At 27.6% G+C, this 125,667-nt stretch overlaps 3 protein-coding genes across 4 annotated transcripts; 1 reads left to right on the forward strand and 2 right to left on the reverse strand.

The window, feature by feature from the left end:
- Positions 1 to 15,603: 15,603 nt before the first annotated feature.
- LOC129962312 (atrial natriuretic peptide receptor 1-like) lies at positions 15,604 to 58,140 on the forward strand. Its single transcript, XM_056076058.1, has 23 exons — positions 15,604 to 16,077; positions 16,857 to 17,055; positions 18,355 to 18,521; positions 21,033 to 21,167; positions 22,875 to 23,013; positions 24,746 to 24,837; positions 27,240 to 27,381; positions 28,941 to 29,025; positions 35,121 to 35,253; positions 37,173 to 37,235; positions 38,233 to 38,310; positions 40,540 to 40,644; positions 40,782 to 40,853; positions 41,600 to 41,753; positions 44,678 to 44,854; positions 46,076 to 46,244; positions 47,898 to 48,047; positions 50,176 to 50,299; positions 50,426 to 50,494; positions 53,290 to 53,464; positions 56,026 to 56,124; positions 56,951 to 57,042; positions 57,868 to 58,140. Exons 1-23 carry the CDS (start codon positions 15,604 to 15,606, stop codon positions 57,916 to 57,918), a joined length of 3,144 nt encoding a protein of 1,047 aa, XP_055932033.1. The 3' UTR covers positions 57,919 to 58,140.
- An 838-nt stretch (positions 58,141 to 58,978) lies between these two features.
- Positions 58,979 to 88,062, reverse strand: LOC129962097 (poly(A) RNA polymerase, mitochondrial-like). 2 transcript variants are annotated; one of them, XM_056075821.1, is made up of 9 exons: positions 88,044 to 88,062; positions 73,024 to 73,296; positions 71,995 to 72,200; positions 69,694 to 69,894; positions 66,882 to 67,088; positions 65,926 to 66,140; positions 63,371 to 63,597; positions 61,031 to 61,120; positions 58,979 to 59,398 (listed from the first exon to the last, which is right to left on the reverse strand). In XM_056075821.1, the coding sequence occupies exons 2-9, from the start codon at positions 73,214 to 73,216 to the stop codon at positions 59,007 to 59,009; spliced, it is 1,731 nt and encodes a 576-aa protein (XP_055931796.1). In that variant the 5' UTR covers positions 73,217 to 73,296; positions 88,044 to 88,062; the 3' UTR covers positions 58,979 to 59,006. The 2 variants fall into 2 exon arrangements, with proteins under 2 accessions (XP_055931796.1, XP_055931794.1); XM_056075819.1 differs by lacking the exon at positions 88,044 to 88,062 and having other exon boundaries at positions 73,024 to 73,420.
- A 3,101-nt stretch (positions 88,063 to 91,163) lies between these two features.
- On the reverse strand, positions 91,164 to 100,231 carry LOC129962006 (ATP synthase subunit s, mitochondrial-like). The gene is made up of 4 exons (XM_056075668.1): positions 99,876 to 100,231; positions 94,761 to 94,969; positions 92,013 to 92,175; positions 91,164 to 91,508 (listed from the first exon to the last, which is right to left on the reverse strand). The coding sequence occupies exons 1-4, from the start codon at positions 99,962 to 99,964 to the stop codon at positions 91,385 to 91,387; spliced, it is 585 nt and encodes a 194-aa protein (XP_055931643.1). The 5' UTR covers positions 99,965 to 100,231; the 3' UTR covers positions 91,164 to 91,384.
- Between the last annotated feature and the right edge of the window lie 25,436 nt (positions 100,232 to 125,667).

The following is a 125,667-nucleotide window of genomic DNA, read 5'->3' on the forward strand; positions in this document are numbered from 1 at the left end:
TTAAAATAAAATGTTTCGCTGAGTTTTATATCAAATTGAGTATTTCTTCATAAAAGCGTTTCATAATTATTTTACAAAAATTTACTTTCTTTTTTTCTTGCAACAAATTTTAAAATATATAAAATAATACAATACAATTTAATATATTTGAGATATCTAATTTTGGCCAATTTTAACAATGTAACAATTTTTTCCAGCTCATTTCTAATGCAGGGAAGATCAAAAAAGTGGAATCAAAGCTTAAGAATATTCTCAAAAAATTTATTTACTACAATAAATGCTTCAGCCATGTTAGAATATTTTAAACCTCTTATGAATTGGTTGAAAAAGCAGAATGTAAAGGAATATATTGGATGGAAAAGTAAAAATCCTATGTCCTGTCCAGGAAAAAAATATAATACAGATGATTATGAAACCACCGCCATAATGAGTTCTGTTGTTACAGATCATAGTACAGCAAAATCGGATATGATAAATACAAGATCTAAGAAATTAGATCACATAACAGAGAAATCTCCCACATTAGATATTGATCGGATCCTTAGATTAAAACCTTCTACATTAACTAATACCATAACAACTTCAGTACGCTTCACATTCGATCCAGCAGGTGGGAGTCCTGCAAAACTTGCAAGAAAGGCTATAGCAAAATATGTTTTAGGAACGACAGTGTCTCAAGAAACAGCATCTGCAACAAAAGTACATGGAATAAAAAGTACTAGAAAGACCGATGCAACTAGCATAAAAATTCCTGGAAATGTAGGATTTTCCACAACAATACCAGGAAAAACAATATCTGAAAAAATAGCTTCTGAAATGACACAGGCTGTATCGAAAGGTTCCACAGTACCAATTTCTAGAACAACTGTGACAGTATTGACAGGTTCCACAGCTGCAGTGTCTAAAGTAGTTACAAAGATATCAGAAAGTTCAATAGCATCAGATATCGGAACAACGGCAACTACAATTATAGATTCTACAGCGTCACTTCCTGTTATAACAACTCATTCTGCTGTATCTGAAACGTTAGTTACTTCAACTCCAGTAACAAGTTCGGCTACCGAAGATACTGAAACTTCAACAATTCTTTCGGAAGATTCACTTGCAACAGATTATGGGAACGCAATCGTCAAGCTGATTAATTCTAAAACAATTATTCCTGAAATAACAATAAATTGTTCCACTGAATCTACCACATCAATTTCTGAAACAACCACAACGGAGTCGGCAAGTTTGATAACATTAGGTTCTGCAGCTGCAACAATTAAATTAACAGGTTCCGCAACAACAATTCATGATGTAACGACATATACGAATATATCAATAGATTCTGAATTTTCGATTTCTGAAACAGTAGCTGCTGAAACGATAGACACGAATATGGCTGGCATTGAAGTATTAACAACCATGTCATTAAATTCCGAACCATCAGAGAATTTCGAGAATAAATTACTGAAATTTGTGAAAAAGATAATGATGGGTTAAGCATTATTGTACTTATTCATCCTTGTCTTTGAAATGCAGGCTGAAGGAAATGTCATTAACTGCATATTACTGAGGAAAAGAATTGTTAGCAAAATTATTGAAGGAGTTAACCATATAAAACTATTATTTATTGTTTTATTTCGCATTATAATTATTTTAGCTCAACAAGATTTATTACATTGCATTCCTATTTCTTGGCTGCTGAATATTTCTAAGAAAATAAATTTCAAACATAATTTTGGGAATTGAATAATAATGTTTGGAAAATGAACAAAGTGTGAAATTTATTTTCAAAATTAAATACTTTTTTTTCATCAGAATTCAAATCTTTTTTTTTTTTAAATAAAATTAAACTAGTCAGTAGCAGACGAATTTTTTATCTTCACGAATTTTTTGTTTTGTGAATCATTTGCATATTTCGTTTTATTCATCTGGAACTTACTACAATTTATATTTATTATGGTTTAAATAAAATTACTTATAAAATATTTCATGCTTTTCTTTCAATTTTTTTATAAATATGTATATGAAAGCAAAGAACGAAAAAAAAATTCTTCAAATTTCTTTTGTAAGAATAGCATGCAAAGCATAGTAGTTAAAACAATAGCTAGAACTAATGGGACATATATTTTTACCTTTAATTTAAATTTTGTAAATGCATATATGAGGGCTATTCGGAAAATTCAATACTTTTTTTTTAGTAAAATTAAACTAGTCAGTAGCAGACGAATTTTTTATCTTCACGAATTTTTTGTTTTGTGAATCATTTGCATATTTCATTTTATTCATCTGAAACTTACTACAATTTATATTTATTATGGTTTAAATAAAATTACTTATAAAATATTTCATGCTTTTCTTTCAATTTTTTTATAAATATGTATATGAAAGCAAAGAACGAAAAAAAAATTCTTCAAATTTCTTTTGTAAGAATAGCATGCAAAGCATAGTAGTTAAAACAATAGCTAGAACTAATGGGACATATATTTTTACCTTTAATTTAAATTTTGTAAATGCATATATGAGGGCTATTCGGAAAATTCAATACTTTTTTTTTAGTAAAATTAAACTAGTCAGTAGCAGACGAATTTTTTATCTTCACGAATTTTTTGTTTTGTGAATCATTTGCATATTTCGTTTTATTCATCTGGAACTTACTACAATTTATATTTATTATGGTTTAAATAAAATTACTTATAAAATATTTCATGCTTTTCTTTCAATTTTTTTATAAATATGTATATGAAAGCAAAGAATGAAAAAAAAAAATTCTTCAAACTTCTTTTGTAAGAATAGCATGCAAAGCATAGTAGTTAAAACAATAACTAGAACTAATGGGACATATATTTTTACCTTTAATTTAAATTTTGTAAATGCATATATGAGGGCTATTGGGAAAATTCAATACTTTTTTTTTAGTAAAATTAAACTAGTCAGTAGCAGACGAATTTTTTATCTTCACGAATTTTTTGTTTTGTGAATCATTTGCATATTTCGTTTTATTCATCTGGAACTTACTACAATTTATATTTATTATGGTTTAAATAAAATTACTTATAAAATATTTCATGCTTTTCTTTCAATTTTTTTATAAATATGTATATGAAAGCAAAGAATGAAAAAAAAAAAATCTTCAAACTTCTTTTGTAAGAATAGCATGCAAAGCATAGTAGTTAAAACAATAACTAGAACTAATGGGACATATATTTTTACCTTTAATTTAAATTTTGTAAATGCATATATGAGGGCTATTCGGAAAATTCAATACTTTTTTTTTAGTAAAATTATACTAGTCAGTAGCAGACGAATTTTTTATCTTCACGAATTTTTTGTTTTGTGAATCATTTGCATATTTCGTTTTATTCATCTGGAACTTACTACAATTTATATTTATTATGGTTTAAATAAAATTACTTATAAAATATTTCATGCTTTTCTTTCAATTTTTTTATAAATATGTATATGAAAGCAAAGAACGAAAAAAAAAAATTCTTCAAACTTCTTTTGTAAGAATAGCATGCAAAGCATAGTAGTTAAAACAATAACTAGAACTAATAGAACATATATTTTTACTTTTAATTTAAATTTTGTAAATGCATATATGAGGGCTATTAGAAAAATAAGGTCTCATTTCTTAAAAAATATAAACCTTCATACATTTTTCAAGAAAACGCTTTTTGAAATTCTTTTTAACTCACTATATTTATCTATATTGTTTCCATAGTTGCTTAAACATTTATCATAACGTTCTACAAGCTTTCCCATACTTAAGTCATTGAAGTCTGCCGGATTTTGGATGTGAATGGCAGAATGAAGCCCGTCATCATGCAGTTACAAAACTCCAAAAGTTAGAATGCCACTTCGCTTATTTTGCAAGGCCCATCAAATTTTAATCAGGGTAGTACAGTAAGCCTTGCCTAAGCATTTATTGTTGCCTCTTGCTGCATAATCACGACTAACAAGACTCCGTGTCTGTTCCTAAACACGGTTGCCATAACCTTGAGGTTGAATTGTCTGCTTGGCCTTGACTCTAACTGATGATGTGTGACTCCATTGACTGATATTTAGACTTGGGTCATCTGAGAAACCCACGTCTAATGAACTGGAACAATGTTCTCTAAAACTTGATCACCTTCCGCATTATAACGGGGTAGGAAAAAATTGGGAAAACAAGCTGTTCTTTTCATAGACCACCTAATTGCTTTAATATGCGAGAAAAATAAAATTTTATGAATATTTCCAAAGAATATTTTAGTAATGCGTCTTTTGGTGCCCATATTTCAAACAAATTTATTCATTCTTTTATTTCTGTATTACACTTTTCCAATATTGGGGATACACAAAAAGGTGGGGATCTGGCTCCTCCAATTGATGACGAGATGTATTTCCCAAGGGAAGGGTTGTACGTTGCCGGTGAGGTCCTTTAAGACTCAACCACAGTTCCCGCCAGGTGTTATTGTTGCAGCGGTCCGATCATTCAAGTTTTTCCGTGTGCCTTCCTGCGGGTCGAAGTAGCTAGTTTGTGGTTTATGATTATACCTTTATTAAACCCCACCGACGGGTACCCTAAAAATGAAGAAGAGAAGAATGGTTGGTTCCCGCTACCTTAGTGAATAAAATAATCGCTACCTTCATACAGATGATAAGACATACCTCTTACAGCAGAGGTTGTAATGTGGCCGGTAATGTCAATTGGGATTCAATCATGTTTCCTTCAAAGTACTAACACGACGATGCCGGCCATTCTGATTACTACGAATTCTTATTAGAAGTTATTCCCTTATGAAGTCATCCACAAAATTCTACACATTTCTGACGAATTGTACGATTGTAGGTGACACGGAATAAAGGAATTTTAACTATGAATATCATACATTTAGCCTTTATAAGTTACTTTTCTAATTTTGTATAATGAAATTCTACATTATTTAATTTATTAAAACTATTTCTTTAGCAATGAATCATATAGAAGATGCATTAGTTCATTCGTTAATAATGTTTAAAAGTATTGTCAGATTCACTGTTTTTGATTGACTTTCACTGTCTGATAGTCACTGTTTTTGAACGAGTATCACTTTCTGATACTGATTTTTCAAATTTCGCATTCGCGCGGAAAAATTCAGGCCATTTCGCTCTTAAGAATGACAGCAATGGAGATATTTCGTGGTTATTGCCATAAAGTTTAAAACATGCAATACACCTGCTGCACTTCCATACAATGATTGCAATGCAAAGTTTGAGAGGGTTTTTTTTTTCTTATTCCTTTTATGGTTAACCTCCTGGGGGGGGGACCTCGAAATGAGGATGAGGAGCTTCCGGCATGGTGGTTGGTTCTCGATACCCTGGAGGGAACACGAAAAGGTGGTGGGGGTCTGGCTCCTCCCATCAATGACGGGACGTACTTCCTTATGGAAGAGTAGTACCTTGGACCTTAGAACACAACCACTGTTCCCGCCAATGTTTCTGCTGCGGCGGTCCTGTCATTCAGTATTATTTATCTGTGTGCTTTCGAGGCGGGTCGAAGAGTCTGTGAGAGGACTTATTCCCCTTATGGTCTAAACTATCTATGATTGTCATGCATATTTACAACTTTAAGAGGATTTTTTTTTCTGGGAAGAGGATCCAGAATGATAATGCTGCGAAAATTATAATTAACTTATTATTATCACAGTGTCGTTCTTCGATACAGGAATATACATTTCGTTCCTTTATATGACAAATATTTCAACACATTTATATTTAAATATATTTCAACACATTTATATTTAAATATATTTCAAAACATGGACTACAACTATTAACAAAATATCGTCAAATTACATTAATTGTTTTTTTAGCTGATCAATGGAACTTACTTTTTGAATATTCTATATATTATCTCTAAAGGCTGTTTGAAGCTACTAAACTTATGTAAACTTTATACACATTATATTCTTTTTCAATTGAATTTCTCTGATGGTTATTGGTAAACCCAGAATGAACAAAATTATTTTTTATGAATTGATCATTTTTCTATAGAAATAAGCGAACTTTTTTTCGCATACTCTATAATGAATATATATGTGTATTATTAACCGCATGCAATAGGTGAACAATTGTTAGGAAAGAGCTATTAGCGTGGGATTTTTATAAGTCATTAATCACTAGGATAAGGTAAAGAATAATAATAATTTTAAAAGAAACCGTGTTTTTTTTTTTCTTTTGCGAGAAAAAGATTTTAAAAAAGTTTAATAATCTTTATGTTTAAGCAGTTTTCTTTACAAAACCATTTAAATTTTGTTTCTAATTTCTAATGGGGAAGTTGCATAGATTTTTATATTTGCAGATATTTGCATTTTTAATGTTATTTTACATCGTTAAATACTATTTTCCAACGCATACGTTTTGTTCAAATTTGAGATAATAATTTCTCAATATGTTTTGCAGTTCCTGAAATATAGAATAAATAATCCATTCATTTAGAAATCTTCTATAATTGTATTAATGCTTCACAATTCGAAAAAAACAGAATTGAAAACTTAATTGCTATTTATCAGTTGAACTCCAATATTTAAAGAATGAATGGAAATACAGCTTATTTTTTTGTTCAGGAGTAGGGTAATATATTTCTTAGGCTGTCTGCTAAATTTTAAGCAAATAATTTAATAAAATAAATAATAGTAAAAGTCTAAACTAAAACATTTTTGATTTATACCATTTTTTATACCTTTTTTTTTCAAAAAAAGAAGTTGTGTTTCTTTTCTAATTTTTTTAAAATAACTTTTGCCATTTAACAGAAATATTTTGGTTTCATGGATGTTATTTCAAACGATTTTGTGTAATATTTAAAAATATAACTATTTTGGAATTTTTCCAAAAAATTCATTTCGAATAGTCACATAGTAATACAAAAGTATCAAAAAAATCAATTGGTTCAATTTTTTTTTATCCAAACGAATAAAACCAAATTTTTACACTTAATTTCAATTGTAATTACAAAATCAAATACCATATTTTATATAATTAAGCCAATGCGTGAGTTATTGAATTTAAATGCTAGTGAAAAAACAAATAGACATACGGTCAACTCTTGGCCATGTTTAAATCCAAATTTGATAGGTATAGACTCTTTGAATGTTAAATATGTGTACCAATTTTATTAATCTAAATCTCTAATTTTCTAAATATTGCGTTCTTTGTGTAAATATTGCTTTAACTTATAATCGAATCACCGGATCCTCTGAATGTAAATTCAGAAAATTCGTTCAAAATTTGAAAGATAAATGTAAATACAGTGTTAAGACCATGTACTAAATTTTATCCATTCAGCGCAAAGCATTTTTGTACTATCGTGTTCGCAGACAGACACAACACCACTTTATGCTCTTGCAACGATAGCCTGCTGGTTATTTAAACAGCATAATGAGCATTAAGTGAGATAGACATCGGAAGACGCTCCTGTACTATCCATAATGTAACTACCACCCAAACTGTCCGACATCTGGCATTTATTGATTAAAATTTTGTTAGAGAATTTTAATATTAGATAAACAAAGCCGAGAGCAATGAGCTGGTTGAAATTCAAATGAGAAATGGCAGTGATTTTGTAAACAAACTATCAAAGAGAAACTGAAAAATTTATGTTATCTACCTAAACAGACATACAGTCAGTTTGTGATAACAAAATTCAGGGAATAATAAGACAAATAATACTAACATTATTAACAAAATAAGGCTGCTAGAAATGAGGACACTTATAAAAAAGAAGAACAGCGCAAATACAAAAATGAAAATAAAAATAAAAATACAAATAAGTGCTACGTACAAACACGAAAATAATGGAATATAAATATATATGTATATGTATACATTACTATTCTTGGAAAGAGTGTTCTTTAAATCGGAACAGATCACAGACAGGCAGGCATATATTAAAAAATAATTTTTTTTTCACAAAGAGACAGATATTTTAAAATTTTTTTATGAACTTAGAAATGCCTGAAATATTGAACTAGGCCACAATTACAATACTTTCTTTCTCTTTGCGTATATTTTATACGAGGAAGTAATAATTAAGGTATATTTTAGCTTATTATGAAAGATGCAACTTGGAAACGTATAGCAGAAGTTTCAACACTTACATAATATTGTCATAACTTGTGACCCTCATAAGTACCATTTTGCGTGATTTTGATGCTGAGGACATTGGAGAATTTCCGGCAGTTCTTGGAATAAATGGTTAAAGTTTTCATGATGGAATAAATCACGCTACTAGCATACAAAGATTTGATATCAGTTACTTTTTTCACGATATCCGTGAAACAAAGGAGCAAATTGTAAAATTCAAAATATTAAGAAAAATATCGAAATTTTTGCATTTACATTACCGCAACCCTCTCTAGAAGAGTTTTAGGCAGCATAGCAAAACTTTTTCTTCAACTTTAAGCGCAACTATATTAAAGAATTAAAATTTCCAATCTTAATAAAATGAATGCCTGTTATATCATTGATCACACTTCACTTAAAAATAATTTAAAAAATTAACAAATAAAAGCATTTATAAATAATAAAAGAATAAAAATAACATATAAATATAAAATAATACATCCAAAACAAATGTGATTAGTAACCCCTGAAATTTTTCGCACATTCTATAATAAAGATACTTCCCCGTATCTTTATTAGAGAATTTTATACTTCCTCATATAAAACTGCTGACCTTGGGCAAGGTCGTAAATGCTACGATTGCTCAGATGTTTCACTCATGTTGAGTGTGTTTCAATGTGTTTCATGCATAGTAAAGAAACTAGTTGTATATTAACTGCATGCCATTGACGAGCAATAATCATAAAAGAGTGAACTTTGGCGCGAATCTAGCATTTTTACCGAATCTAGTTGGCGACCTTTGACGACTTTTAGACAATTAATCACTGAGATGCAGTTAATATACGAGTACTAGAAAATCGAATGTGTATTTTGGTCGCCTGTCTTCCGACCGATTGAAATCAAATTTAGACCTAAAACGTCTAAATCAGATTACAAATTTCATTTATTTAAGCAATCGCGTTTTTGAATTAATAACCTTAAACAAGTGCAAAAATACAAATCTATAGGCGGTCAACTTTTTGATAGATTTGATTCGAAATTTGATGTTAATATATTTTTCGAATTGATATGAATGCGTTATAAATACTAAACTTGCATGGCAAATTTTATTTATCTAGGTCCTCACGTTCTATAATTGTCATGTTCACTTAGGCTTGGACAGCTGGTCCGACAGATTTATTCTAAATTAAATATTAAATTTAAATTTGTAGATTTCAAAATTTAACTGTAAACTACAAATTTGAAACAAAGATCATGTACCAAATTTTATTCATCTACCTGAAAGCATTTTTGAGTTATCATCTTCAAAAACAGACAGACATATTTTCAACAATGGGTTACTCGGATTGAAGGAAGTTTGAATGATGATTGCAATACTTTCTCTTTGAGTATTTGGTATACGTAAAAAAATAAAAACAAATAATAGATATTTTCAAAAGACGTTTGCTTCGACATCTCAAGATTTGATATATAAGCGTCCGCAACATGAATCCTAACAAAATCATGACGATCAATTTTTCACAATATCATCAAATTTGACAAAAAAAAAAAAGCTTAAATTTTCACAATACTGTGTTATATAGCAGTATTTCCTTAAAAACATAGCTTAAAGTCTGAAGTTTGATTCGGTGACAGAGTCTTTTTTAAATTCGAAAGTTTTTGTAACTTGATGTTTTACAGTTTCAAACATATTATAGTTATATTTAAGCAAATTTAAACACATTGTTAAAAATTTCGGCTTGAAATTTAGAAAGGTTACTCTTTTACCTCGCCAAGCATGCCAAAAATGCCAAATCGCTAGTAAAAGTGGCTGTCAGATAAAAAAATACAGTAAATATTTATAGTCAGCGGTCATTATTTTTTTGACTTTGGCGATTTGCCATTGTTGGTGTCTGTGGAGAGGTGAAGGGAATCCTAAATTAGATTTCAATGAAATTCATAAAGTTATTATAAAGTAAATCAAACTTGTGAATAGACTTTGATTTTAAAGAACTGTCTATGAGAAGCTTGATATTACAGATTGCTTTCCCCTAAGTCCAGCAAATTTCAATTATTAAACACTGAAGTGTTTCAATATATAAAGAGAAACTTACAGATGGTATTGGGATAAGATCCTAGTTTAGAGTGCTCCTTACCTCGCCAACAGCGCCAAGTCGCCAATCAAGATGGGTAATCAGATGTACAATACAAGCGGCTATATCTTTCGATTCTATATTTTCCATCTTGAACATGATTGGCTGTACTGATCATGTGATTCACTGACGTTTACTCATTGAAACGGAAAGATTATTTTGAATATATTTTCGATTAATTTTAAATATGATTGCTGTTTGGATTGAAAATATTTTGAATGTACTTTCGATTATTTATAAGATTGATGAAAATATGAATGTGTATGATTAATTTAAAAGCAAAAACGATTTGGTAGCATCATTATTTGCGATTAATCTTAAATATGATTGTAGTTACTTTTTAAAAATATTTTGAATGGACTTTCGATTATTTTTAAGCATAACAGAAATATGAATGTATATGATTAATTTAAAATGTGTTATTATTGTGTGTTCATATCCATATTTTATTAATGTATTAAATCCAGTAACAAAAGCCTTAATAATGTAATAATCGAAGGATATAGCAGCTTATTTTTAGGATTATCCCGTCGACCTATCAACGCTCACAAAAAGACTCCAAGCTTTTGGCGCCATCATAATGAAAAGTAATTTGAGGTAACTGGCGTAAATCTATCTTTTGGCGATAATATCGGGGTGGCGAAAATGGTCAACAAGATAATCCCAAAGTACCGAGTTGTGTATAGTAAATACTAAAGTAATAAAATTAGTTTAGTCAATCAATTTCTGCTTGGTTAATAATGCTTCAAACTGGAGAAATAAATTTTTAGCAACGAAAATTGACGGAATAGGTTTAATCGTTGAAGTTAAGGGCACTGCCAAAGTTTTATTTTGGCATATATCTTGAAATGGAGAACAACAGGATGGCCGACCATTTATGAGTATTTAGATGTCATCAAAAAATTTCGAAATATGCATAAAGCTTGTGGATGGGGAGCTCTACCCGCGAATTTTCTTCTCAGAAAATGAACAAAACATATAGTGTTTTTTCGATTTCTTTCTAAAATGGAGGGTGGGTGAGAACAAGCAGACCATTGAATAAGCTTTCATATGAAATTGAAATTCTTGATATCGGATCAGTGATTGGAATTATATAGCTGTTTGACTGCTTTTCGTTATTATATAGAAATATTTAAATGTAATTACATAGAAAGATTTAAGTAGAAATATTTAAATTATATAGAAATATTTAAATGTAATTACAAAGCTAAGTCTAATAATGAATTTGGCGAAGAAAATCAAGTTTGGTGATTATATCATGATTTGAGTCTAACCACTTATTACCATATTATATTTACAATCAAATTACTCACTTTAGAAAATATCTTTAAAAAATAATTAAAGTATCGGAAATTATTATAGAAGCGTGCATATATTTCATTGAAATCATAAATAAAAAATGTATAGTACCTTAATATTTTGTTTAAAGTCAATGGAATTAATGGAAATGTTAAAAGAAACTTTAAATTATTGAAGAATAGTAAATAAAATGTGTTGTAAGATTAACCTCACTGAAAGGAGATTCATTTTACAAACGTTAGTGAATCACATGATCAAAACAGCCAATAATGTTCAAAATAGCAAAAATGGAATCGAAAGATATAGTCGCTTGTTAAACAATATCGTGAAGCAGTTATAGTTATTTACTTTTTTTATTAAAATTATGAGTGTCATTGATCATGATTATTTCTTCTAAGAAGATTTATGCTTGAACTTTTATGGGACACTATTGTTGAATAACCTTTGAATTCTGAAATAAAGAGCTTTTGCAAACCGGTTACATCGTTTTGTGTTTTAGACAATAAAATTAGAGCATGCGATGTTTTCAGCTTCTGACATTTAGGTGTATCTAGGTGATATTGCTTCTGAAAACGACATCGGGCGAATTTTTTTAACTTAAAGAAGAAAAAAAACATCCTACGACTTCGCTTTCAGTGGGAGCGGGAACCTAGTATCTTCGCTAGAACATTGAGCATAAAGATTTTGAGGATAACTAAATAACAGCGGGGGGGGGAGGAGCCACCTCCCTCAATTCCCAGCAGCCTCGCTACAAGAGACTGATGCTTTTTTTAAAGAAATTTTCAGGAATAAATGCACTTTCTTAGTTCAACTAATTCCTCATTTAAGCATGGAACGATTTAGAAATTTCTGTAAAAAAATGGCGCAATTTTTAGTGATACAAATTTTGTTCTATCGGTATGATATATATTCCGCCACGTTAAATCGAATTCTCCAAAACAATATTCCTGATAATATTTGTGATCATAATATTTCTCATCATTATAATCATTTGACATCGATTTTTGAATAATCACTGCTTTATCGAATTATCAAGGGAAATCCACAAAAAGAACAGAAAATCGCAAATAATTACATTAAAATGAAAAAATAATTTTAAAATAAAAAAATTGTTAAATAAAGAAAACCGATTTCAAAAAACTCGAGTAGATGTTTCTTTTAATGTTTTAATGAAGATAGAGTTTAATTATACAGATGATTCTCAAAATAATAGATACACCAGTGAATAAAAATGATATTTAAGAATACACTTCATAAATATTAAAATATAATCCCAATTTTTTAAAAATATAACTAATAGATATCAGGGAAGGAAAGAGGTAGCTTTAGTGAAGCCGTATACCTCTTAAGAGTAAAATATGCAAAAGTGTAATATCAGTAAAATATGCATACACGCGAAACATCAGACTTTATAGATTTCGAAGAGGCCAAATTACACAAGACCAACTAGCTAGAGCAATTGTGATCGAACACAACCCAATTTCTAAGCGTTTCTAGAGCTATGGTCTCTAAAGCCATGTCAGCGCACACACAGAGCGACAAGACAACCTCGTCAAAGAAAAATAGCGGACGGAAGGAAAAGCTGAATGAAAAAGACCGACGAGTATAGAAGCTGATTGTAATGTATGAAAAGAAAACGCAACCAAAGTAAACACAGAACTCAATCATCATCTGAATTCTCCAGTGTGAATAATTACAGTTAGGATGCAGCTTCATAAACAGAACATTTACAATAGAGAAGCAATTCCCAAGCCTTTTATCACAAATGTTAATACCAATTTTCAACTATTGATTAAAAATCAGAAGATTGTAAGAAAAATTACCTTCCACATTTTTAACCACAGCAAGACGGATTCATTTTTTTAAGAGCACCTGCACTGGTAATTTCCAAAAGTGCATCATCCTGATTATGATTATCTTCCTCCAGCTGTCAAACACGGTTGTGGGTCTGCCATGAAACGAACTGCCGTGTCATGATTTTCTGCTGCTCCAATCGTAACTCTGAAAGAAAAAAAAGAATCAGCGGGAAGACGTATAGAGAAATTTTAGCTGGGCAGATTCATCCTATGACACAAATTTTGTTTCCTGCAGGAGATGGAAGTTTCCAGGATGGTAATGCTCCTATTCATGCAGCGGGACTTGATAGTTGTTTGATAAACACGAGGATAAAGTGAAATATCTCCCTTGGTTCACACATTCCTCCGACCTTAATATAATAGAACTGCTGTGGTTTATTATGAATGTTCAATTCGTAATCGATATTCTCCACAATCATCTCTCTTGAAATATCTCCATGAAGAAGGGTACAATATTCATCTAAACACAATTCAGCACTGTATGGGTGAATCCAGCTGTATTACATACCAAAGGTGATTTTTCTCCTTATTAATAAAGATTCTTTTATTTGTTTATAGTTTTTCCATTACTTTAATTATCACATGTATAGACGAATGACAGATGAAACATTTTACGGAATAAATAAAAAATATTGCAGTTCTGACGTAAAATTTGCACATTAAAAAATGTGTGACTGATATTCTAATCTGTCTAGAGAAAATCGGCTTTGAAGGTAGTTTGAAATTATCTACATTGCTTTCTAAAGTTATAGACTAGTTTTATACCAACACAACATTATATATAACATCGATTTATCTTACAGTAGAAGCTGGTAATTAATTCAATATTGACAGATATCTTCATGATAATTTTTTCTATTCTCAAAGTTATTGCAATTGTTGATATGAGATGTCATTGGTATAATCATGAAAAACAACCTGAAATTTTTAAAGATTGTATCAAATTGTTGAATATGCGAAATCACTATTCTTTATTGCATCTATATTATGTAAAATCGCACCCATTATATAATTCAGCGCGTAACTTACTGCATTAAGAAATTTTGGAAATATAGCTTTAATGATTATTTGCATTGGTTAAAAACAGGTAGCTTCAAATAATATGTTGTCAAATATATACTTCAAATAATATGTGTTAGATATAATGCATTTGAATACAACATCCAGTTTCTGTTCCCTTTCTTTATTTATTCGTTGTTATAGCCTTTTCATTATAATGTATTTCAAATTTCGCTCAACTGATATTCAGTTTTGCTGTCTAATATAGTGCAATACTGATTTATACTAGATTATTTTGAATAGTTTTTTTAAAATATATAATAAAAAATTCTAACAGAATGGAGAATCTAGTTAAAAAAGTTAATTTCGTACTGATTCCTGAAATTAAGAATTCTCACTATTCTGTCACGTAGGAGTTTATTTATTTTTTATTAAGACAAACAATTAATTTTAAACAAAATTTGATTGGAGATGTAACATTACGGAAAATTCGAATAATTTGAACTGTACAAAAACAACGCACATGTCAGTTTTTATTATGTCAGCTGAAGATCGTAATAGTTTATCTTTTCTTTATCACGCAAAGGATGAAATCGCTCACGCAATCCGAAACTTGAAAATATCAGTGTCTTCTCAGTCAACCTACCATCTCTAGAACGTTCTAGAGCGTGAGAAGATCCAAGAAGCAATAAAGTAAACTAAGTATTTGTTTTCCTCCCTCCAATGACTATATAGGACCTGAGAAAAACAAGAATCGACAACATTCTGACTCTGCCATTGATTCTTTTTCACATTCACTCTGTCGTTAAGAACTTCGATAGATTAATTGTCTCTTATACAATGTTTCAAAAATGGTTTTGATTCTAAAACGTTTTCAACCTCTGAGTTTTTAAATAGCATGCATTTTAATAGAAAATTTCTGATTGCATGCTTACAATCCATAGAATTAGAACCAGCCTCTATATATTAATAAATTAACTGGTCCAGTGAACCTAAATGAAGATAGAACATTTTAAGAAATTGCCTTTTCATAATACTAGATAAATTTGTGAAATTATTCAGATTATAAGCTTCTTCATATTGTGTTAACCTGGTTGTTTGCTTTGCCTCCTTTAAACGGTTCATGAAACTTATTACAGGATTATAACCAGGAAAGTTTGCTCTGAAAACCTGTTTGTTGAAACTACATGGATTTATAAGATTACTAAATCATGATGTCAAAATTATGTGCCATAGATTCTAAGAAGATGGTTCTAAGCACTTTTGCAGCATTACTGCTGACTTTTGCTTTGGAAAAGTACTGTGCTGAAAGTATACCAACAATCTATGAAGCGAACATCGTGGCCATATTTGTTTCCGAATCAGAGCTACAACTCAGCGGGGAGTCATTACAAGCTGCTGTCGTCTTAGGGGTTGAGGATGCAAACAAGCGATATCCGCATATAAGATTCAACCTGAAATTGAAAAATGATTCAAAGACCTGCTTCCACAACTATGCTGGAGTTCTGGCCGCTGAAGAATACTATAAAAGCCAGGTAACGGCATTCGTGGGACCTGCCTGTAGCAAAGCACTGGAACCTGTCAGTCGAATGGCTTCATACTGGAATGTACCAGTTTATACAGCTGGTGGTATCGATATGTTGTTTTCTCTGAAAAATATATTCAGTACTCTAACGAGAGTTTCATTCTCAATAGATCAAGTTACAAAATTCATATTACATGTAAGTAAATATATAAATCTTTTTTTATTTTTTTTATTTTGGTATTTAGAGATAAAATGCATTATATTATAGAAGACCTAGAACGTTTTATAAATCAAAATTTAATGCACTAAAGTAAATAATTTGTGATTAATTTCTTTTATTAAAATAATAATTTTTTAAATTGTTATAATGTAAATTGACTTATATCTGGCAAAGTAAATGTTTTTGAAAAAACTAAGGTAGAATTATTTTCCTATCTGAAATGGAGGGGTCTTATAAGTTTTAACTTTAAGAACAAAGCAAAAATTTCGATGATTGATACTTTAAACAGATCATATAAGTATTGATTTAAATTAGTAATACTATATTACATAAAAATTTCCTTTTCAATAGGCCAGACTTTTCAAATAATATTATAAAAAGTTGGTTTCAGTGTTATTTAATTTTAAAATTTGAAAATCAGTTCAAAAATATTTAGAAAAATACCGAAGTAACCATTAATTTCAAAAAAGCAAACATAGAAATTTAGGAATATGATTTTATCTTTTCTACTGTTAACTCTATTCTTCTTAGAGACAATTACAATGATTGAAATTGTAACTTAGCAAAAATTTTAATTCAATACTGAAGTAAGAGTTTTGAAAAATATTCAAAACAAGACTAAAAAGTGGGGATAATTTTTATGAATAATTAATGTCCTAATAACAATATTTTTAAAATAAATTTTAAAATGTTTGACTGATTATATAATAAAATTTTGTACAGTTTCTTTAAATGATTGTTTTTTTTTTATATAGATTCTGATGGAATTTCAGTGGCGGCACATAGCAATCTTTGTGGATGAATCGGAAGCTTCAGAAACCATTCTTCGTCGTAGTCTTAGTGAGATCATAAAACAAGCAGATTACGAAATGTTTCCAATTTATAAAGAATTCAACTCTTCACAGAAACCGAACTATAAGCAAATGCTTCAAGACGCAAATAAAACAGCAAGAGGTAATCGTTCGGAAATCAAGATTATTCCAGAATAGAAAAAATATTTATCTTAATCAAAATTATCTAAAAATAATTCATTTTAGTTAACAATTATCTAATATAATTAATTTAAAACTATGAAAATTATCTTATAAAATATCAAGAAAATTTTGCCTTTTAATTGAACGATTGCCTAAAAGAAATACGTTGCTTTTTCAAAGTTGTTTTTATTTTAATTATTGTGAAGAAATTTTGATAGTATTGAATATTTATCAGGGAAAATATTAATTCTAGTTACCTTTTAAATTAAAATAAAAATTTAATAATGTATTTTTTATTTTAATAAAATTTTCAATTGCATTTTCTATTATTAACACCTTAGCTTTGATGTTTTTAGATTTACTGAAATATATTGTTCTAGGTTGTATATAAATTTTGGCATAGATTTATTATTTAACTTAGTTTTAGTAGTATTCGAAAATTCTTATTGCCGGTTTCGACTAATTATCAATTAATTACCGAAAACAGAATTCCTGTTTTAAACGCGTTTTTCCAAACCGATTGAAACTTAAATTTGACACAAAACTACATTTGTAGTTACTAAATTCCATACCAAATTTAACATATTTAAATCACTGCGTTTTTGAGTTAACTTTATATATTTCCGAAAGTACAAACCAACGGAGTATCAATTCGTTGTTGGATTTGGCTTAAAATTTGATATCTACACTATAAATGTTAAATATGTGTACCAAATTTAATCTATCTTTCTGTATTCGTTTTGTAGTTATATTCGAACAGACGGACAGACAGACTTTTGAAGAGATTTTACTCGAAATTTGATAGAAATCTGCAAATTTGATTTTGAGTCTGTATACCAGATTTCATCCGTCTAGCTCAAAGAGTTTTTAAGTTATCTTTCTCACAGATAGATGAAGGGATATTTTCCAAAACTGTGTCTTTTCAACTCAGGAAAGTGTCCCAAAATGTGTCTTTTGAACTCTAAAATGTGAAGTCAAAATCTCGAATTCGAATTTATTGACAATTACAATACGTCTTCTATACTACGTATAAGATAAAGTAATAAAAAGGAGCTTCAGTTTTAGATGCTTACTGACTTAGGTGCTTAGTACTTTACCTGAACTTTCTCAAAATCAGCAAATATCTGAAAATGTGGGAATATTTATAGATTTTTGTCTTGTTTATTGCACAGGTGCTACTGATATAGAAAAATCTCAGTAACACTGAGTGCATTAATTAATGAATTAAATCTTAATTTAATGTATTTTCTTTAATTAAATTGGATCATTCTACTTTCAGTATTCATAATACTCGCTTGCGGAGGAACTGTCCGCTCCATCTTGTTGGCAGGTTATGACCTGGGAATGGAAAACGGCGAGTACGCCTTTCTGTCAATCGAGCTCCTCAAAAATCAACTTTACAGCAAACAGTTCAACTGGTACAAGCCTAATGACAAAAGAAACAAGGTAAAAAGTTGGCTCCAATCATTTCAAAGCATTACTACAGTCCGTGTGACTGTAGAAGTCAATACATGAAAAGTATTGACTTCTATCTCTAAACATTGTTATTATCCAGTATTTAATCTTTTGGCATTTTTCAATCTAAAAATTCAATTTAAGAATTTATTTCATTTAAAAATTCAATGTTGTTCAGAAATGTATTTTTCACTGACAATATTACATGAAATATCTGTGATATATAATTTACGACGTTTATAATAACACAAAGAATTATTGCTATTTATTATTTTATTAAGGTAAATAACAGTATACCCATAAAAATTTAAAGATATGAAGAATGCTTTAAATAAATGTGAAAAAATTATTATATCAATACAAATTTTTTTGTAAAATTTTGACAAAAAAAATGTTGATTGATTTTTTAAAAAAAAATTAATGAGTTTTAATCTTCAAAATATGTAATGACTCCCAAACTTGAAGATGATTTTAAAATTGTTTAAAGCTACATTAACAGACATGCTACATTGATTGGCATCTAAATTACACAAAAGTTTAAAATTCAAAAAGTAGATAGTTTAATGGAGTTTGACAAAGAATTAAATTATGTTTTTTTGTTCTATAAAACCAATCAGCATTCTATTTAAAAGCTCCAAGATTCCGCTTCATATTCTTTCAATAACGCAAGCATCTGCTGGTTTCAAATTGAATATATCATCAGCAGGCATGATAGCACATTTAATTTCGCAGCATTTACACTACGCCAATTGCAAAACATCCGTAATTTTTCTGTTTCTTAGGATTTATTTTATCTATCTTATGACAGCTATTTTTTTATCTGAGCATCTTCATCTTTTCAACTAGCATTATCAAGATGGAAAATATTAACACATCAAGTTTTTACGTATTCGTATTTTTAAAAATGCCTTTATTTGTCTCATGTTTAAGCCTTGTATGAGCATTGTACAAATTCTACGTAAGAATTTTTAAAATAGCTTGAAGCAACAATATTTTTTTATGTTTATCTTGTGTTATAATTAAAATTTCACCGATGAATATGAGAGGAAAAGTTTCCTATATTTTCCTTTAGACTTTTTTTGGCGTTTTTCTTTAAGATACCTGTTTTCAGTACGCTCTTATTTTTTTTTAAATATCAGTTCAATTAAATTTTATTTAGAACTAGCTGCCTTTGGCGACCAGCCGGTTCACCAATCTTAATGTTCGTTAAAATTTTAATAATTAAATATTTTATGCAATTCCTACTTTAATAACTTTTTCATCAAAATAATATAAAACTTCAAATTTTGATAGTCATATAATTCACTCATAATATTATAAAGGCCTTCAGTCATAACGTAATATGTATCTCTCTAAGTTTCTGTTAGCTCCCGTAGAATTTATGCTTTAAATAAAAGAGGAAAGCATGAATCTGCAATGAATAAAATAATATTTTTTACTGAAACAAAGCATTTTTTTATAATATGATTACTGAAAACAGAGTCACTGAGCGTTTAAACTTTATGGGCACTAAAGAATATATATCTTAATTTATGTAACATCTCAAGAATTTGTCAACAAAATTTTCTCAGATTCATCATGAGCAGATCGATTAATTAAAAATGTTTAATTTTAAATGCATCAAACACTAAGAAAATAGAATCGTTTAAAATAATCGAAAACAGGTTAAAATAAACTATTTAAAAAACGATGTACTTAAAAATATAAGCATATACCAAAAAATATATAATTAACATAAATACAATTTAATTACAAAAGCACACAACTAACCTAAAAATAAATTTAAAACAAATCCGAATCCGTTGAAAATCTGTTGAATCCGCTGTCAACAATCAGAACACAATGCGCATGCGTGAATTTTCAACGCCAGTTACGGCAATGCAAATGCGTGAATTTTTCTACGCCAGTTTGGGTAACGCTATGCAGATTAGAAATTTTTAATTTCCTTTATTCTGTTTTATTTTAATTTAAAAGTACTTCAGAATGAATCTCAAAGATCGATTGATTAATAATGTTTAATTTTAAATGCGTCAAACATTAAGAAAATAAACAGAATCGTTTGAAATAATCGGCCGGAAAATGCTAACCTTAGCCTCTTTAGTGCGGGAAAAAAAACTGAAGCCATACTCATTTGGCGGTGAGGAAAATGAAAAGATTTTTTTGGTGGGAAAGTTTGTTTTTAATTAATAATTAAAATTCTAATTAAAAATTCAAAAAAGGGACCCCAGGTGCACATTCCCGACCTCCAAGGTATGCATGTACCGAATTTAGTAGCTGTAGGTCAAACGGTCTGGCATATAGAGCGCCAACACACACACACACACACACACACACACATTGAGCTTTATATAAGTATAGATTATTAGAATTTAATGACGAATTAAAAAAATTTTGAAATAATTTGTTATTAGTATTGAATATTTTTATCGAATGTTGTACAGTAACTGTGCTTTAAAACACTTAGCTTTTATTATTTTCTAAGTTTTATGAATGTTTTTACAGGAGGCCAGAAAGATGTACGAATCTTTGTTGATAATTAGTATTCGTGTTCCAGTACGGGAAGAATACCAACTCTTCATTAAAGACATGAAAGAGATAGCAAAGAAAAAATTTTCGGCGATTCTCGAATCTTCATCTGTAAGTAGGAAACTAGTTGGAAATAAAACATAACCTTTTGAATTTACATTAAAAACATTCGCACTACTAATACCAGTTGAATAAAAAATTACGACAATACACTGGAGGTTTCAAAATAATTTTAGTTTCATAAATTTAAGTACATATATTTTGTGTAATAGCCTCCTTTGTTAAAAACTCCTATAGCTTCACAAAAAAAAGTAAAGAATCAGCTCATGTTTGTCTATTCAATGGAGCTCAACAGCAGCTTAAAAATGTGTATATCCTCCTGGTTCTAAGAGATGAATTAAAATGCAACTTCAGTTTTTATCCAACAATATTGTTTTTGTATGACAAGTATACAGTTAAGGGGTGTTCCTTTGGTTTTTCTTTTCTAAAACACTTGAAGTGAATGTTCAAGCTTGTGATAACTCAATATGATAATAAAGTGATCCTTGTTTCAGTCCCAAGTCCCATCCGATTGGCACATGCTTTAATAATTGACAGCGAATCGAGGTGGTATTCCCTGAGACACTTTAGTATTATCAATAAAATAATCCTAAAGAAATATTATGTTAAACTATATGCAATATAATCTTTAGCTCTTCATATAATAAACGTTTCAAATATAAATAATTAGCTTCAATGCTAATTCAGCTACGAAGAAATCGATGTTAATTTTTTTTTTTTTATTCTCGTAATATTATCGATCCAATTTTTGATTTCCGTGCGAACTGTCAGGGGGATACAAACTCATTATTCTCGTGATAATCTCCTGAAGCTGAGTATATCAATAAAGTGAAGATAGTTTAACCCTTTCCTGGTGGCCCTTAAGGTTACCAGATCTCAATACATGTAGTTTCTCCTTTTGAATGCTACCGATACCAGTTATATTGAATGAATTGCACAATCAAATAACCCCTTACTAGGTAGTCTAATTGCCATGCCAATACTATATTCACCAGTTATGTCCGGAGGTTAAGAACCTTGAGTTCAAGCCCTCTGTGAACTTCCCTCAAATAGGAAAATCCACAATTGTATTGATAATGCCTTTACAAACATACACAATGACATGTTTTAAGATCTCTAGGGAGAACTGGTTTATTTTATGTACATGTATAGCTCGCATAACGATAGAAGAATGAATATACAGAATATTTATAACAAATTGAAAGAACATTGAAACTTATCCATTTTAAATCAGTCATTATTTATTTTCATAGTTTCAATATACTTTTTGAAATATGATAATTTTCAATCTGTAGATCTGTAATAACAGCTTTCCACCTCGAGTACAAACGTAATTACTTTACGACACATTTAATAAATTTTGTAATTACACAGCATGTAAAATAAAAGTTGTGCAATCTGTGCTACCACTAAGGCCATTTGATATACACTATCACCAAGAATAGCATTCCCGCAATACATTGTACCAATCTACTTAAAAATTCGTGACACCAAATAAAAATTTTTTTACCTGGAATGCAAACATTTAATTTTACGATTCAATTGCAAATTGTGTAATTTACACAGCATGCAAAAATGAAAGTTGCGCAATCTGTGCTTCACTATATCCATTTGAAGCACACTGTCATCAAAAACATTGTTTCTGCTTTACATTTTTCAATCTGATTAAAAACTCTTAATATCGAAGCAAGACTTTTCAACTCGAATATATAATGTATTTACATAAACTTAATAAATAAACAAAAAATAACATTTCAGATAAACCCTATTGTGGGATCATTCTATGATTGTGTGCTTCTGTATGCCTACTCTCTGAACAAGACCCTCTCCGAGGGTGAAAATCCAAAGAACGGCCGAGCATTGGCCAGGCAAATCTGGAATTCCACGTTCACTGGTGGTAATAAATTAAGTAAATAACTTAGACTCGCATGCACCTTCTGCTGTTTTCTGCACACTACACCAAACTATGATTAATGCATACAAAGATATGAAAATTATTTGTAGAATATATTTTTTATTTCATAAATTAAGATACAAGAAGAATAACATTCGAGTCATATGAACAAGTGCAGCTCCTTGTATGTAAACGTTTATATTTAATTTCGCATATTTCATGTTCATAAAGAGAAATTTTTAATCAATTTTTTACTAAATTTCTCATGCACTGAATGCTCCAAAATATTGTACAGTTACTCTTACGGGAGAATATTTTTATAATTTGAGACGAGAAAGAAATTATTCAGTATTGATTGAAAGTTGAATAATTGAATTAAGATTCAATTTACTTAGAATAATTCTGACTGCGCATTGTCCTTTTGTGATTTTGTTTTACTTAAAGATTTTTTCTTCGTTTCTCTTTCCTTTCGTTTTAATTATTGTTCCTTTTTAATATAACGCTGAAAACCTTTTCTTATAATTTAAAAAAATACTTACTATTTAAAGTTATTTAATAGTTGTACAATTTTTAATCTAAATAAACTGATAAAATTATTCTAATAATTCTTTTCCAATAAAATTAGCTATTTATGTTTTCGAGTTACTGAGTTCACTCTTTCTCAGACAACCGGATAGACAGATTTCCTTTGAAAGGACTTTGTTCAAAATTTGACAAAAACCTAAAAATTTGGATTTTTATTGAAAATTTCACTCATTTAGTTCACAACGGTTTTGAGTTTTTTTTTTTTGCTCACAGATAGATACAATTTCAAAAATGTGTTTTTCGGACACATGGAGATCTGAAATGTGGAGATTCATTAAAATATCATGTTGGATTTTTTTTTTATATAGTTACAAAACTTTTCTGTCAATATACAAGTAAAAATTCAGAAGATAAGTCACAGAAATTTCAACAAAAAGCAGTACCGCCTCAGAAATTACAGATGCGTGAGGAGGCAATGCATTGACGAAATGTAATTTTCATTGCCCTCCTACTTGCTATATAAGAATTAATGTATTTTTTAATCATTTAGGAATTAATTTTAACTCCTAATTAATTTAATTGTTTAATTATTTTTTAAATTTTGATCGAGGAGCGTTTTTTGGCGAAAAGAATTTTTATAAAAAAGAATCACTCATAAAATGCTTTATTGGAGTGAAAGAAAAATGTTTTGCGTCACGATTTCAAATAAAAACCCTTTTTTCAGTTTGGGTAAAATGAACAATAACTACTAATAATAGAGGAAAATGTGTGTCTGTGTTTTAGTTCTCCATATAACCAAGACCTCCGAAGTTTGCTACAGATATACTTTGGAGAGTAGAATCGTATACCATTGAGAATTTTCTTAATTTTTTTTCTTAGAATTTTAATTATTTAAAAATTGAACACATTTGAGCCCTTTTTCGTTATTACTCTCAAAAGTATTATTTCACAAAATTGATTTTTACATCATTTTAAAATTTAAAATAATTGTCTCTTTTTAAAAACAATGGAATGATTTGCAAATCAACACAGAAAGTAAATCAGTTTGATTAAATTAATATTTGGAAAGTATTTTGTTTGTCTGCACTTAAACAGAAAATGAATGATAAATTTGTATAATTCTTTCTATTTTGGCTTACCTTTTGCAAACAAAATTCTACTGTATTTATTATTTCAGTCTATTATAGCGTTGTATCTTCCCATTTCTTAGGGCTTACAGGTGATATAAGCATCAATGAAAACGGAGACAGAGAAGCAGATTACACACTGAATGACATGGACCCTGAAACAGGCGTCATGATAGTAAGAAGTGTTTCCTTGAATTACTAAAATATTAAAATGCATTATGCTAACATGATAATGTATACATTTTTGCATATTATCGGTCAATATCGATATTCATAGCTAAAAATCGAGCTTTATTGAGTTGATTATTAAACCTAAAGCTTTCGAACTTATAGTTTTGTAGTTATCTTTTGATTAGAAGTGATCTTTAAGAAAAGAATTTTCAAAATTGTAATTTGGTTTTCAATTACAAATCAAATTATTTGAAATTTTCGCGTGTTTCCTCATTTTTACATGATTTAAAAATTATCTTGTCATGGGTATCAATTTTATTTCCATCGCAATATTTCCTTCGAGTTTAATAATTTTTAAAATCTTTTTAGTACATTTTAAAGTAATTCTTTTTACTCTTTTAGTAACTCTTTAGTCATTGAAACATACACGGAAATGCGACAATTTTAAACATTTTTTTACATGTGCATCTATGTTATCTTTACTATAATTAATAAGATTAAAAATATAAATATAGACGAATCAATCCATACATTATTATTATAACGATGTTTTAATTTAAAGATTCAAATTCCCTTTAATTTTTAATTATATCCACGCCCAAATTTACATATAGTTTCATTTATACATTTAATTATAGATATTTCCTTTAGTTTTTAATTATATCCAATAGTTTCATTTATGGATAAACTTATAATAAATTTAATAAATTAAATTATGCATAATATTTCCATGGCGATTTGTACGTTATAATTTCTTTATAGACTAAATATATTCAAATTTTTAAGAGGTATTTTTAATGAGAGTAGAGAAAAAGCAGCCGAGCCTGTAAATCTACCCAGAATTCAACAGTTAATGAAATCTATCGATTCTATAAATAATGTATTATTACTAACATTAAACTATTATCATATTTGTAATAATAATTTTAAATTTATAATTTTAATAATTTTAAAGTAATAAAATTAAGTAAGTAATTTTAAATTTATAAAAAGTCATAAAATTTCCTTGTTTGACTTAGTTGTACACTTTTATTGAAGAATGTAATAGGATATATAAACAGTTGTAATTTTGGCTATCGGTTATATTTTTTTATATATTCCCGAATGATGCCAATGAGAATACATCAAATGAACTATTAACACATTCTTAAAAATAACCTTTTCTAGAAACGGTTTGGCAATATCGTTTTTCTTGTTTTCATTGTATTTTTACAATTATAGCTGTTGTATTTGATAATTTGAAGCAGTCGCTTTGACTTATTTTTCAATTCCTATTATTAGTTCACACTCTCCCTATATATATTTATATATCTTGTTCAAAGTTTCAATCGTTAATAAAATACTTTTTATTCATCCACTCAAGTTCAGATACATTTTTTTAAACGTGCAGTGGATGACACTTAATGTTAATACAGTTTTTTCAAATATTAATTCATTAAGTATTAAATTTAATTAATTTTATTGCTTTAAATAGGGTTTTAGCAGTTTGTAATGGAACTTGAAATCAACAGGTAGTAGCTCAATCAGTAAAATGCAAGCATTTCAGTATTTTTCACGTGAAGGTGAAAAATGCGAGCTCAGTTAAAAAAATTTTTATATTACTTGTTTTTAATATTTAATGCTGTTGCTTTTGATAATTTTAGTACCTGGTTTGTAATATTGTTTTCAGTAATTTTTTCTGATAATTTTCTTACTGATTTGTCACAGCTGCTTTTAATTGCTGGTTATACAGTTTTAATTCAATATTTGCATTAATTTTTATTTTTAATTAATCATTTTTTATAATTTTTACATTCATAGTTGATAAATTAAGAATACATTTTTGGAAATAAATTACTTTATCACCTTAAGGTTCAGAAATAATGGTATGTATTTTTTTTTTTTTTTTTTAGTTTCAAACTTTTTAAAAATATATTTTATTGACAGTTTATGATATTTTTGTCAGTGCCCTAAGATTTTAAATACTTAATTAATATTTTTGAAATTATTTTAAATATTTGAATTTAAATTTATAAGACAAAAATCGAGTATTCTTAATACACTGTTTCACACTGATCAATTTGATCCCTAAGTTGATTCCACATCTTTAGTTGAATGATTCCACCCAATAAATCACACATCTAACTCATTTCATTAATAATTTATCGTACTTATATACTTGAATATAATTCTAAAAGTGGTATTTCAACTTATGAAGTCTAAAAGGTGCTCATTAAAATCTCAAAATCGAATATTTTGTATAATACAACATTTACTTCACGGTTTTATAAGCGAGAATATACAGGTGCAATAAGATTTTTATAGAATAACAATTTTAAATGAAAAAATAATTCTATGAGTGACGTTATAAATAATAAAATAATATTTTATTTTTTTATTTTTTTAAAAAAAGTGTATTTATTTCAGCCTATAGCAACGTTTTTCGGCAGTAGGCAGATCTATGAAAAGCTGGATGATCGGGAGATTCACTGGCCAGGGAATGTAGGTCCACCTTTGGACATGCCTGTCTGCGGCTTCACAGGAGATTCGCCAGATTGCATGCCTTTAGGTAACAATGCACCTTATATTATATCCATAAATTGAATGTTACATTTTGCCTTAAAACGCTTTTTTATTTATACTAATAATCCTAAACAGCAAAAGTATTAAAAATATATTTTAAAGCAACAGATCAAATGGCATCAAAATATATCTGTAAATTACTAGAGATATGCGAAATTCCATCAGTTCCATTAAGGACTTTTTGATAAGAAGAGGGAACTATTATTAGAAAAACACTTTAATTGTATATTAAAATATAATGCCTAAGCTATTTTCAACATAGATGATATCACTGATGAAGCATTTTTCTTAGCAGGACACGGGTTTTAATATGACCTAGTCGTAGAAAAATGCCACTTCCGTTGATGAAAAATGAAAGGAAAATGTGAATAAAATGCATTAACAGAGGCGTAAACATGAATCTTTGATCTTCTCTTCAATCTTCTGTAAACAAGTCATCATGGACACTTTCATGTCCTTTATTGAAATTTCCTACCCACCTCTTTACTATCAAATAACTCATCGCTTTCTGCCTATTTATTTCACAAATTTGTCTGTCAATTTCAATTGGTTTCGTGTCTCAATATTCAGAAAGCAGATAACAGAACGTAACCAGCATGCGGCGGGATATTCAATTTTTTTTAAAAACGCTTTAAATGCATTTCAAAATCTCAGGAATCTAAAAATGACTTCTACTATTTGCCAATATGTCAGAAAAGTGGACATGTATTTGTAAAATCATGAAAAAATGCTTCCATGGCAAAAATTGAAAATGGAACTAAATTTCTGCATACCTCTCTCATATACAAAATGCTAATATAGCATAGATATGAGATCTGTCAATGTAATTTTTATGATAACTTTGTTAGAAATTAGGTTTTTGTATTTTTCTATATTGGTACTTAAAAAATTATTTAGTTTTGTCATTGCTCAATAATTTTTTTTTATGTATACGCCACTACTGTAGATTGTAATCTTTCCCGAACCCAGATACTAACTTACATGCCATTCATTCTTTTAAAGACAATTGCATCAAACAGCTATCAAAATTTACATAAGGATTTAGTAAATCGCTTACTCAAAAACTTTTTTGCCAATATTGGTGTTAATTCATTTGAAAAATTTGTGCTTAATTCTTTCAGTTTTTGACGCAGGCACTAATTTTCCCTATCAATTTTACAAATTAAAATTTCATATATGTATGCTACAACTGTAAATAATCAATTTTTATATTTAACTCTTTCAAAGCGTTATTGAATTTAATTCTTTAAAATTTCTTTCATAAAAATAAATTTTAAAAAATTTTTGAGGGAATAACTTTCGTACAAAACTGAATTTTTTTATTAAAATAATTTAGAAATTTTACCTAGCCCTTGACAAAAAATACCAATTTCACAACTACAATTTACGAACATAATTTACTTTCAACAATATAGATATAGAAATAAATTCATGTAATATATACACATAGGTGAAATTTACAACCACAAAGAAACCACTTTTGGGGAAAGGTTTCCTGTAAATTTGTGTTTCATCTACAATTGGCTCAATTTTATGTACTTTCAGCAATGATGTCGGCTCTTAATATCATATTGCCAGTTTTGGTAGCAGTATCTGTTGTTGGATCCATGGTTGGAATGTTTGCTTACAGGTAAGTTACATACAATAAATTTCCAGTACAATAACTTGCAAAACTTCACAAAAGATTTTAAGCTATTTAAGCAGGAGATTTTGATTATTTTCTTTTAAATATTTAAGTTAATTTCATGGTAAGAAAGAAAATTTTATAGATAGCTCGAACGGAATGTAGAATAAATATCGAGCCAACTATCCTTTTCAGTGGTGATAAATTTGATAACTTGGAAACGAATTTGGCGACATTGGTAATAAAAATAAAGGATCACGATAATTTGAGATTCTGGGTGATATCTCTCTATCAGGACTCAAGTCCCAGCGTTTAATCTAGAACACTTAATGCCCTGCCGTGGGAGTTATAAAAAGCAAAGGTGCAAGATGACAGTGAGTGAGTAGTCAGTTGATTCAAAGATGGAACAGCCAAGTTGAATGAAGTCTCTCTTTGGACTGTTGCTTTCCAGCGAGTTCTGAGCGATTCGTGCTACTGTGATTACTTATTGACGATATCCTGCTTTTCTGCAGCTATTTACTTCAAATGTTGTTCTTTTGTCAGTTTCGGTTGTATTTTGTTGCTGTATATTCGTGTTTTCGTTCAGAATAAAATATCAGTATCCTTTTCCAAGTCTGTTGATAATAACTGCATTGGTGGTTTGAATATAATGTTTCATCCACCAGACGGATTTTTCAATAACATTATGAAAATATATCATCAAAAGAACGATAAACATAAAAAATCTTTAAAAATGCATTTAATGCGTTTTAATTTTTATATGATTTTATATAAAATTATATAAAATTTTCTTAATTTCTAAAAATAAATGTTCTAAGTCCTTGTAATATGTATATTAAATATTGCACTATAATAATAAATATAAGAATGATATATTAATATTTTTATTTTGAATATCAATGTATATACGAAAAAATTTAATATTCATCTAAAATATTAAATATGCATTAGTAATATTTATGATTTTGAACTGATTTTAAAATTCAGCAAACTGCTCAGCATTATGTTGAATTGCAGCAGCATTTTATAGTCATTAAATAATGCAAAACTTGAATCATAAAATTCAAATAAGCAACAGAACAGCCTTTTATTTCCTCCTTTTGAACTATTACATAAAACAAATAAGTTTTATCAATTTTACTTTCCTTTTCCGATTGAAACGACTTCATTCAACATTTGTGCCTACCGAGTATTGATGTCAACAGAAAAGCCGCAAAGAACTAAAATAGAAAGTATTTTTCTTTCTTTCTTGGAACTAGAATAAAAAGTATAGAAATCTTTATTTAGTGACTAATTAAAGGATTTCAGTCATAGGGGGAGGGGTTCTGCAACAGAAACCCATTATATTACCATTCGATAATGTAATTTTTAGTATAATGTTATAATATAACGTTTAATGCAATATTACGATGTACAGTTTAATATAATGTTTAAAATAATATCATTAAGTAATGTTAATCTATCTATACTTATAATAAAGCGCAATGTGTGTGTGTGTGTTGGCGCTCTACTGGCCAGACCGTTCGATTTACAGATACCAAATTTGGCGCGTATATACCTTGGAGAACGTTAATGTGCACCTCAGAGCAATTTTTTTGAATTTTTAATTAAAATTTTAATTAATTAAAAATTATGCTTAATTTTGACGTTTTTCCGCTATAACTTTCGAAAATATTACAGTACAAAGTTGATATTTACATCAAATTGTAGATCAAAAAATAATATTTTCAATGATATTAATGTTTTAAGAAACAAATTAAATTTCTATTTTTAATGAACTTTTAAAAAATAATTTAATCTTTTTTTTTAACAATTTGTTTCGCACAAAATAAAAATAAAATTTAAGCTCCACGAGCACGTTGCACATTAAGGGGGAAAATTAAATGTTATCAACGCGTTGCAATCATATTGATATAAGCTCAAATTAAAAAATAAATAAAATATTATTGCAAATTAAACATATAAAAATGAAATTTACACCACGTGCCTGTATGAAATGAAATATGATATTTTTTGAAAAGTAAATTCAAGGAAACGTTTTAGATGATCTGTCACAATACCTATATTACTAATTCAATTGAACAGTTTTATTTAAAGCAAATAGGGTTTAATATGTACTAGACGTCTACTCTAATGGGTGCAGTACAGCTAAATTGTAAACCTTTAGTAACAAACATACATCTGCCAACAAATGATCTAAATGAAATAAATTATAATATTTTAAATAAACTGAGTCAATATATGCTGATCAATTACACTTTTTAGATTTTTACATATATCCTCTACACTGTCAATCATATTAAAAAATATTCTTAAGACTCTAATATTTTAAATAAAAAGTCTTGCCCTCCAATCAACAAAATCAATTACTAAAGCTCACCGATTTATGAAAATTTCAATATCGCTATTCTATAAAAACGTGTGATTTTAGATCACTTCATGGACCGTCTTAAAGAAGCCAATCATCTCCCAGAGTTACTCAAGAGTGATTGGCCTAGATTATGAAAACGTTAATTGTTCTAATATTGTAATATTCAAAACTTAATAAATCGGTCAAATTTAAGCACAGAAGACAGAAACGTTTATTTATTTATTTAAAAGTTGGAGTGCCAAGAATATTTTGCAGAATATGATTCCTTAGGACCAAAGGTTTCTATAAAATTTATAATTCATATATTTTTTTTTAATATATTTATAAACAGAAAAAATAAAGTAGTATTATTGACAGCGTTTATATCCTTTTAAAAATAAAACAAAAAACTGAATTTTTTTTGAATCCGTGACATTTTCGTTTAGTAATTCTTTGAGATATTATAAATTATGAAAATTATTCTGTAGTCCACATAAGACAACAAATGCCGAACGACACTGCTTTCAGTTCTCATATTTTCTTTTTAAAAGACATGCTTGGATTCACTAAAATACGTCTTTATATTGCAGTTTCATCATTTCCACTTTAATTAAAAATTGAATTTTACGTACCCTAATAGAAAATTAGAGAGAGATACGTAATATAATGAACAGGGCGGCTTAAGGCCTACATAATATTAAAAGTGAATAATATGGCTATCAAAATTTGAAGCATAAAATATTTTTCTGAAATGCCTATTATGAGAACAAGTTACATAAAATATTAATTGAACATTTTAGTGAACATTAATACTGGCGAACCGGCTGGTCGCCAAAGACGGCTAGTACTTATTATAAAGCTCAATGTGTGTGTGTGTGTGGTGTGTTGGCGCTCTACAAGCCAGGCGGTTCGACCTACAACTATCAAATTTGGCAGGCGTATACCTTGGAGGCCGGGAATGTGCACCTTGGAGCGATGTTTTGAATTTTTATTTAGAATTTTAATTAATTAAAAATTAAGCGAAATTTTGAGGGTTTTCCGCTATAACTTCTGAAAATATTACAGCACAAAATTAATTTTTACATCAGATTGAAGTTTAAAAAATAACCCTTTTAATGATACTAAGGTTTTAACAAACAAAATAAATTTCTATTTTTAATGAATTTTAAGAAATAATTTAATCGTCTGTTTATCAATTTCAATTTATTTCGTGCAAAATAAAAATAAAATTTAAGCTACACGAGCACTTTACACGTTAAGGGGAAAAAGATTAACTTTTTTCAACGCGTTGCCATCATATTGACATAAGCTCAAATCAAAAAATAAATTAACTATCATTTCAAATTAAACATATAAAAATATAATTTTTAACACGTGTCTATATGAAACTGAATAAATACGAAATATGATATTTTTTGAAAAGTAAATGCAAGGGAACGTTTTCTATGATCTTTTACAATACCTATATTACAAATTCAATTAAACAGTTTTATTTAAGGTAAACATGGTTTAATATGTACATATACTCTAATTGGAGTCCAACAGCTAATTTGCAAATCTTTAGTAATAAACATACATCTGTTAACCAATGGTCTAAATGAAATAAATAATATTTTGTGTAAATGTCAATAAATGCTGATGAATTACGAATTTTAAATTTTTACATATGTCCTCTGCTCTGTGAATCATATTTAACAAAATATTTTTGAGACGCTAATATTTTAAATAAAAAGAGTTGCACTCCAATCAACTAAATCAATTACTAAAGCTCACCGATTTATGAAAATTTCAATATCGCTATTCTATAAAAACGTGTGATTTTAGATAGCTTCATTGACTGTCTCAAAGAAGCCAATCATCTCCCAGAGTTACTCAAGAGTGATTGGCCTAGATTATGAAAATGTCAATTGTTCTAATATTGTAATATTCAAAACTTAATAAATCGGTCAGATTTAAGCACAGAAGACAGAAACGTTTATTTAAAAGTTGGAGTGTCAAGAATATTTTGCAGAATATGATTCCCTAGGACCAAAGGATTGTCTAAAATCTAAACTTCATAATTTTTTGAGATATATTTATAAACCGAAAAAAAAATGTTATTATTATTTTTCTCCTTTTAAAAATAAAACTTAAAACTAAATTTTTCTTTCAATCCGTGAAAGTTTTGCTGGATAATTCTTTGAGATATTATAAATTATGAAAATTATTCTGTAGTGCACACAAGACTTCAATTCCGAACGACTCTACTTTTAGTTCTCATTTTTTTTAAAGTATGCTTGGATTAATTAAAATACGTCTTTATATTAATTGCAGTTTCATCATTTTTACTTTAACTTCAAATTAAACTTTACGGACCCTGATACAAAATTAGAGAGAGATGGGTAATACAATGAACAGAACGGGTTAAGGCCTACATAATAGTAGAAGTGAATTATATGACTATCAAAATTTGTAGCTTGAAAATACTTTGCGGAAATATCTGTTGTGAGACCAAGTTACATAAAATATTAATTGAACATTTCAGTGAGCCTTAATACTGGCGAACCGTCTGGTCGCCAAAGGCGGCTAGTTTTTAATAAATGAAAGATAATGAGAAAATACTACTTAATCCTAAAACTTATTATACACGCCTTCCTTTTTAATAAAGGTACTATATCGCTGAGGATATTTTTTTATAAAAATTTATAGGAATCAGAAACGAATGTTAATATTTTCTCCATAAAGCCTCCAAGCTATTCTCTCGGCCACATTTTTATACAATCGGTACCGTACTAAGGAAATCCTTATATCCTTCAATGGATTAAATGTTTTGTCGGAAGAGAAGTTCTGTTTTTCTTCACGTTTATGGAACCCATTTTTGAAAGGGCCTTAGTGACAAATCTGTTATGGCATAGTTTTTCTTTTGCGTCAAATAAAGGTAATATCATATTTTCTTTGAAATTTGCAAAAAAAAAAAAAAAAAAAAAAAAAACCTTTGAGTAAAGTAGTAGTAGTAGTTGTTGTTGTTGTTGTTGTGTGTGTGTGTGTTATATTCATCTCTTTACGAATTAATATTTTTAAAAACTTTATAATGCACAGATTTGCAAATTATGTAAGAGAATTTGTAGAATAGCATTTTATGACGAGGATTTACAGAGAGAATAAACATTAGACATAGAATAAACTCATAAAATATTAAAGAAAGGTATATGCGTTACAATTTTAAGTCTTCCAGACAATTTTTTTTAAGATTAGATCAATTCATTTTGAATTTCAGCGATGTATGGCTGTTGCAAATTTTTTGCAAATTAATTGATGGAAGAAGATTACTAGAAATCCTCCTGAACTAATGTTTGAAGTTTCTACAAATGACATATTCTGTTATTGAAATATAATTGCCTAACAAAGTGACTGATAAATATGCTTTCCATTCAAAAGATTTTTCTTTATATTGTATTTATTTTTCATTCCAGTTTCAATAAAAATAATAGAAGAAAAAATTCTTTGAGTGATGTATACATATTTGTTAATAATTAGTTTTTGGTACTGAAGACGAAGTGCTTATAATTTCCCTTCTTTTCGCCGATATTTTCAAAATATAAAAATATTGTATTTGCAAAAATTAAAATCCATTTGATGTTGCAAACTTTCTTTAAATGTATTTTATCCGTATTCAAAATAATAAATTTTCAAGTCACAGTAATAGTATAATTAGAATTTGTTGCTAATTAGTGCTTAAAGTTTATTAAAAGCATTTACTTGTTGTAATTAGGAGAATCATGCAAGAGGCCAAACTGGCTGATTATTGGTGGAAAATTGAATGGTCAGAATTAGATTTCTTTGATGCAAGCCACATGGGCTCCTCACTCAGCTTCACCAAAAGTCATAACAGATCGACACCTACTGTAAGTTTTAATTTCATAATTGATTGCTTGGAGATTAAACTATCTCCATATTCATCATTCCTGTTAAACACCAAAAGTCAGTTACTTCATGACGCATAGCTATGATTTTGCCAATTAGAAAAGCTATCACATGTTTCATGGTATTCGCGCATGTATCACAAACAAGTTAATAACAAGTATCTTTTCTGACAAGAAATTTTTTCTAAAGGTTAAACTGATTGCACCTGCCTTATGTTGTGATATATTTATTAATCAGTTAATGCATTGTCTGGATAGGTCTTGCACTGCCCATGCTTCGTCAAACTATGATGAGCAAGTTTTGTATGAAAAGCTGTGATCAAAACAACAATACGATGCTATAGCATTGTAAATGGTGAATAGAGAAAAATATGAGATAATTATTTTAAACATGTTTTATCAATATACAGAAAAAAAATTATCGTAATATATTACAGAAATCTTTCATAATTCTTTATATTCTTCATAATCCAAGCTTCATAATGCTGATGTATGGATTCTCAGATGTTCTAAGTAAGCAATAGTAACAAAAAATATATGCTATCACTTCAACAATCTTGAGCTCAACGCAGTTGAGGTCGACCTCCGATACTATGGGAATCTTTCATACTGTAGTTCATGTATTGCCATTACATAAAGCATATTCACCAATTCTGGTGAATAAGCGTTATTTTTTTTTTACAGATATTTCTTAATCGGACAGATGTGTCGAAGAAATTTTATTATTTATTACAGATTTTACAGATCATTTTTTTAGAAATGTCTTACAGGTATTTCTAACAGGTGTGTTTTAATAGTGGAAAAGTGCCGTCTTAAAATTTATTTTACTTCATTCTTTCCACTACGCCTGCTAACAATGCTCTCTAGCAATCACCAGTATTTCCAAACTTAATTTCTTATGGGAAAATTGCCTTACGGAGGAAGTTTCTACAAAATATTTTTCATTGGATGAATTCTGCGGTTCCTGTAAATCAAACATATTATTCAAGTGTCTTTACGTAAACGAATGCAAAGAAAATGGTCCGATCTATGGAAAGACAATTCATGGCTTCTTTATCAAGATAATATCACAGACCAGTGTCAGTCATGGTGTATTTAACCAATTATAAAACCCTTCTTACTAAAAGCCCCCCATATTCACATGAAATTGCACTTTGTAACTTCTTTTTATACCCGCTGGTCAGATCAAAGCAAAACGGAACTAGGATTGAGATTGTTGATTCAGTAAAAGCAAAAATGAAGGAGATAATAAAAATATTTCAGGAAGTGCCCTGAAGCAGCGTTCCGATCAGGAAAGATTCTCAAAAAGTGGTATAGTTATCGAGACACAAACCATAAATATATATTAATATGTTGTACTCAAAATTATCAATAATTAAATAAAAATGTTTAAACCATCAGTCTGCTTATTTTTGAGCCACACTTATTGTTTTATTTCCCGATTTCACTTAGAAGTTTATATTGAGACATACATTATCTGTAAATGGCGTGAAATGATATGCATAATTAAAAAGTGAGCAAAACTTTCTACAGGACTGACTGTTAAAAGCAGAGTTAACAAAATTTGGTTCCAAGTTACTTCCTAAGTAGCAGGTGTTTGCCAAGAAAAAAATTTCAAAATTTTATTAAAAAAAATTATTAAAATTTATTGAAATTTTAATGGTTTCGCTCAATAACTTCAGATTAAATCATTGCGCAAAAGATTCTTGAAAATTTTTTGTTAAGGTATTGGTTTAGAAATTCAATTTATTTGGCAAGTTTTCGAAATTCTTCAGTATTTTAGATTATAATAGTGTTAAGAGAAAAAAAAATTAAAAACTCTATCTGTGTGTCAAAATATGCAATTATATCAAAGATTATATTCAACCTATTTATATTTTACTTGTATTTTTTTACTGTAGAATATCTCTGGCAGAGGAAGTACAGCTCCTTTCGTTGCTAACGGTCTTTTCGCACTCTACAAGGTAAGGGAGGGGTTCTTGTATCTAATTTTATGCTATTATTTCGAAAAAAAAATCAAGCATTCTTAATAAATTTTCGAATAAAAGCATAAGAAAAAGCATTTTAGATGCATTTTGATTTATAAAATTCAAAAAAAAAATTGCAACTATTTTAAGAACAAAAAAAAATACATATATATTAAAAAATTAAGCATTAGAAAATGAATGACATAAAATAAAGGCACGCTGTTTATTTAATGCAAAATATACGCAAGACAAGTATTAAATATGAGTGTGGGGAGTATTTAAAATTCTTCCTTTCACAGGAAGAAAAAAATTTGTCTTTTAAATTTTTAATCGGTAAATTTATTATCTGACAATTGCTTTCAGAAAAACAGTTGAATTATTTATATTGCAAAATTACATCAACTTCAATACTGACATCGAATTTTCTCTCAAATGATTAACTGATTAGATAAAAAATAATTATTGATAACTTTTTCTCTTAGTTTTACGATATTGAAAAAAAGTGTAAATTCATTAATTTAATTTTAAAATGCAAATATTTTAATTCTTAATAAATGCTAATACTTTAATATTTAATAAAAACTAATACTTTAATTTTTAATCAAAGACAATACTTTAATGCTTAATAAGTTAGTGCTTTAAATGTTAATGCTGATAATAAAAAACTCATGATTTTCTTTTAAATATGAAAAATTACTTCCATGTTTTGCACAAAAAAAATTAAGAATATTTTATAGATTACGAATATTTTATTATTAAAAATATAGATTATTAAGATAGATTTATTGAGAATATAGATTAAGAATTTTTTTATGTCCACTTTTGCACAATAAAAAAATTGCATCACGAGTGACAAAAATCATTTAATATAGTACAAAATACATTTTTAATTCTTCTAAAGTTTTCTATTCTTTCTATCAATATTTTTTCAGTTAATGAATACCAATGAATTCATTTATATATCATTTAATTTTGTTTCTTAATTTTCATATAGGGACAAAAGGTTTTTGTCAAGACTTTGGAGATGACGAAAATACAGATTACCAGAGCTGTTTTAATGGAACTAAAAGTGGTAAGTTTTAAGTATCTTTAAAAACCTCAGTATTTTATGTAGCAAATTGTATGATAAATTTTAAGGAAAATAATAACAATTGTGTGTGCGAATTCTCTAATTTTTACAAAATAAATTATATCTCTATGATGAGTGAACATCTAGTTTTAAATGAGTCTTTATACATAAATTTAATACTAACTGACAAAGCAAATTATTGTTATGCGTAAATGATTATTATCAGCGAGATAAAAATCAGAAAATTTCATTACTTAAAAATCATGTATACCTGTATAATATACGTAATAATATTACATAATATATTGTTACGAAATTTCCGGGTTCGTCTGGATAGTGAAAGTTATATGGTGTGGAGAACGCTCAATCAGCAGGCGGCAGTAGAAAAAGAAACAACGACGTTTATTTACACGAAGACACACAGAACAGCACAAGGATGACAACTACAACAGCATAAAGAAGACAATTATCTTCAGCCGAAACGTGCACACAACAAGACTCTACTGCAGACAGTAGCGCACAGCTTAGTTCAGCACTAGCTTGACTCCGTCGCTGCTCTGCTAATCTCTGGAAGACTCGTTCTTCACCGTCGATTCCGACTACCCCCACGGCAGCTGCAGACTGCCTCCTTTTATAGGTCTCAGGAGGCGGGGCTAGAAGCCTTTCAACCAATCAGGAACGTTCGAGGCGTATCTTGGTTCCTAATGGACGGATCGGGAAAATTCTCGATGTTTCGGGTATAATCTATTTTGGCGCCAAAGTCGCCAAATTCGTCGCTAAGTCGTCAAATGGTTGCCAAGTTTGTCGCCAAGCTCTGGGACCTCCGATGCGACACCCGGACTCCGTCCAATACAGATGACTGTAAAACAGTCTTTCTGATGATGGAACCAACTATGGTTGGAAGCAGCATGACATATTCGCAACATTATAAATAATAAATGTAAGTGTGGTTTGTTCATGCGTATCCCCATAACTCAGCACCCTACCCCCACAGCTGCATGGAGTTTATATGATATGATAGCCCGACATCTCCCATCCATGGAGAAGATTTCGATTTCGAAATATAGGGATTGGATTCGCAGATATGAGTATGAAAAGAAGGCATTGTATCAGTGGATCTCTCATGAAAAGCTAGTATTGAAAAGGCCTAGTCAGAATATTTCTTGATGTTCTAGAATATCCAGAATCTTCGAGAATTCTGTGAAATGTTCCAGAAGATTTTGGAAATTCTAAGGGACTTCTGCTTTTGGAACGGTTGAGAATGTCCTCGAAAAGAGATTACGCTTATATTACCATTATCCGGAATTGTGGCAACATTAATGCAAAGGAAGCAAACTTCTAATTCTGCTTTAAAACTGCTATTGTAGAGGGTCTAGACTCTTTATACCTTCATTATGAGGTAGATAAAAATAAAAAAACGAGTTTCAGGAATAGTTATTTAATTACTTTCTGAGTTCCACATTTCACAAGACAAAACAAACACGAACACGAAAAATACACGACACTCACTAGAATACAATCTAAGAATGACCCCCGCCCCGCCTCTCCAAAGAAAGATCATGGGAAATGTACCTTGATGTTTATAAGGTAAAGCCATCTGCTGTATCAAAAGAGAAGGTAGTAAAGTTATGTAACCACTGCATTATTAAAAATTGCTGAAAACAACATCCAGTTTATAATGTATCAAGAGCATCTAGACGTCAGCTTTTAAAATCAGTGCTAAGTAATCTTTTGGACCATTTGGGACATTGGGACAAAGTCATTCGAAGCATTAGAAGAGAGTTATATGATCTCCGAAGTAATCAAAAATTAATAAGATGTGTATTAGTTAAGAGGGAATTAAGAGAGGTACTTTCTGGAGATTTTCGGCAAACGTTTCTATTTATTCCAAAATGGACTCCAGTAGGGAAAAAAATCAATATATGTTTGAATCAATAAACTTTCTTCATCTCATGCCAAAAATAAAGAAAGTGTATTAAGAACAAATACGAGAATTCCACTTTCCATTGACGAAGAAGGAAGACATTTTACTGAAAAGATGAATTGTTGAAGGCTCTCACCTACTTAATAATGTAACCGGCCAAATTGAACTTACTAATGATTAATTTAATATTGTACAAAGTCCAGATGAATAAATGGATATTTTCTTAACATTGTTCAATTTATTTTACTACCTTAGTGCTCAAATTTTAAAATGAGCTTGTTAATTTCTAATGATCTTTTTTTCTGTAGGTTCATGAAATCAACCATGATAATCTTTTACGTTATGTAGGATTGTGTATCGCCGAGCCGAATTATGCGATAATAACGGACTTCGCAACTAGAGGGACACTCTCGGTACAGTAAAAATTTTCACTTTTATAGTTCGCATAAGTATACATTAAAATAGAGTTTTGAAACAGAACTTCAAGTATTTCAACACAACACGAATGTTTAAAAATATTTTTGTGCAATTTTATGTCATTCTCTTTCAGGACATGCTGGCTAACCATGCAATAAAAATTGACTGGATGTTCACCTGCTCAATTATAACAGATATAACTGAGGTCAGGATAAATTCTCGTTTAATAATTAACAAGATTTTGTTGTTCTATACAAATATTTCATTCCAATTAAAAATGTAGCTGTCAAAAGGGTAAAATTGGGAATGTAATAAACGGTGTAATCTCAGCATTTTATCCTAGAAAAAATTTGTGCAAATTGTGATTAACTTTTATAACGCTATATTTTTAAATAAATGCAACAATACATAATTTGAAATAATTTTATTAAGAATAGAATAACAGAAAATGATTATTTCTTCACTTCAAAATATATGATGATACTGGAAATAAGTTCCTTGCCCAAAATCCATGTTTAGCTATGTCGCCGTGTTTAGTATGTGATGAATTATTAGATTATTTCTAAATTTTTTCATTCAGATTTCATATTTGAAAATTAAATTATTATTAAAATAGCGAACAACATTCAACTAAATTTCCTAGCATAAAGCGTATTTTAAAATCTTCAGTGCCAGAGATTTTGTTTTTTAAGTCATTAAGTCATTTCAAAACAATATGACTTCACATAAATAAATAAGCTCTTAAATATCGAATTATTTCTGAATAAAGGAAACTTTTCAGCTGGTGTTTTGACAAAATATTCTAAAAAGTAACAATAAATCGTTTTTGGAAACCTCGAAGAAACATAAATGCTATGGGAATTAAATTATCTATCAACATTAGAAATGAGCAAATGCTATTGTGATTTTTTTTGTCACTCATTTATTCTGTTTCATATTTCTTCTCTGCAGGGTATGGTATTTCTGCATGGAAGTAAAATCGAGTACCACGGTCATCTGAAGTCTGAGAATTGTGTGATTGATGGCCGTTTTGTCGTCAAGTTAAGCAATTATAGTCTCAGGGAATTGAAAAAACAAATACCCCGTCCTGAACAAGAAGATCCCTGTGAGTACACTCTGCTTTCCAATCAGAACTTTTAGTCAGTAACATTATATATATATATATATATATATATATATATATATATATATATATATATATATATATATATATATATTAAGTCTTAATGAAATGATCATCAGTATATTAACTATGCAATCAGTTTTCCACTGTTATCTATATAGATTGTTCAAAAAGAGACAAAAAGCTCTTAAAATGGCATAACAAGAAAATTATGACAGTCATTTAAGCTATTCTTGCAGTTAATGATCTCCTGTTATTTTGCATATAATCTATAAGTGTTGCTTCAGCCTCAGAAGCTCTCAGATATTATTGAAGTATTGGAAATCATATTAATGATTGTATAAACATAAAAAAAAAATGTATGGGCAGCTGTTTCATTCAGATAGATGCATTATTAAAACCATCGTTTATGTAAATTCAAATAGGCATGTTAAAATTTTTGCACAATTTATTGCTATCTTTAATGATTGATTTATTCAAAACTACTTGTCATTAGACCAAATAATCAAAGCCGGATTCAACTTTCTAGAGCCTCGTACATAATGCTAATCTTGGGGTCCTATTTCCCCTCCAAAACTTCAAAATCAGTTATTTTTTATTGATTTCAATTATTAATTTGATTTCATTACTTGATTCTGCAACTGATTTCATATAACACTTTTCCTGTCCCTGTTGAGAATAACCGCTATTTTGAGAGTTTTACCTCATGATTTCATTTTTCACTAATTTGCTGTTTCTATATTTGCAACAATAACATTTGATACAAATACTATGAAACGTAATTTCTCTGAACACGCTGTAATATATATATAGGGTGTATTAGTACAGCGATTAAAAACTTTCATTAGAGATAGATTACGCCTAGATGATGGGAAATCAAGTAGAAATGCATGATCGGAAACGATGTTTTAATGACGGCACAAAGCACAACAAAGGAAGAACGGGAGCAGGGTAAAAAAACATGCTTATTATTCTTAGTACAGCAAAAACTAAGAAAAAAAATAACATAAAGTGACAACGATCTTCATCAAAGAAAGTGTTCGAAATTACCACCCCGGGCCGTGATATAGGCCTCACTTCTCCGGTGCATTAAACGAAATACCGGGTATATTTCGAACTTCCCCAGCAGCTGCCACGATGCGTGCAACAAGGTCCTCAGCACTGTTAAGGGAAGTTTCTTACACTATACTCTGTTTCACCCTAACTTGGCAGTAGTGTATATTCTAGGTATGCCGAATCACAGTCGCTGTGAGGGGAACTGGGTTACTGTAAACTATAAAGTTACTAGAAATGCAGATCGCTGGCGGAACTTTATCTCGCAAATTTTTCGCCAAATAGTAAATATTTATTAACTTTATTATATTATCATTTTAAATCAGAGAATTAATTTTTTTCCTTATTTTCATTATTTTGTTCAATATTATTGATACATTATTTTAATAAATCATTAAAGTTATTTCATTTCGTTTCATCGTTTCTCAAAAGAAAACCCTAAATCTTTCAATATTCTGTAAAGCGTAGTTCGGTTAATGTTTTTCGAAAAGATATCTGTATCATCGTTCACATCTTTTAAAACTTTATCTAATGTTGGAATCTCATTTCTACAAAAAAAAAAAAAAAAAAAAGCATGGATTTTTCGTCAGATACAGGATAATGTAAAATCATCATATTTTACAAGACCTGAATATTTACCTACTGAGCCTGGTCGCTTCTTTCCAGGCGTACTTAAAGGACTGGATGCCTTTTATTTCTGTTTTCATGTTGCACTTATTTGTTGATTTCACTGGTCTTGAAGGTGTGCACAGCGTATTCGGTGATAACACTTTTTCTTTTTCAGACATTTTAGAAGTGAATAGAAATGACAAATCGAATAAATGTTCAACAATTAAAACTAATAACTACTAATGTGATTAATAGTATCAAAAATATCAGCTGGTAAAAAAGCGAGAATAAAAAAGTACGAAAGATGATAATTTTTGGAAACTAAATGAAGCTGAGTTGGAGGAGACGTAAAAGAAAAGCGCGCCAAATATTTGACCTTGAAGACCGGTTCTAGCCAAAGTGGAATTCATTATGTCAATCGTTTCGTTTTATTCGTTCGCTTTATTTACAAAATACTTAACAGATAAACACTTCTAACTTGGGAATAATTTTAAATACAGACTGATAAAAAAAAGGATTTCCGCAATTTATGATATTATTTGATAAATTTCTGAGCATTTAAATCATTTTAAAGTCGGAATTGATGGGGAACTCTTTCCCAAAGCGGAGCGTCACATTTTCTGCCTTTTACAATACTGCCAAGTTAGGGTGAAACAGAGTATAGTGCATTTACGTGCCCCCCCCCCAGAAGAAGTAATCAAGGCAAGTGAGGTCCAGCGATACAGCCGGCCAATGCACTGGACCATCCCATCCGATCCACTGTAGACCATGCATTACGTACAGGTGGAGATGCTGGGGCTCCATTATGCTGAAACTACATGGCAGAACGCATAGCAGAGAATTCGTGTGCGCCATTCAAAAGCTGCGGCAATACTTGCTGAAGGAAGTTCAGGTAGTTTGCACCTGTCAGACATTGGGGTAACAAGTTTTCCGACGATATGGTCTTTTACGATGCTGGTCCGTATCGCGTACATCAGTTAAAGTCTTCTCAACATTTTTGTTGTACTAAAAACAATAAACATGTTTTCCTTACTTTCTTGTGTTTTGTATCGCCACTACCGCGCTAAGAAAGCGTTTCCGACTATGCATTGCTATGTGATTTCCCAGACTCTATGTGTACTCTATCTTTAATGAAAATTTCTAACCGCTGTATTGATACACCCTGTATGTATATCAAAATATCTTGTGGAACTTCAGCATTTGCATACCATAAATAAAAATATTAATGAAAATGATCTTTGAAGGGTCACTGCTGTGGACAGCGCCTGAACATCTGAGACGTAGAGAGCCTAGTCTCCATGGATCTAAAAAGGGAGATGTGTATTCGTATGCCATTATTTTACAGGAAGTGATCACAAGAAGCCTACCATTTGAACCAAAAGACAGATGCGGCAGGTCTGTTCGTTTTCTAAGTGCAGAAGGTAAGCAAAAAAAAAAAAAAAAAAAAAAAGAAAAAAAAGAGCGTGATATTTAAATTGAATATAGCTCTGCAGTAGGGAGTTAATTACAAAGTTCACATTTTCAGATTCGATTATTTTTAACAAAAAAAATTCAATTCTGCCTTTTACTAGAATTCCACTTACAATTAACATTACAAGTTTCTATTGTACAATTAATAGCTTAAGCATAATTTTTCACAAAAAATTTTGCAAAAAATAAATAAAGAAAAATTTCCTATGATTAATTCAAATGGTTGCTTTCTTTTAAGATAGATACTTATTCGTTTGGTAAAATAATATGAACTTTCCATCAGAAAAAAAAAAAATTATTTTATTTTACTGAACGAATAAGAGCAGGATATTACTTTATATAACAGACAGTTGTTATTAATTATAAATTACCCTCTATTTTTATTTTTTACCCTCTATTACCCTTTATATTATACCCTCTATTTTTATGCTTTTCCGTGTTCTTGGTCTTCATTCTCAACAAACATTATGAAATCCATGATTTTAAAAAGATATGTTTGTAAAATTGTTTATTTATATAACTTTAATATACCTAATTATTTAATGATTAGGCTTAAAGATTATAAATACTTGTGACAAAACCATAATGTTCGCTATAAAACAAGGTTATACGACAAAAAGCAAGAGTTATTGATCTAAATGCTTGAAAATGGTACCAAACTCAGATGTTAGAATATTTTAACTCAAAATTGCTTGGATTTTTTATTAGATTTCAATCGTAATTGAAGTAATTTTTATGTTGAAATAATAAATATTTCTTTCCTTTCATTTTTGGATTTCAGTCACTGCTTCTATCCACCTTTTCCTTTCTACATCTAAAGAATTCGTCTTAATTTTAGATAAAAGAACATGAACTTTTGTTTCATTATTTGGTAGCTAAAATTCGGTTTATTAACTAATGGAAAATAAAGTTTTTGATGAAGTTAAAAGAAATATTCAATGGAAATCTGTGTTCTGCGTAATATTTTCAAATTAATTTTTTAAAAATACGTCTATTTATTTCAATGATCCGCTAATTCATTATATAATTTCATTTCATAAAAAAAAAATCATAATATTTTCCTATAAAATACCATACAATATATTTTCATAGAAGTTTATAATCTTTCCCTTTCATGTTCACTTTGCTCAGCCATGTGAATAACGCTACTTATTGTTGTTCTTAATTTACAGATATCATAGATCGAATCAGAATGGGAACTACACCCCCTTACCGTCCAGAGTTAGCCCATGACGAATGCCCACCAGATATGTTAGATCTCATTAAGAAATGTTGGGAAGAAAATCCAGATGACCGACCCAGTTTTCCAGAAATCAAGCAGAAGATGAAAAAGATAACAAAGTAAAAGTATTTCATTGTTTGCATAGAGTAATTAACAACATAATTTGAAGATAATTAAGTCAGTGTTATCAGTAACATAAAAACTAAGCAAATGTTGCAATGCAAAATCATCGTAGATATGATCCAAATCCTTTATAAGAAACTATTCTAGAAACCAATTATTTTTAGTAATTAAATAATCAATATACTCAAAGGATTTTTTTTTCAAAATAATTTGCATTTCTGAGAGTTTTATTTTGCCATATATTTTCTTTTACAACTTGACTTAGTTATGCACTTGACAAGAAACTCCAAAGTTTCATTTGGATATATAGCTACTTTTGACAAGTCACACTGAATTAAAAGATCTAATATTGCATTTTCTCCCAATTTGTTAAGAATTTCGGTATTTAAATTACAAAATAAATTGCATTCATTTTTAAATTCATATTGTTCCCTGGTAGTTTTTGCTATAAAATTCCAAATCTTCTTTTCTCAAGGTTTTGTGTCAATGCTTTGAGTTAATCACTTCACTTGACATCTAAATTCATACATATTAATCAAAATCGTATGACTTTGTCTATGGAAGAACCACAGCTGATATGTGGGTTTTGAAATTTAACAGAATATGTATACACAGTTGATACAATGTGTCTTAGTGACGTGTATTATACGGTGCCAGTATATTCTAGGCTTGGTAGGACGGTCATCCACTATGTAAGGTGGAAATGCAACTAAAAATATTTTCTGAAAGTGTGTTCGTCCTACATAATGTTTGTTTTAACGTATTCTTTATTCATCTCTGATGTAATTGGATCGCTCTATCATTTGTTTAAATTCCACGCAAGGATCAGGAATTTTTAGCCCTGTCTTCCAGTAACAACTATTTCATATCCAGAAATATTTGCCAACCTCGAGTATAAAAATTGTGTGTCCTTTTTGTATCAAAAACACGGATTCTTTCCCAGCTCATTTCCTGTTCCTATAAAATTAATTATTGCAACTGATTCGATTTTGCGCACCAAATTATATGCATCTTATCGATGCAGAATCTGATTGGATTGAATTGGACTTCGGATATTTTATGGTGCAAGTACCATAATTAGCTATGCTTCGCCAAGACACTTGGTGAGGAATCCAATGCAAAATACATGCAATATTTTTATTTAACTGCATAAATATGTTAATATCTACTGAATATCACAATTATCTTACAAAACTGCATACATGAAAATATTATGATATGAAATTATAACTTTTTAGCGCAACTTGTACAAATTTAAATCTCTTATGTAAATATCAAATATAGTGATATTTCCTTTTAATTCTTATCTACTGGACAGTTTTATTTATTCTTCTTAATTCAATAGATAAGCAACAGGTATCATCGGAAAGCTGATACAATGGATCAAATCTTAAATCTGCTTTTATCATCTTAATATCTAACAATAAACAATAATTACAATCATACTTTGATATCTTTCTCATAAAAAGTTAAAGCAGATTATACTCTTAAATTTGTAACTTAGATATATATTAGTTAGTATTTAACGTCATTCTTTTCAATAGCATTTTAACTTATCTTATTCGAAAAACACTAAATGAAATAACATTATTATATTTTTATATTTGTAAAAATTCTAGCTAATAAATATTATTTTCTTCTATTAATAGAGGCATGTCAAGCAAAAATTTCTTGGACAATCTGCTAAACAGAATGGAGCAATATGCAAATGATTTGGAGAGTTTAGTTGAAGAAAAGACGCAGTCTTTGTACGATGAAAAGAAGAAAACGGACGAATTACTATATCAGATGATTCCAAAGTAAACATAAAATAATGAAATTTAATTTTCACAAAAGAAATTTTCAAACTTTCATTTATCAGGGTAAAAAGACTGAATATTTAGAAAAAAGGGATTGCAATGATTGCATACGGTAGGGAATACAGTGACTAAAAGGGAACGTCTCGTGTGAATGTATTATTAAATTTTATATCGCTTTGTATTTAAGTAAATGAATAAAAAAAAATACTTTTATGCCATTTGAAGAAATTTGCAAATATTTGTGAAAAAAACAATAGCAGATTACCAAAACATATAAAAGATTAATGATTAGAGAAATGACTAGTGTCGTCTAATGTTTATTTTGTTTTTAAAATTAAATACAAAAAGAGTGAAAATTACAATATATATTAATTAGTATTTTATAATATATATTAAAACAATATATATTGCCAGTACAATATATATTAGCCAGTATATATAAATATATATATTAAACCAATAGTGGCCTTATGCGTTAAGGATGCAAAAAATAAAAATCTTAAATACATCCAAAATACCCTCAATCGTCACCTTGAAAAGCTTGAAGGCTGGTTCGAAAAATGGAATGTCGCTATTAAGGTCAGTGAAACAGAAGCCATAATTTTCCATAAATCACCAGTTAATATAACATATCCCCCACTTAAACGTAATGACAAAATTATCCTGTGATCTCAGAATTGTAAATATTTTGGCGTAATATTAGATAGGAAACTCACTTGGAAACCCCACTTTATATACATTAAAACTAAGTTCCGAGATCTAAAAAGAACATTTTTTCTCCTACTATCGAGGAACTTTAAAATTAATAGGGAAAATAAATTACTTACTTACACAGCCTATTCGCGTCCAGTGCTTACTTATGTCTGCCCTGTGTGGGGGTACGCAGCGAAAAGTAACTTTAAATTAATCGATCAACAGTAAAGCCAAATTTTTAAAAATATCTGCAAAGCCCCCACCTATTTCTTTGATACCGAAATTTATAAAGCTATCGATTATCCATCACTCAAAAAAAATCATTAAAAAAACTAGCCACTAACTTCTATAATAACTTAGATAACATCGATAATGAAGCACTTAACCTAATTCCTAAGTATGATCCCAACCCTAGAATTAAAAGACTTAAAAACGTACTCATCTAATTTCCTAACCCTTCCACCTAACCATTATAACCCACTCACTTAACCCGTTTAATTAAAAGTCAATATCTAATACCACTGGCGCCATCTATTACTATAAAAAACATTACAAACCTTACCCTACACAGAACGAAAATCGCAAGTACCCATTTGCTTTCGGCAGCATACCCCGTCACCCTCACCACCAGCAACAACAAATAGAAATACTCCATTCGTAATCACTCACTTTTTTAGCCAACCACAATCCTTGCTTCGAGTGAAATCTTGTTAAAATCCACCTACATTCACCATCAAGACTCTACCTAGCTCTCATGACATTCTATCAAAAGCTCTTTTAATTAACAGTCACTTTCATGAAGGAGATAGTCCTTTGTTCTAAGGACGGGTGCTCTGAGAATATTACCATTGAAGTTGAAGTTGAAGTTGAAGAACTTATGTATTAAGGATGGTTGAAGAAAAATTGAGTTCTTTTTTCTGAGCATGCTGTTAACCAGCTTTAATCAAAAACTACTAAATAGTTATGCACTTTAGCAATTAAATTATTTGCTGCTGTTGGACTTGTTGCCAGAAATTTTCCACCGAGGAAGATTTTTATTTCTCCATATATTGGAACTAAGTCAGATTTCTACTTCAAGCGAACCTGGATATTCCAAGGTATCTAGACCAAATGAAATGAGATGACCACATTCACATAAGATTAATACTACATTAAGAAAGAAAGAATATACATTAAATATGGAAATATGGAAAAGGGAAATTTTTATTTCCCTTTGTTTTAATCACTCTTAAAATCGGTTTATCTGTCTGTTGAACACTTATTCTTTTTAAAACTGATTATTCGCTAACAGCTTTGACGCCAATGGGTTTAAAAAGTCCAAAACTGTTTTTATTTATCTGAAAGATTTCAGATACATTCTCATAAAATGTGCATTTTAAAAATTTTTATGTATTAAAATTTTTAATATAGCAAATATTTTCACACTCTTCTGTAGGTTTGTAGCAGAGGAACTGAAGAAAGGCTGTCACGTAAAACCTGAATATTACGAATCCGTCACCATCTTCTTTAGTGACATCGTCGGATTCACAGCACTATCCGCTGAAAGCACACCTTTACAAGTAATGTCAGGGGGAAAAAAAACTTTTTATCAATATCAAATGCTGTACTTTATCAAATATTGTTATTCAATACTGTACAAATAAATACTGGCAATTAAATATTAGTAAATGCTATTTACATTTCAGGTTGTTGACTTTTTGAATGATCTGTACTCATGTTTCGATGCCATCATTGAGAACTTTGATGTGTATAAGGTAAAGTAATTATATTTTATGTGTGAATTGAAATTTATATGACTCGAAGTGACCCATAATGCATCCATTATATTCATTATATTTTGCTTCAAAATAAATTAACTATAAAATTGTATAAACAGATATGCGATAATTATCACAGTAATTATAGAAAAAGAAACACAAGCATCAGCTTTAAAATATATTATTCATACACAAGATTTCCACTCTAATCGTGAATTCCTACATCGTTAGAAATAAGCATGTACTTTGAACAAGAAGTATGCTCTAAATAAAGAAAGAAATTACATTTTACGTTGTCTGAGTCAAAAAATGACATTAAAAATATTAATCATAATAAAATATTAATCATAGTTAGTGAAATACTCTTGTCACACTAATTTTTTAAACAAACAAACAAAAAAATCCCAATCTCGTGTCTAAAATTGACCAAAATATTAAGTTTTGTATAACATTATTTAAACCATTTCATTGGCTGCATTTGGAAAGATCTATCGATCAACTTGAACCATTTCTTTCTCAAAGCGGAGATTATTTGGCCTAAAAAAATGAAAATCATTTTTTTTTCTATATATAATTCGGCCAGTTATAATCATATAAGAATTAAATTAACTTTTTTTATTTAAATTATGATGTTACAAAAATTAACTATAACAAAGAAATATAACAAATAATATAACAATAAAATAATATAACACATTAATTAATAACAATTAATAACCATAATAATATAACAAAGAAATTAACTATCTTACCACGATTAAAGATAACATTTTATATATTTGTTAAATTTATATTCTGGGAAGACATTATATATTAAATTTTATATTCTGAGAAATTCGATTAAGAAAGAGTATTCATTCAAAATTATTATTCTATGGATATATAAGCAATAATGCTTTCTTTTTAGAGATAGTAATTAAGTATTTTCAATTCATAAATATTGATAATGTAGATAAATGGAATCGATTTTTTTCCATGAAAAGTTTTTTTTAATCGTTCATTTGCGTATTTGATATTATTTTCTTAGAACTGATCTAAATTTAATATAACTCTATTAACATTTCAAATATATTCTACTCAAAATGTTTATAGAATATCGAGGAGTTTAATAGATATTGAGAATGATGAAATGTCACAAAGTTTGAAGCAGTATCTTTAAATGATGACGTATCACCCATAATTTCTTATAATCTTAATTTCATTGAAAGTTTATAATATCCTTTACCTCTTTTGAGCATGAATGACTTCGAAAGTTTAGGCATTAATTTCTTTTCCTTCAATTTTACGAATGTCAAAGTTGCCTTTTTAATTGTCTTTCAATAAGAGGATTTGTACAACTGCATGTAATCTGAATATTGCAGCTCCCTAGTAAAAATGTTAAGAAAAGTTTGATTTGTTATTCATTATGTTGATAATACTTTAAACCTTGAAATTTATCTTAAGCTGATGCTTTCATTTTTTAATAGTATGTAGTATGCAGTGTTCTAAACTTGTCTTTTTCTTAACCTGATCATTTTTAAAAGATGATACTGTGTGGCATCGTATAAGAAACAATCGAAAACAAGATAATGTATTTATATTTTATTGAAATTTCTATATTTTTTAAAAATATATATTTCTTTTCTTTTTAATATTTATAATATTTGAGAATCTAATGACGTTTTCAAAACCTATAATTTCTTTCGTTTATTTTGTTTTTTTTTCTTTTCGGAAATTTTAAAAAAAATTAACTAAAAAAATAATTATTTAAGTCTTATAATTCTAAAGACTTTGCTTATGAAGCACATTTCATAAAACAAAGTTCTTGGTGATGCATTGCTCCTTGGTATTTTTTTTTTTTTTTTTAATTTTACAACTTTCTTTTTCTTTATAAAAACATAGTTCGATTTTCTCTTATTCACAAAGGAAAAAGAAATTGACTATCAAAATCAATAAGTAATTCCAAAATCTGAATAACAATTTTGAAAAGCTTTGCCTGTCTAATCAAAGTTTCATTTCATGCGAAAAATAGGTAAAAGTTGAGTTTTTTCCAAGTTGCCAATGGTAGGCAGTTTTAAGATCATTAATTCTGCATCTTAGTCATTAAAAATAATTCTACCTCATTTTTAAAAATAAAAAAAGTATTTAAAAGGACTTTGTAAATGTTTCAAAATGTAACTTGTGTATCATAGAAACAAAATGTCCGTTCTATGCAGCTAAACAAAATTGATAACTATCGTTTGCCAAGCCTGATAAATATTCCCATTTAAAGTTAAAATATTTTCTTTTTTCCCTTTCTTAAATTCCTTTCAGCTATCGTAAATATTTGAGTACTTCTTCGAATATATAGAATTTTTGGTTGCAAATTCTAATTCTTGACCCTCTGTTTCCCCAAAAAAAGTTAAGCTTGAAACTTTCGAGTCCATCGAGATTCCTATTAATTATAAAAAAGAATGGACAATGAAAAAGAATATTTACGAAAGATATTTCCTTAACAATTATTAATTTCTTTTGTATTTCTCCTAAAATGACTTCATGCTTTGACTGAGCTAGTGTAATATTTTAGATCAAGATTTTGATCAGAATTCTTTTCTTAGGTTCTTTCAATTTTTAATAAAACAACCAGAGTAAATATAAAACGTAGATAATGTTCTCTAAACACTATTAAAAACCTAATGCGCTTTGAATGTATACCTCTTATCGAATTGTATGTATATATCGAATGCGCAAAATTTCATTTGAAAAAATGTCATTAGCCACTTTTTCGGGAGTGAAACATTGTCATAGGCATAAATGCTTCTTAAATTTTTAAGGTTGAAACCATTGGAGACGCCTATATGGTAGCATCAGGTCTACCTGTGAGAAACGGCAATGAGCACGCTCGAGAAATCGCCCGCTTGGCTTTGAAATTATTATCAGCAATTACAGATTTCAAAATCCGTCATAAGCCTAACAGGAAACTAAAGATTAGGATTGGATTGCATTCAGGTAAATATTAATAATTAATATCTAATGTTTCCTATCTTCAACCAGTCAGTTCACTTCTGGCCCAATAATGTATATCAAATACGATATGCAATAAATAATCTGCAACGTTAATCGTTTTTTACCAATAATAAATAACAATAATTGATCCCTCATAAAAATTTTCATCTGAATATCTTTCTAGAAAATGATACACTTACTTTTTCTTTGAAGATTAATTTCTTTCAAAAGAAACTGAAATATTTAATACGGCATATGGTGATGATGTCAAAGCAACAAGAATTGAAACCCATAAATATCCGATGAATGAAAAGGGGAAGGCGTACCATGAGTGAGCGAAAGCATGCTTTCGATTGGGGCGGAGGGAAACTGCCGCTCAACGTTTTATACTGGATCGACCGAGATTCCAGATCCAACTTTTCCAACTTCAAAGGGGGAAAAGGTTTGCATTCGGCTTTCATATTGTATGAGCAGTGAGTTCCCATGAGCTGCACGACGAACAGCTCTGACCTTACGTTTCTCTTGATTATAGATTCATTTTCTGTCTGCTTTTTACGTTTTTAATGCTTTTTACCCATTTTCGTCGATCAAAATCTCAGATTGAAAAGATCATGGAACTCTCAGAGTAGAAAAGAAATTTGATAAAAATATGAAAACGTAACTATAATAAGTAATTTCAAGCGTTTCTGAAACTCTGCGATTCTACTCTCAACCCAACCACTATTCTTTATTAGGGATTGCAATACCGGACCAAAAGTTCAATACCGGTATTCGGTATTTTTTAAATCTTAATACCGGGATACCGGTATTAGAAATTTTAGAAAAAGAAAGAAAACACAGGTGTTTCTTTGTTTTATTTGCCAGTTTTGTTAGAGAGTGTAAATATCACAAAAAATAATTTGCAACTTATAAATTATAACAGTATATAATCACAAAAAAGTAAAAAAACGTCTTACTTATTTAAATCACAAAAAAGTTTAAATATCACTATTCAGTCTGGGGTACTATAACAACTTTTTGAAATGCGATCTTAAAAAACATAATGCATCAATCGTACTGTCATTAAGACTGAAAAGTAATTTTGTGTAAAAATGACCAGCTGTCGAAAACGCTCTTTCGGCATCTACGCTAGTTGGTGGAACTGTTAGCAATGCGCAATATACTTTTTCCAAGTATTTACCTCTAAATCCCTCATCTTCAAATAAATCGGTTTCTCGTCGGATGGTTTTGGATGTAGCTGATTTCTGTATTGTATTTTGGTTCGTTGAAATTTTTTTATTTATCGCTAATTCTAATTTTTGTTCAAGAGACAATTCCGTTTCATTATCGACAGTAGTGACATCATAATCTTCGATAATTGAACCGAATTCTTCTGAATGTGGATAGGGTTGTGGGTAAAAAATTTTTAGAAAATTTACTCTAAACTTAATCCGATTTGAATTGGTTATTTTCTTTTCTTCTTTTTCATTTTTAAAATCATTATAATTATGTAAATACCTTAAGACATTTTCTATTTCGGTATGCCTTTCTTCTGTGCGATTTTTCAATGTAATATATAATTCCTCAGATAGTGATGTGTGCTGTTCTTTCGGTGACTGCAACATGAAATTTATTGTTGCATTAGCTGTTAATAAATTAGAATCTCTCCGACACAATGCCCTCAATTGTCAGTTTTATTGGAAGTAGAGCTGATATAGTTCTGGATATTAAGTCGAATTTACTATCTGAAAAATTAATTTACAGGTTTAAGTCGATTATTGCTTTTTGGATTGGACTTCTCAGTTTCAAAAATCGCTCCATCATAAGGAGTAAACTATTCCAACGTGTTTTAGAATCTAATATTAACATATATTCTGTTTTATTTTCAGTTTGTATATATTTTAGTAAAATATCCTTTTTATAGGGGAATGTTTAAATATCTTAACAATTTTTCAAACTTTATAAATTATAGGAAGCAATTCTTGATAGGTTAATATTTCATCCTCATTAGCAGTATCTTCTTCAACAATTACATTGTCATTATATTCATTCTCAATATCACTCTCACTCTTATTCTTTTCAAAGTTGGAATTCGAAATTTCTATATCCACAGTATTTGGATTCTTCTGTTCGTTATTTTTTTGGTATAATACATCTGTTAATCCTAATTGAATTCCATGTGCATAGCACAACTGCTGATTTGCACCAATCAACTTTCCAACTTTTTTCATAATTGTTGCTCCATCAGTCGTTAAGGATACAATATTTTCTTTCAGGGATAATCCATGTTTCTCTAATTTAGCTTTAAGCAATTAATTAAGCCGTTAATTAGCTAATTAATTTCACCCGTTATGGAGACATAAAAATAAAAACGCATACTATTTTGCTATGTTCGCGATACCTGAACATATAGTGGAGAAATTTAAAAAATTTCTAGTAAATACCGAAAAACCGGTATTTAAACTTGTGAATACCGGTATTACAAAATTGTACAAATGGCCTAAAATACCGGTATTCGGTATCCCGGTATTGCAATCCCTACTCTTTATTTACATAATGACAAAAATAAGTAACTCTACTTGTAGGTCCTTGTGTGGCTGGAGTCGTTGGTCTCAAAATGCCTAGATACTGTCTATTCGGAGACACGGTCAATACTGCTTCGAGAATGGAATCAACAAGTGAAGGTAACTTAATTTTTGTTTAGTATAAATAAAATCAATAAATCTTACCGAAAATATAATTTTTAGTAAATAAAAAAATATGTTTTATACATTATACTATTATATTTTAATGTATATTTTAGATAATATATGATTCATAAAAATTCATACAATACATTGTTACAGTTGTTTGAAAATCTAAAAATTCGGTGGTGGGTGTAGATGAATAAGTACAATAGGCTAAATAAAGAATTAAAAACTCTTTATTCTACACGATTGCACAATAGCAAAACACAACCGAAGAGTGCTATGAACTCACAGTAAACAACAGCAGATTGTTATTAAACAATCCACCAGCACAAAGTGCTCAATGCTCTCTCGAATCGTCTACTTTCTTGAGCTCACTCAACTGATTACTACTCTTTATTGACTGACGTCAGTTTTGTTTCTCAGCTTTTTATAGTTTCTGTGACGGGAAAAAAAGTGTTTAGAACAAACGCGGTATTTAAATTCTAAAGAAGAAATGGCCATGATTCTCCAATATTCTCGGGATTTCATCGCCAAAGTCACGGGTCATGAACTCAACATCTTTTCAATATCCGTTAAAACTATTTGTAAAATTCTCTTCCTTACCAAAAAACCCGAGTAATTTTGAGTAAAAAAAACTATATTACAAATGCACAACAATATGTATTATTCTATTGTACATTGTTAGCAAATTGGTATTTCAACATTCTTAACAAAATTTAAACCATTTATTTATTATTATTGCCACCTAATTTTCAATAAATTGTTCATCATTAAATAATGTTTGTAAGTTTGTCACATTAATTTTTAATAATATTTTTAGCAATGAAAATCCACGCCAGTCACCAAACAAAAATGATTTTGGACTCCTTTGGAACATTTATCATAGTACCAAGAGGTGAAATTGAAGTGAAGGTAAAGTAGCTTTCAAAATTTTGAAGCCTATAAATTTCCTTTTCAAATATAACTCTCACAATAAACACAAATCTAAATAAATAAAAAAAACACGTATATTTTTGAGAATGAAATATTTTGCATAAATGTTGTTTCCTAAAATTTAAGCAATGTAGAATTTTATTACTCACTCCGTCCATTTATAGTGTAAGATTTACTTTTCACTTTCAAATTCAAAGAAAAATTTTGAAAAATATGAAATTAAATTTGAAAAAACTTGACTCAGAAAAATGGACATGCTTCTTTAACACATAGATAAACAAAGCAAATATATGGATTCCAAAAAACCTATTTTAATATCTTAGAAGTCAATTTATAATCAAACTGCAATGGCTTTTAGCTTCATAGTCTTGCTTAATATGTAATGAGTTGAAATTCTTTAAGATTGCAATGAAATGTCTACTAAATAAAATTTCTAAAGTTAGTTTCATTGAATTTAGTTAATTCTAATTTTTCATGGAATTTTAAGATTTTCAGCTTTTGTAGTGGATCCTAAAATTTGTATAAATATCTGAAAAGCTGACAATAATTTATATATATATATATATATATACATATAATAGATCAAAATAGCAAGCTAACCTTCGAAAATTTCCATTTTTTTTTTTTTTTTCCGGATAAAGATATCTTAATCCAAGGGCTATAAATTTTCATTTAAAATAAAAATTTGTGAAATTGATCCAATGGTTGATGCTGGGTACTAGTTATTTAGTTTCATTTTAGAAATATAGATGCCAACAATACTTTTATTTGATGCATATAATCTAAATATGCACATGTTTTCAGGGCAAAGGAACAATGAAAACATATTGGCTGGAAAATGAAGTTGAAAATTAAGTAGATATTTGGGTGAAATGAAATGACGTCTCTAGGAGTAATAACAATGATTTTAGCAAGCATGCAGCTTTGATACTTTAGGAATTGCTTTTGGAAAAAAAAAGACAGCTTTTATAATAATCAAAAAGTATTTCTTAGCAGACTAGTTTATGCACAAATTTAGCCATGCACTTAGAAAACAAAAATTTTAAATATGCGATGTAGACTAGAGAAAAAAAAAAATGCTTGATCATTAATTTTTATGGAGTATATAGTCACTTATGGAGTATATAGTCACTATAGTCCCTCACACTTATATGCATGAAACATTAAAACAGAGGAAATTTTTCTATTTTAAAACAAAGCACCATATTTGTAGCACTAAAATTTAGCATGTTTTATGTGAAATAGTAAATGTAAATGCACTTAATAGCTCTTTTAAACACAACTGAAACATAGCTGTGACTTTAAAAAACAAAAAGTACACACTTAGTCTGTAATAAAAAACCTTTTTGTTATTAGATGCCAAATATTATACTGTTACTAGATGCCAAATGTAAAAATACTGTTCTGTTTATAATGTACTTGTATAATCTGTTGTAGAATAAAAATATTAATCTCAGATTTTTATATTACATTTAATCCATTTCATGTCTAACAATTTCGCTGTAATCAGTCAAATATGAAGCGTACCTTTTACTCTTACTTTTTAAATGCAACAGAATCATATTGGTATATAATATTAGACTTTCTTTTGAACAGAAATAAATTATAAATATTAAAACATCAAGAAAAAAATTGAGTTACTGCAAGGTCACCTTGTTTGAAGTAATCAATGACAAAAAGTTTCTTATTATGTCGTTTCTATTACATTCAAAGCCACTAATAATTGCTTTATACCAGGTTTCTTCTGACATATTCAATAAAACTCAAAAGTTCAATTAGACCAATAACTGCAGGGCACGAAAAGATTATTTTTCATTTGGATACGTCATATATTAATTGCATTTTTCAACAATCTTTCACTGCATAGGATCACAAATAAAAAAACTATAATATACAAGAAAAGACAAATTTCACATAAAATTAAAACTATTTATTAACATAACTTATGTCCTTTTTTGACGATTTCTAGTGTTACTGTTTCGATTTTTCTCATTTAATAATAATTTGTTTAAATCTACTTCATTAGATTTTTTTGAAAATGTTTTTAATAAGGTTGAGATACCAAGGATTCGAGGAAAATCAGATGGAGCTGTACATTTTACACCCATATTAGAAGCTATGAACTTAGAAGATAACCGAGCTTTTTCACACAACTCGTAACAATCGCTATGGGAAACATTTTTCGTTACATTTTTATCTTCTTCAACAGGATACTGCAACCATATTGGATAACAACTTTCTTCCAGAGTAGAAGCTTTACCAGTAAGTACAGATAAATGTTTATTTTGAAATGGATGTGAGCCCAAAAAATTTAGGAATTCTTTTAGAAGCATGGCTGTAAATAAAAATAAATAAATATTGTAATTAAAGTTTTACAAAAACCTCATAATATGCTGAAATAGCCTCATAATATTACAAGAAATCATTTATTTAACTGAAGAAAGCATTTTATTATTTTAATTTACATATATTTCATTTAAATAAATTATAATAGTTTTAATGAATACAGATTTTTTAATACATTAAAATTCATAAAAAAGAAGAAATATTTTTAAATAACTGCAATTTCATAAATGAGCTCAAGTGAAAAACATATATTTCATAATAAAAAAATTCAATCCCAAAAGTTGTCTAAAATGGGTGTTGAAAGATAATTAAAAATACAACTTTGAAAAAAAAATATTTAAACAATATGTTCTAACAAGACCTCTTCTACATGATATGGCCTAAGTTATTGAGAAGTGATTTAGAAAATTGCTCATATCAATAAAACAACCCTTTTTCTGGTAATGATGGTATGCTGTTTCCATTAATAAAAAGTCCATGTGTATTCAGGCATTTAAATAAAAATCTGATATGCATTAAACTGCTTTAAATTTCAATTCATCAGCCTCTATCAGTGTGTTTTGAAACAAATTTTTTTTTCTTATTAGAAAATTCTTATTTCTTTCTAAACACATTTGTGCAAACAACAATTTTCCAGGATTTTTAGTTTCCATTTGAAGTTTTAACAAATCATAACATACTCTGTACATATTACCAACATTAGAAACATACATAATTTCAAAGAATTTTATTTTTAAATTAATCAAATTTAAAATTAACATTCATTAAATAAAAAAAATGGAAAGATTCTAATTGGAAGGCATAATTAAAATAGTAAAATAATAGTAGCAATAACAATAAAAATTCTGCAGATTATTGCAGTGAGGTTTAAGTCCAGTTACTATTCAGGTTGGCATTTTTTAAAAGTGATTTGCCTCAAGACTTTTTGAACGACAACATTTAACTTGCTTAGTTATAAAACCTTGTGGCTCTTTGAAATATTATCTATGAATATTTCACATAAAGATTGGTGTAGCAAATTTAAGGCAATATCGAAAGGAAAGAACTTAAGAAAGACTTTCGAATTTAATGAAAATTTAATTATTATACATGAAATTTAAAATTTATATTTTTCAAATATATTTTTAAAGTATCATTATAAATCAAAAAACACTCAGTCCAAAACAGGACGTATGGTTAAAATAGCTCAGAGTTGAAAGATTTAAACACCATCCTTTATTAGAATAATGAAACTAGAAATTTAAGGGTAGCAAACATATATAAATGTAATCAAAAGTTAAAAGTGCGAATAGCTATCAAAGAAGGGGAAATATTAAAACTTTTAACAAAGGTTAGACCAGATTACAAACTTTGGAAATAAACTTGAGATTGAAATGTTAAAAGAGTTTCTTCAGTATTTATCTAGCAGAATCAATTAGCATATTTTTAAAAAAATGCATGGTAGCAATTACAGAAATTAATATAAACACCATTATATCTTTCAAAATCATAACATTAATTTTCTACTTGTTTCAAAAGAAGAGACTAACTATTCTATTTCTTAAAATTTAAAAACATATATATCTAAACATTTAAAAAAATATAAAGATACTAAAAAACTTTTTTTTTATTTTTTTTTTACCTAATGATTCTGTATTTAATGATGCCTTAGTTTGCAAGTCAGAGATGGGTGTCAAATATTCTACTCCAAAGTTTGGCATTGTTTCTTCACCTAAAGATATATTATATATATATATATAATTTAAATAATACTGTGATATAAATGTACAGGCATAAAAAATAATGGAGTAATATTTTATGTAGAAAATATCAACAGGGGGGAGGGAGGAATCTTGATATGTAAATCCCCATATTGGTGATAAAGTAATTTTCAAATCATGTAGTATTCAGTTGTTCATAAAAAATTAATGCAAAAGACTTTCAAATTTAAAGATATTCATAAGTTACAAGGCAAAGTTTATATTATGCTAAAATGCATAACTGCACAATGTAATATAAGTTATGGCATTCCTATGGCTGCAATGCACAAGCTACCATTATATTTGACTGGGACATTTTAAACTTATTCCATTATATTCAACTTATCCTAAGATAATAAACATCATATAGATTTTAAGTAGGAGGAGGATAGTGTTCATTGGATAAATGAAAGCAACAATTTCTATCTACTGATATATGAATATTAACATATATTCATATCTATGTGAATGGGGGGAAAATATTAACAATTGTCACTGCAAATATACATTAAAAATATAATTTATAACATAAATAAAAATGTTTTAATTTGATTTAAATTACATTTGAAAATACTCTAATGTAAGCTCCAACAAGTATAAATTAGGATGCAAAAAACAACAATTAAGTAACTTGCAAATACATTTAGAAATTTTAATTGATATAAATAATATTTATAAAATCTCAAAGAAAAAACAATGTATGTAGAACAATGTACAACAAACCATGAAGTCTATGAAATTTTGAAATATATCAAGAAATTAGAAAACAATGTCTTTTTTAAAAAGAAGAAAATTCCTGTAAGACCTCAGCTCCACAAATGCACTGGCATCAATCAACCATACAAAATTAACTGTATAGAGTAGATAAAATTAAAAATAGAGCAAAAAAAACTTTTTGTGCTTAAGAAACAATTCAAATGATGTATTAAAACCCAGAATATAAGAGCATATTGTATAAGTGAAGTCATTCTTTGTTTCAGACCTTCTTATAAAATTTCAAAATGCAGAAATGATATTTTAAATAAAGCTAAAATCTAAAGCTCGTGGCAAAAAATTGGAAATAGTCAGTTTCACAGTAATAAGATATAGTTTAATTTAATTAAAGTTAAAACTCAGTTCTTAATATAAAATTAATATGAATACTGAGTAGCAACTAATATAATAATTACTGCTTTTCCTTAATGCATGTTTGTGAAACCATGTATATTATAAAAAGGAAGATGTGGATTATATAAGTCATTCTTCTGTTCCATTTTATAACTATTATGTTCATTACTTTGAATTTTAGTTTTAATTATATTGCATAAATTCTTTTAAGTTAACTTGTATGTTTTATTGAGTTTTTCACCTTTGGTTGAGGTATAGTGTTGTGCAATTATTTTCAATATGACAGATGCATTGCACAATGAACAGAATGGTTTAAAACTTTCAAAATAGTGCATGTTACATACCTATTAAAATTTGCTGAGGAAGTCATTAAAAGGAAGCTACAAAAATATTTAATAGAAAATTTCAGGAATTTTTCATTCCAATGAACCCGCTGATTGCCAAAGATGGATAAAATATAGTAAATTCAATTTACTGCATTCTTAAATTAATTAACCACAAATTGAAGCTTCCCTTTAACTTCTGACTTTTCCATGCTTCTCAGAATCTAATTTCTGTCCATGTTGTGCGAATTATGATATTATGCGAATTATTATAAATGTCTGCTCAACTAAATTTAGGTACCCCCCCCCTCTTTTAATGTATATAAGCTCTGAATGCTTTCGTTCCTATATATTGCTGTTGTAAAAAGCATGTTCATTAAGTTTCTGGAATGGTTTAAACAAAGAAATTTTAAAAGCTGCAAAATTTTTTTTCTTTTTTTAATAATAAAGAAAAATAAAGCTATAATTTAAAAGTAGACTTCTTTCCAACTTAATAATCAGAAATTATGTGTGTCAATGCATGCATGTTTGTGTATAAAATAAAACTTATTAAGCATATATTTGTATTTCATTTTATCCTACAATTACTACTAATTTTTAAATTAAAATATTTTATAGAAATCTATTTTTACTGTTAAATAATTTTTTTATGATAATGTTATTTATTTTATTGCATTTGAATCTTTAAACACATATTATATACATATATAGATAATCTCGCCCAAACTATCAAAAACAATCTTCATTTAAAGCACCAAACGAATATATTATATATTTTTAAATATTACTTACCAACAATTTGTAAAGCATCAATAAGACTTGGCAAAATAGGAACAGGCCTATTTTGAAGAAAAAATATTACTAAAAGTGATAACCCAAAATTAGTGATCCAACCTCCTGGTGCACTATGTGTCACATTAGCTTCCTTTGCCCATCTTTTAACAGCATAAAGCAGTGGCCGTACTCTTGAATCAATTTCACCACAGAAATAAAGAATCTCAGACATTAAAATAGCTGACCTGCAAAAAAAGAAGTTTTTAGTATTTTAATTACTTATGAGAAGTAATTATTCTATTCAACAAGCTGCTATTGAATCATGCTATTAACCATCTTTGTCTTGATTGTTAATTTGCACTAATTAACATTATTTAACAATGACTTTTATAATTAAATTTTTTAAATGAGAATCACACACATTTCACATTACAAACATTTTTTTAAAAAATACTTACACAGAATGATACTGATAAACAATATTTCATATGTCTTCAAATTCTGAGAAAACTAAAATGATAATCTTATTTTTTTTAATTATCTGAACTTTAATATTTCTATTTATTTTTTGCTTTTTCAAAGATTTAAACATCATTTTAAACATTTTTTAAAACACATTTTAAAAACATTTTAAATTCATTCATTTCTAATTCAACATATATTTATTTATATACTAGGTACTATACCTAGCCTTGCTTGGGATTAAAATCTTTTTACATACTTTTTAGTATTTTAATTACTTATGAGCAATTATTATAATTAATTAATTATTATTATAACATAATATACAGATCCTACATCAAATTTTGTATCCTTTCAAATTTTATATATCATACTATACAAAATCTTTTTTATCATCTGAAATGCTTTTTTAATTAAAATTAGGATATTGATTGAATGAAATAACTTTTAAAACTATCAATAGCTGATTTTCTCTATAAGTTATTAATATTTGTGCATTAGTACAGCAGATTTTGTTCACAAATGCTGAAGTATAAGAAAGGTTATAAATTTAGTTTTAAGCATGATCAAATCACTAATTGTACAATAAAACCTTTGTTAAAAGATATATTAAAATGAAAGAAAAAAAATAGTCATAGAGTAATTTAAAGAAAGACAAAATTTTAGTTAATTTCTAATAAATTGAGTACTTTTTTTTTTTTTTACTTTGAAAAATTCACAATATTTTTTCTTATGTCTAATATAACAAGTGTACAAAAGTTGGTTGAATTCAATCCAATTCTTTAAAAAGAGATGCAAAACATGCAAAAATTTATAGGCAAAGTGATTTTTATTTATATTAAGATTTTTTCATTGGCATTAGGTACTGAATGTAACAATAATAAATAAAGCTTAAAGACATACACACAAAAATTATATTTAGAAATAGAATAGAATATTTGGAAAAAATACTTTTAAAATTGAACCAGATAGCAGATCAAATGATTAACATTCTTTTGATTTCATGAATTTAATGTGTAATGAATTTAATATTTATTAATGTTTTATAAATAATTAATAAATACAGAGATCAAAATTATAGAGAGGGTTTCTTCCCACTCTTTCTTTTTAATCAATATCTCTTACAATTTTAGGAATACGCATAATATTATAAGAAGTTTCTATTATTTTTTTCATTACTTTATAATACTGTTTTTTTTTTTTTTTTTACTAGTAAGTAGTAATATTTTACTTCTAAGAGTGGAATTTTCATATATAGATAAAATGTACTATTCCTATTGGATGGAAAAATAACATAAAATATGTTCATAAAATATATTTATTTCTTATGTTTATGGAATATCTACAGAGAAACTATCTACTGTAGAAATGATTTTATACAAACAAACAGGATTGTAAAAAAACTTATATATTTAACATATATATATATATATATACAGCTTATAATAAGACTGTTTAAACTCTCCCCATCATCTTCTCTTATATTTCATTTGAAAATACTTTTCAATACCATCTATGGATGAAAACTGATTCTATAGCCTTCTACGAATAAGAAAAAAGCAAAAATATGATAATCAAACATCTATCATTCTGATGGCAAAATTAGCCTTTGTTGTTTTCCATGTTTATTCAAAAAAAGATATTTATATTTCTTAAATATCCATAAATAAAGAATTCTTAATATTTATGAGAAAAGATGAAATACACATACAAAAAAAATCATTACTAAAATTATTATTTATTGATTTTAAAAAATCCTCCCACCCACTTGTTTCAAAGCTATAAGATCAAAATAATTTATCATGCAGAAGATAAATGACCAAAACAAATAATAATAATAAAGGGAATTGGTGAAAATTCAATGAAAGTTCTCAAATAAAGATGGATTTCTAAATTATTATTAATATTATGGTTGTTGTTTTTTTTTTACTCTGCAACATTGTAGAAACTGTTCTTTATTTCAAAAGAAAATTCTTACATATAGCCTAATTTAGGAATAGCACATACAATTTAAAAAGTATCACTATACTCCATATGAAGTTTGACTAAGTAAAATGAAAAAAAAAGAACAAAATAAAATTTAACAGTAGTACATTAAAAAAAATTCTTACATATTATTTACAGATACATCACAGTCCATTCCTGTAATTTTATGGCTGAATTTTATAATAGGTACTCGAGCATGTAAAATTTTTTGTACAGAATAAAAACCAGGTAAAAATGTGCTGAAAAGTGTGCCCAATGCATAGATAGTTCTTTTCTGAAGCTCTTTCTCATTTCCAATACAAGTTTTATTTAAGAAATGAAATTCAGTATTTTGGACAACCTGCAATACAAATATGAAAAAATAAAATCAAATCATTAAAAGATCAAAATTATTATGAAATGTTAAATAAATAATATACCAATAAATAAATTTATTTTAAAATAACTGTATATAGCTTGTAAACCGATAAATCACTAGACATCCAAAACTTTAAAAACATTACAAATTACAATGGTTATATATGTAAATTTAAAATTATCAAATTTCCATTTTATGCCAGCAATACATTTCAAATAGATTATTTTAAAGTAATGTTTTGAACAGTAAAATTAATTAAAAAATAATTTTTAAAAGTTTATCAATGCTTTGACGAAAATTTAATTTTAAATATTGTTAAATTAATTAATTATTATTACACATGCTATAGAATACTAAAATTTGTTGCAATTAAAATGCAATTATAATAACAGATTAAATAATAATTAAGTTCCGAAGAGAGTGTGCAGCATGAAACATACAACTTCCAGAAGTTTTAGTACAATAGTAAATAAATGAAAATTTGTTCAGAGAATTTGAACAAACTTAAATCAAAGTGTTCAAAAACTATGTACTAAGAAATATTAATTTACCTGAAAATGGATATTTATATTTAGCTAATTTTTAATATCACAAATATAACATTTTGAATTATTTTATTTATATATAAATTAATTTCCAATCAAACTGAAACTTCTAAATATAATAATATATACCTTAAAACTCATTATATAATGAGAAATCATTCAATAAAAAAATCTTTACCTGAGATGGATATAGCCTTATCATGATATCTAAGTCACAGCCTTGCTTTCCAAATCCATTTACAGATGAACCAAATGGCAAAGCATCGCAATAAGGAAACAGACCTGTGATAGCATCTTTCAAAAATTCACAAAAGAAGAATCTTAACCTAGTATCCAGTTCAGAAAGTTTTTCAGACACATATATGTGCTCTATTAACTCAGATACCTATTGCAAAATTTCAGAAAACACAATGTAAGTAATTAAATTGATGTATAAAATGTAAGTAAATGCAATGATTTATATCTAACAAATCAAATTTATATAAGAGTTAAATAAATGCATTTACATCAAATAAAAACGATTCATACAAATTAAGATATGTTCAAAATCTCTTAAAAATCATGATAGTAAATTTTAAAGCATTTGAGAGAAGAGAGGATCTAGCAAATTATATCTATAGGCACACTCTAGTTATTTTATTTACCAATATTAATGATAAGACCAAACTAAATTAAATCATTAATTAAAATTTATTCAGAATGAAAATATAGATTCTACCAACTTAATTTGAAAAATAAATAAATAAAAAGAACAAAAAGAGAGATCTAATACATTGACATGAAAATGAAAATTTACATGAACTATCTTACATATATTTGAAAGGAACTCACTGATAAAAAAAAATCTAGTTTTATTATGATGGAATTTTATTTTATTTATATTTTTAAATGCTAGGTTTCCTTTCTTTTATATCAAGAAGTTTGCATTAGTTGCTAAGAATTTAATTATTTTATCTTGCATATAAATTACATTTTTTATGAAATTCATTAGCCTAAACTTAATGCTAAATTAAAGGGCCATATTTGTATCATTGAATTATTAAATAAATATGAATCTGTTCAAGTCAAATATACTGCCAATCAATTAGCCCTAAAAGGAATTTATTAAATAATAAGTGTAAATTTCAACTTATTATTTAATAAATATTATTGTTCTTATCAACTTATTATTGTCCTTCTATCTATTCAATTAAATAAACACGTAAATTTTGAATAACTGATACAATTAAAAATCTAAGTAATTTTGAATTATTTCTGCTCATAATAAAAACACTGATGATATTCTTTTCACACAAAATCTAAGTTTGTAATTTTTATATATATATATAAAAAACTACTAAAGATTTAAAAGGAATTTTAAAAACTTTAATTAAAAAATGCTTTGCCATGGTGTGTCAAACAATTTATAGTAAACTTAAAATATATATTTAATTCACCACCTTTCAGAAAGGGATTGCATATTGATTAATGTTTCATTTTCTAAACATAAATAATTATAACCATAACTCAAATCAAATCCAATACTTAAAAAAACATTGACAGTCCACGAAGTTTTTAAAAATGATTTAAATCAAATATTAATTTAATAATAAAAGTGGATGTGTGTGTCTGTCTGTAGCAATCTTCAAGCCAGATCAATGAATTAAAAGCTGCCAAATTTAAAACAAATATACTTTAAAAGATAGAAATGAGAATACATTTACTTCGTACTCAGAGTACCTTTTTTTTTTTTTTTTTCCCCGGCATAGTACTTAGAATTTTAGTTTATTAAAAGTTGAAGATTTTGATGCTTCTCCTAGATATTTAAAAAAAAAATATTATAAAAATAACAATCACACATTTTTAAAATTAAAAAAACCACATAGTACATCGTTCTAATGATTTTTTTTCAAAGTTGTACATTTTTTTTTTTTTTTTTTCCTCCTTAATTTAACCTTTTTGTGATTTGCAGCCTTTTCTTTCTTTTTGTTATAAAAAAACTCAAACAAATTTCTTGTTTTATCAAATCATATAATCCTTTTATTTTTTTATAAGTATAGTTAACAAAATACATCTTTTATATATTAACTCCAAAAACAATTTTCATATTAACTACAGTTTAATTTATTCTTTATAAAATATAATTTTCAACTCAAGTACAATTAAAGAAGATAATTTTATATCGCCTGATAACTTTTGAAGATTGAAATATTTTCTTGAATAAAATTCAAATCGATATTTTTACATAATTTGATAATCAATCATTACTTTTTGCTCTGCTTCTTAAATACAGGTTTAATTTTATGGTTATCATAATTCAAATTTATTTTCTTTTAGGCAATTAAACTCATTCAGAATTATTGGTAGAAAATAATTCATATTTACAAGCATCTTAATCTTCATTAAATTCAAACTTTTCAATTTTATCTAACAAGACAGATGAAATTTTAAATAATAATGCATTTTGACATAATTTAGCATTTATAAAAATTTAGTAATCTAAATAAAGAAGATTATTTCCAAATGTAGCTAATTTAAAATAAAAAGTCTTCAAATGAAATTAGTAGTAATTGTTAAAAAAGAAATTCAAATAAAGAAACAAGTGATTAATAAGCATAATAAGTTCCATTGCATTTTAAACATATTATAAAGGTAGATTACTATTGTTTTATATTAAGCACACTGAGCATATTTTGGTGTTTAAAAATATTAAAATACATACATTTTGGATTTGGTAATTCAAACACTTTTGCATAGGTGTTTTCTCAACATGCATGTTTTATCAGTACAGTGTACAAGAAAGATTAGCATATTGTACACAGCATCAAATAATAGTTAAAGTTTAAAAAATTAGATAATGAACAATGTAGTTTTCAAATTTTGTGAAAACAAAAAGTTAGCATCATATTTCATGTATATATATAACAGAATACAACAGCCCTGATTAGAATGCTATAAGAAAAAAGTCGTTTAATCAATTAAGATGTACAAAACTTATAAAGTCAACTTACTGTTTTTCTTTTTGATTTTACAGACTCTAAAATGATTTCTTCTTCTGTAAGGGCTGTTTTAGGTGTACTTTTCTCAAACTTTTTATCAAATCGTATGATTCGAGAAAACGTTGTGAAAACATCCAAAATATTTTTACAGCTACAATTCAAAAGAAGTTGTTTTACACTCTCTTCATTGGCAAATTCAATTAACAGAAAAACCTGAAAATATCATTGGTTAAAAATTATAAATCACTTTAAAAATCATTAATAAAAAATTCACATTTTACTTTTTTATCAAATATAGTGCAACAATTATGAATCCTACAAGAATAAATATGCAATATAAATCTTTTAAAATTTATTTAATTATATAAATTTCTGAAATAAAAGAAAAATATAATTTTTTAATGTAATAAAAAGGTGACTATTTGTTCTAACAGTATCTGAAAAAATACAAAGAACATATTTCCAATAGAAAACAGTAGATGTCAACTAAAAATAACATTAATTTTTTTAATTATTAATCTAATTAATTAAATTATTTCAATTATTAAAGAAGTTTTTTCTTCTTCCTTGACTTATTCTGTACAAAAATTAACGAATGGTTCAAAAACAAATTTGAAAAATTGATGACCAAATAATTTGGTAAATATAAGGTTAAACACCAATAAGCAAATATCTTTAATTTAAACACAAAATTAAATATCAGTGAAGTCATATGAAACATTCACATAATTAAATTTTTACCATCTCATTTATCTTCTTTTAATCTATATTTGAAACAAATTATTTTTGTGTAAACTGAAAATATTAATGAAAATAATATATGCAGTATAATGTAAAAAAATCTATCAGAACTTGTTGAAAATTCCTATCTGTTGATGCTTTATTCATCCATGTAAGCCCTTTATTAACAAAGAAAAAAGGACAAGAGAAATAACAATAAAATTCAAATATAAAGTCTAAAATAACTTAGTGGGTCTTTTTATACTTTGAGAATTCATATCAAGTTATGTTGTGAAAATCTTAGCTGTTGACTAGAATAAAAATAATTTTTAAAAAAATCTTAGCTTAAGTAGTTTGCCAAAGAGAAGCATATTAAGAACTATAAAAAAACTATCAAAAACTTAAATTTAATTGAAATGGTAGATAAATTTGCCAGCAAAACAAGCAAAAAAAAAAAGTTTATTAACTTTGTTTTTCTTTTTTATTAATATAAATGATTTATAAGCAAAGTATTTAATATTAAGTACTATTTAGTTTAGAATGAACATAGTTCATGTTCCTTTCTTACCTTAAAATTAAGCTTTTTATTCGTTTATTTTCTAGAAACATTACTCCATTCTGTTCATCACAATATCTTGGAACAACCGTTTTTCAACGATTCTACCTCATAAAGAGGTGACATGCAGAAGGATGTGTGCATTTTTGAAATTTACTTTATTGTTAAATGTAAATATCTCTTTCTTTTATCTTTCCTCTCACCCTTATTTTGTTGAATTAAACCTATACTAATGCATGTGCGAAAGCACGGAGGAATTTAGAATCTGTTGGCAAACTATATTTGTGCGCAGAATCTCAAATTTCAAAGAGCAATAATGAAAAAAACTCATGTCATCCATTTCTAAAAGTATTTATCTTATTGACATATCTGTTTTTATTTTAATTACATATAAATGATAACTTTAATAAAAGGAGGTTCAATTCTTTCTAAATGCAATGACACAATTTAAGAGTAGACCAAATAAACATATATATACAAATGTTATATTTAAAATTTGTTACCAATTTAACAATTATATACTTTCATCCAGCTAGACAGCAATCAAGACTTATCAAATAATTATAGTGCAAAACATGAATGTTCACCAACTTCACAGCATTACATTTTTGGTACATTTTACACCCATAATGATTACATTCATATAAAAAGAAAAGTGATATTTCATACCAAAAATAAAATTCTATTAATAAAACAAATTTATACTCTTTGCTTTGCTTGCCAGCAGTCAAAATTTATAAAATAAATGAGTTTCAAAACAAAAGATTCTTTCATTAATTTCATAATATAAACCTGCTGTATTATTCACAATTGTGTATATTATGGTGATGTGCATATGAAATCACTTTAAAACTTATTTTTAGCTATAAATGCCATCAAGATTGTAAAAAAATTGATTTTCCTTTAATAAATTAATTCTAACTTTTAAATGAAAATTTCTACATAAAATTCATATGCAAACATTAAATCTACATATTTTGTAGCGGGAGAATTCTATTAAAATGAAATTCCATATCTAAAAGAAAATTATCTCTTACATTTTGGGATTCTCCACTATATGAGTAAGCACTTTTTACATCTCCATATTCCTCACAAGCAGCAGTAGCAGAGAAAATATCATTCTTATTACTCAGCTCTATTAGCACGGAACATCGAGCTTGCCTTTGTCGCATCTGCATATGTTGTTGAAATGTAGATACATAACTACATCTTGACTTAGATTCTTTCATTTCATCTTGAGTTGCTGTGCATGCCAAAACAAATTAAATCAAACACAAATAAAATAGAATATTTATAAATGAAGAAATTATATATGATAATAAATAGGCAGAGAATAAAAGTGCTGTAATAAGGAGGAATGAAAATATTAAGAGCTGTATGGATGTAAAATTAAAATCCATTTTTATTTCACAATTTTCAAAACAAACATAATTTCTGGCTGCAAAAATTATTTAATTCAGAGATTATTTATATTTGTTTTTATAAATAAAACTATTTAATTATGAGATAATTAAGCATTTATGATATACTTAATTTGTATATATTATTTTTTATTACAATTATTACTTTTTTAATAACTAAATCAACATTGAATGAAAGATTAATGATTTTATATATAGAAAAGCTATACTTGTTAATATTCATGATTCCCATGGCATATTGCTAAATAATTAAAAGCATCAGCAACTGAAGACTTACAATAAGTTGTCAACAAATGAAATACATTATGCAAAGAACAACCATCTTGGCAGCTTATGCAAAATGGAGCAGGGCATAATCTGAAGATTACCAAGCAAACTGGGGGCTGTAATATTGCTTCATATTTATTTCCGCGTTTAATTTTACCAAATGAAAAACAATAATTTGTATATTAAAAAAGCAGAAAATGCCATTAAAAATTAAATACGATTGATTATTAAGTAATTTGCAAATTGGGGGCTTTTCATTGCACTCTATTAATTTATTTTTTAAATTATAAATCACTGATTCAATCTGAATAAATTTTTTCAAGAAAGCAGTTGTTTTCGAAAAATATTTTACATAACTGTTTAAAACAGAGCATTTACCAATATTTGAACTAAAATGTCTGACAGTTCTTTGGATTTTACTTGCTTCGTGACTTTTAAATGTTTTCCTGGCAGAGGAGTAGAAAGGAGGGTTCCAATGCACGAAACGATATTTATTAATAAGTTTGGTCCTTCTGGCAAGAAACTTTGATGTATTTATCAAGAATCGTGATGAAAAATTCAAAAATACCATCTTGTTAGTTATTTGGAAGCGCCGATTGATTTCATTTAGCAGTTATGTTTTCTTAAAATAATTCCACATGAATTTTTCGAGAATGAAAGGAGAATCGTTAACCGGAGGACGCTTGAACCCCCCATTTGAAGTTGAAAGGGGGGAGCAGTGGGGGGAAGCAGCACTGGAGGACGGATTTCATTCCGGTAGTGATGGAAATGGGGGAATCGATGTATGGTTGCTTACGGAAAAGCTTTTTTCGCCAAAATTTGAAAATTTATTTACCCGCCAAGAATGAAGCGCATTTTTGGAATGTATAGGGTGGAGTGTGGACGAATGTCGTTTGGATCTATGATGAAGGCAGACCTTATTTATGCACGATCTTTTTTAATAAAAGAATAATACCGTGTTATAATATATTTATTTTTGCTCATAATTACGTTTTATGAATCTAATTTTTGACTAGAAATTAATATTGACTGTGGCTGAGAACAATGGGAAAGCTGAATTTTCTACAGGCGTCTTCTATTTATAATTAATTAAATGGCAAGAAACTAATATGTTAACTCATAATTAAATTCTAACTTCTATTGGTTTGTTAAAGGAAATTTAAAGTTTTCACAAAGTAATGAAATGAATTTACAAGTTTCATTTAAATTCTTAATGGAAGCTAAAAATGATGCTTTATTCGGAATACAAATTCGATGTGGTTTTAATTTTATTTCTTGCAATTTGGTTGTGTTCATTGGAAAGTATTTTAGTTTTTTTATACTATTAATTTTAATGCTCATATTTTGTTTGTTTGTTGTTGTACAAAACTAAATGTTTTTTTAAAAATTAGCTAAAAATTTTTTTAAATGATGTTTTTAAAAAATTATATATATATTTTTACCTAATTAAGTAATAAATTAGTGTTATAAAACATTTAAAACATTTTTTATAACTGCAGGCATGCTTTGATTTTGTTATTTGCTAGTATTTATAGTAGCAATAAAGCATTTATATTTTGTGGTCTAAAAATTGCAATAATAAAAATCTGTAATCTCTTTCTTGCAGTTTTGTCCATTCTTTTTTTTTTTTTTTAATGTTGATAATGTGCATGATGAACTCTTTAAAATTGGTTTTCAAATTGAGTAATTCGTACTTGTAAAAATATGCATTGTAAAGATATATATAATTTTAGCTAAGTTTTTGATAAAATATGGCTTATTCTCTGTTAAGAAAGTATGATAACCAAAAATCCTTAAAGGAATCATCAAAATATTCAATATTTTCTATTTAATAAAAACTAATTTTTGTTTTGTTAAAATAAGATTTATATTGAATTAAAAATTATATGCATAAGCTGATTAATATTACATGATTTTAAAAAGTACTTTTTCAATACATATATTTCTTATTCTAATTTATTAATTTTTTTTCATAAATGCTTAATACATTTATTTATGCATACAGCAATTTAATTCTTCTTTTAATGCTAAAAATCAGAATTTTGATTGAAAGTAGCCAAACTAAATTTGAAAAGGTAATAGAATCAATTATTTCTAATTATACGATTGGTGTAATAATATTTTTAAAAGAAAATTTGTATTAAAAATTCTTATATTGTGGATAAATTTGTTCTAAATGTTGAATTTTCTACTTTTATAATAATGCACAGAAGTTAAAACTTTTAAAGAAAATTTGGAATGTAATTTTTAATTTCAAAATATAAAAATTGTTTTTTAATTTAATATAAAAATATTAGTGTATTCTAAATTAGTCAATAGAATTTTCAATTAAATTGTAAAATATCATTTGTTAATTTTTGTATAATATTTAAGTCATATTTTATTCAACACTTACATTTTCTCAAGAAATTTTTCTTTTTCTTAGTTTTTTGAAGCTTAATTTGTTCTCATTTTGATTTTCAATAATAATTCATGAAATAAAAATGATTTGCTTCACAAGCATTCATTATTGTAATATACAAATGTATATTAGTTAACCAAACCATTCACAAAATAAAGATTTACTCCACCTTAAAAAATGCTATACTAATATTGTTTTAACTGATTCAAATGAGTGGATAAATACCAAGTGATGAATAGTTCTGAGATATTGTGTAAAAAAAATTATAAAGGATGATGAAAATCCTTAAAACCTATAAAACTTATATAGTTTATATACCTACTTTATCTTTTAGAATTAAGGTTTTGACTAAATTATTAAAAAAGACAATTTCTATGAGGATATAGAAAAAAATGTTTTAGGAAAATAAAATGGGAAAATAATTTTTTTTGTTTAAAAGTAATGAATAATTACAATGGAATAATGAATTTTAACACTGTTTATGTTAAATTGAAAAAAATTATTTACAATTTAGAATCAATAATAAAAATAATCATAATCTCTGCATCAAATTATCTGCAAATTCATTTGTTCAATAGGAATTTAATAATTTGGAGAATATGACTTGAGTCACTTGGAGACTTTAAATCAACTTCCATTGTCCCCATTACAAAAACGTAAAGAAAGGCTAATTTCCAAAAATAATTTAGTATTGATTCAATTCACCTTCAGTAAAAATTTTAAACTACTGACACAAGTAGTTTAAAACTGTCTGAGTGGTTTAACTTACATATATCAATTGGATCAATAAAAGAAAAGAGATGGCAATCAACTGAAGACAGATTTTATTCATTACAGAAAAAAGGATGGACAGAGAATGAATAATATCAGAAGGATCACAAAATATGTTCTGATCATTGTTTTGATGAAGGAGTTTGTATGAAACCAGTATTTTAAAAATCAAAGTAGTTTTGTACATTTTAAATGGAACTGAAAGAACTTCCTGGGCCATTGTTTCACAAAAGAAGAAAAAAGAAATCTTTTAGCATATGAAAGAGCAGTTGAACTTGGATATGTATCATATAATTGGGAACTTCTAAAGAGATAAAGAGAACTTGACAGGAAAAAAAAATAAACTTAATGAACAAAGAGAAAGCACAATCATTTACAACTGGAATATATGATATAATATATTCTCAAGATATTGTATCAAAGCTGAAAATCTATGCAACTCCTCTCAAAATTCAAATTCTACCTCTAAATCATGATTCTTATTAATGCTTAAACCACAGCCTGAAAATTGGAAGGAAAAAAACTGTAAACAGTATCTTTCACTTTTGTTTCCAATATCATTTTAAATAAATAAAAAAAAAAAATCTTTCTTTTTTATTTAGTTAAAATTACTTTTTAAAAAATCGTCTACCTCATTATTATTCATTGTAACTAAAAAGAATTTAAATTAAGTATGTTAAATGTATGATGTGTTATTCTTTGTTTTTTTATTAATTTTTTAAAAATTTTATGAAATAAAAAAATTATATGCTTCCCTCCATTTCTCTCTTTTATCTTTATACTTTTTCTGCCTCTTTATAACATTAGCATATAAGATCATACAGTTTTTTTTTTATATGAATACAATTAATTGAAAAATAGATATCCATTCTGGATATTTATCCTTAAAATTAGATACCTGAATGCCATCACTAATCAACTCACACTTAAATTTCTTTACAGCATTTTTTTAAAAGAAAATTTTACTTTTGAAGAAAAATAATTATTTTGCAAATAAAAGAAACCTTTGTTAATGTTTCAGAAGAAAATTTCATAATTTCCAAATGTATTTTTTGAAGTTTTAAATACTAAATCTGAATGATAAAATGGTATTTTAACAAAATTTCGAATATGGCTGTGTTAATTTACCTAAGCATTTTTATTGAACAAATAAAATATTTTGAAGGGTACGAGAAATTGTGTTGTTTCAAGATGTCATACTGAATTGTTTACCTCGTTTGTAGATTTTTCAGCTACTACTGCAAACATAATATTCCATTTTTTTTCAAAGATTATTGTTATCAAATAATATTATTGCTGTCATACTGCTTTTTTTTTTTTTTTTTTTTTTTTTTTGTAATCACTATATTGCACACAAACAAACGCGTAATGTTGAGTGATAGAAAAAACAAGTTTAAATTAATGACAAAAGAATAAATTCATCTTTACTTGATTAGTTAAATTTTGACAGTCTTGGGAATGAAATGAATTTTATTACAATAATAAAAATTATTGTAGAAATACATTCTAAAATATTTTTTTAGTTTATTTATATTAAAAAGACAATTGTATGATAATGAAATTGATATCAATAAAAGGATTTTGATATTAAGTTTGGAAAATGGTGTTAGTATCATTTTTGTACAATAATATATTTGGGAATTATAAGAGGAAAACATCAACATTTTGTTTAGTTAAAATTATAACTGGAAATTTTGATGCATTGCATCAAAGCACACGCTTTCATCTTTTAAAGCATGTTTGATAGATTTTCAGTTTCTGGAGTCGGCAGTCTGTCTTATAACTCATGTTAAAGTATAGATAAATATATGAACAACTATATATTTCTTCAGTAAGATTCAAATTACAATTGCATATCTGTATATTGACCTAATGTTATTCTTTGATTTGATATCCACCGGAATGCAGCATCTTGTAAAATTTTTATTCATCTACTATTCTATTTAAAAATGAAGGGGTTTTTTTTATCAATTAATTTTCATAAACATTATTTTGATATTTTTCTTTAGCATTTTAATCATCAAAATAAAATTGCTTAAATGTAGTTTCTCAAAGAAAGCTTATTTGAAGAAAAGTATTTCTTAGATAGCGCAGTAACCGATGCTTTTATGAGCATAAAGAAAGAAAAATAGATACTTATGACAGTTCTGTAATTGATTTTTCCACTTCCATCTACTTATCTATCTCTGCTGCTTTTGAAAAGCTACCCCAATTTGCTTACGGCAACAAAACCACCGGGTGGTGGTAAGCAGATGCGCTCTTGTCTAGTATCATATGTGCTAAAGTTGTAGGATTAACGGAATTTAATTACCTTTTAGAGAAAACTTGGTAAACAGAAAAGCTGTAGGGAATGCATATTTCTCATTCTTATAATGTGAGTGATTGATGGATAATGATTCTTTTTTATGGGATAATCAACATTTTTCCCACGCGAAACTTGATAATTACACTTTAACCCATGCCTGGAGATGGGAAAATTCAGTGAACTCACGATCTAATTTCCTTCAAACAAATGCCTTCATTTTATAAAGGCAAACGAATAAATTTTTATTGAATTAAAAAAAAGACAAATTAAGGAATATTTAAACAGACAGTTATTTGTTTACACAAATGATATAACAAAGTATTTGACATTCGCATTGATCTGTGAATATCCATTTTGAACGGATGATTTTTAAGTAAAGTTGATTAAACTGAATCTATTTTTCCCTTGTAGCATATAAATATTACAAACACTTGATAAAGAATATTGGAATTATTATTACGATTTATTTCTTATTTAATACTTTTTTATCGATGTATTTTAGTCAGTTTTTGAGTTCGCTGTTTTGAGCTGCATTTTAATATAGTTAATGTTTGATAGCAATAATGGACAAAACCATTTTTTATACAACCATGTCGAATGAGTTTTATTTCAATATATAGTATGTATAAATATATATATATATAGAGAGAGATTAATTAAAATTATAGTTGTAAATTTTGATAAATTGCCTAAAAGTACCCATTTTTATCCTCTAAATCACGTTTGCTAAATGTTAAGCTTTGGGGCGGCAGTCTGTCTTGTAACTCATGTTAACATATAGATAAACACATTAATAATTATATTATTCTTCAGTAAGACTGAAATTACGAACGGGTATCAGTATCTTACTCTAACGTTATTCTGTTGATTTAATATTCATTAAAAAGGACCGAGAAGAGCTATTTGGAAGGCAGCATATAGCAAAATTTTTATTATTTTTATTAATCTGCTTAATGATGAAGATTTTTAACCAAAAAATTTTAATAACATGAGTTTTATATTTTCCCCTTTCTTGTTTGGTATTGTATTCATCAAAGAAAGAAATCGCTTAAAAGTAGCTTCTCAAATAAAGGCAATCGTTTGCAAAAATAAATGCAAGTTAAAATATCGATTTTTATTTATTCTTTTATTAATTTTTTTTTTTTATTGGGCTCAATTTTTCATTCGGTTGATATGTCTAATTTTTCGGAAAAGGATGTTGCATTATTTACAAAAATTTTAACATGATTAAATTTATAGATTGGATGTTGTCTCTGCATTAAGTTAGAACATTTATAAGGCAAAAACATATTCGAGATTTCTGAAGGCTAGACCATTCGACCGAAAGTTGGTTCGTAATTTGAATAATAAATGTTCACTTAAGTTTTTAAAATTGCAAATAGGTTTTTTTTCTTTAAAAATTTATTGACGTTTTAACCCTTTGTCTCAATAACTTCGGAGCGTATTGTTGCATAGAAGTCATTCTTATGCCATTTTAAAATTCAAAATATTAATTATTCAGTGATATCAATTTTATTTCTGTGTAATTTCTTTTCATATTTTAATTAAATATTTGAAAATATTTTAAAGAATATTTTATAATAATACTTTCTAGTACCTTTGTTACAGGGTTGGTCTTAGAAAACGCGAGGCCCAATCTGAAATTATTTTCTATAATACTTATTTCTAGACAATTTTTACCAGTTATATAAAATAACTTATGTAAAAAAAAAAAAAAAAAAAAAAAACTTTTTAAAAGATATTCAAATTAGTGAATTAAAAGTAGATTTTTAAAAATTTTAATTGATTTTTTTAAAATTTTTAAATCATTGTTACTATTTCCCTTTGGCAACTAGCTGGTTTGCCTAGCATTAACATTTGCTTTTCAATTAAGTATTTTATGTAACTTGCTCTCCTAATAGATTCTCAAGCAAAATGTTTTTAAGCTTCAAATCTTTATAAACATATCACCGATACTATTATAGAAGCCTTTCCTTATTCTGATCGTTCTTCGATGCCTTTCTCTAATTTTCTATGAGCTCCCGTAAAATGTAAACTTGAAATTGAAGCCGGAATTGATAAAACTTCAATAAATACATTTTTTAAAAACCAAACACGTCTTTAAAAAATATATGAGTTCAGAATTAATATCTAATTTGTATTACAGAATATTTACATATTTTATGAATTAAATAAAAACATAATTCAATAATATTTTCTTTGGCCTCTTCATAAAATTTTATTTTTCATTTTGCTTTCTAAAAGATTTAAATGACGTAATATTTTATTTTATTTCAATTAAAAAAGTACTTCTGTAAACGATTATGAAGTCTAAATTTTATACGATCCTTCAGACCTACGAATCCTATTCAGTAAAATAATCTTGACCATCTAACGTTTCCATCTTTGCGGCAAATCTGACCGAGTTATAAAGCCTTGAATATCCTTATTTTAGGACAATCAAAAATGTAATTATTTTAGATGGATCAATCTTGGGGAAACTCGGGGCACTGATTTTGTATCTTCGAGGCAGTCAATGGAGTTCCGCGTTTTTATAAAACAGTGATATTCAAATTGTCATAATTCACTCAGTTTTGGTCACAAAAGGGCGAACTTTTTTTTATATAATATAACAAAATATATATAGAAAAATTATTAAAAGCATGCCTCGTATTTAAGTCAACTCAACATGGGAAAATAAACCAAACCTTCATATCTTGGTCATATCAGTGGGAAAAGGCTAAGATGAGGTATTAGGAGAAACAATGTAAATAGTTTCAGTTTCTCTTCAGTAATAAAATACAATGTTGTAAAATAAACTTAAAAACTTTTAAAAAATTAAAAAAAAATTATTTGGCAAAAAAATTTTCATCATTAAAAAGATAATGTTTTGAATTTTAAGATGCTGTACAAATTGTTTTTCTGCTATAATATTTTCAGAAATTATTGCAAAAACACCAAAATTTCACAAATTTTAATTAACTGAAAATTCAAAAAATCCCACAGAAATTTTAAATTTCCGCACTGAATACACGTGCAAAATTTGGTTGTTATAGATTAAACGATTTTCCCTGAACAGTTCCAATACAAACACACACAATTTTATCTTTATAATTAGTGCAGATTATATGCATTATGTAATTTAAAAATAAATTGTTTTTTTCCTCATATTCAGTACCGGATGACACTACTCATGTGAAATTAAAAATTAAGTAAATTGACAAGTTAATTTCTAGCAAAATTATGTATAGTCATAGAGAGTACAAACGTGTAGTGCAATTTTGAACTGTGTCACTTAAGAGGGTGAATAAAAATTCCATAACAAAACTTCATCTTTACAAACATGAAATGCATTATCTACTAATAATAAAGCGCATTATTAGTAGAGCGATCTCTACTAATAATAAAGATGAATATATGTTTGCGCGTCTGTATATCTGGGTGTTGACGCTATATTAATCAAACCGTAAGACATATAGCTACCAAACTTAGTACGCACTTACTATGTTGGACGGATAAAATGTGCACTTCGGAGCAATTTTTTAAAATTTCATTTAGAATTTTAATTAATTTAAAATTAAGCAAGTTCTTGATGTTTTTTCCCCTAGATAACTTTCAAAAATATTACAGTATAAATGTTATTTTTATATATTCAGAAATTTTTTTTTCAATGATTGTAATTTTTTGCAGTATAAATATTTTTTTCATATTTAATCAATTTTCTAAAAATATTTTAGGCACATTTTTCAGCAAAAATCTTAAGAATTCTGAGCAAATATTAAGCGTATCAAGAATAATTATACAAAAGCATAAGAATTCTTGATGAACACCAAAATTATTATTAAATTTGCAAAAAAATGTTCAGTTTTCGTTTTACTGTGCGAATTATTATTCTGCCCTTTAAAAAAATTATGACTGGCAAAGCTGATCTCAGGAAAGTAAGCAATATAATTATCTAATTCTGCAAAAAAAAAAAAAAAAAAAAAAAAAAAAAAAAAATCTGAAAAATTTATATTTAAAATATTTTTAATATGAAGAAAAATGCCAATTTTTGTTTTGCTCAAGGTTAGAAATTAGATTGTATTGTTAAAAGACTAAAAATATCAAAGTGCATCCACGATGGTTAGTGGCGTTGGCAAAAAATAAGGAAAATGCATTGTAAAATGAATAGAATCATAGAAGTCTTCTAATATAATACTTATTATAGACTATCTATCAAAATTTGAAGCTTATAAATAATTTGCTTAAGAAGCTATTAAGACCCAGTTAAAGTATTTAATTGAAAATTTTAGCTGCCATTAACGTTGGCTAGCCAGTTATTCGGTGACTAGTATTAAATAAAATGTTGCTATAGATATAACTCAGCAATAGAATGGAAATCACAAATAAAAATTAACGCTAAATAGAAAATGATTAAAACGTGTTTTTCACACGGATTAATAAACCAAACATACTCGTAAATTTATATATACTTTAAAACATATGCTTTAATTTTTAATTCATGAATGCACATAAGCTAGCCAAGAAATGGACAAAAATTTGTATACTATTTGTAATAAGTAAATAGGTCACTATACTATTTATTTCAGTGACTTAACAAAGATTTATGAAAATTCTTTATTTGGTACAAAAAGAAAATTGAAATGCAAGAACATTGTCAGAAATAAATAATTTTTAGGACTTACATAAAAAATAATTGAAAATTCATAGATCATTATTGTCGTTTATTATTAGGGAGCAATTTTTCTTGTTTTTATTTCCTTTTGCGAACTTTTTATATAAATCCGAATTCCAGCTGATTTCAGATCCAATCGATAGAACAGCCCAACAATTTAAGCGTCCTTGCTGAATTAATGATAGTAAGTTTGTTTTATAATTAATGATTTAATGAGCGTAAGTATGTTTTATAATTAATGATTTAATGAGCGTAAGTATGTTTTATAATTAATGATTTAATGATCGTAATTAATTTCAAGTTGGAAAACTTTCTTTCTACAAATGCTAAAGAAACTGAAACTGTCAAGAGAATCCGTAGATGAATATATAAATTTGAAATGCGTCTTATCTGTTATCACAAGCCAGAAATTCAAAATTTTCATGGTTTTATTTTTATTTTTAATTTTATTTTATTTCCAAAGGCATTCTTCAATTTCCTCACAAAGCATTCAACTATCATATTTTCATTCAAAAAAGAAATCGGAATGGGATTTTTTCCCCCTTCTGCAAATTATTTCACGGAAAAAAACTATATTATTCCAAATGTTCCCATTAATGACATATGGATAAATGCGTCTTGTTAAAATGGTGATTAATAAATAAAAATGTTGATAAAATATCCATATCTACCATAATGAAAAAAAAATTTTAATTTAAAAAAAATATTTTTGTGAGCTCGCAAAAGTTAAAATAAAATTCTTAAAAATAACCCTTCAGGATTACAGGAGAATTCGAATTAAGAACAAATATCTTGTTTTTGAATAAATTCAGTGCAGAATAATAATTTCATAAATTCAAATTTCCTCATTAAAAGGCTTTTATTTAAAAAATTCTTTATTCAAATTCTATAGAAAACACCACTTTTATAATGAACCAGAATCTAATGCATAAAATTCTAATTATTTTTTAAAGAAGAAATGCCTTGAAATTTTTATTTTCTGCTCATGAAAAGTTTCGTCACAGATCCATTAGTAAATAGCATGTTAAGTGGACTAGAAGCTAATAATTTTCGTTGCTGAAGAGTTTTAACTTTCCGAATTCTTCTAAATTGTAAATTGTAAATTCTAAAAAAAGATAGAAACAATGATAGACAAAAAACTGGAAACAATAATGGAAATAGAAAAAAAGAGAGAGAAAAAAAAAAAAGCTGATACAAATATAGTAGTAACATTGAAAACGGCTTTGAGCTTTTTTTTTCAACAGTGAAATATATATTGTTGCAAAATACTTTAAAATATATTTCAAAAAATTTATTAAATATTGTAAGAAAAATTGTAGGATAAACAAATTTGGTATCATTAAAAGGATATATATATATATTTTAATTTTATAATGCTATAAAAACTATTTTTCTACTGTAAACTTTTAAAAAGTTATCCCGAATAAAGACTAATATTTCGCTTAATTTTTAATTAATTAAAAAAAATTTTAATCACTCTGAAAAGCACATTTTTACCCACCAAACTAAATATTTGCCAAATTTGATTGATACATGTCAAAAAGGTTGGTTTGTAAAGTCAGCACATGTACAAACAGACAGAAGCTTTTTCCTTATGTTTAAATATCAAAATTTAGTTAAAATACCAATACATTTTCTCACTAGACATTCTTGCCAGCAGGCTTATGCGTTTTTAGTAAAGACTAATCACTCCCTAGCTCCTTTTTTCAATGAGCTAAGAATGATTTATTGGACGTTTAACTCGTACGGAAATGTCTGGTCCCAATACCCTTCTCGTGCCCCTCCCCTTTTCCCCCCTACTAAATAGAAAAGTAGCTGTACATTTTATGTTACGGACATACAATACCCTTCGTAAAAAGACTACTAGGATTCTTTTATGTTTGTTAAGGTCCATGGCAAGGCGGAAGAAAAATTAACCCTGTATGCAGGAAATATGAAAGAGACCTTATGAACGTCGCCCAATTGGAAGCAATCGACTAAAGACCGATCCTGCTTAATTCTTGGTCTTATACTCAAGAATGTATTTGATATTGTCGATATTAAACACCATTTTTATTTACTTTATTGCTTTTGTAATCAAGGAAAAAGAACAATATAAAGATAGATTAAAATAAAACCTAAAATATTATTATACTACGATATTTCAAATTAAAGGTTCGAATCACCTTAATAATTATTTTTTGTATAATTTCTGTGATAAATTTGAAAAGAGAATATAAGTAGTCTATAGAAAATATAAGGATCTTTTTGATCTACCGTCAAAGAGATTTTTTTCCTTAATCTGTTCTCTCCTAGCAGATAACAAATGGTCAAGATCAATTACATGATGTTATTGATACCGGATAAGATTAATGTATTAATCATTGGAAGGAGTAATAGGATTTAATTGAACAAAATTAAAACACAGTGCCTGAAAATTTGCAATTGTAGGATGTCCCCTTTCCGAAAACTAAGAGAACTGCTCCACTTCGGACTCCTTCATGGTTTTTTTCTATCATTTTTCCTGATAGGTTTTCCAATATCCTTCTATTGATAGCGTTTGAAAAAGTCATAACAATAGTTTTTGATGCAAATTTAATTGAATTTTTTATTTCTTAAGATTTGAAGTCTGATTGGAAGAATTTACTTGATAAAATAAAATATCATAAATCCCATTATGGGTTTGAAGGGGTTTATACATTCCAGCTTATTTTCATCAAATAATCTACAAACAAGTTCATTACATTTTCAGAGAATAAATGTAGATTATTCAAAGAATAGTAGTTGATTAGAAAAGATATATAGAAATTTATAGAACAATTAAAGGTCCATGCTACACATTCAACATTAATATAACAATATAAACGCATACCCGGCAGCTGAACATAAATGCTAAATAGAGAATCAGTCAATAAATATTAATTTTGGATTTTAAGAGGAGTCGGTGCATAACTAAGCAGGTATTCCATGTATGACATGGCTAGAGCCGAAGAAGAAACATGAGCTCTAATGTTAGCTAACTATTTAATAAATAAACACCGCGTTCCCCAATGATATAAGTAGACGGTTTTGTTTCACATTGAAAACACATTTACATTATAAGGATGATTATTGTTAGATGTATACTTTGGAAACGAAATCGAAATAATTAGGGATGTACCAGCTGCTTTCGGTGACCAGCTGGTCTGTCCATCATTCATTTAGTATTACTTTAATTATGTCAATTAAAGTATTTGCAATAAATTTAATTTTTGTTAAATTAATGCATGAATTGCAAAAAAATAACAAGTTACATATAATTGTAAGTTATTATAAAAATACTGTTTATGAGAATTTTTTTTGAGAATTTTTTTTAATACTTAATTTTAGTTTAATTCTTCTTTAATTCTTAGTTTTTTATGTGAATTACTGTTTAAGCAAACTATAATATATAAATAATTAACATAACCTTCGAAAAGAATTATCTTGCAGTTGATAGAGGACTTATTTAATGATTGGGCTAAGAAGTAAATATATTAAAACTAATAGAAAGTTAATTTTTAAAATTGCTTTTTATTAAATGATAGAAAAAACCCATAAAAAGCTGGTCAAATAAAAAAATCAACTGTATTTTATTAAGAAAAAAAAAAAAAAAAGAGAGAGAGAGCGAGAGAAAAAGATGATAATCCAGTTATACCTAATTTTTAATTTTATGTTAACCTAAAATAAATGAAATAAAATAAATAATAGAAATGACAATAATAAAGTAGATTTGAATCTTCATCCAAAATATTATAGAAAGCCAAGATTGTAGATTTGAATTGTTTAGTTTTATATTATCTTTAAAAAATTAAAATGACAATAATATGCGCATAAAATTGTATTGAATATCACTGCAATGTGCTCATATAGAAGTATAGTTTACTAAACCAATGAAAAATATGTTTAAAAGTATTTTGAAAAATACTAAGATCAAAGAAGAAAAATATTGAATAAAATTAAAAAAAAAAAAAAAAAGATAACTGAAAAATTAATTTTTTTAAAATTTAAAATGTTTTTGGTCAGTGATATATTTCGAAGTTATAAAGAAAATGCTGGAATTTTGTTAATTTTTTATTAAAATTTTAATTTAATTTTTGAAACAAGATTTCTTAATATTGCTATCTAAGAAATAGCTAATTGCCAACCAAATTTGGAAGCTCTAAGTCCAACAACCTGCCTCGAAAGATGCAATTTATTGATAGCATGCCAGCCTATAAATTTTATTATATTAAAAGTATGAATAATTTTATCTCATATTTTTTAACAAAGAAAAATCGTTCAGCTTTGATTGAAAAATGAAAATGATTTGTCTTTCATTTATAATATTGCTGAAAATCAAAATTTAAACATTTGTTAAAATAAAGAATATTATAAGATTTTATAATTAAAAAGATATATGTCTAAATATACTTTTATTTTAAAGATGAATTAAAATATTTTTTTAATTTGGAAACATTTTCGAAAGTTATTGCAGAAAAACTTCAAACTTTTTCGCTGTTTTTAAATAATAAAAATTAAAAAATTGCTCTACCAAACATTACACTTTCCTACCCTCCTTTCCTACATATTTATTCTTCTCTGCATACACACGCGCACGTTCTCCTTCATTAGAAAAAAAATTTGCATTTAGTAAAAATTTATATATATATTATATGGAGAGTCCTTGCAGCCAAATGTTATTTCGAATCGCAATAACATAAAAGCATTTATTTATTCAAATTTCGCATGAAAATATTTCTATTATTATCGACTGTTGGAGACGTTTTCTTTCAAATGAAAAATAATTATACAATAAAAAAATAATAAATAAATACATTTATATTTTCAATAAGTTATTTAATATATAATAATTTTTAACAAATGACCTAAAAAATTCTTAATAAATAAATACATTTTAATAATAATAAAGAATTTATTTACATCAAAATCAATTTAAAATAAAAAATTATGAGATGAATTTCTGAAAGAGTGTAAAAGAAACGAGTTAAGTTTTAGAAAGAGTAAAAGAAACGAATCAGTTTGACGATTCCAAGTGTTGGCGGAATAAAATAAAAAACAAAATCGCGTAATAGGAAATGAAAAAGATTGGCATAATTCGCCACAAATGTGCTTATTCGCCAAATCTTATAACCCCTATTATAGCTAATCCTGCAATTGGAATAGTTCTTGTTAGCGCCTATAGATGGCTGTAGACTGCTGGCGCCGTCTACAGGCACTAATTGGAACCTAGCTTGATCCTCCAATACGTCCTCCGGTTAACTCTACCCGAATGAAAGCACATTGACTATAAATGTAAACAAAACATTCTACAAGAGATGTGCACTTCATTTCAATTCGAAACATAAAAGTCACTGTCCATTAAAATAAATATTGTAATCATTACATTAATTATTTATAGTCCAAAAAAGTCTAAAGAAAAAGGACGACGTTTCTTCAGAAACCGTTTTAAGCCAATAAATTTTCGCAAATAACATTTTGTGTCATTATAAACGAAATGAAAAATTCTCGGTATACTTCTTATATTTTGAGGATTAACAAAACTCGCAACTTAACAAAATGGGCCAGTAATTAAGAAGTTTAAATCTGAAAAAAAATTGACTGGAGTTTTTGTTTCATATACTTCAGTTAGAATCCTGAATAATTATTGAAAGTTTCCTTCTATTGCAAAATGAGGTCTGTTTCCATGAGATAGATGTGATACCTTTTATTAAAGGCAGATACACATAGTTTCAAATGTTTAAAACTTACGTATTCTGTATTTGTACGTTATTATCGCATGCACTGGACCCACTCATTTTTAAATAGATAATTAGATTAGATAAAAGTACTATATTCCCATTTCTTTTAAAGCCCAAATATTGTATATAAATTCTTGCTGAGCAGAAAATTTGTTTTGTGAGATATTTCATGTACTCCCGATTATCCTTGGAGCGAATTATCCGCGCCTGCCGCACTAAGATTTCTTTTTTTTTTTCTTTTCTTTTTTTTAGCTTCCAAGCAAAGAGAAAATGCTTCCAAAGCAAGAAGCAAACACAAATGACTAATTTCTTCAAAAAGTGTAGTTTTACAGTTATGCTTTTGTAATTACATAATACATTACAGTATTAAAACAATACATATGTATTAATTTTTCTGTGCATCCTTGACGCCGCTCGTAAGTACAAAGCACTTTTCTGTTTTCATTAACAAAATGCATTTTAGGTTAGTTTTGAGTGATATACAAAAATATTAAGCGTTAGTTAAACATTTCCTGCTGTTTATTTTACGTTTTATTGTACATAAAATGATTTTTCAAAGTTGGAATGACTGTTTTCTCTTTTGCTATACCCGTTTTTAGCTTTTTTCGGATTATCCGCGGGTTTTGTTATCCGAGGCGGCCGCGCCACCCAATTCCGCGGATAATCGGGAATGTACTGTATTTACTTTTCTGAGCCGAGCTTCAATTCTTTTAAAATATATTCTGTTTCTATGAGATGTATGATACCTTTTATTAAAGGCAGATGCAGATAATATCAAATGTTACTTATTCTTATATAGAACTTACTATATAGACTTATATAGAATATAGAACTTACATATTCTGTTTTTGTATGTTATTATCGCATGTGCAGTACCCACTCAAACATTCTATATTATTTATTAGATTAGATAAAAGTACTACATTCCCATTTCTTGAAGTGCCCAAATATTGTACATAAATTCTAGCTGTGCAGAAAGTTTGTTTTTTGGGCTATTTCATGCATTTACTTTTCTGAGTCAAACTGATTCTTTTAAAATATATTCTATTTCTTTGGGATGTATGATACCTGTTATATTACCATATTTATACAAATACATAAAATATTTTCTGCTTGAATTTTACCCAAACTCTCTAGATGTGTAGGAATGAATTTAAGGAATCAGAGCCTCAAACTTTTTGACTATTTGCGAATGTTTAGTTTTTATACCAGATTATTACCAATAGAGATACACCTAAACATATTTAAACCTGCATTCCAGGCAGGCAGTGTTCCCTTTCGTATAAAAAGAAAATTGCAAATGCGAGTCAAAAATTCATTGTTTAAAAAGTTACTGAAAATTTTTAATATATTTATTTCTACATTAGTACGTGATAATTCTGTGTTGTATTATCAATATTTTTCAATAAGAAGGCTTTTAAATTTGGCACCCTTTCATTCCTCTTCAATCTCAAACCATTCCCTCTCTGATACTACTGGTAGCAAAAACTTACATTTGAAACAAATTTCTTAATTTTTTTCTCGAACTCTGCTGAAAATACTTTCACTACCTGCATTGTTTTGAGAGAAGATTCAGGTTAAGGGGTTTTCCTATTTTCCCGTAGTTTTTCACTATATATCCGTAATTTTTTTTCAACTAATTTCCATAGGAACTACGGAAATTCCGTTGCTATTGGAGGGTATTCAGAAGCAAGATATTCTATCTGAGCTGTTAAAAACTGCATATTTTATTTATTTATTGCTCTTTTTTTGAATTGATATCCTTACCAGCGAGGCTTTGTCACATTTTTTTCTAACGGTTATAAACTCGCTGGCGATAATATGTAAAACTACATCTAAGATTAATCTTTACTCCTGATAAAATAAAGTGATTTGTGGTTTTTATCATGATTGATTTTAAAGACTCTATAGCACAACGAAATTTTATACTACACATACATATAATTAAAGCATACAACTTTAAAACTTCACAAATCCCCCCCCAAAAAAAATTATGATAGTAATTAAAAACAAAATCATGAAATTACTATTTCACAAATCTTGCATACTTCAAAAAACACATACATTCTACTTTAAAGAATAAAAAAAGAACCATGTCAAATTTTATTTACATTTATACCTCTTTTTAATCTCTTAGTGTTGCAAGATTATTAAAATAACAAAATTTAACTTCCTTTACCATCTGTGTTTATAAAAGAAATTAGTCCTTCATTATATAATGACATGAGAGTGGTGGTCTGCCACTTTTTAGTCTGCTCTGGCCAGACTAAAAAGTGGCCATCTTAAGTGCCTTTCCTTTGAAAATGGTAGAAAAATCCATCCCACTTGTAAAAAATTGCTTTGACCATCCAGCTTCACCAGATGCACCCAGATCACATTCTGGGTTGCATCGGACTTTCTAAGGGAGGCTTAACATCCGATCCCCTTATTATTATAGATTTTTTGGTGGTCAACAACCTATTGGAGCTGATCTGACATTGTCATATCTATTGAGGATAAGCAACAACAACAGAATTTTTACCGCTTCTTTTTATTTCATATATTAATCAACTTGATATTTTGCAAAAATAGAATAAACTCTTAAATTTTTAAATGGCTATAAATGAATTTTAACACTGAGTAGTCAGGGGAAAAAAATAGAATACAAAATAATTGTTCAATTTTATTATTATTTGTAAATACAGAAGCTAGAGTGATTCTGGATAACATCATTTTTTCCACTTTCATAATTAGAAATATTTGCAACTATACACTAACACTGACTGACTGTTTTTAAAACATTTACTTTAATTTATACAATGAAATACAAATGTGAAATGTTGGCAAATAACACCATATAATATATATACATGATACAATGATGAAAAATATTATGTCTCTGGTATCATAGGGAAGCGCAGTTTACATTCAGGCAAATTCTTCAGCAGAACATGCAAACAGTGCTCTTTGTCTCTAACTTCAGGAAGATCATACAGATATAAAACTTTCAAGTTCCTGTAAACACATAAATGAACATTATAAAAAATCAATGGATTAGAAATATACTAATATAATTTTTTTGGCATAGATGTAAATGGTAAAAATGAAACATATAAAATACATTTATAATGAATTTGTGATGTTAAAAAAAAGCTTCTTTTAATTAAAAAGGGCTTTTAATTTAGATAAGGATAGCTTAATTAAAATAGTTATTTCATATCAGTTTAAAAAAATATCAATCTAAGGGCCATTTCAAAAGAATAAGAGTTTAGGCATTAAAGACAGCTTGATGGAAGCCTATTATTTCTAATTTAAATTTGATTCAATTACATTTAAGAATCTCCAATATAACTTCACAAGTAATTAACATCATGAATAATAGTTGCATCTTTTTTAACAGAATGAATTTTAACTCGATGAACAACATTCTAGTTTTCACAATCAATTTTTTTAAAAAAAAAAATTCAAATGAGTTATGATATATAAAAGAAAAACATTTGTTATTCAGATAACACTTACGTTAGCTTAGCCACAGATAGAATTCCATTATCAGTCACATTTCCACAACTAACAATTTCAAGGTTTTGAAGAGAGTTCTTAACTGCAGATAACATACTAATGCAAGTATCTTCTATATAAAAACATTTGTGTAACTTAATGGTTTTCACATATTTTAAGTCATCTAAAAAAAACAACAAAAAAAAAAACAGTAATTTAATTCATAGGAGTAGAGTAATAGGTGACTGTTATAATAAGCATAAAGAACTAAAATTATAAAAAAATATGTTGGAGTGTTAATGTTTACATCCAAAATTTTTTTTGTTCAAATATATAAGTGAATAATCTAAAACTCTTTTTCTTAAATAGTAAAAGGTAATAAGAATAATCAACCAATAGAGCAATTATATTAATTAAATTATACTATGGAAGCAAACTACCTGAGATGCAATTTGGCATGACTGGAATAATCTACCTTGATGCACATTTCTGTTTTTAATTTGGAATGGAGAATATTAGATATGGCCTAGTTGGCAGCATAATTTGGATATTAATTAATCTGAACTAAATAAATAATTTTAACAAAGTATTCCTAATAAAAAAAAATTTTTGTTAACAAATAATTTGAGTAAAAAAGGATTAACTCAACATAATAAATATGTAATTACAAACATCATGCTTCAAAATAACTATCATATTACAAAACTTTTTAGCAAAATTATTTAAAAATTGCAAATGGATTATTATAGCACAAGTTTTAATTAATGCTCATGCAACTAGACAGCTATGTAAAAGAATTTGATGAATTTATACATGCGAAGCAAGTACAGGCACTACAGTAGACTCCCGATTATCCGCGCCTGCTGCACTAAGTTTTTTTTTTTTTTGCTTCCAAGCAAAGAGAAAATGCTTCCAAAGCAAGAAGCAAACGCAAATGACTGATTTCTTCAAAAAGGTGTAGTTTTACGGTTATGCGTTTGTAATTACATAATACATTACATATGTATTAATTTTTCTATGTACCCTTGACGTCTCTCGTAAGTACAAAGCACTTTTCTATTTTCATTCACAAAATGCATTTTAGGTTAGTTTTGAGTGATATACTAAAATATTGAGCGTTAGTTAAACATTTCCTGCTGTTTATTTTACGTTTTATTGTACATAAAACGATTTTTCAAAGTTGGAATGACTGTTTTCTCTTTTGCTATACCCGTTTTTGGCTTTTTTCGGATTATCCGCGATTTTTGTTATCCGCGGTGGCCGCGCCACCCAATTCCGCGGATAATCGGGAGTGTACTGTACTTGTACTATAATACACTTGTGACCATTCACCTTTAAAAGACTTTCAGTCCTGAGGAAAAGTGGGTTAATATGGATTAAAAAATAATGTACACTATGAATTACTTCTCACAACATTTTACATAGCCATTTAAAATGTCTGTTTTTTTTTCAATTTTATTTACAATAATCCTACAAAGATGTACAGTATGTGCCAGTCATTTCTTGCTCTTGTCATCTAATTGGCATTCAAAATTATGAAGTTCATCCCAAAATAACCTTCATATACCATCCAAATGGAATGTCAATATAACTAAGCCAAACACACTATTTTAACTTAAAGACAGAATTAAATATATCGAATAATTTCCCATTAAGCCATAAATTTTGAACTAAAAACTTTATTCTCCTCATTTGCATGAAAAATAATGTCTTTTGAAAAACAATTGCATTCTCTCATCTTGTGCATTTCCTAATTTGTAACAACACAAACTTTAAGTAACATCAGCATATTCTGATAATAATGCTTCTTAAATTTCAAACAGTATATTTCTCTTCTATTTCTTTACAGGATCTGTTGTGTCAAGACATCTATTTAAGTACATTTTCATGGTTGGCATGATAATTTATATGAATGTTTCCATAAATCATGATATTGAATCAAAGCTCAGTAGCAATTAAATCTTATATAAAAAGAAATAAAATTTTCCTCTAAAATATATTTATTGACAGGTATTAGCTGCAGACGTTATATTCTAGATGTTCTACCAATCAATATGATAAATTAAAACTATAATATTACATGAAAAAATATTATTAAATCAATTCAGAAAGCAATACTCCTTTGATATGGACAAATTAGAATTTGGAAACGATTGTTATTGTAAATAAATTAAAATATATAGATGTAAAATAAAAATGGACTTTCAAGCATCCATTTAACCTTTAAGAGTTACCACTTATTAACTAAAGCTTCAAAGAAGCATGCTTGCAAGTAGACAGGTTACATAATTTTATACATAAAAATATTTTGGATAAAATTTGCATTGTGCTAGTGTAAGCAAAATAATTGACTAAATAAGATTTGCTGGCATTGGATTTTGGTTCACTGCTAAAAAGTGGCATACGACAAGGGAATATGATATATGTAAAACAATTAAGAGCTACTCCCAACCAGCTTTAGCATACAGTCCACAAAAATCAAATTAGATGATCTGAAAGATTGATCCTTCACACATTTTAAAATAGACAATATCATGAATGCAAAACAGTTTTCACTATGGCAAATCCATGTATTAGTCTCTCCTACAGAGGTATGAGCTGCCATCTGAGTGAGGGTAGCTTGCCTCACACCCTTATTGTACCCACATGAGAACCAAGAATTTGTTTACTTATATAGTAATTTCATATCCCTATATATGAGGTGTCCCTGTCATATGTTTAAGGGGAAAAAAAACAAAAACAAAAATAGAGATCCAGCATTTAACTTACTTAAGTATGGAAATCCTACGTGCATTATACACGATTCAGTTGCGTCAATTTCTTCAATTACATTTTTTGGTAAAAACTCCATCTGTAGAATATTATAATCAGACACCCATTTTTCATGGTTTTTCCATTTAACAGATGCTCCACATCTTAACAGCCACTCTGCTGCAGCACGATCTGGGCCAACATCTTTTATTCGTTGCTCGTCAACTCTACAGATTAAGAGAAAATTGATCAATTACTTTTTTAAATAATAGAAGGTAGTAAATACTAAAATAAAACATTAAAAATGATGGTTATGCACATAACTTTAAAGCTTGTTCAGATTATTTTTAATAAGAAAAATAATTTTAAATAAAAAATAACTATATAATGTTGATTTCCTAGCAATACTTTTTAAGTATATATATAGAGTGAGCACAAAATCTTTTCTTGATTACAAAATATCTCAGTATAACTGTTAAAGACAGAAATCTAAAATTTGTAACATTGTATAGCTCTGCTTTTAAAGTATTTCTTTCCATTAAAAAGATGATACATCTAGCCCATAAATTCAAGCAGTGAATGAAAAGACAATTTTTTATGAAATCATATTAATAACAGAAAAACCAAGATGTTGTTCTATGAAAGTAAATTGGCCATTTCTGTTCATTGGGAGTTTATATGTTGTTATGGATGCAATCTTCCAAAGGTCAAGACCATAAAAGCAATTGTATCAAAAGTTAAAAGAAGTTAATGATGTTGGTGAATATTTCAGGTGCCAAGAGGGTGCAGTAAGTGATGCAAATGTGGATCTCGTTCATCACTCCAGCCTTCAAATAAATGACTGTTCCAGATATGCTGAATTTTCAATTCAGACTCTCAACAGAAATAAGTGATAACATCATATTTATTTGTCCGATATGCTTATTTTAAGTTTTGCATGTTTGCATAAATATGCATGTCTGTCCTTTGAAGATTACAGAGACAGACAGTCTTGACATTCTGCAAAATATAAGAAAATACACAAAGAAATTTATTAAAGTAATCAATTATATTACAAACTAAACATATGTCTAGGTACAATAGTTTTTGAACAATAAATTCTTAAAATCAGAAAAATTTTTGATCTTTTTTTTAAATTTTATTTATCACCTATGTAATGCATTTCACAGTCACAAATGCAAAATAAATTTCAGTGCAAATGGGTGATAAGTAAAACTAACAAAAAAAAAAAAAAAGGGAGGGAGATAAAGTAACTTGTAAAAAAAAATATCTTGATCTTTTAAGCAGCATATACTTTTAGAGTGATAGAATGTCTAGTTTATTAAATAATGAAATTGTTTATTAAGTTTATAATTATTTCATGATTTTCTAAAACAATACAATATTTTATAATAACTAAAAATCTAAAATTTATTAAATAAGAGATTGAGAATTTTGAATTAATGTGCAAGATTATGGGATGTTTGGAGAAAGTTCAAAGAAATCACATATTCAATAAACATTATATAAAGGAGAAAAATTTTAAGTTTATAAAGCTTAATGTTTTGTATACAAAACTGCCTTCTACTTTATATTGATTGACAATCCTCCAAAGTATGGCAGAAAATCTTACACGTAATTAATTCTGAATGACCCAGAAGGAGGTAAAAAGATCCAAAAGAACAATTACTAATAGAAATTCATTTTTATTAAAATTATACATGAAACTTAAGAATATAATAATGGGTAAATAGCTTAGATGCGAAAAAGATTTCAATTTTAACCAGTTAACAGCAGAATTCATTTTTTTTAAATCTCTGAAGTCCCCCTTTTTAAAATTAAGCAAGGATGCCTATACAAGTCGAACACGTTACAAATCGGTGCATGGTAAATTTTACAAAAAATCATAATAGAGTATAAAAAACTTCATTTTTATTAGATAAAAAATTACACATCAATTGTGTCAAAATGAAGATTTGAACTGATGCATATACACATTAAACACACTTAATTGGTTAAAAAAAATATTTGTGTCCAAAATGTTCATTTATATAACAGCTAAAAGATAAAATAATTTTGATAAGTATAATAAAATACTCAATTTATTCTTCAGGCATCACTTGTGTAGTAATGTCTTAAAAATAAATAGAAGTAAATAACGATTGCATTCAATCTCTTTTCAGCTATAGAGGAAGAAAACATTAGTGAGCTAAAACATGATAAAGCTATTATGTATGGAAAGAGAAGTTGATTTTATGTGTTAGCTTTAGCAGAAAGTTGATATCATAAAGAAACACAGCATTAGTGATTTTTTTTATAAGTTTCTAAATGCCTCAACTATAAATATTTTAGCAATTTTTCAGGAAAACAACGTAAAAAAAAATTATTTTACTGCAAGTTATACATGCAAACAACAAAAATACAAACTTTATTAAGACACATTAATATTATAATAGATCTGAAAAATAATCCTATATTTCACTGGAAAATAAAGTAGAAATTAGCAATATGAAACAAAGCTTAGTTCAAATATTACAGATTCATTACTTTTTTATATTTATATTCTGTTATGAAGTTATACAAGAACTACTAGGAATGGATTCAAAATTTTAATCGTCAGATTAATACAAAACCTCCACTAGCATTTACTCTACAAAACTCTATACTATAACAACAAGCAAATACTTTATTCACAACAGATTAAGCATGTATAATCAATCTTCAGAGGAATCTTATCTAGAATGATCTTAAAACAAGGACTGCAATACCTCAAATTTCAAAAATTATGAAGGAAATAAAAAATTACTAACAAGTCTCACAAATTTATCTATGAACAGCATTTGATAGAAACACATAAAATGCCAAAATTTAAGAATGTTTTGAAATTTTATTGTATAAGCAAAATGACAAACTTGATTAGAAAGTGAAATCCATCATCATTTGTAATTTAAATAAAATGAAATTTCTAACCCTCAATCAGTGGTACATTATATTAAACCAAACACATCAACACATTTGGCTTTAAACTTTTGAGGAGCCCTATATTAAATTTTCTTTCCTACCTAAAAAACTGTATGGTTGAAGTTCTATCCTCTAATAATAAAATATTTTAAATCTAAATAGTTTTTCCTGCCTTTAATTTTCTTATGAGGAGATGGAATGATATATGTCCCATGAGCCTTCGAGGCATACTTTGTCCATTTTCTTCAAATACCTCAAAAGTATGTATATCTGCAATTGTAAAAGAAAGAATTTTCCCTCGGTCAGTATTCAAATCAGACACTCTTTAATAGCATTTTAATGAAAGTTGTTGTCTTTGAAAGCTTCCGAACGAAGTTGGCCACCCAGGCTGAATTTTGCTATCAACAAAGTCTTATTCCCCTCCTCCTCCACCTTTTTTTTTCACAAGGGAAGAAACAAATTCATTTTCAATATATGTGTTGATAATTATTCAACTCCAGCAAAGAAATATGATACAAAAAAACACCAGTGAATACTAAGTTAATCATAGGAGCATCAATTAAAATCTCCTCCTCCACCCTGGCCAGTTGTAAACAGTCTCACAAAGAAAAGTCGTGTACTTTCCCATGCATATATCCAGTAATCTAATTATATTTTATATAAAAGAATATGCTTTGAAAAACATGGGGCAAGATTTCAAAAGCAAAAGAAATTCATAAACTGAAAGGGACACTCAGCCATTCTGAGAAACCACAGTACATTGTGTTGAAAAAGAAAAGAATGAAAGCTAATAACTTGGTTTCACATGAGCAGCGAAGATACAAAAGCAGGATATTCTTATCTGAGTAGTTCTAGTAAAAACAATTTCAGGTGTAGCACTTTTTAAAAGCATATCTGTAATTTTAAAAAAAAATATTTTTTTTAAATGCTTTGTATTTAAAATGCCATGAAACACATATGTGTGTATTCATTTTAAGATACTATTTAATGACAATTTATATTAAATCTATTGAAAACATATACACTTATTTAAATCAAATATTTAATCAAAATTAAAAGCAACTGATCCACAAATTCAAATGCTGCCCTTTACACTAGCTGATGAATCATAGAAGGCTGATGGAGCATTTTTATCCTCTTTCACAATGTTAATAATTAATAAAGAAATTGCCCTTTTAATGACTAAATTTATTTAGAATACATTCCCTGAATCTTCATTACTTATACAGTAAGCATTTATTCAGAAAATCATTTTCTTACACTACAAATAAAAATTAAAAAAAAAACAACCCTCCATCATCTTAAAAGGTATGAATTTAAACTTTTTAGACCAGTCTAAATAATATTTAATGGTACTGTAATTTTTTTAAATGCAAGAAATATTTGAATTTACATTAAAATAATTTTTGGGATAATATGATAAGAACAGGTTAAAAAAAACCATTTTAAAAAGGTGGACCAAATATTACTTTACCACTTCTCAAAAAAATTAAAAAGTGAAATAAATGTACTGGAATTTAATGGAGCTCAGGATATTTCTATTCCCATGCTCCTCATCTCCAGCATGTCTTTAAATTTTTAAACAATCCTCTTAAAATCCCTTTAGAATGTGATTTAGAAATTTAACATGGTAGACTAGTAAGAGAAAATATCAACAAGCATACCAACAATAAAATAAGGCATTATGCATCTATAACAATTTTTAAGGAAAAAGAGAAATAATGATTTCTGGCTAACTAATTGCATACATAAAACTGCACAGGAAATCTAATGGGACCAGCGAAAAATGTTATAATAGGAACAAAAAGTGCAAAGTAATACTGAATTTTTTAAAACTACTTTTCTAATCAATTTCTTTTTGGTATAATTTTTTTTATCTACCACAGTTGTTCTAATATAAGACACATAGACTACTAAAATATAAACTGTAGAACTGCAATACACAGTCAATCATTTTATAGTATTTATAATCACAATATTACCAGCTGCCATCATGTATAAACTTTCAGTATAACATAGACAAAAAGTTTGAAACGATTAGCATTTCTAATTACAAAATATTGAATCCATTAACAATTTATTAAATAAAACTGGTATAAGTAATGGCTAAATAATTTTCCATATTTGCGCCAGTCTTAAGGACAAATGATACTATTAATTAGGAAATAATAACCGAGACAAGTATTTTCTTACTTGTTGAAGACAGTATTGAGCCAAGTGTAAAATGGTCTTCTACTCGAAACTGACAAGGAGATACAGCATTTATTGAAATATTGTAACATATTTAGGCAGGGTTTTTTTTTTTTTTTTTTCTTTCCCTAAACATAAGTTGACAACAGAATGTTGATATCTCCTGCTGTTACAATTCTGTATTTTGCTTCTTCAATCTGCGATTAAGAATTGGACGCTTACATTTGATACTGAAACATGAAAGAAGTAAGATGGCTGTCATCTCCCGTTTCTATATATAGAGAGAGCAAAAAAAAAAAAGAAAAAAGAAGTTTCATCAATAAACACAAGAGAGCGCGTGCACACAAAAACATCAACAATAAATACAAGAGAGCGCGAGCGAGACTTGTTAACCGGAGGACGCTTGAATCCCCCCATTAGAAGTTCAAAGGAGGGGGGGGGGGGGGAGTTTAGAATCAGTGGGGGGGAAACAGCACTGGAGGACGGATTTCATTCCGGTAGTGATGGAAATGGGGGAATCGATGTATGGTTGCTTACGGAAAAGCTTTTTTCGCCAAAAGGTGAAAATTTATTTACCCGCCAAGAATGAAGCGCATTTTTGGAATATATAGAGTGGAGTGTGGACGACTGTCAGTCGGATCTATGATGAAAGCGGACCTTATTTATGCACGATCTTTCTTAATAAAAGAATAATACCGTGTTATAATATATTTATTTTTTGCTCATAATTACGTTTTATGAATCTAATTTTTGACTAGAAATGAATGTTGACTGTGGCTGAGAACAGTGGGAACTTGGGAAAGCTGAATTTTCTACAGGCGCCTTCTATTTATAATTAATTAAATGCCAAGAAACTAATATGTTAACTCATAATTAAATTCTATCTTCTATTGGTTTGTTAAATGAAATTTTAAGTTTTCACAAAGTAATGGAATGAACTTACAAATTTCATTTAAATTCTTAATGGAAGCTAAAAATGATGCTTTATTCGGAATACAAATATAAATTCGATGTAGTTTTAATTTTATTTCTTGCAGTTTGGCTGTATTCATTGGAAAGTATTTTAGTTTTTTTATACTATTAATTTTAATGCTCATATTTTGTTTAATGTACAAAGCTAAATATTTTTTAAAAAATTAGCTAAAGTTTTTTTAAATGATGCTTTTTAAAAAATTATATATATATTTTTACCTAATTAAGTAATAAATTAGTGTTATAGAACATTTAAAATATTTTTTATAACTGCAGGCATGCTTTGATTTTGTTATTTGCTAGCATTTGTAGTAGCAATAAAGCATTTATGTTTTGTGGTCTAAAACTTGCAATAATAAAAATCTGTGATCTCTTTCTTGCAGTTTTGTCCATTTTTTTTTAATGTTGATAATGTGTATGATAAATTCTTTAAAATTTGTTTTCAAATTGAATTATTCATACTTGTAAAAATATGCATTGTAAAGATATATATATATATATATAATTTTAGCTAAGTTTTTGATAAAATATGGCTTATTCTCTGTTAAGAAAGTATGATAACCAAAAAGCCTCAAAGGAATCATCAAAATATTCAATATTTTCTATTTAATAAAAACTAATTTTTGTTTTGTTAAAATAAGATTTATATTGAATTAAAAATTATATGCATAAGCTGATTAATATTACATGATTTTAAAAAGTACTTTTTCAATATACAGTGGCTCAAAAAATTGAGAGTACACCTTAGTTTTACTTCATAAATCCGACTTTCAATATAAATAACACATTACCGGGAAGTGCAAACATGTTTTTATTTTTACACATAACAAATTGTTTAATTTAGAGTAAAAATAAAGAAAAATCAACGAAAAATTTCTAAATTGAAAATTTTCAGAAGCATTTTAAATAAACATACGCAGAATTTTGCCTCAAAAAATTGAGAATACACCAATGAAATTTTTGCAATATCACGCATAGAAATAAAGTGTCACTATTAAATTGCATGTCTTTTGGCTCTTATAATGGCCTCTAAACGTCATGCTACCGATTTGACCAATTTTTGGTGGTATCTGAAGATATTTTGCCCCATTCTTCTTGCACCACTTGCTTTAAATGGGTTTTGTTTCTAATTTTGTGTTTTTGAACCACTTTTTCGGGTATGGTCCACGAATATTCAATGCCATTGATGTCGGGGTACTGTGGTGGTGTGTGTAACTGCTATTTACAATGAAAAAGACACCATATTTTGAAGTTACGTGTATTCTGTTTGAGGTCGTTGTCTTACTGAAAAATGAAATTTCCATCTAAATCCAAATTTTTAGCACTTTTCTTTAGATTGCTGCGAAGTATATCCAAGTAAACCGTATCATTTATAATGCCATCTATAAAAATTAAATTTCCTACCCCGGATGAAGCCATGTAACCTCAAATCATCACGGAGTCACCATCATGTTTAACTGTAGGACGTACATTTTTTGGATACAAAGCAGTATTAGGCTTTCTCCATACAGTAAGATGGTTGTCACTGCCAAAAATGTTGAGGTTTCTTTCATTACTAAATATAGATTTCTTCCAAAGGTTATTGGTCTTCAATTGGTGAGTTTTTGCAAACTTCAAATGCTTTTTTTGGATTTACAAGCTGATGAATGGTTTCTATCTAACAATGCGACTTTTATATCCAGCTTGTCTAATGGCATTTAGCACAGTTTCAGCACTTACACTTCTGCCTATCATTTGGAAAGTTTCTGCAACAAGTTGGATGAACCATATGGTAGCAGCAATCTAAAGGAAAGTGTTAAAAATTTGGGTTTAGATGGAAATTCCATTTTCCAGCAGTACAACGACCCCAAACAGAATGCACGTAACGTCAAAATATGATGTCTTTTTCATTGTAAACAACAGTTACACACACCACCACAGTACCCTGACATCAATGCCATTGAATATTCGTGGGCCATACTCGAAAAAGTGGTTCAAAAATACAAAATTATAAACAAAACCCATTTAAAACAAGTGGTGCAAGAAGAATGGGGTAAAATATCTTCAGATACCACCAAAAATTGGTCGAATCGGTACCATGACGTTTAGAGACCATTATAAGAGCCAAAAGACATGCAATTTAATAGTGACACTTTGTTTCTATGCGTGATATTGCAAAAATTTCATTGGTGTATTCTCAATTTTTTGAGGCAAAATTCTGCGTATGTTTATTTAAAATGCTTCTGAAAATTTTCAATTTAGTTATTTTTCGTTGATTTTTCTTTATTTTTACTCTAAATTAAATCATTTGTTATGTGTAAAAATAAAAACATGTTTGCACTTCCCGGTAATGTGCTATTTATATGAAAGTCGCATTTATCAAGTAAACGTAAGGTGTACTCTTAATTTTTTGAGCCACTGTATATATTTCTTATTCTAATTTATTAATTTTTTTTTTCATAAATGCTTAATTTATGAAAAAAATTATTTATTTATGCATACAGCAATTTAATTCTTCTTTTAATGCTAAAAATCAGAATTTTGATTGAAAGTAGCCAAACTAAATTTGAAAAGGTAATAGAATCAATTATTTCTAATTATATGATTGGTGTAATAATATTTTAAAAGAAAAATTGTATTAAAAATTCTAATATCTTGGATAAATTTGTTCTAAATGTTGAATTTTCTATTTTTATAATAATGCACAGAAGTTAAAACTTTTAAAGAAAATTTGAAATGTAATTTTTAATTTCAAAAAATAAAAATTATTTTTTTTTAATTTAATATAAAAATATTAGTATATTCTAAATTAGTGAATAGAATTTTCAATTAAATTGTAAAATATCATTTGTTAATTTTTGCATAATATTTAAGTCATATTTTATTCAACACTTACATTTTCTCAAGCAATTTTTCTTTTACTTAGTTTTTTGAAGCTTAATTTCTTCTCATTTTGATTTTCAATAATAATTCATGAAATAAAAGTGATTTGCTTCACAAGCATTCATTATTGTAATATACAAATGTATATTAGTTAACCAAACCATTAACAAAATAAGAAACATTTACTCCACCTTAAAAAATGCTATACTAATATTGTTTTAACTGATTCAAATGAGTGGATAAATACCGAGTGGTGAATATTTCTGAGATATTGTGTAAAAAAAATTATAAAGGATGATGAAAATCCTTAAAACCTATAAAACTTATATAGTTTTTATACCTACTTTAGCTTTTAAAATTAAGGTTTTGACTAAATTATTAAAAAAGGCAATTTCTATGAGGATATAGAAAAAAAATGTTTTAGAAAAATAAAATGGGAAAATAATTTTTATTGTTTTAAAGTAATGATAATTACAATGGAATAAGGAATTTTAACACTGTTTATGTTAAATTGAAAAAAATTATTTACAATTTAGAATTAATAATAAAAATAATCATAATCTCTGAATCAAATTATCTGCGAATTCGTTTGTTCAATAGGAATTTAATAACTTGGAGAATATGACTTTAGTCACTTGGAGACTTTAAAACAACTTCCATTGTACCCATTACAAAAACGTGAAGTAACGCTAATTTCCAAAAATAATTTAGTATTGATTCAATTCACCTTCAGTAAAAATTTTAAAGCTAATGACACAAGTAGGTTAAAACTGTCTGAGTGGTTTAACTTACATATATCAATTGGATCAATAAAAGAAAATAGATGGCAATCAACTGAATACAGATTTTATTCATTACAGAAAAAAGGATGGACAGAGAATGAAAAATATCAGAAGGATCACAAAATATTTTCTGATCATTGTTTTGATGAAGGAGTTTGTATGAAACCAGTATTTTAAAAATCAAAGTAGTTTTGAACTGAAAGAACTTCTTGGGCCATTGTATTCACAAAAGAAGAAAAAAGAAATCTTTTAGCATATGAAAGAGCAGTTGAACTTGGATATATATCATATCATTGGGAACTTCTAAAGAGATAAAGAGAACTTGACAGGAAAAAAAAAAAAAATAAACTTAATGTACAAAGAGAAAGCACAATCATTTACAAGTGGAATATATGATATAATATATTCTCAAGATATTGTATCAAAGCTGATAATCTATGCAACTCCTCTCAAAATTCAAATTCTACCTCTAAAACATGATTCTTATTAATGCTTAAACCACAGCCTGAAATTTGTAAGGAAAAAAACTGTAAACAGTATCTTTCACTTTTGTTTCCAATATCATTTTAAATTTAAAAAAAAACTTTTTTTTAATATTTAGTTAAAATTACTTTAAAAAAATCGTCTACCTCATTATTGTTCATTGTAACTAAAAAGAATTTAAATCAAGTATGTAAAATGTATGATGTGTTATTGTTTGTTTTTTTATTAATTTTTTCAAAATTTTATAAAATAAAAAATATATATATGTTTCTCTCCCTTTCTCTCTTTTATCTTTATACTTTTTCTGCCTCTTTATAACATTAGCATATAAGATCATACAGTTTTTTTTATATGAATACAATTAATTGAAATATAAATATCCATTCTGGATATTTATCCTTAAAATTAGATACCTGAATGCCATCACTAATCAACTCACACTTAAATTTCTTTACAGCACTTTTTTAAAAGAAAATTTTACTTTTGAAGAAAAATAATTATTTTGCGAATAAAAGACACCTTTGTTAATGCTTCAGAAGAAAATTTCATAATTTCCAAATGTATTTTTTGAAGTTTTAAATACTAAATATGAATGATAAAATGGTATTTTAACAAAATTTCGAATATGGCAGTGTTAATTTACCTAAGCATTTTTATTGAACAAATAAAATATCTTGAAGGGTACGAGAAATTACGTTAAGATGTCATAAGGAATTGTTATCCTCATTTGTAGATTTTTCAGCTACTACTGCAAACATAATATTCCATTTTTTTCAAAGATTATTGTTATCAAATAATATTACTGCTGTCATACTTTTATTTTTATTTTTTGTAATTACTATATTCCATACAAATAAACACGTAATGTTGAGTGACAGAAAAAACAAGTTTAAATTAATGACAAAAGAATAAATTCATCTTTTCTTGAGTAGTTAAATTTTGATAGAGTATTGGGAATTAAATGAATTGTATTACAATAATAAAAATTATTGTAGAAATACATTCTAAAATATTTTTTTAGTTTATTTATTTTAAAAGACAATTATATGATAATGAAATTGATATCAATAAAAGGATTTTGATATTGTAGAGCTGGTTGTGTGTATTTAAGCCAAGGAAAGATGCCTTCTTGTCTCTTTTCTTATTTATTTTGCACACACACACATATAACAACACATGGACGATGACTTCACATATATAAGGTAACACATAATACTATATACAATTAAAGTAGAAATTGCCGCTAACAAAGAGCGAACGAATACTTCTTTTTGCCGCTAACAAAAGAGCGAGCGGTGCCTACTTGCACCAGTTTCACACCAACTCTCAGAGAGAAGTGTTTACAAAAACAGCTTAAGTGCGCTTCCCCCACATTCCAAACATACACATGGGTTAGCGCATACTGCGCCATCTATGTTCAGTATTAATCTTTACTGTATGAATACATATACAAAGAAACAAAAATACAAATAAAGTAATTAAATAAAAACAAAATATTATAAATAATAAAATCACATAAACAGATATTAAGTTTGGAAAATGGTGTTAGTATCATTTTTGTACAATAATATATTTTGTGAATTATAAGAGGAAAATATCAACATTTTGTTTAGTTAAAATTATAACTGGAAATTTTGATGCATTGCATCAAAGCACACGCTTTCAACCTTTAAAGCATGTTTGATAAATTTTCAGTTTCTGGAGTAGGCAGTCTGTGTTATAACTCATGTTAAAGTATAAATAAATATATGAACAACTATATATTTCTTCAGTAAGATTGAAATTACAATTGCATATCTGTATGTTGACCTAATGTTATTCTTTGATTTGATATCCACTGGAATGCAGCATTTTGTAAAATTTTTATTCATCTACTATTCTATTTAAAAGTGAAGGTTTTTTTTTATCAAATAATTTTAATACACATTATTTTGATATTTTCCCCTTTCTTCTTTAGCATTTTAATCATCAAAATAAAATTGCTTAAATGTAGTTTCTCAAAGAAAGCTTATTTGTAGAGAAGTATTTCTTAAATAGGGTAGTAACCGATGCTTTTATGAACATAAAAAAAGAAAAATGATACATATTACAGTTCTGTAATTGATTTTTCCACTTCCATCTACTTATCTATCTCTGCTGCTTTTGAAAAGTTACCCCAATTTGCTTACGGCAACAAAACCACCGGATGGTCGTAAACAGATGCGCTCTTAACTAGTATCATATGTGCTAAAGTTGTAGGATTAACGGAATTTAATTACCTTTTAGAGAAAACCTGGTACAGTAGACTCCCGATTATCCGCGGGCGGGTTATCCGCGCCTGCCGCACTAAGTTTGTTTTTTTTTTTTTTTTGCTTCCAAGCAAAGAAAAAATGCTTTCAAAGCAAGAAGCAAACACAAATGACTGATTTCTTCAAAAAGGTGCAGTTTTACAGTTATGCTTTTGTAATTACATAATACATTACAGTATTAAAACAGTACATATGTATTAATTTTTCTGTGTATCCTTGACGCCTCTCGTAAGTACAAAGCACTTTTCTGTTTTCATTAACAAAATGCATTTTAGGTTAGTTTTGAGTGATATTCTAAAATATTAAGCGTTAGTTAAACATTTCCTGCTGTTAATTTTACATTTCATTGTACATAAAACGATTTTTCAAAGTTGGAATGACTGTTTTCTCTTTTTCTATACCCGTTTTTAGCTTTTTTCGGATTATCCGCGATTTTTGTTATCCGCTGCGGCCGCGCCACCCAATTCCGCGGATCATCGGGAGTGTACTGTAAACAGTTAGAAAAGCTGTAGGGAATGCATATTTCTCACTCTTATAATGAGAGTGATTGACGGATAATGATTCATTTTTATGAGAAAATCAACATTTTCCCCATGCGAAACTTGATAATTACACTTAACCCATGCCTGGAGATGGGAAAATTCAGTGAACTCATGATCTAATTTCCTTCAAATAAATGCCTTCATTTTATAAAGGCAAATGAATAATTTTTTATAGAATTAAAAAAAAGACAAATTAAGGAATAATTAAAGAGACAGTTATTTGTTTACACAAATGATATAACAAAGTATTTGACATTCGAATTGGTCTGTGAATATCCATTTTGAACGGATGTTTTTTAAGTAAAGTTGATTAAACTGAATCTATTTTTTCCTTGTAGCATATAAATATTACAAATACTTGATAAAGAATATTGGAATTATTATTACGATTTATTTCTTATTTAATACTTTTTTATCGATGTATTTTAGTCAGTTTTTGAGTTCGCTGTTTTGAGTTGCATTTTAATATAGTTAATGTTTTGATAGCAAGAATGGACAAAACCATTTTTTATACAACCATGTCGAATGAGTTTTATTTCAATATATAGTATATATATATATATATATATATATATATATATATATATATATATATATATATATATATATATATATATATATATATATATATATATATATATATATATATATATATATATATATATATATATATATATATATATATATATATATATATATATATATATATATATATATATAGAGAGAGAGAGAGAGAGAGAGAGAGATTAATTAAAATTATAGTTGTAAATTTTGATAAATTGCCTAAAAGTACACATTTTTAACCTCTAAATCACGTTTGCTAAATGTTAAGCTTTGGGGTGGCAGTCTGTTTTGTAACTCATGTTAACATATAGATAAACACATTAATAATTATATTATTCTTCAGTAAGACTGAAATTACGAACGGGTATCAGCATCTTACTCTAACGTTATTCTGTTGATTTAATATTCATTAAAAAGGACCGAGAAGAGCTATTTGAAATGCAGCACATAGCAAAATTTTTATTATTTTTATTCATCTGCTTAGTGATGAAGATTTTTAACCAAAAAATTTTAATAACATGAGTTTTATATTTTCCTCTTTCTTGTTTGATATTGTATTCATCAAACAAAGAAATCGCTTAAAAGTAACTTCTCAAATAAAGGCAGCTGTTTACAAAAATAAATTCAAGTTTAAATATCGATTTTTATTTATTCTTTTATTTTTTTATATTGGGCTCAATTTTTCATTCGGTTGATATGTCTAATTTTTCTGAAAAGGATGTTGCATTATTTACAAAAATTTTAACATGATTAAATTTATAGACTGGATGTTGTCACTGAATTAAGTTAGGAGTTCGACCGAAAGTTGGTTCGTAATTTGAATAGTAAATGTTCACTAAAAAAAGTTTTTAAAATTGTAAATAGATTTTTTTACTTTAAAAATTTATTGACGTTTTAACCCTTCCTCTCAATAACTTCGGAGCGTATTGTTACATAGAAGCCATTCTTACGCCATTTTAAAATTCAAAATATTAATTATTCGGTGATATCAATTTTATTTCTGTACAATTTCTTTTCATATTTTAATTAAATATTTGAAAATATTTTAAAGAATATTTTATAATAATACTTTCTAGTACCTTTGTTACAGGGTCTGTCTTAGAAAACGCGAGGCCCTATCTCAAACTATTTTATACTAGCCGCCTTTGGCAACCAGCCGTTTCGCCAGTATTACCGCTCGCTACAATTTTCAATTAAATATTTCAAATAACTTGTCTCTTAATATCTTCTCAAACAAAACATTTTTAATCTTCAAATTTTGATAGTCATACCAAACTTATACTGTTGTTTAGATCGTTTCGTTCAATTTACTATATATATTTTGCTAATTTGTTGTCATTTCCGGTAAAACTTCAACTTTAATTTAAAGTGGAAATGCTGAAATTGCAATTAATGTAAAGTTATTTTTTAATGAATTTTATTTTATATATCATTTTGATTGTTATTTATTTATTTATTACTAGCCTCCTTTGGCGACCAGCCGGTTCGCCAGTATTACCGCTCGCTACAATTTTCAATTAAATATTTTAAGTAGCTGGTCTCTTAATAGATTCTCAAACAAAACATTTTTAATCTTCAAATTTTGATAGTCATACCAAAGTTATACTGTTGTTTAGATCGTTTCGTTCAATTTACTATATATATTTTGCTAATTTGCTGACATTTCCGGTAAAACTTCAACTTTAATTTAAAGTGGAAATGATGAAATTGCAATTAATATAAAGATATTTTTTAATAAAACCAAGCGTTTTATTTTATTTATCATCTTTATTATTATTTATTTATTATTATTGAATATGAGTATTGCAAAAAGAATCGCTCGGTATTTAAGTCTTATGAGAACTACAAAATATTTTTCATAATTTATGTAATATCTCAAAGAATAATTCAACAAAAACTTCTCAGATTCAGCATAAAATTAAGTTTTTAGTTTTACTTTCAAAAGGATTGAAATGAAATCAATAATAATATTTTGTTCCGGCCTATAAATATATTTCAAAAATTATGAAGTCTAAATTTAATGCAGTAAGGTATCATATTCTGAGAAATATTCTCTACACACCAAATTTTAAATAAATGAATGAATGTTTCTATTTTCCACGATCAACTAAGACTTATTTATGAAGATTGAATGTTAAAAATTTAGAAAAACTCAACATTTTCATAATCTTAGGCCAATTAATTTTGAGAAACCTGCGCGCTGATTGGCGTATTTTCTTTGAAACGACCGATGGAAAATCTAAAATTATCCTTTTTTTATTGAATAGTGATATTCAAATTTTCATTAATCAGTCAGTTTAAGCGATTGATTTAGTTGATTGGAAATTAACTCTTTTTATTTCAAATATTAGTGTTTCAAGAGCATTTTGTTAATCGTGATTTCCACAGCAGAAGCTTTATGTAAAATCAAAAATTCGTTATTTATCAGAGCATTTATTGAATCGAGTTACATAAAATGTAATCATTTTCCTTTTAGACCATTTTAGCATATCTGTGTCTTACTAAAGGTTTACAAATTAGCTGTGTTTCCCTGATTTGAATGGATATCCTGTTCATATTAAACAAAACTTGCCTTAAAATAAAACTGATTTATTGGATTAATAATATAGACAGTGTAAAAGATCATAAAATAATTTTTCTTGAATTTATTTTTTTAGAAAAAATAATACTTCATATTTGTTTCATTTCCTACAGACACGTGCCGAAAATTATATTTTTGCAGATTTCATTTCCAAAAAGATTTAATTTATTTTTAATTGGAGCTTTAATCAATGTGATGGCAACACTTTGAAAAAAGCTAATTTTTTCCTATGAATGCTAAACGTGCTCGTGCAGCTTAAATTTTATTTTTATTTTTTACGAAAAAAATTGAAAAATATAGTTAAAATATTTATTTAAAAATTCATTAAAAATAGAAAATTAATTTTAAAGTTAAAACATTGATATCATTTAAAAGATAAATTTTTGATCTTTAACTTCGCGTAAAATTCTTTTTTGTGCGGTAATATTTTCGGAAGTTATAGCAGAATCACGCCAAAATTTCGCTTAATTTTTAAATAAATAAAATTCTAATTAAAAATTCAAAAAATGGGACCCCAGGTGCACATTCCCGGCCTCAAAGGTATACATGTGCCAAATTTGGTAGCTGTAAGTTGAACGGTCTGGCCTGTAGAGCGCCAACACACACACACACACACACACATTGAGCTTTATTTTAAGTATAGATTATTATTATTGAATATGAGTACTGCAAGCAGAATCGCTAGATATTTAAGTCTTATGTGAACTACAAAATATTTTTCATAATTTATGTAATATCTCAAAGAATAATTCAACAAAAATTTCTCAGATTTAGCATAAAATTCAGTTTTTAGTTTTGCTTTCAAAAGGATTGAAATGAAATCAATAATAATATTTTGTTCCGACCTATAAATATATTTCAAAAATTATGAAGTCTAAATTTAATGCAGTAAGGTAACATATTCTGAGAAATATTCTGGAAATACCAAATTTTAAACAAATGAATGAATGTTTCTATTTTCCACGATCAACTATGACTTATTTATGAAGTTTTGAATGTTAAAAATTTAGAAAAACTCAACATTTTCATAATCTTAGGCCAATTAATCTTGAGAAACTTGCGCGCTGATTGGCGTATTTTCTTTGAAACGATCGATGGAAAATCGAAAATTATCCTTTTTTGTTGAATAGTGATATTCAAATTTTCATAAATCAGTCAGTTTAAGTGATTGATTTAGTTGATTGGAAATTAACTCTTTTTATTTAAAATATTAGTGTTTCAAGAACATTTTGTTAAACGTGATTTCCACAGCAGAAGTTTTATGTAAAATCAAAAATTCGTTATTTATTAGAGCATTTATTGAATCAAGTTACACAAAATATAATCATTTTTCATTTAGACCATTTTAGCAGATCTGTGTCTATTACTAAAGGTTTACAAATTAGCTGTATGGCAATGATTTGAATGGATATCCTGTTCCTATTAAACAAAACTTGCCTTAAAATATAACTGATTTATTGGATTAATAATATAGATAGTGTAAAAGATCATAAAATAATTTTTCTTAAATTTATTTTTTAGAAAAAATAATATTTCATATTGGTTTTATTTCCTACAGACACGTGCTGAAAATTATATTTTTGCAGATTTCATTTCCAAAAAGATTTAATTTATTTTTAATTGGAGCTTTAATCAATGTGATGGCAACACTTTGAAAAAAGCTAATTTTTCCCCATGAATGCAAAACGTGCTCGTGCAGCTTAAATTTTATTTTTATTTTGTACGAAAAAAATTGTTGAAAAATATAGTTAAAATATTTATTTAAAAATTCATTAAAAATAGAAACTTAATTTTAAGGTTAAAATATTGGTATCATTTAAAAGATAAATTTTTGATCTTTAACTTGATGTAAAAATCTTTTTTGTGCGGTAATATTTTCGGAAGTTATAGCAGAAAAATGCCAAAATTTTGCTTAATTTTTAAATAAATAAAATTCTAATTAAAAATTCGAAAAAATAACCCCGATGTGCTTATTCCCAGCCTCCAAGGTATATACGTGCCAAATTTGAAAGCTGTAGGTTGAATGGTCTGGCCTGTAGAGCGCCAACACACACACACACATTGAGCTTTATTATAAGTATAGATAATACTTATTTCTAGACAATTTTTACCAGTTATATAAAATAACTTTTGTAAAAAAACACTTTTTAAAAGATATTCTAATTAGTGAATTAAAAGTAGATTTTAAAATATTTTAATTGATTTTTTAAAATTTTTAAATCATTGTTACTATCCCCCTTTGGCAACCAGCTGGTTTGCCAGAATTAACATTTGCTTTTCAATTAAATATTTTATGTAACTTGCTCTCTTAATAGATTCTCAAGCAAAATGTTTTTAAGCTTCAAATTTTTATAAACGTATCACCGATACTATTATAGAAGCCTTACCTTATTCTGTTCGTTCTTCGATGCCTTTCTCTAATTTTCTATGAGCTCCCGTAAAATGTGAATTTGAAATTGAAGCCGGAATTGATAAAACTTCAATAAATACATTTTTTAAAATCGAAACACGTCTTTAAAAAATATGAGTTCAGAATTAATATCTAATTTGTATTACAGAATATTTTAATGATTTATGAATTATATAAAAACATTATTCAGTAATATTTTCTTTGGCCTCATCATAAAATTTTATTTTCAATTTTGCTTTCTAAAGGATTTAAATGACATAATATTTTATTTTATTTCAATTAAAAAAGTACTTCTGTAAACGATTATGAAGTCTAAATTTTATTAAATTTTATACGATCCTTCAGACCTAGGAATCCTATTCAGTAAAATAATCTTGACCATCTAACGTTTCCATTTTTGCGGCCAAATCTGACCGAGTTATAGAGCCTTCAATATCCTTATTTTAAGACAATCAAAAATGTAATTATTTTAGATTGATCAATCTTGGGGAAACTCAGGGCACTGATTTTGTATCTTCGAGGCAGTCAATGGAGTTCCGCGTTTTTATAAAACAGTGACATTCAAATTGTCATAACTCACTCAGTTTTGGTCACAAAAGGGCGAACTTTTTTTATTTAATAGAACAAAATATATATAGAAAAATTATTAAAAGCATGCCTCACATTTAAGTCAACTCAACGTGGGAAAATAAACCGAACCTTCATATCTTGGTCGTATCAGTGGGAAAAGACTAAGATGAGGCATTAGGAGCAACAATGTAAATGGTTTCAGTTTCTCTTCAGTAATAAAATACAATGTTGTAAAATAAACTTAAAAACTTTTAAAAAATAAAAAAAATTATATGGCAAAATATTTTTCATCATTAAAAAGATAATGTACAAAGATGTTTTGTTAGTTGATAATGTTTTAAGATGCTGTACAAATTGTTTTTCTGCTATAATATTTTCAGAAATTATTGCGAAAACACCAACATTTCACAAATTTTAATTAACTAAAAATTCAAAAAATCACGCCGAAATTTCAAATTTCCGCACTGAATATATGTGCAAAATTTGGTTGTTATAGATCAAACGATTTGCCCTGTACAGTACCAATACAAACACACACAAATTTATCTTTATAATTAGTGTAGATTATATGAATTATGTAATTTAAAAATAAATTGTTTTTTTCTCATATTCAGTACCGGATGACACTACTCATGGGAAATAAAAATTAAGTAAATTGACAAGTTAATTTCTAGCAAAATTATGTATAGTCAAAGAGAATACAAACGTGTAGTGCAATTTTGAACTGTCACTTGAGAGAGTGAATAAAAATTCCATTACAAAACTTCCTCTTTACAAACATGAAATGCATTATCTACTAATAATAAAGCGTATTATTAGTAGAGCGATCTCTACTACTAATAAAGATGAATATGTGTTTGTGCATCTGTATATCTGGGTGTTGACACTCTATTAATCAAACCGTGACATATAGCTACTAAACTTAGTACGCACGTACTTTGTTGGAGTGATAAAATGTGCACTTCGGAGCAATGTTTTAAAAATTTCATTTAGAATTTTAATTAATTAAAAATTAAGCAAGTTCTTGATGTTTTTTTCCGTCGATAACTTTCGAAAATATTACAATATAAATGTTATTTTTATATATTCAGAATTTTTTTTTTCAATGATTGTAATTTTTTGCAGTATAAATATTTTTTTCATATTTAATCAATTTTTTAAAAATATTTTAGGCACATTTTCCAGCAAAAATCTTAAGAATTCTGAGCAAATATTAAGCGTATCAAGAATAATAACACAAAAGCATAAGAATTCTTGACCAAAGTTATTATTAAATTTGCAAAAAAATGTTCAGTTTTCGTTTTACTGTGCGAATTATTATTCTGTCCTTTACAAAAATTATTACTGGCAAAGCTGATTTCAGGAAAATAAGCAATATAATTATCTAATTCTGCAAAAAAAAAAAAAAAAAAAAAAAAAAAATCTGAAAAATTTACATTTAAAATATTTTTAATATGAAGAAAAACGCCAATTTTTTCCCCCTCTAGGTTAGAAATTAGATTGTATTGTTAAAAGACTAAAAATATCAAAGTGCATCCACGATGGTTAGTGGCGTTGGTAGAAAATAATGAAAATACATAGTAAAATGAATAGAATCATATAAGTCTTCTAATATAATATTCATTATAGACTATCTATCAAAATTTGAAGCTTATAAATAATTTGCTTAAGAAGCCATTTGGACCCAGTTACGTAAAGTATTTAATTGAAAATTTTAGCGGCCATTAACTTTGGCTAGCCAGTTGGTCGGTGACTAGCATTAAATAAAATGTTGCTATAGATATAACTCAGCAATAGAATGGAAATCACAAATAGAAATTAACGCTAAATAGAAAATGATTAAAACGTGTTTTTCACACTGATTAATAAACCATACATACTCTTAAATTTATATATACTTTAAAACATATGCTTTAACTTTTAATTCATGAATGCACATAAGCTAAGCCAACAAATGAACAAAAATTTGTATACTATTTGTAATAAGTAAATAGGTCACTATACTATTTATTTCAGTGCCTTACAAAGATTTATGAAAATTCTTTATTTGGTACAAAAAGAAAATTGAAATGCAAGAGCATTGTCAGAAATAAATAATTTTTAGGACTTACATAAAAAATAATTGAAAAATCATAGATCATTATTTTCGTTTATTATTAGGGAGCAATTTTTCTTGTTTTTATTTCCTTTTGCGAACTTTTTATATAAATCCGAAATCCGGCTGATTTCAGATCCAATCGATATAACTGCCCAACAATTTAAGCGTCCTTTCTGAATTAATGATCGTAAGTTTGTTTTATAATTAATGATTTAATGATCGTAATTAATTTCAAGTTGGAAAACTTTCTTTCTACAAATGCTACAGAAACTGAAATTGTCAAGAGAATCCGTAGATGAATATATAAATTTTAAATGCGTCTTATCTGTTATCACAAGCCAGAAATTTAAAATTTTCATGTTTTTTTATTTATTATTATTTTTTTTAATTTTATTTCCAAGGGCATTCTTCAATTTCCTAACAAAGCATTCAACCATCATATTTTCATTCAAAAAAGAAATCGGAGTGGGATTTTTTTTCCCTTCTGCAAATAATTTCACGAAAAAAAACTATATTATTCCAAATGTTCCCATTAATGATATATGGATAAATGCGTCTTGTTAAAATGGTGATTAATAAAGAAAAATGTTGATAGAATATCCATATCTACCATAATGGAAAAAAAGTTTTTAAAATTAAAAAAAAATAAATACTTATTTTTGTGAGCATTTAAGCTCGCAAAAATTAAAATAAAATTCTTAAAAATAACTTTTCAGGATTACAGGAGAATTCGAATTAAGAACAAATATCTTGTTTTTGAATAAATTCAGTGCAGAATAATAATTTCATAAATTCACATTTCCTAGTTAAAAGGCTTTTATTTAAAAATTCCTTTATTCAAATTTTATAGAAATCACCACTTTTATAATGAACCAGAATCCAATGCATAAAATGCTAATTATTTTAAAAAAAAGAAATGCCTTGAAATTTTTATTTTCTGCTCATGAAAAGTTTCGCCACAGATCCATTTAGAAAAGTAAATAGCATGCTAAGTGGATAAGAAAATAATTTCCGTTGCTGAAGAGTTTTAACTTTTCGAATTCTACTAAATTGTAAATTCTGAAATAAGGTAGAAACAATGATAGACAAAAAACTGGTAACAATGATGGAAACAGAAAAAAAAAAAAAAAAAAAAAAAAAAAAAAAGCTGATAAAAATTAGTAGTAACATTGAAAACGGCTTTGAGATTTTTTTTCAACAATGAAATATATATTGTTGCAAAATACGTTTAAAATATATTTCAAAAAATTTATTAAATATTGCAAGAAAAATTGTATGATAAAAAAAAATTGGTATCGTTAAAAGGATATATATATATATATATATATATATATATATATATATATATATATATATATATATATATTAATTTTATAATGCTATAAAAACTATTTTTCTACTGTAAACTTTTAAAAAGTTATCTCAAATAAAGATCAATATTTCGCTTAGTTTTTAATTAATTAAATTTTTTTTAAAAAAAATCGCTCTGAAAAGCACATTTTTACCCACCAAACTAAATATTTGCCAAATTAGATTTATACATGTCAAAAAGGCTGATTTGTAAAGTCAGCACATGTACAAACAGACAGAAGCTTTTTCCTTATGTTTAAGTATCAAAATTTAGTTAGAATACCAATACATTTTCTCACTAAACATTCTTGCCAGCAGACTTATATGTTTTTAGCAAAGACTAATCACTCCCTAGCCCCTTTTTTCAATGAGCTAAGAATGATTTATTGGACGTTTGACTCGTACGGAAATGTCTGGTCCCAATACCCTTCTCGTGCCCCCCCCCCTTTTCCCTACTAAATAGACAAAGTAACAGTAAATTTTATGTTACGAACATATAATACCCTTCGTAAAAAGACTATTAGGATTCTTTTATGTTTGTTACGGTTCATGGCAAGGCGGAAGAAAAATTTACCCTTTATGCAGGAAATAAGAAAGAGACCTTATGAACGTCGCCCAATTGGAAGCAATCTACTAAAGATCGATCCTGCTTAATTCTTGGTCTTATACTCAAGAATGTGTTTGATATTGTTGATACTAAACACCATTTTTATTTACTTTATTTCTATTGCAACTAAGGGAAAAAAATAATATAAAGATAGATTAAAATGAAACCTAAAATATTATTATACTACGATATTTCGAATTAAAGGTTCGAATCACCTTATATTTATTTTTTGTATAATTTCTGTGATAAATTTGAAAAGAGAATATAAGTAGTCTATAGAAAATATAAGGATCTTTTTGATTTGCCGTCAAAGACATTTTTTTCCCTAATCGGTTTTCTCCTAGCAGATAACAAGTGGTCAAGATCAATTACATGATGTCATTGATACCGGATAAGATTAATGTATTAATCATTGGAAGGAGTAATAGGATTTAATTGAACAAAATTAAAACACAGTGCCTGAAAATTTGCCATTGTAGGATATCCCCTTTCCGAAAACTAAGAGAACTGCTTCACTTCGGGCTCCTTCATGGTTTTTTTTCTATCATTTTTCCTGATAGGTTTTCCAATATCTTTCTATTGATAGCGTTTGAAAAAGTCATAAAATTAGTTTTTGATGCAAATTTAATTGAATTTTTTATTTCTTAAAATTTGAAGTCTGATTGGAAGAATTTATCTGATAAAATCAAATATCATAAATCCCATTATGGGTTTGAAGGGGTTTATGCATTCCAGCTTATTTTCATCAAATAATCTACAAGCAAGTTCATTACATTTTCAGAGAATAAATGTAGATTATTCAAAGAATAGTAGTCGATTAGAAAAGATATGTAAAAATTTATAGAACAATTAAAGGTCCATGCTACACATTCAACATTAATATAACAATATAAGCGCATACTCGGCAGCTGAACATAAATGCTAAATAGAGAATCAGTCAATAAATATTAATTTTGGATTTTAAGAGGAGTCGGTGCATAACTAAGCAGGTATTCCATGTATGACATGGCTGGAGCCGAAGAAGAAACATGAGCTCTAATGTTAGCTAACTATTTAATATATAAACACCGCGTTCCCCAATGATATGTTTTGTTTCACATTAAAAACACATTTACATTATAAGGATGATTATTGTTAGACGTATACTTTGGAAACGAAATCGAAATAATTAAGGATGTACCAGCAGCTTTCGGTGACCAGCTGGTCTGTCCATCATATATTTAGTATTACTTTAATTATGCCAATTAAAGTATTTGCAATAAATTTAATTTAATGTTAAATTCATGCATGAATTGCAAAAAAATAACAAGTTATATATAGTTGTAAATTATTATAAAAAATACTGTTTATGAGAATTTTTTGAGAATTATTTTTTTTAATTCTTAATTTTAGTTTAATTCTTCTTTAATTCTTAGTTTTTTTTATGAGAATTACTGTTTAAGCAAACTATAATATATAAATAATTAACATAAACTTCGAAAAGAATTATCTTGCAGTTGATGGAAGATTTATTTAATGATTGAGCTAAGAAGTGAATATATTAAAACTAATAGAAAGTTAATTTTAAAAATTGCTTTTTATTAAATGATAGAAAAAAGCCATAAAAAGCTGGTCAAATAAAAAAATCAACTGTATTTTATTAGGGGAAAAAAAAAAGAAGATGATGCTCCAGTTACACTTAATTTTTAATTTTATGTTAACCTACAGTAAATGAAATAAAAAATAAATAATAGAAATGAAAATAATAAAGTAGGTTTGAATCTTCATCCAAAATATTATAGGAAGCCAAGATTGTAGATTTTAATTGTTTAGTTTTATATTATCTTTAAAAAAATTAAAATGACAATGATATGCGTATAAAATTGTATTTAATATCACTGCAATGTGCTCATAAAGAAGTATAGTTTACTAAACCAATGAAAAATTTTTTGACAAAATATGTTTAAAAGTATTTTGAAAATACTAAGATCAAAGAAGAAAAATATTGAATGGAATTAAAAAAAAAAAGATAACTGAAAAACTAATTTTTAAAAAATTTAAAATGTTTTTAGTCAGTGATATATTTTGAAGTTATTAAAGAAAGTGCTGGAATTTTGTTAATTTTTTATTAAAATTTTAATTTAATTTTTGAAACAAGATTTCTTAATATTGCTATCTAAGAAATAGCTAATTGCCAGCCAAATTTGGAAGCTCTAAGTCCAACAACCTGCCTCGAAAGATGCAATTTATTGATAGCATGCCAGACTATAAATTTTATTATATTAAAAGCATGAATAATTTTATCTCATATTTTTTAACAAAGAAAAATCGTTCAGCTTTGATTGAAAAATGAAAATAATTTGTCTTTCATTTACGATATTGCTGAAAATCAAAATTTAAAAATTTGTTAAAATAAAGAATATCATAAGATTTTATAATTAAAAAGATATATGTCTAAATATACTTTTATTTTAAAGATGAATTAAAATCTTTTTTTAATTTGGAAACATTTTCGAAAGTTATTGCAGAAAAACTTCAAACTTTTTCGCTGTTTTTAAATAATAAAAATTAAAAAATTGCTGTACCAAACATTAAACTTTCCCACCCTCCCTCCAAAACATATTTATTCTTCTCTGCATACACACGCGCACGTTCTCTTTTATTAGAAAAAAAATTTGCATATAGTAAAAATTTTTTATATATATATTATATGGAGAATCCTTGCAGTCAAATGTTATTTCGAATCGCAATAACATAAAAGCATTTATTTATTCAAATTTTGCATGAAAATATTTCTATTATTTTCGACTGTTGGAGACGTTTTCTTTCAAATGAAAAATAATTATACAATAATAAAATAAATAAAAAATAATAAATAAATACATTTATATTTTCAATAAGTTATTTAATAAATAATAATTTTTAACAAATGACTTTAAAAAATTCTTAATAAATAAATACATTTTAATAGTAATAAAGAATTTATTTACATCAAAATCAATTTAAAATAAAAAATTAGCAGATGAATTTCTGAAAGAGTGTAAAAGAAACGAGCAAAGTTTCAGAAAGAGTAAAAGAAACGAAACAGTTTGACGATTCCAAGTTTTGGCGGAATAAAATAAAAAACAAAATCGCGTAATAGGAAATGAAAAAGATTGGCATAATTCGCCGCAATCATGCTTATTTGCCAAATCTTATAACCCCTATTATAGCTAATCCTGGAATGGGATAGTTCTTGTTAGCGCCTATAGATGGCTGTAGACTGCTGGCGCCGTCTACAGGCACTAATTGGAACCTAGCTTGATCCTCCAATACGTCCTCCGGTTAACTCTACCCTGACTAATTTAGAATCTGTTGGCAAACTATGAACGAGGAAGATTGGAGGAAATGTGTACCCCAAAATGTGTACTAAAATTCACTTTTCTTATTGACCAATCCCAGCTCGCGGAAGAAAGCCGCTACGTATATCCATGTATATGAGCAATGCAATCGTACATGTGATTGTCTAACGTGCAAACGTGTTTGATTGTGTATCTTTACATTTTGGAAATGAACAGCAAACGTGTGTCAGATTCTGTCTGGTTAATCTTTGAAAATTCACAGGTGGTTTGAGACACAGAAGTGTGAAAGAATTTATGAGCAATTGTTGATATATGTGGGATAGTAAACATAAAAATATAGTTCTTTTTATCATGTACATAATGTTATTCCATTTACAAATCTTCAGTAACATGTGGGATGATTATGATTTAAAGTATATTTGTATGTATCACCAAATAAGTAGCATATTTAGATAAATGATTTTTTTTAAATATATTTCAAAGATTTTATTTTCTAGTGATTTTTTTTTTTTTTTCGTGCAGAACATGCAAGGAAGGTTTTCTATCAATATCATGTTTTCACAAGTATTGAGTCATAATTTTTAACAATGATTATCATGTTCATATTTAACTATCAGAATTTTATTGCTGCAGATATTCATATTTCCTCAATTTTAAATACTTTCATCTCTTTACTTTTTGTTCCCCTTTGTTTCAATAACACTTAAGCCCAACTAATGATTGACATTCTTATTAAATACTAATTTTACCTAATTGTTACATGACAAATCGTAATCATTGCCCTTTTTTTGTTTATTTATTTATTTTGCATTGAAATGGAATATGTAGGGGAAAAAATACTCATATATTGAACATATTCAAAGTGAAAAGGAAAATTTGTATTTTAAAAATATAAAATTGGTTGTTTTTTTTACTTCTTAAAATCAACTACATAGACTCAGACATTGATTTCTATTTATATAGCAATTTCAGCAGAATTAGTCAAACAAATGTCTTTCTCCAACTATAATTTGTGCAATTCTTAATTGTTATTCCTTCGATATAAATTATGAAGATCAAGCAACTCATATATGTGTGAATTTTTGAATTGTTAGTGTGTGAATTTACATTGAAATATTTTAATACCATCTGCTTTTACTTTATTTCATATTAACCATTTTAAAATATATCCAAATTTCAATAAAAGACATACTTCTAATAACACGTTTTCTGTATTTTACTCAATATTTTGCTATACATATATATATAATGCAATTTTAAATAGCCATGTTATATTTCTTCAAAAAAATTTTCAGCATATTTTTTTCTGAATTGGTTTGAATTAGTTCTTTCAATAACATATATATCCAATACAAAAACTTTCATATTCCAATGAAGGTAAAATATGCCAATCTATTGAATACCTTTTTTCGTGTAAAGGTGAATATTTTAAAATCCTTTTATGGAAGGCTTTATACAGATGTATGAGGCCTCATATAATGCACTTAGAATTTTAATACAATATTTTACTCGTTAAAGAAATATAATGATCATCGTATGATATTAAAATGCATACATGTTATATTTTTTTTAAAGGATTGAGAAATTATGTATATTTAAAATAAGCTATACAGAAGTTTCATGCAAGCATAATAAATAGTACTTAGTTAGCTCCTAATGAATTTGTTTAATTATTAATGAATTAGTGAATTTGTTTTGAATACAATTAAAGTTGGTACCATTCAGCAACTACATTTGTTGATGATTATCTCAGTGTCAAATAAATGTTTTAAGATTTAAGTTCTTACAATATCTCTAATTTTATATAAACCTTATCCTGGTTTTATATTAATCTTCAGTTTCCAAACTTTTACATTACATTGCAACTTCATCTCTTCACATAATATAGTGAAGCAAAAAAAGAGTAATATTTATTTTTCATTCCTTTTAACAATTTGCTATTTTGTTAAAATTTGTTTTTAAATTAAAATAGCTTTCTAACAAATAAGATGCCAAAATTCTTTCTCTTGAAACTTAGCAAAAATTAAATGCTTTGCTATTTCATTTTCTGGAAATATTTAATTTAAACAATATTAATAAATAAATGTTGTATAATCCTGGTTCAATGTAAACTGATTTTATAAAATATCTCTGATATTGCAAATTCAAAAAACAAATACTTATTGTAGGGAAATAATTAAAATTCTTCCCATGAAATTGCAAAATTGCTGATTTTTTAATGAGTAATTGATATGCTATTATTCATATACTACAGTTTAGAATTCGTTTTGTATTCAAAACATTTCAGATCCCCCTTCCCCAAAAAAAAACTTGTATTGCTTGCCTATATGCCTCTACAGAGTTTAATTTTGACCTGCTATCCATTATTAGGTTCTAATCCATTCATTTTTTTTTCATTTACTGCTTATTGTGCTAACAAAGAATATAATATTAATAAAATAAAAATGATACAACATGTAACACAAATTTAATGAACCCAAATGTGGTACATAGTGCAAAGATTTGGATTATATTTCTAACATGATAGCGTTTATAGACTTGTGTACTGTTTATAATTTCACCATGCATGACAAAAATCATTCAAAATGGTTTACAGAACAGATCATCGCATCTGCAACTACAAAAGTTACTTCTTACGTTGCTGATGCTCATTAACCCTTTCAAGAGATATGGAAAATATGCTTCCTCCCAAATATTTCAATTTTTGTGTGAAGTTATGTAGGTTTACTTAAGTTCTGACTCAAATTTTCTATAGTATGATATGGTATAGTTTATTTTTTCTGGCACAAGGTACAATTTAGGGCAAGTTGTGTCTTCCACAAGGATATTTAAGCAGTTCCATCATAAAGGTGTAAATAAAACAAGGATACATTGTAAAAGGTCTATGATTTATAATGATTTGGCACAAGAATAAAAATAAATTTTAAATGCTATGAAAGAAACCAGTAGGTTTTAAAAAGTAAAAAATTTTCAGTGAGGTTTCTCACCCACCAGGTCCTGTAAATTTGAAATAGGCGAATGAAAGTGAGTTAAACGATCAGAAGTAAAATTAGGACATTGAGTAAGAATATGTGCAATAGAATTGATCACTCCACAGTTCGTACAATGAGGAGCCTGTTCACCAAACAGCAAATGTCTATGTGTGCCCAATGCATAGATGAATTAATTTCACATCTGCGCATCGGTGTGGTAAAACTGACTACAAAAGTAATTCGGTCTGAGAACAAGTACATTTTAATGTTGAACTTATGGCGGCACTATAATAAGGCCAGGATTGGGTGTTCTGTCTAAAACAAATTTTTTCGCTTCTGCGTATGAAATATTTCTTCTAACTTTCAGGCTTTGAATTACTTTTTCCATTTAGGACAGTCACGGGAATAAGCAGGATGGAGCCCAGAGCAGTTTAAACATTTGAAGGTCTGTGAGCTACAAACTGAAGTTTCATGAACATCAGCTGAGCATTTGGCACATCGACGGCTGCCATGGCAAGTTCCCTGCGAATGTCCGAATCTCTGACATTTAAAGCAACGTAGAAGATTCGGTACATATGGTTTAACTTTGGATTGTATATAGCCAGCACGTATAAATTTCGGAAGTTCCGGACTACTGAAAGTTAGAATGACATGTTTTGTTTGGAATGAATGAACCATTACGTTTAATTTTTATGCGATGAGCTGCACAAACTTTTTGGGAATGCAATTCCCGAATGAGTTCATTTTCCGAACAATCAAAAAGATCTAAATCAGAGATGACTCCTCGAGAATAATTCAGTGTCCTGTGAGGAGTTACCTCTACAGGGAAGTCTTCAAGTTTTGTTAATTTCTGCATCGTAGCAATCTGTGTTTTTGATGAGGTCTCAATAAGAAGATCCCCGGATGGAAGTTTTTTAGTAGATTTCATATCACCAATAAATGAAGAAATCAATCTTTGAACTATGAAAGGTCTTTGGTGTGTGTAATATTAGAAATCTAGTATCTTCAGTGATAGGTAAACATGGCAAAGTGTCTGAAAACCCATGCAAAAAGGGGGAAAAAAAATTCGGGCCACGACGACACCGCCTTCCACGGAGCCCAACAAGGGAAGGCAGCCACTGGCTCTGCCCATTCCCAGCCTTAGCGCTTATCATGGCGCTAGCTGGAACCTATACGCTGAGAGTCACCCCCAGGGACAGTGACCACCCTTAACGCCAAGCCCAAGGAGTAACCCCTTCGCTTGATCCTCTTGAGCAGCCCAGTCAAATATCTGGGATACCGGCCGATTGATACATCAGGGACCGAAATGTACCACCCATTTAGACGGGTGGTACATTTCGGTTTAGACCCTTAGAGGGTCGCCACGCACGGCGAACACGTGGGGTTTTTGGTTG

This window comes from Argiope bruennichi, chromosome 2 (genome assembly GCF_947563725.1).
Source record: "Argiope bruennichi chromosome 2, qqArgBrue1.1, whole genome shotgun sequence".
NCBI classification, from domain to species: domain Eukaryota; kingdom Metazoa; phylum Arthropoda; class Arachnida; order Araneae; family Araneidae; genus Argiope; species Argiope bruennichi.

Coding starts and splice junctions, on each gene's coding strand:
- LOC129962312 (XM_056076058.1), top strand. CDS start 15,604: ATGGTTCTAAGCACTTTTGCAGCATTACTGCTGACTTTTGCTTTGGAA. Junction 23,014..24,745: donor GAATTCCACGTTCACTGGTG/GTAATAAATTAA, acceptor CCCATTTCTTAG/GGCTTACAGGTGATATAAGC. Junction 24,838..27,239: donor CTGAAACAGGCGTCATGATA/GTAAGAAGTGTT, acceptor TATTTATTTCAG/CCTATAGCAACGTTTTTCGG.
- LOC129962097 (XM_056075821.1), bottom strand. CDS start 73,216: ATGGTATTTTTGAATTTTTCATCACGATTCTTGATAAATACATCAAAG. Junction 67,089..69,693: donor TAAAATCAAAAAGAAAAACA/GTAAGTTGACTT, acceptor ATTTTGCAATAG/GTATCTGAGTTAATAGAGCA. Junction 66,141..66,881: donor TAAGGCTATATCCATCTCAG/GTAAAGATTTTT, acceptor TTTGTATTGCAG/GTTGTCCAAAATACTGAATT.
- LOC129962006 (XM_056075668.1), bottom strand. CDS start 99,964: ATGTTACAATATTTCAATAAATGCTGTATCTCCTTGTCAGTTTCGAGT. Junction 92,176..94,760: donor CGTAGGATTTCCATACTTAA/GTAAGTTAAATG, acceptor TGTTTTTTTTAG/ATGACTTAAAATATGTGAAA. Junction 91,509..92,012: donor CTATCTGTGGCTAAGCTAAC/GTAAGTGTTATC, acceptor ATGTGTTTACAG/GAACTTGAAAGTTTTATATC.